General features: G+C 41.8%; 2 protein-coding genes across 2 annotated transcripts; one reads left to right on the top strand and one right to left on the bottom strand.

Annotated features, from left to right (window-relative positions):
• Window positions 1-758: 758 nt before the first annotated feature.
• Window positions 759-12,898, bottom strand: pdk2a (pyruvate dehydrogenase kinase 2a). The gene is made up of 11 exons (XM_020649835.3): window positions 12,689-12,898; window positions 11,362-11,503; window positions 10,407-10,478; window positions 9,957-10,141; window positions 7,362-7,451; window positions 7,140-7,217; window positions 5,645-5,721; window positions 5,456-5,554; window positions 3,575-3,685; window positions 3,123-3,236; window positions 759-2,952 (listed from the first exon to the last, which is right to left on the bottom strand). The coding sequence occupies exons 1-11, from the start codon at window positions 12,804-12,806 to the stop codon at window positions 2,809-2,811; spliced, it is 1,230 nt and encodes a 409-aa protein (XP_020505491.1). The 5' UTR covers window positions 12,807-12,898; the 3' UTR covers window positions 759-2,808.
• Window positions 12,899-26,171: 13,273 nt separating this feature from the next.
• tbkbp1 (TBK1 binding protein 1) lies at window positions 26,172-100,176 on the top strand. The gene is made up of 10 exons (XM_065949693.1): window positions 26,172-26,564; window positions 62,810-63,070; window positions 67,848-67,973; window positions 70,571-70,675; window positions 73,468-73,615; window positions 75,996-76,198; window positions 78,220-78,281; window positions 89,310-89,425; window positions 92,934-93,721; window positions 95,029-100,176. Exons 2-10 carry the CDS (start codon window positions 62,828-62,830, stop codon window positions 95,155-95,157), a joined length of 1,920 nt encoding a protein of 639 aa, XP_065805765.1. The 5' UTR covers window positions 26,172-26,564; window positions 62,810-62,827; the 3' UTR covers window positions 95,158-100,176.
• The last annotated feature ends 21,720 nt before the right edge of the window (window positions 100,177-121,896 follow it).

Below are 121,896 nucleotides of genomic sequence, written 5' to 3'. Positions count from 1 at the left end.
TGTTTTGGTTTTGTATGTTACTTACATATTTTAATATTACACAGTGTGGTGCTATGGAACATTTCTGATGTTGCATTTAAATTTAATTTAAAATCAACATCCCTTTTATTGGTGAGAAACTTTGAACTGAGTGAGCTGCTTTTGTAAGCTCCTCTTGTGATTGGTGCATAGATTTTATTTTACTGTATCTGCAAAATAAATGGAATAGTGGAGCAGGAACTTTAGATGTCCTGTTGGGCTACTATTCACTGTGATTTGAAACGTGCACATGAATGCTGCTCTCACTGTACATAACGTGCAGATATGCAACAGCCGTCTATTATTAGAGCTCTCGTAGGCTCGTACCGCTCCTACCCGTTTAGAGACTCACATGCCCCCTGATCTCAAATGACCAGAGGATCATGACTTGATCACAAGCCTGTGACTTAAGGGAGACTCCCAGCCCGTTTCCGTGTGATGACCACCGTCTCATTAATCTCTGAGCCAAGAAAGCAACATTTTAAAAGTGTAACACACGTTCACATTTGCTGGATTTAAAGTGTCAGACGAAAACAGCAGCTTTAACAGATATCAATACGTTTTGGGGCGATATAAGCAAGTTTTTTGTGTGTGTGCATCTTGTGCTTGAAGGGCTGCAGGATGGAGTCGCTGAACTTGATCTCATCGGGAGACTTCAAACTGATCCACTGACACTGAAAAACTCTTAATTTCACACTCTGTATGTTCAATAAAAAACAACACAAGAGAAAGAGCCTGTATTTCATTTGTTATTTTCTTTTATTATCTGGGTTGTATTTACAGTATGTACAATCATTTTCAGTCACTACAAAGCTATAAAAAATAACCTTTCACACTCTGCATGATTACGATAAATTTAATACAAAATAAAACTGTGTTTTAACACATATGGACCCAGGGCTTTTTTTTCTTCCTATGGCACAGTGTAATAAAAAAACAAAAAAAAAAAGAAAGAAGCTGAGACTGGCCTTTTGCCTTATTGGATCACAGACTGTTAAGAGAACTTGAACGTAACATGCACTGCCTTCTGGGGTTCAATAACACAAGACCCCGTTGAGCTGGGCTAAAAGCATTCAAACTCCAAATAAGCGTGGACAACAGAGAGAACCGTGGTCCGATACTATGTTCTTTTGTTAAGTCTCTACATGACATGAGTAACATTCAGCCTGATCTAGAAATCGGATGCTAAGATAACACTGTATCTTTTAAGTCACTGCCAATACAACGATTTCATCTTCTAATTGCTGAGAAATCAAAACACATGTCCATGCAGAAAGCAGCGAAAAACACTCAACTTAAAGCAGCTGTAAGTTTGTTTTCCCATCTTCATACCTTCATACTGTATCACAGATTACAGTACTTCCATTTCAACAAGGAGCATGAGTATTATTTTTCAAATAGTTCAAGTATTTCAATGAAATGAGCCTTTGGGTGAAGTCGCTACGGTAAGGCTTGGGTGACACTTCCTACAGGAAAAATAAAATCTGGTCCTCTTTATATCATTCAACAACAACAGGCCCCGCCCCCCGCTCCCTCCCCCGCAACACCTGTTTAACTTAAAACCTCCATATGGCACTCCGTACAGCTGCTCTGATTACTTTGAATAACTTCCACAACTTGAATATCCAGACCTTCCTATGTTGTGCTCAGACCGACAAAAGCAAAACAAACTCAAGCTTGTGTTAAACAAACACATTTTTGTGTCCGTCAGTAAACCAAGTCACTCGGACGGGCAACAAAGCTGGACGTATTTCAACGCCTTCCAACAGAGCTGTGTTTGGATTAACGCCACTTCAGCTCTGAGCTACATGAAGCTGACCCGTGCATAGTTTGATGACCTGTTTTTAGCAAGGTCCGAGTTGGCTCAGCATCAGGAATTTTTTTCAATGGACATCAGCTATCGCTTTCAGCTGCAGGGCGCATAATTACGAGTCGCTGGTGAGTGGCAGCTACACTGTAACTAGCATGCCAAACGTTGACTGCGTTCTTGTTTCCTGCAGTGGTTTGAATCCCAAACAAAGCAGATTTTGCTGTGCATGCCGAAATAACTACACCAGGATGCAGACTTGTAATCAATTAAGATGCAAGGTCTGTCTGCAAGAAGTCAAACAAACAACTTTTGTAATGCTTGATTATCAGGGTTGATTTGAGGATGTCTACGGGACAGTACATTTTACTGCACAGGAAGCAAAAAAATCCCATCTGGTGGGGAAAAAGTTAAACTTTCCCAAATTTGCATAGGAGCAAATTAGTGTGATTTATGCCGGCAGCATATTCAAATCTTCATGAGTATTCACAATGACTTTGTACGTTATTACACATCAGAAAGAATTGTCTGTCTCTTGGTCTGAACACACTCTACATCTTTCCACTGTTGATCTGTTGAGCTATTTTCAGCAACAACACCACACCCAAAACAAGCCTGGTGCTGCCTCTCGCTCTCTACCTGCACATCACTCCAGTCTGCATGTCCACACACACACACACACACTCCCTGCTGATGCAACATTCGAGGCGTCTAATGTTTTTTTTGTTTTTTTTTTGCTGAATATCTTCTGTTATGGAAGTTTCCTATTTTCTAATGAGGTACAGGGACTGAGAAAAGCATGCTACTGCTGAAACCGGACTGAAGTAATAAAGGACATACTGTCTTCTGTCTGGAGATGTTCCCTCTAAGCAGAACAAATGTTTGTAGTCCACACCTGCCTCAACTTGATGGAGACGTTGGGAGTTTTGAAGACAGAGATTCCAAAGGCGTTTACATTACAGTACGTAGGCCTGATCTGATTTTCACTTGGACACCTTAAAGTTTCTCAGGTCCAGGGGCTCTTTGCTGGGTATGCACCAGTCGTCAGCCTCTTGGCTCACTTTGTAGTTCTTCAGAGCGGTTTTGTTGTACACCGGCAGCCTCTCGATGGAGTCTGTGGACAGCGCCTGGAGGGACAAGACGACATGATGTAATTTAAAAAAACTCCTGTCATTCCTGCACAGAAGTCTGCAGGGTCAAGTTTGTCTTTAACAAAAGCAGTCTCTCTGTGTAATGTGCTGCAGGCTTGGCGTTTTGTCACAGTTCTTCTAATGCATGACCACCCGGTCTGGCTCACCTTCAAGTAGATGACAGCGTCTGTGCCGTGGCCCTCCATGGAATAGAGCTGCAGGTCTCCCTGGAAGTACTTGGCGTACAGTCGAGAGATGGGCAGCCCGTAGCCGAAGCCAGCCTGCACAGAGACGGAGGAGATCGAGGGTTTAAAAAAAAAAAAAGGCTTTGTTCTCTGTCACACTGCAAGAAGAACTCATCATTGGAACAAATGGATCTTTTGTTAAGTGAAGTTTCTTGCATGTATTTGGGGGGAAATGATGCCAGGATTTCATGCTTTAAATAGAAAAATAGTCTAAATAAAAGCATCAGAATTAGCATTTTGATGAGTGTACAGAAATTAATCAAAAAGGCATATGGTGCAATTAACAGCGCCTTTACAGCTGCTGTGTAGGAGGGAAATCTAGTTAATGAAATCAATCCTGGCACAGCATCCCTTCTCTCTGCTTCTGTACGTACCAGAGGAGGCCGTGAGTATTCTCCTATCTGCGGAGCGGGAGCGGTGGAGAACATGTAGCTGAAAAGGTTCTCAATCCTCCGAAAGGGGACACCGCCTCCCTTGTCGCTCACCTGCAGAGAGCAGCAGAAATGGAGAAAGGCAGAGAGTCAAATGAGGTCATTGAATTTGTGCTGAGCCAGACGAAGGAAGAGCAAATGAAGGCCAGCCCGTTGGGAACACTTAGAACCTTAACTGAACGGTAGAAACTAAAGGGTCTTCTGTGTTTTTACTTCATGAATTGTCATGATAAATGAGTACATGAACCAGGCTGTGTATTGATCAGAGTCTGCTCCAGGTAGATGAGGTTCATTAGGGAAGATATATAATAAGGGAATGTAGTACTGCATTAACAAAAAGGTGCAATAAGAGGTATCAAGATGACTTCACCTATTCTCCCCTTTTTTAACCAGTTTAAATAAGTCTCAGAGCTCCTCAAAACATGTGTGTGAAGTTTCTTGAAGGGCTTGTGTGTCTCTGGCTTTCTCGCTCCATGTCCTATTGTTTACGGTGAGAAGGCAGACTCAGAGGGCAGAACAAACACCTAGCTGTGGGAGTGTCACCCACCTGGGGGAGGGGCTACTGCCCTTTGTGATGTCATGAAGGGAAAATCTTCAAACAGCCTGTTAGAGCACACATTTTCTGAAAAAGCGGAGCAGGCTAAAGACGGAGAGGATGGACTTTTCTCAGGCTTGAGACACATTCAGTGTGTCTAAAATGGTGGAGGGTATTTTGTACAATATGTGACCTTTACATTCTAAATTTCACAGTTTAAGAGACGATTATAGTCTAAGTAACATGCTGTGATATCTATGGGGCATTAAGACCGGGTTCATTAGGGAACAAGTCTGTGTATTTAATCTTATCACAGTTAAGTATCTATTCTACCAGTATGCACTGTACTTAACGGAGGGTGAGATTATTACATAACAGATCTAGAGATTTGGGCAGAAACAATCACAAAGAATTTGGTACTCTTAAGCTTTTCAAAGCCAACACATACCACAGTCTGTGTGCGGTTGATCATTACCTTATGTAACACTAAACTGATCTGAACTTGTGCAAAAACAACAGTGTGAAAGATTAATTCAGCGCAATAACTGTATCATCACAGGCTTCATTTAACCTGTTCAACTGGTTCACAAAGACGTACAAAGACACCCACATGTCCATTCTACAGGCTCTACAGCTCTGAATTAATCTCCCGCTAATAGGAAGAGTGTTAGTGTTACGGGAGACACCGCCTTGAGATATCCCTACAAACAGAGACACACAACAAAGGAATGTAAAGACTTAAAGGTGGAGTCAGTTGCATTGTTCGTCCCACGCTAGCACAAGCTAACTGCCGGTGTTTGGCACCTGCCTGTCCCACAGAAAGCAGGCCAACACTAGGTTCACCCTGGTCTTAGAACAAGCTTAATCCGCCTCACTATGGTAATATTTTCACTTCTTTGCCGCTTCATCCACGACCATCATATTTGCCAGTTTGAATCGTGTCAAATCGCTGAAATGTATCCACTCCTTAACTCTCCTGCACTCTAATTGTCTGGAGGAAACACACCAGCTCCCCGCCCAAAAACGTCCAGAGTTGACCAAAACAAACCAAAATATCAAAACCCAGTCAGAGGACGGGGTCTCTGCAGACACAGTCACCACCACTGAGCCTGTATGGAGGCCCAGAAGTGACAACTGAGCGACCTTACTTTACTTTCTTTAAGTCTATATTTCATTTTTTAGGAAAAAGCTACTGACTCTCTCTTTAAGGAAAACAAAGGAGTCCTTATTTGAAATTTCAGCCGTTATCACAATAACCTCGGGATAAAGAGGCAGGTGTTACCACCCACCTTGATTGACATGTCCTCGCCCCCGAGAGACACCAGGACGTGAACAGGTGGAAGGTTGTTGCTGTCGTCGTGGGTCTCTATCGTTGCTCTCATGGCATTCTGCAAAAGGGAGAACAAAAAACAAATGAAGACTCATGTGGACACGGGGCCTTCCACAGTCTAGAATCAAACCTTCAGGATGCACCGTACCTTGAAGAGCTCAAACAGCATGTGATAAAGGTGAGAGGGGATGTAAACGATGCTTAATGGGAGGCTCTTCTTATCACCTGGAGAGAGAGCGGGTACAGAGAGTGTTAATAAAATCCACCTTCATCTTCATTTAAAATCATAAGACTGTATAACACATGGACATAGACTCAGTGATGTCATCCATTGGCTACTGAGGACACATTATGAAGCTGAACAATGGAGGGCGCCATATTGGAAATGCAGACGCTGGCTGTGTCTCAGAGCCCATTTCCTACTGAAATGTGGTCAACAGTGGATTCCCATTTTACATCACCAGCTGTCTCAAACCCTTAAGTCTTTTATTTTGAAGGCCTAGCAACCTGAACAGCTGCACCGTAACTAGCTGATGGTACAAAACCCTGATAATAACAGGCAAACAATTCATCCACAAATGTAGATTTAGTGAGACGGCAGATGACGGTTCTCAAGAGCCATGAGTGAGCTAACAAACTTTAAGAAAACACTGATATTATTTACAAAGCTATGCATATCGTGATTCTGGATTAGACGTCTGACTCTTTTCTTCTTTTGACCCCCGTCTTAGACTGTACAATTTTGATTTCAGGGTTTCCAAAAATAAATGGCGTGCACTGAATCTCTTAAATGTTGGCCCACAAAGGATTCACCGGAAGGATCCTTTGATCACCGGGGAAACAAGGACACATTTATTTACTGGCTGCATTTGAAGGAGCCCCTTGAAGTGGAAAAGCCTTTGTCGCGCCGTTGGGACGTAACCAGCCTGCAAATGTGCACTCCAAAGGATGCATCACTTAGCCTTTTACCTAGCTTTTGATCGCTCTAGATACGATCAAAGAGGTTGACCTTAAACCTCCTGGCAAACAGCTTCAGCCACACCCCTAATTATGCAAAGATATGCATATTCTTAGCCTTAATATAATCAAAATGAATTGACATCAACGTGTTTTTTTTGTACCAGAATGTGAAAATGTGCATTTTATTATGGGGCCTAATGGAGATTCATTTGCTTTTGCAGCCAGCCTCAAGTGGACACTCGAGGAACTGCAGTTTTTGCTTCTCCACACTGGCTTCAGTTTTCAACTCGAGAGGCTGCTGCTCGTTAAAAACTCATCATCCTCATCGTCTGTGTGCACGCTGCCCATCATGAGCTGATATTCTGCTCTGCTCGGGTTCTACTGTTTGGAGAGTTTGGAGAGGAAGGTGTCAACGTGTCAATATTGTCCGATGCAGCCAGGCGAGCTGTTTGAGGCACCTCTCGTGCTTCAGAGCTATAAATAGAGACCTCTCAGATCCACCTGGCTGAACACTCACTTACAGTACATACACTCAACTGTACACACTGCGTCCTCTGCTCTGTTTGTTCAGTCATTATTTGTTCTTTATCTTGAGTAAAATCTCTTGACTTTTAACCTTTGGGATGTCTGAGTTAAGACTGGACATATATGTGACCTGAAAGATAAAAACGCTGTATGCTTACTGCTCATCTCCTTTAGTACGAGGTCAGGGGAGCGGAGGTAGTACTGGTCACACAGCATCTTTGCACTGTGGAAGGCATCTGAACAAAGAGACAATCACACAAGTTATGATTACTTACATGATTATAGCAGGAGTAGACACACATAATACACAAATGACCCCGATATAAAAAGCATTAAACGTCACAGCAGGAGTCTGAAATAGAAGACAAAGATATATTTACCTTGGACTACATCCCCGACGTGACAGTGAGGGTCAATGCTTCCAATGGTGTTTGGGTGAACAGGGTTTGTAGTGCCGTCAAAAATGAGAGCTGCAGAGAACAAAAAGATGCAAAGTGAAGAAGAGCACAAAGCTGAAAGTATCAACCTGACAAACACGAGGGCTGGGCATCGTGAGAAAGTTTGTGGGAATGTGATGTCATTTTTTGTTTTGAAGTTGATGAAAACTGTGTCTGCAATTTTGTCCGTACATTGCAGTCTTTGTGAAAAACGTAAATCTGTATTCAGCACGTTTAAAAGAGCGGATATCTTGAATGAGTAAACAAGTTGAGACAGTAGAGATTCAGGTAATAGTCAAGATTCTTATCTTCTGAGATTTTAAATTGATTCATAACGTCCAAAAATCTAAGTTTTTTGGCTAATCAGTCACTCCCTGCTAAGTGCTAATGCTAGCTCTTTAACTCAGTAGATTGCCAAATAGAGCAGCAAGAAATTCAGCCAGTCCATCAGGTGACTGGAGTAGATCCTGAAGTATGCACTAATTTAAAAAAAAATAGACTTTGAATCCAGAATCGTTTTGAATCGAAAATAGATTCTCAATCGAATCATGACCCCAAGAATCAAAATCTAATCGTGAGACACCCAAAGATTCCCAACCCTAGAGATAACACACAGGCCAAGAAACACTCAAATAATTCAATGTGTCTTTTTACAAAAAGAAAAACACTGATATGCTGATCGGACCATTTGCCCCATGATTGTTGAATTAAATGAGAAAATTCTAAATTGTGGAGAATTCTCAATTTAAGGGCCGGCTAGCGGTTAGGCTGCGCCACATGTATGGAGGCAGTAGTCCCCAAAGCGGACGGCCTGGGTGCAGGTCCGACCTTATGTCTCATTTCCTGCATGTCACCCTCCACTCTGTGTCCCAACTACCTCGTCCAGTATCCTGTCCACATAAAGGCAAACGCCCAAATGTAAATCCTAAAACAAACAAAAAGTTCCACAAGCTGACGTCATAAATTTGCTTTATTTGTCCAACAAACTATTTAAATCTGGAAAACTTTATTTACCTCATAAAACGACAACAAAGCAGTAAAACGGATCCTTAACAGAGCAGGTAAAGCAAAGAGTAGATATCTTTGTTTGGAAAATGAATGAAATCATTGATTCAAATTCATTCTCTTTGATTTAAGTTAAATTAACACTTCTTTGAAACTCCAGTGACAACCACAGATTAGCATGTAAATTCAGTTATTTGTATCCTGTTTGCTTTTGTCTGCATCTGTTTTTTTACCTCTGTAACAAACGCTGCATAATGAAGCAGAAATGTTGCGATGTGAAGCTCGTCTTGACTCACTCCGGCTCCCCGGGCTGACAATAACATCCCACAGAAAAATAATCTGTCACTGATGTGACAGTGAAGACGGTGAGGGGACGTGTTTTGACTTATTGTTCCCTCCGGGTGTCAAACAAGTGACAAGTTAGCAGAGTGAGCGACACTGAACAGAAACACAGCCGGGTGTTCTCACCAGACAACAACACAGGAAGAACAGAAACTTAAAGGGATAGGTCGGTATGTTTGAAGCGGGGTCGTATGAGGTACTTGTCAATCACAAGTATGTTACCCATAGGAGAAGTCAGTTGGCCCCGCCCCTTTATTGAGAAACCAGTCAGTGTGTCAAAACCTACAATTCATTTAGCAGACGCTTTTATCCAAAACGACGTACATCTCTGCAGATGAGGTTCATAATTAATCCAATTTTAAGAAAAAATAATAAAAACTAGAAATCAATGATTATGTCTGTATTTAGAGAAAGGAAAGTTTAGGCTGCCTTGTCTGCACGTAGACTAAACCACTGACATGTTTTTATTTATAAGGGTATTCTCGGTCTGCTTCCATCCTACCTACAGAGCTACATACTTCAAAAAAGTAATGGAAGTTAGCATCTTCGCTTGCAGGATTTACACCTAACCATCCCTAAAGCCCGTACTGAATTAGGAAAAAGGGCGTTCAAGGATGCTGCTCCCTCTTCTTGGAATCGGTTTCAAGATACTTTAAATCTTGGGGAGCTGGTTTCCTTGAATGTTTTTAAAGGTCGTCTTAATGATCTGGAGGCAGAAGTATCTGACTGTAGATGTTTTAACTCCTATTGCCCCTTTTTGATCGCTTTGTTGCTGATGACTTCTGACAGATTCTGATGAATGGTTCCTTTTTGTGATTCCTGTATTTATGTGTTTTATGTCTGAAACCCTGTAATTGTGCTGCTGCCTGTCTTGGCCAGGACGCTCTTGTAAAAGAGATTTTTAATCTCAATGAGTCTTTTTCCTGGTTAAATAAAAATTAAAAAAATAGGAAAGTTAATAGAATCAGAAACAGGGGCGAGAGAGAGATTAGGGAATGACATGCAGGTCGGATTTGAACCCGTGCTGCCTGCTTGGAGGACTACAGTCTCTGTACATGGGGCGCATGCTCTAACCACTAGGCTACCAGCACCCCTGCTCCATAAAACAGGGGCGCTCAGTACGACAGGGAACTGTAGATGGTGAAAAACGCTGAACTATCCCTTTTGAACTGGATGCTGAATGTTACTCACTGTGCTGGTTGATGAGCATGCGGATAGAGATCCGGCTCATGTAGAAGCGGTCCAGAAAGTACTGGATGTTCTGGTTGGTGACCGGGTCCTGTTGGAAGGCCTCTTTGTATTCAATGATACCCTGGGCCATGGTGGGTACGACGTCGTTGTGCCTATTTCTGATCGTAACCAGGGTGTCAACAAACCTGCAGAGGACGGTGAAGAAGAAATCCAGCTGTCATTAACTCTGCTCATATTACAAGAAAATGGAAGAAAGTGAAGAAAGATGCTTGTCTGAGATGTTCTGAATAGGGGTGTGATGAAAAACTTAAGTCGTGATCTGGTGCGGAGGTTATTGCAATACATTTTTTGTCTCATCAATTTGAATTGTCCATTATGATTGCATAGCAAGGGATCGTTAAATCTTTACTTCTGGAAGAGGTTGTCGAGAGAAAAAAAAAGGGAACTTACTCTCCCAGGACTTTGTGGTCATCTGGATTCCTGTCGAGGAATTCAAGGATCTCCATTAAACTCTGGATGTACCTGGAAAAAAACAAAACATAAACAAACAAGTTCAAACATCTTGAAAACACACAAGAGCAGCGGTTAAGTTCATATTCAGGTGAGAGTTCATGGTTAAAAAAAAAGCTGCATCCTCATCCGGTGCAGTCTAGTCCTGTGAAGGCTGTTTCGTCATGAGCCGGGGATCCAGCTGAAGATTTCTGACTTTTAATAAGGCTGTTTTTTCTTAACACTGTAACACTGCTTTGCTAAAGTGCTCATGATGGATAGGCCGGGTCTTTGTATTATAACAATAAGTAAGATCTTTTACCTGCTTTTTGTAACATAACAATGAGTAAGGTCTTTTTACCTGCTTTTTGTAATGTTAAAAAACAATGAGTAAGGTCTTTTACCTGCTTTTTGCAAAGTGTCTCGAGATAACACTTGTTATGAGTTGCCTCTATACAAATAAAATGTATTGATTGGTCGATTGATCCTTAGGAGGCCAGTTGAGGTCATTCCTCAACAAAACAACGAGAAGCAGACTCTCCAACAAACAGGGTCATGTGACTGTGTGACGAGAAACTGGGGTAAAGTTCAGCGCTGAGAGCCTCTGCCAGCTCAGAGCCAGCTGGAAGGAGTACAACTTGGTCAAAGGGTGCTTATGCAGTTTAGAGCGTGACACCACCGCAGAGGGAAACTAAAGACTGTCCTACTAATTGGAAGTAAACAAGCCGGCAGCTGTGATTGTTAACGTCTAAGAACTCAGGGGAAGAAATCTGGCTTCAGAATGTAGCTTGATGGATGAACACAGAGCGAACAGAAAGAGGGAGTTTTTCTGTTTGTTTTTTTTCGCCACAATCCAGAGGTTATGTAACTCAGATCATAACAATAGTTTATGTCCTGGTTTTTTCTGTTTACTCACCAGCTCTGCACCATTTGCACGGACGACGTTGTGAGAAGTCGGTTAGGCAGCAGGTTTATTTCCTTCATGATGTTTGAAAGTCTGACAGGCAGCTCCTGTCTCAAAAACACAAAGGAGGTCTTCTCACAGGCGTTTATGGAGCCTAAAGCAGCAAAGGAAAAAAAGACATCAGAACAGGAGCGTACTACCCCACAAAGCTTTTAGTAATTTAAAATGTTTTTAAGCAGCAGTGCCCAAAATAATCTCTATTTTTCTCTATTAAAAATGTGATTATTTTCAGCTTTTTTCACTTTGATGTACTTAAATGTCAGTATCAATGTTTTGGTCTTGTTGATTAGAAAGTCTGATCGGTGTTTCCACAACTTTATGACAAAGTCAAAAACTTAATTTTTCCATCAAATTTAGAAAATTGAGCTTTGAAAAAAATGCTATTTTTCAGCTTTTCGACCAAACTAATACATACATAAAAGAAAAAAATAATCATTGGACTGAGACACAAATTAAATAATAACCAAAAAATCTACAAATTATGTAATTTATCATTATAACTTGTGTGTTTGCAAAACGATTTCTTTCTTTTTTAGGCACACATTTTAAGATTAAAAATGTTATTATTTTCAGCTTTTTTCACTTTGATATACTAATTTGTTGGTTTCCATGTTTTGGTCTTGTTGTTCAGAAAGTCTAATCGGTGTTTCCACAACTTTGTGACACTTTTAGATGTGCCAAAAACTTTATTCTTCCATCAAATCTAGAAAATTGAGCTGGAGCTCACTTCAGGTTTTTGGGGAAAAAAATCTATTTTTTTAACTTTTCCACCAAACTAATACATGCATAAAAGAAAAAAAACAATCATTGGACTGAGACACTATTTAAATAATAACCAAAAATCCTACAAATTATGTAACTTATTATCATAACTTGTGTGTTTGCAAAACGATTTCTTTCTTTTATGCACACATCTTAAGATTAAAAATGTAAATTTATCTGCACTACTTGCATGATAAGACATTATAGATCTGCTACAGGACTTACAAGATGAATTATAAGTACATTTCTGTAAAGATATGAGCAGCAATGTGTCTCCAGAGGCCCCACAAAGTGCAGCCTGAGCTCTCTGCTACAGACATGATGCAATCCTCTGCATTATGAGCACTATGCTCCTGCAGGCAAAGAGCAGCTGGAACATCATGCATGTGTCTATTTTAGCACTTAATTACGCTTCATATGTGTTTAAATTGAGATAGCATTATCAACTCTTTACCACAAGACTTTAGATCCCTCAGAAATGACATATCTGTGATCTGCTCGGGTGGTCAATACTCACCGAAATCCAGGAATTGCTTCATGGAGAGCGGCGAAGGAGAAAATTTAGAGAAGTGTTCGATATGTTTGGGCACACTGGCCAAAGCGGCGTTTTTCATAATGAACCTAACGAACTTCATCGTAGCTGTTGTGGCTCCTGTCCTGTCTACGACCACTACCTCCCGAAGCTAGCTTATTATTCCTCTCCAACTGACGGAGCGGCGTGTTGTCATGAACGCAGGGGAGGCGACCCCGGACAAGTAGAACGCTTCAGCCAATAGGAGAGCGAGATTCTTATATTTACGTTCCAGACAGACCAATAGGATTCTCCGGGGGGGGGGAGGGACTAATACTCCCGGTCTGGAATCAACACTCTTCGATGACGTAAGGAGGTGAAGGCTGATCAGTCGTGTAACAAATGAACTAAAAACAGTTAATTAGAAGTTACTGACCTTAACCTGTTATCGATAAGGACATTATAAGGCACTGTACTAAAGCTAGAGTAAGTTATTTTAGTTTTAGTCTTATATTAAACTTTTATATTAGCTGCTTCCCCTTAAACTTATGAGGAAAATATTGAGCTTTGTAACTTATTACATTTATTAGGCCATATTAGAGCTTTAGTTACAGGTTAATATTCAGCAATTGTTTAGTAAATATGACTCACTTTCATCACATCACTGCTTTATATAAAACTATTAAATGTATATTATATATATATATTAATTATATTAAACAGAATATATGTGAGATTAAAATTATGCAGCCCAAAATCAAGAGTTGAAATTACAAAATAAAACTGAATCTGGTCGGCTGTATCGGCTCCAGCTTGACAAGTTGTTACAGTTTTAAGTAATATTAAATAAATAATGATCTGGTAGTATCACCTCATGAATGAAATAGTAGGATTAAAACACAGGGAACAATTTCTGTCTAATAAATACTTAAATGAAGATTTGTGTTTGTGTAGTTTTTTTGTACTTTCTGCAACAGGGAAAGTGAAGATTTAAGTGAAAGACATTTTTTTTTCTTCTTCGATTTGAACATGTTTTTGTTAGGATTAAGTTTTATTACATTTACATATTATTTATATCCTCCTCAAGAGAAGATGTTAGTGTTAAAAAAAAGTAGGAAGTTTCAGTGTAACAGAAAAGAGAATGTATACCCTAAACTTTATGTCTGGATTTGTAGATGTGTGTTGTATGAGTCAGCGCAGGATCATTATATAAATGTGTTTATGTGTTTCTGCACTTATTTTATTATGGATTTTTTTTGTTTTTTATTCAGATAGTATTGTTCAAAAATGATCACCTGAAGAAGACCTGTGGTTGAAATTTGATAAATTTAAACTTTTTGTAGCATTTAAGCGGACGTATCTTCTTCCTCAGTCTGCTGATTTTGCCCGGCCCTGCACCTACGTGATGTCCTTATAACTACCTCCTTCTTCTTTTATTCCTATAAGTTTACAAAGTGCTTTGACAGACGAAGCAAAGGCAGGAACTCTGGAAGGTAGCAGAATAAAAATTCAGGCCAAACACAGAGTGGTCCAAAAAAAGGCAAGAACAAGATTTAAATGCAACAGGTTGAACGTCCTGCACATGCTAATTAAAATGATAATGATCTCATTGGGTAGTTAAAGCAATCAAGTAATAAAAAGAGAGTGAGAATAAAACCAATAAAGATGATAAGAAGACAATAAGAAGACGATAAGAAGACGATAAGAAGTCGACATCACATCAGAGAACATAAAAAGATCTGGAACAATAAGATTATAAAAAGATGAATAAATACATAGATACAATAAAGTAATAACATCGATATAGAACAATAAGATTATGACAATAGAGGACTTCAGTACAGATTAAGAAAAGCAGAAATAATTCATGTTTTCTGTCATTTTATTTTCGATAGAGAACATTGAATGTACCCTCCATTTGTCTCCCGTGTTATTCTCTTGATCCAACTTTGTGACCTTCATCCTCAACATTCATTTTCATTTCATTCTTGCTGTATGTGTCAGTATGCTGACCGACCAGATAAGACACTCTAACTGTCTGCTGTGTTTCTTAAGTCTTGTTTGAGATATTATTTACTTTTCAAAGAATAAAACCACAGCACAAACTCGGACATTCAGAGGGGTCGACAATTAGCACTAATCCGCTTCTATATATAACATCCTCCGCTCTCCTTGTTTTAGTCTTCAGTCAGATTTTTTGGAACCGTGCTGCTGCAAGGACTTGCTCCAATTTAAACATGAGAGCATTAGCTTAGCATCCAGCAAATGAGGTTAATGAGTGAGGTCTGGATTCAGGTTTATTCAGAAGGTGTTTAATGGGGCTGAGGTCAGGACGGCGTGCAGACCAGTCGAGTTCTTCCACCCCGAAATGTTGAGAAGTCATTTTGTAGAAATAGAAGACAACATTAGAGTACTTACACATGCATGCATCAGTAAGTGAGAGTTTATAGTTTGATCATAAATGAACATGGAAACAACATATTGACTATCAGCGGAAAATCGGTGTCTTGCTCTACCAGACCAGTTTCAAGACTTGGTCAGCACTGAGCCCGACCCAAGTCCCTACCGGCTGAGCTACTGCCGCCCTCTGCACAATATTATATAAAGTATGATGGCTGATTATACATAAAAATACTCAAACGATCATGTTGAAAAGTTTTCTTTCAACTGATTCAGAATCATGCTGCAGAATTAAGACAAGCTTTAACTGGGGTTAAGAGGTTTTGTCCAAACTATCAAAACAGGCCAGAAAAAAGTGTGTCACCCAGATGTCCACATAGTGAACATTAACTCCATGTTGCTTTAGTTTTGAAATGACATAACATATGTACACAGACTGCTATCAGTCAAGCAAACAGCTGCTGCTTATCAAAGGGAAAAAAAGCTATTTAAAAGACCTTCTGCAGACTGAGCTGGGGTTAATGTGTATCCAATTAAGAGGTGATGGCTTATTAGGAGTCATTAAAGGTAACAAGTAGGTTTTTAAGGAGGTGATGCCGTCTGCTTCTAGTTTACCCCCCGGACAGAAGTTCACCCTCTGTGAATGAATCTCTGGCCGCTCGCCACCACTGCTTCTGAATAGAAATGCCTTTGTCAGGGAACACAGCGTCCTACTCAAATCTCCCGTTACATAAGCGGCGGATGGGTCAGACAGTTTGGGGTTGGCCTTACAAAAGCCTGCATGCCTGCCCATCAAAACAAAGTTAACATGCTCGTATATGGAGGCAATAAAAACCTGCAAACATCATAACAGAATGGTGACACAAATCTTGAACCACAATATATCAAAGCTCACTTCAGCTGTGCCAGCGCTCAGCAGATAATGTGCTGATCCCCGCAAGACAATATGAAAACAAGTCTTAGTCATATTGCTTTCTTAAAATGTCACTGTTTGGGTTTTCTAGTCGCAGTATCAGCTACAGCTAAGCTCTAAAAGGATTCAATCTTCTTCCACTGCAAACTACTTCTGAGCATGACACGACTGTGATAACAACTAAATATCAGCGTCCATTAAATCCAAAGTAGGTGTTTTAGTGCAACACGTTGCCAAGTCACAGCTAAATATGTAAATATTTGAGGACGATGTGTCCTTTGAAAGAGAGTACATGACGTCTACAGGAGCTTCAGCTGGAAAAGGAGAAGACCTAAGCCCCGTTTGAACGGCATGAACCTTCCCCTAGAACGTTTTGTTCCTAGAAGTCGGGACATTTTGAGGACCTGTGTGCATTCGACCGCACGAACCAAAGACTATATTTAGTTCCGGGGTTATTGATCTAAACTTAAAAAAAGACCGTGCCCATGGGGGAGTACTTTCAAAAGGTCTAGGGTCCTTGGATTGCCTGGGCCTACAGCGCTGAACCTCTCTGATTGGTTAGGCACTCACAGTGTTTAAGGTCACCTGCCATGTTTAAGAAGTCGAGTATTTCGGGCGTTTTTAAATCAGCACTCGTCTCCTTTCCAGGGTTGAATGAATCCATTTGCAATGCCATACAGCACAATCAAACACAGGACAAGCTGAACCTCCACCATGCTAACAGGCTAACTATACGGTCGCACAAATGATGATGCTGGCCTGACCATCGCCTTGACCATCTTTGTAGCATTGCCTTTGTCTTCTTCTTACAGCCGCCTACTGGACTGGTGGTGTAGTGCAGTAACTTTTATTGCTTCTCGATATGTCATTGGTCTAATTTGCATAATTATCCCAGGTGGAAATGCTGACGACAATAGCCACAGGAACCATTTAGTTCCTCATTGAGTATTTTTTTTTCTGTAGACCTTTGGTTGAAAAAAGAAGCTTGACTGAGGTTTTCCCAAAGGACTAGGAACTTCTGGATGTAATCAAAAGCTCCTCCGAAAAATCTCTTGAAATTTCCGGATTAAGCTGCATGTGTGAATGTGAACAAGTTTTAAACCCTGTATTAACCTGGACTTTTTCCCGCCACCTCATGAGGTCTGGACGAGCCAATGTGTGAACACAGCAGAAACTCAGGAACTGTATTTCAACGCCAAAAAGATAAAGAGCAGTGCAAACAAAAGTACAGGGACCTTGAGGTATTTAAAAAAATGGCATGGATGTAACAGCTAAAAAGGAATCTAATTTGCCTAATCCACAAGGGTCTATAGACCGCCGGGGAATGGTGGAGTAATGGGCTGAAGCTCCTGGAAGTGAAAGTGACTGTTACTGTTGATGGACACAGAACACAAGAAAAACATGTATCAACTGTTGAAACTTGTATTTGGCTACTGGAAAAAGAGAAATATATAGGCCAGGTTATTTCATATTAGCTTGGAGCACTTTAGCTACCCAAATTCCTTACTATTAATGTAATTAACAATATGGATTTTAAAACAGTGGTGTGTTAAAACATCATAAAAAAAACTTAATGTGGGCTGCAGGTTCTCCTTAGTGCCTTAGAACACCTGAGGGGGGTTTCATTTTTGGCTTGTTTCGCCTGAGGCTCCATTTGAATTTCATTTGAAAGGACATTTCTGAATTTTAAAGCAGGTACCTGGGAGATGTCTCAGTCATGCTGGCTCTGGGATTTTGCATTTTCTGCATTGCTCAGAGGTTTAATGGTTATGAACCAGTTGGGTCAAAGTGTAAACTCTCTAATGTTGACGTTTAAGTTTGAGTTTTCCCCTTCTGATTTTTAAACTTCCTCCAAGGAGGTTTTGTTGACAGCTGTATCTTTGTCTTCTGGTGAGCACGATTGCATAATAAAGATTCTCCTGATTTCGTGACTTGCATGAGGGTGAAGCGGTGTCAGGGAAGAATCAGTTTAATTTTAGAGCAGATCCGGATCAGAGCAAAGAACAAAGCCTTGAGAGAGGTCCGTGCTCTCCGGGTGACCTGCTAGTTATTCCAGGTTAATCTGCTTTTCTTTGTTTAGTCAGTCAACCTAAAGACAATGACTAATGACATGCTGAAATAAAGTACATTTTTAGATTCTAGAGGTCCTTTTTTAAGCTGCTAGATTCTTCTCACACGATACTTTAACCCTTCAAAGTTTGAAGAGATCCTTTGCAGACACAGAACATAATGCACTTAATCAAAATATCAAATACTAAGAAGTTTCTCTAAATTCTTCCTTAGTGTAACTACTCATTAGTTCTACCTGAAATAAAATACAACATTAGAGTACTTACACATCGAGCAGCAGTAACTACCATAGGATGTGTGTGAAAACAGATACTGACCTTATTAGACAGAAGTTTTCACAGCAGGGAGCGACAAGACCATCAACAAATAGAATGATCTCATCGGCATAATGACTAAAATCAGTTTCACTTGAAATCTGTATTGAGACCACTTTTTGAAGGTTTCGGTCTTGTTTCGGTCTTGTCTCGGTCTCAGACTGGATGGACTTTGGATTTTAAATCAAGACTGGTCAAGACCACCACTCATAGGCTATTTTTCCCGTCATCACTGTGATTAGAAGGAAAACAACAAATAACTTCAATTCATTTGTAATTTGATTTTTTTATCCCCCGGTTATGGCCCTAATATCCGGATGTTACAGTCTAAATAGGTGACAAGCCGCCTGCACGCAATTGACACATTTACATCCTGAGCAACAATTAGCCCTTTGGTTGCTCTTTTGCACTTGAATTGCACATTGCACACCTCCACTTTGCACTTTAAAAACTTGGCAGGAATTCCCATCTTGACTTCTTTTATTGCAATATATTATTTGGTTTTATAGTTTGTTGTGTTGTCGTTTTCGTTTATGTTTTACAGTGATGTTGTCCTGATTCTGAATCCCTAGATGCAGTTTTGAAACACAGGGGACATGGGGAAATTTCAAATTGTGAGGGAAATCTTCAGGGCCTAACTTTCACTTGAGTTTTATTGCGTAATAGTTTGCATCTGCATGCTTTTGTTGTTGAAAACTGACCATGTAGACCCATCTAGTGATGAGTGCTTCACTGGTTTGTTAGCAACCCCCAGTACTTTTCCGCTCTTACATCAGCCTACATTCCTGACGGTTGTGAGCTCCTATTCCCCCACTGTCAACAAACAGCCTGGCGTATCAAGCAGAAATGTTAGCGCATTCTGTCAGAACCATGTTGGGAGTGAGAAACTGGACAACAACAAGTCCAGTGGAAAATTCCTCTCTCTCTCTCTGCAGGCAGATGGCGAGCTGTTGATGGCCCATTACGCAGAAGAGGGGTCATTTCAGAGAGAGAAACTGCTTTTAAACACCTCACAGGGCGCCACCTCGGCATTACACATCATCCCCCTGCTGATTAAAAGTTCAAATCAAATCCAATGAACACCGACCTCCACACTCTCCTGTTCTCAACCTGTGTTGGAAAGACAAGAACATTTTATTATTAATCAGGCCGATTGCGTTTTAACAATTTGCCTGCACGCTGTAATCATTGCATTATTCACAGTGTTTAGTCTCTATTCATGAAATTACTGATAATGGCAGTGCTACAAGATGCAGATAAGGGAAAGAGAAGATCCGCTAATCAAGCATGAACTGAGCTTTTTTTTATAGTTATTATAATCAGTTTGAATGTCTCATAGAGAATCATGAAAGAAGTACAAAAAAAGTAGCAGAGGAGTGCATGAAATGAACCGAGTTTCTAAGGTTTTGTTGCCTATAATTTAAGTTCAAAAAGTGTTTTATGCAGATTTGCTCTCAATATTTTCACTGCAAAGCCGCCTGAATAAACGACAGATTATTCTGAGCCTTATAGGAGATTCTGTAGGCCACATTCTGTAAGATTTAAGGTCATCTTTCTGAAGGTCTCAAACTAGTCTGAAATGCTTGAACACAGAAAAATTACAACTCACACTCTTAACTTCTGTTTGTTGACAGATCACTAACATTTTTGTTGCTGCACAGAAAACATCTGTTGAGCAGCAGGAAACACTGTCTGGTTCCTGTGCTGAGCCCGAGCTGTTCAAACCTGCGTTATGTCGCCCCCTGCTGTCCCTTCAACAAAGCAAAGAGTTCTTGTGTTTCCTATCAAGACCTCCTGAAGGTACACTTGATTTCATTGATGCTCATCATCCAGTTAAAAAAGATAAACAGCATGTGTCCTTTGAGAAAGTCGACCTATAACTTGTTAATGGCAAATCATGTAAAACACAATCAGGTAAATAAATGATCAATTACAAGACAAGAGCAATGAGGTGCAAGGGGGAGAGAGAGAGAGAAAGAGAGAGGGAGAGGGAGAGAGAGGGCGAGGGAGAGAGAGAAGGAGAGGGAGGGAGGGAGAGAGAGAGGGAGAGAGAGAGAGAGAAAGAGAGGGGGAGAGAGCAATGATCCAGGTGCTCCAGATCTAGAAGGATATGATTACAACTCCATGGTTCCCTTTTAAGAAAGGATATGCACATGAGCGCGCACACATACACAAACACACACTCTCTCTCTATGCAGGGGCCGTCACATTAGTGAATCATAATATCTGTCAAAACACAACCTGTAGTCCTGAAAATAACATTTCTCTATATATATCTTTCTGCAGGTAAAATGAGTGACAGATCAGGAATGTATCATGAAAATAAAAGTCGTGTTAAAAGCTGCCGAGGTAAACAGGTCACATTTTTCTTTTTCATCTGAGTAAGGTCTAATCTCATTGCTTTCATTTTTTCCTTTACTGATGGGTTGATTCTTTGATGAATTTTCGTTTCCAGCCAACATAAATCACTGCCTATAAGCTCAAGGGCAGGCTGTTTCTTTTTCCTCCTGCCCACAGCGTGCTGGATGCACTTCAGTCCTCCGCGAGAGGCATTGAAAATATGAATGAATCAGTAAATTCCCCACATTATAAATGGCTGTTCAAACATACACAGAGGACGTTATATAAGAAACACCCACTGCCATGTTCTTTATTGGATGAGGTGTGCACACAGAGTGGCTGAGGGCCGTGGCTGCGCGCTCCTCTGAGCCTGAAGGAACATTATGTCCCTGCCCTGCGTTCAACATGGAAGATTTATTTCATTTTTATTCATTTAAATAAAGTTTTTGTCTGGATTTTTTTGTTCTTTGGCTCACCTTACCTGCACGGTGTAAGAGTTCATAGAAGAAATTGAAACACTAATAAATAATTTCTTAGATGAAGGAAAGTTCTTCAGACGTGAGCGCACAAGGTCTGATGTTCTGCCAGGAAGTATTTTATATAAAAGTCTGGATTTGTGAGTTTAGCCCAATAGCACACAGTATCTTTTTTTTTAAATTATTAGCAGCGCTGACAATCATTACAGTAAATCTTAAAGAATATTTTTAACCTTTAAGTCGTGCAGGTGTAACAGCATGAGGTAGCCACACATATAAAGAAGAGTTTCAACATTTACTATGGATTGATAGAGTTAGAGGTTAGACGTTTTAAAGTAACCTAGAAGACCTTTCCAAATTAACATAAGATTAAAAAATATGCAAAGGGTTGTGATGCAGGGCCGTGTCCAGAAGGGTGGCATGGGCCCCCTTTGAAATCTGATCGGCCACCCCAAAATCCAAAACAATGACTGGCTATTTGCCTAGTCAGACATACACATCCTGCTGCGTTCTCACATCAGCTAACTCGGACTTGCTGCGGAAACTATACTAGGGGTTCTGGCAGGAGAAACTCCGGGTGAAGTCCCAGCAAAAAACTTGGCTTTTTGCGTTCACACATGTAGCTCCTCTAGGAAATATATCAGGAGTTTTCTGGAAGTGTGAAAGCCCTACTATTGTGAATATTTTCCATAGAGAATGTGCACTAAGCACTTCCTGCAGAGTGCTTTTAATCACTTCTTCTCACAGACTCAGAGTTCAGACATCACTTTTTTTTTTATCACGCTCGTTGCTGATCGTCTTGTTTTGCATTTGTAGGTCATAGAGAAGCTTCAGTAAATTCAGTTTCATAGCCAGCTGCATGTACACGCCTCACAGGCGCTTAAAGAAAAATGCTGGAGTCAAAAAAAAAGAGGATGGTGTTAAGCTTTAGTTTAGTCAGTCTAAGAGCAGGTTATACATCAGCATCCAGAATGTTCTATTCTTTAGATTCATTAATACTAAATGTGTTTTTTTTTACACCACCCTGAAAAAGTGCTCAAAGTGTAAGGAAGAGATTTTCTCCCTGTGACTGAAGAGATCTGCCTGCGTTAAAACGATAATATATAACTACTTAAAATCTATTTCTATGTTAAAAAAAAAATATTATAAGCAATATTAAATAAAATGGTATTAAAATATGGCACACCTTCTTATTCTAGCCTCATGATTTATGTAATCCTAACCAAACTCTGTGCATGTTTCTCTCCCTGGGAACACGATGTGGTGAGGGAACATGAATTATTATAAATTCATGCTCAGCCTCGTGCATGAAAAAGCATGAATGTCTCATTCTAAGGTAAGTGTGCAGTTAAAGAGACAGAGCCAAAGATCTGATCTAGGACTGCAGTGCACATGTAGTCGGTTAAATCACACTTTTCTTTATCCAGTCATCGTGCATACAGACCACTGGTTTTTTTAACATATATTTGGGTAACCTGAGTGTCTACACACCCACAACATGTGAAATAAACCCACCCAGTCCTTTGTTTGTGGTCTGCATAAGTCTTGCAACACAGAGAAAAATGCTCCGAGAAATTTGCTCTCCTTGTGATGTCACAGTGGGATTCTGGTAAAAAACAAAATCCCCTCCCCTCCCCTGATATCTCCACCCATGGATTCCACCCCCAGCCTAGAACAAAACTTTTGAGCAGGTCGGCCATTTTTATGGAGTGAGGTCTACGGGGAAAACTTAGGGGGGGGGGGGTCATTGCATTTAAAGAGACACACACACCAAAACGGAGCGTTCTGAGAGAGCTGGTTTATACAGGGTCACAAACCTCCTCTGGTGCTTGATTCATGTTATATTTTGAGCAAAGCAGCACAGATGTTTCAATTAGACCACAGGGGACTGTTTGAAAAGATGGAGAAGGGGGGGTAATATGTCCTCTTTAAGTTTTCCATGCTAAAAACTAACAAACTTGCAGTGTCTTTGTCTGACTTTCATCCATGCGTCATGCGTCCAGCATTCATTCACAGCCTTGTTAATACACGCTCACCTAGCTGTACACATCTTACACTGAGAAAAATAAACAGTATACACAATAATATACATGAAATAGCCTCAAAGTGGTGTAAAATGAAAGTTTACTTGCAACACAGTGGAGGAAAAATGATCACATGATTGATCAAATAATAGTTTTAGTGATAAGCTGGATGTGTTTTGGATGTCTGGGGTCCCTGGAGTCAATGTTTTTTTTTGCTGTGTATGTCTTGAAATCAGATGTTTATCTGGACATGTCGGGTTAATGTGGCTTGTGATAAGTGTAATGAGGTATTTGTCTACTAAATTAGACAAATACATGTGCTAAGATTTAGTTTCTGCAGTGTGTTCAATCTTCCACGTTCCTGAGGCGGATAAATCCAAGTTCCTCATCATTCATTATAATTATTGTACCCTCTCTTTAAAGAGTTTCCCTCCTCTCTTCATGCATGCAGTCTGCAGTCTGCAGTCTGGTCTGTTGTCGGGATATTCTCCCCCTTGTCCTGCTTCTATTACACATCCGGCTGCAGGAGTCTGACCCCTGATAATTGTGTCAACCAATCCTCGGATGACGCAGCTATCTTTGGGCTTAAGAGCACCAGAATAGCACCCAGTCAGTTTAAAAAGGGAGAGCTGTGAAACTGTGTGATAAGAACCGTCTCCCTCTGCATGTGGAAAAAAAAAAAAGGCAGAGGAGACGGTTTTTTGATCCCCGAGCGGTAACAGCCTGTGGTTATCCATCACGGATCCATCACTCACACATCGGCTCCTGACAGCACAGGAACCTGGAGAATCCTACAGAGAGATTTCAGAGTCTGATTTCAGGAACAACTCTGCATATAGGCAGGGTTTATGGAGTGCTGAAAAGTATGAAAGGATTTATCCATCAACTGGATGAACGTACATACCTTTAATTTATGCAGACAGATGAACCATTATGGACCTCGCATATACTTCTGTAATTTATGCAGATTTAAGCGTCACTGCAGGCTCATACAGTATGGGTTATGAAATAATCTCCAGCGCTAAAAACACACCAAACAGAACAAACAAGGGGAACATATGGTGCGTTCAATTTACCTACTCAGAGCTGGGAATGACGCCACATCCAAGTTGACCGCGTTCCAGATGCAAGCTGGACATGCAACATGGACGCCTCCAGTAGTACCTTTGTTTTGTGAGCTAATACTTAATACCTCCCCAGAGAGAACTTGCAGAATACTATCGGTGTGATTGATTTACAAAAAGACGACTAAGCTGCTAATAAACACAACAGTGACAGCTTAAAGGTCACTGTTGATGCACGTAGCAACCATGGTGGATTCCTGATATCTAGCACTTAAACACTGCAAACTGCAAATGTGTATTTGTCTTTTTTCTACTAAAAAATATCTCATCATGGAGCGCTGATGGCCAAGTGGTTAGGTCGCCCCCGATGTATGGATACTAAAGTCCTCAAAGCTGGTGGCCCGGGTTCAACTATGACCTTTTTTTTTTTTACTTTTTAAGATTTATTTTGGGGTATTTTGTGCCTTTATTTGAGCGATAGGACAGTGGATAGAGTCGGAAATCAGTGAGACAGAGAGTGGGGAATGACATGCGGAAAAGGAGCCACAGGTCGGATTTGAACTGAGCCACCAGTGCCCCTCAACTATGACCTTTGACCTCTCTCTTGCATGTCATTCCCAATCTCTCTCCTGATTTGCTACTATATCCACTGTCCTATCAAATAAAGGCAAAATAGCCAAAAAATACATATCTCATTACACTCAATATGAGCCACATTCACCTGATTTGTCCAGATAAACATCTTATTTCCTTGTTAATTGTTTAGCACTAACACACCAAGTCAAATTCCAAGCAAAAAATAAGTCCTGAATTGCTTGAAATGCTTTGAAATGCTCAATTTTTAATAGTGAGAAACAGGAAATGACCCTGTATTAGACATCCCTGGTATCCATTTTGTTGTATTGGTTTTGATATTTTTTTAGCTTTTTGTTAAAATCGTATCAAAGCTTAGAAATCTGTGATTGTGGCGACCTATTGGGTGCATTTACTCGAGGGATGACTTTGAATCAGTTCCACATTTTTTGTACTTTTTAGTCAATAAGACCCAAACACATGAAAAACAAAAAAATAGGTCCCAGGTTTCAAAATACAAGAAGCAACCGGAAGTACAAATTATCAGATAGTTAGGGAAGAATATGGAGGAATTCTTTAGTTGAGGCGTTTTAGTCTTAGCATAAAACCAAACATAGTAAAACAAGAAAGACGTCCAGTGAAAGTGAAATTAATAACAGGGCTGGACGAATTAAAAGTCTCATCGGACATCCAGGTTTTTTCTTTTTGGATCTATTTTTACAAAATAAAAAGATTTAGCTCTAGATTTAGACACAGCTCCCAACGCAGCTAGCAACATGTACTTGTTTAGTTTCTTAAACAGAAATGAGAAATAAATCTTCCTTCTATAATAATAACCCCTTTGATACCAAAGAAAAAAAAAGTGTGTCCATGGCCCAAATTGGGGTCAAGCCCCTTATTAGATCCAGAGCATTTAAATTTAGAGCCTTTAAAATAGTGTCTTCAGTCCCTCACACTTTATGCTGTAGCTGCGTAGAGACACTTCTCTCCACAGTCTGTAAAACAGAAGGTGTGAAGAGTCCTCATGTATGGAGGAGAATGAATTGGTGGAGCCATGTGGCTTTTAAATGTAAGCTGTTAGATTGTTTGCATTTAGTTGATGCTATAAATACACTTTTTATTTTTTTTTAAAGGTTTGTGTTTTTATTCCTCCTGTTTTAAAGCTCTGCAAACACCCGTGGAAAAATTGTAGGTTATTTGAGGTAGCCTAGAACAAAAAAAAATCTAAAATGAGAATATTAGGTAATTTTTTTTTTTTTCTGCAGGTTGCTCAGAGACTCGTTGGCTCCAACATGCAGGGTGACTCAAGCAGCAGACTGAGATGTTCTCGTTAAAAGAAGAGACTGACGTTCCTATTCCCGCGACATCATCATCATCATCATCATCATCATCATCCCACACGAGTGTTGCTCCACGGTGTGCGATGTGATGCTCAGTCCTGCACAGTGTACGGCAGCTACAGGAGGCGTGCGTATCGCTGCCACAGGAGCGCAGGAGGAGCACAGGAGGAGCACAGGAGGAGGACTGGAGGAGCACAGGAGCCCAGGAGGAGCGCAGGAACACAGGAGGAGGACAGTAGGAGGACTGGAGCAGACGCTGTAGTAGCCTTTTTACTGGACACTTGACACACCGTGAAAGAGGACGCCTTTTTGGAGGTGCTCTGCCCCCCCCCCCCGCCTCCCACTATCTCGAACCATGGCATCAACGCGTGAGTTCTCCTCCTTATACAATCAATGTCTTTCATGTGACGGATGCAATGTGAGCACCAGACACGGAGCAAAAAACTGCTTGTCTAAACAATCGTACAAGCCACGTTTCTAGCCATCGCACCATCCGAGATCTGCTGCCTCGTTTTATTATGAACAATCAAACAAATCAAAAATCCTCATCAGCTGTGTTTGTTTATCTGTACGTGCAGTTTATTTGCAGTGTGTCCACATCCCCTTAAAGGAGCAGCAGCAGCAGCAGCACCATCAGCACACACACACACACACACACACACACACACACACACACACACACACACACACACACACACACACACACACACACACACACACACACACGCACACACACGCACACACACACGCACACACACACAGTCAGAGATTGTCCTGGCCGCGGGCAACCTTCAACTTCAGCTCCGTGCTGATGGGAGGGCGGTCAGCACAAGTAGCCCACATCTGTCCGGTCCTTTTTATCTGGCCTGCTTTTGTCGTTTCGTGTTAGTGTCCAAGTGAGTTACGAGGCAGATAAAAACAGTCTGTTTGAAATCCACAGCTAGACTCAGAGTATTAAACCCCTCTATATATGAGCTGAATACTAAAAACCAAAATAGTATGCCTGATAATAAGATAAATATACAAATGCACTTCCCAGGAAAACGAAACCTTGGACTATAGAATCCAATCAGAATATTCAGGAATTTTGGTATTTCCTGTTTTTTTGCAAAACAGAAAAGCTCAGCTTATTTGGATGTTAATGTTTTGACTCGGTATGTTTACGTGCATGTCTAAGTTGAGCAATGGTTACAGTTGGATCAGGCCATTTAATTGGACTACTATATGTCTCAGTATCAAAGCATCAGGGGAGAATCAACTTGAGAATCGAGATTTGGACTTCAAGATGGAAGTATGTCCGACTCCGCTCCAGTAGGTGGCGATATTCCCCATATCAGCTTTTAGGTCTTCTTCATATATGACATATAACGTCACCTACCAAACAATCGCATCGTTATGTGTTTTCCTCCCATCCAGGCATTTACAGCATCAGGATGTAGGAATTTGGTTTGGTGTGCTTTTGGCGCCCACCGAAGGTTTCTGAGTGTAACTGCAGTATCGTAAACACAATGGCTGTGATGGCTCCCCATTTGTTGACAAGCAGCGGCCCAGTGTTTCCTCCCCCATTACGCCCCCGTGACATTCATAATGCAGGGAGGCGTCACAGGGATTTAAATATTGCGCCTACAACGTCTGAATATGGCTCGTGTCTCCTCATCTGTCCAATGATGTGTGAATCTCGATCTATCTATTCGCCACGTTGGTATGTTTGTCTTGCTTTCTTCTGTTCGACTTCTGGGTTAAAGCCAAGGAACTGTGAAGCATCCAGATAACTCTTAGGTCGATTCACTCATCGACCCTTAACCACATTCTTTAGGTGTTTTAGTTTGGTTTTGTGGAAAGACTTTTCACTGAGAGTAACATGTTTTCATGCATTTTGAAAAGTACATCTTTGGTCAGACTAACGCAGTAAATCGACTTTTTTTCTTTTACATAATATAAGCTTACTGACTGCTTATGTTGAAAACGTCAAACTCCTATAAATATCTCATCATAGCCTACAGGCATGCAGCTGAACTTTGAGTATCACTTAGAAGATGCAGGAATACCAAAAAGAGCACGAGCCTGTTTGTGTGTTCATGTAGTAGCCTCGGTCTACAAACCCCTTTGCACAAGGTATTAAAAGAATTGACCTCCGTTTAAACAGGACTACCAGAGTGGGAAGTTGAAATATGGCACAGCATTGTTTTGAGCTAAATGTTAGTGATAGCATGCTAACATGCTAATTTATGAATGCTAACGCTCTGATATTTAGCAGTTTTATGTTTTTTATGCTTCCTATCTTTTATTTAATCTTGTATGCATGATTACATTTGCACAAAGTACTGCTGAGGATAAAAATTCCCCCTGATAAATTATTGATATAAATTCAAATTGTTTTTTTTTGCAGCAGTCTGTAATCATGTTTATGTCGGGCCTAATGGAGATTGGCTCCCTTTGTTAGCCAGCCTCTTGTGGTCACTTGAGGAATTGCAGTGTGTGCACCTCTGTGTTGGCTCAAATATTTACAGCCCTAAAGATTGCAGCTTTGACAGATTACCTAATCACATTATCGACCCTTACATTTTTCTGTTGCAGGTCATTTTTATTCACACACTCAGACATGTCTGATAATCAGCTCCATGCTACAAGCTGCCAGTCACTTGTCAGAGTCTCTGCGGTAGCGCCATAAGAGCGGTTGAAAGGTCACATTAGGCTCCTTTATTTTTGATTTCCCGTTCAGCTGTGGAGTCTGCTGTCTGATGAAACTTCACTTGATTACCAGCACTTCATTTGAAGTACCCAGCCCACCCTTCCTGTTAGATCCCTGGGGGGGTCCAGTACAAGGGAGCTAATTTAAGAAAATGAATCATGGCTTAAAACCTACCTGCTAATCACCAATCACACAGACACCGTGCAGCTGTGCGGCCCCTCATGGGTCTGGGCTTGTTTTGCTGTATTTTTGCCCTCATTAATCATGTTTTTTTACCCCCCTCCACACACATTTTGAAATGGTTTACAGCGAGCTCCTGCATGCTTGAAGCTGTTGTATAATGTACTTTGTTGTACTGATGAGTGCTGTTCCTGCTGTTATTGCGAAACCCGATGCGCTGTGAAGTGAGGTTTGAGTATGTCAGTGATAACATTACGAGGGGGAAACAGCCGAGGACATGGTCTCAGTCCAATAAATGTTACTTTCTATCAGTTCTTGTTTGTTTGTTTAGTTTAGTTTACTTGCAGCTAGAACCTTAACATAAGAATGTCTCACAGTGTTAACAGATTGGGTTCATTAACATCGACCCACCGTTTAAATTTTCTTTCATTGGTTGAGTTCGGAGCTGCATTGTGCGGGCTGACCTTGAGGATGGTTGTTCAGGAGTGCAGGATGTCTGAGGAGGCTGCGTTTTTTTGTGCATGTGTGTATTTGGTAGTGGTAGTGGTGTTGGGGTGACTGTGGTGTAAAGGGGGTTTACTGACGCAATCAGCCTGAGAACCCTAGATTGAACTGTTGAATGATTTCACCTGCAGAATCAAATAGGGAGTACAGCCAAGACAGCTTCTGTTAGCATGTCTTTGTGAACGTTCTGGATGATGCTGATTCTGAAAGGTCTCATTACATACACGATAAAATAAATCTGAACATTATTCAAAGGGAGTCTAATTGCTCCCACACTCGAAGTAACAATGCAGAAGGTCTCCATCAAATATGTCTGATATATTTTTAGCAATAAGCAGCATGTACTGTTATTACAAAGTCTAAAACAGCAACAGATTATCAAGTGTATTTCAGCTTTTCTGCAGCACATTTTGAATCCTGCAGATCTCTGAAGTCCTGCAGCAAGTTGCACATTCAATTCTGACAAGTTTATGAATAAGTGTCAGTTTTTCAGTCCATCATTAGCAGCATTCGTCTCCCAAACAGGCATCCTGTGTAAATGTGTCTCTGAGTCATGACTGTCTACAATGAGTGAGAAGTTCGAGTCTCGCCGTCTGTGTTGTTGTCTGAGCTGTGTTTACATGGACGGGATGGCCGGCTCCTCCCCTTGGGTATAAAAGCTGTTTAAGTCATACTCACTGATTATTTGGATGTCACAATTGTTTTTAGATCACAGTTATTCTGTGTTAATTTATGCTCAATGTGAAGCTATGAGCTAACTAAAGAGCGCTAATAGGTGTGTCGCTGGAGGAGAGCGGAGGCTTCAGAATAGCGGAGGTGTGGCCAAACAGCAGTTTGTTTTGGTTTCATGCTGGTGCTCAAGGGCGACATCTACTGGATCAAAAAGTTGCACAGTCTTCCTTTAATTGTTATTAAGCTATATTTCACTAACATCTATTATTTTATTTTTTCTTCTAAAAAAAAAACACAAACATATTCCAGTATCAAAAAGTATTAGAGAAATATTTCTCTGTTTCCTGTTCTAATGCATTTTGTCTATGTACATGGTGTCCTATTGGCAACCCAGGTTGAATTCTGCATGTTTGGTTTTGTTGTTTTCGTCACATTTCTAGTTTACTGATATTAGAGGTTGACTGGTGGGCCGCCGTGAATGAGGAGGGGACCGTATGTGGCCCCCGGGCCGCCACTTGCCCACCCCTGATCTAGGTGGTGAAAACAAAAAGAATGACCACATTGAAAAAAAATCTAAACACACTGTTACTCAGAGTCAAAAAGCAGAGAATTTTAAAACATCAATGACTTTTCTAAATGTCTTTTTGTGTTAGACACAGTGGGCTCTTCTTTAGTTCATGCATTTTCTACAAGTCAAGCTTAGACACAAATCTCCTTCTAAAAAGACGACTCAACATGACAAGCGAAACAAAGAAGGGTGTTTCGACTGAATGTTTCAAACAGATGATTCCTCAGGTCTCTGAAGACATGATGATGGGACACAAAGTGAACGTCTCGACATCACCAAAATCCCCCAAAAAACATTTGACAAAGCTTTACAGGAACTCATTCTTCTTCTCTGTACATTTTTATGTGTAATTTAATGTGACCTCTTTGTTTTGGACATTTTACAACAGATTTGGTATTTTTTTGTTCTGAGGAGAGTCAAGCAAAACCAGATAAAAGATGTTTAAATTCCCTTTATGTTGTTTCCTTCCCTCAACCCGGCTGTCAGCTCTGACAGTAACTCCGAATAGAGCTGTCAGCTTGTTGAGAGCAACACTTTGCAACATCACTGAATGGAGCACAATGTGTTCTCCAACAATCATCTTCAGTGGCTTTTTAAAGGCAGTTCTGAGACGATAATGCTCGGAAATATTTAAAAGCTGTTTAAAGAAAGTCTCTTTTTGGAGGCAGATGGAAAGGACTCTGCCTTAAACAAAATATGCATGCATGTACCCATCCACTCGTTAGCTGTGCCCATTATGCATATAGGATTACAGGGGCCAGGACAGACTGTCAGTCAATCACAGGGCTAATGCAAAGTGACCATTCATACACCTACAAGCTATTTAGAGTCCCTTATTAAACTAACCTGCATGAGTTTGGACTGTGGGAGGAAACCCGAGTACCCAGAACATACAAAAACATATAAAACATAGAAGATTTTCACTGCAACCCAATGCCTGAATTTGAAGGTTTGAAGATGTTTTATTGTGGAAAAAAAAAAGTCAGAAAGGTAATTATGATATGCGTTTGAAGCCTGTGAAAACCTTTATCTCTTCTGCTCTATAAGTGAAGAACTGCTTTTGATCAGGGTCGTTTTTTTCAAAAGCAGGAATGGATGTTATGAATATTTGGTCATTAATGTCTCTTAACATCTGAGAGTTACTCTACCCTGCTGCATCAGAGGCAAACAGTGAGGACATTTTTGTCCACTTCAACTCAACCTATCTAGCTTTGTTTTCAGGACGAGGTATTTCTCTTTGTTTTGTATTCCATTGCAGATGGTGACCACCAAAAAAATAGGCAGGATTCTATGCTGATTGTCCGCATTTTGAAAGGACCACACCATGGACAGGATGCAGTATTACACCTTTTGAATGATTGAAACTGAAGATAATGATGCCTGAACTTTGAGAGGTCAAACACCTTGTCGTCAGCATAGGAAACCAGTGTAGCAACCAAACCTCCTTGGGAACCCAACCAATATGACGGAAGACCAAAAGAAACACAGCAATGAAAATAGGGTTGATGGATGGTTGCCGAATGCAAGAGCAAAAAAGGAGGAGCGGGTTGGGTTTAGCTTTATGGGAAAGCCTGAGGTTGCATCTCTGAGGTGGTAACAAATACAAATTTACATTGTTTAAAGTTCCATAGTTTGGAATAGGCAACTATTTGACATTATCCTCTTTGCTTGTAAGGTGACTACTGATTAAGATTGGTGGAGTGATATTCATTATGAGAGTGAAGTGATGCATCACAGTTGTTGGTGTCCAGCTGTACTATGGTCGTGGTGGACATTGAAGGTGTACCAGAAGCCCTCGCAGGTTTGTTGTGGTGTTTCAGGAAACACCACAACAAACCAGAACTACACTATTAACCAACAGTACACAAATAACGGCTAACAGTAGCACCAATTCATGGGCTGCCATGGTTTCAAATCTGGGTACAGTGCATAAAAAAATGAAGTTGCTAACTTAGCTTGGCTTTTAAAATGTTGGGTTTGTGCAGGATATCACATGCATGTTACAGTAGTGACGATTCTAACTGTCCAATCGGTGGTCTGCAAGGTTTTAAATTCATATTTTAACATCAGATTTGAACAATTGGATTTGGCTTAGCTTGTACCAAAAAAAAGTAAGAGGTACCAACCAGGTTCTGTTTTCATTTATTTACCGGAGGAGAATGAAAAGGGAAGCGGAGCTGTGTAATGCAAACAAAGCAAATCACTACTCTCCGCTGTTTGCAGAGAGACAGTTTTAGTATGATTTAATAAACTCAGATGAATCAGAAAGAAATTCCTATTAAACTTAAACGACCACATAAAACGTATTTAAACAGGGATTACTTCAGAGCCACGGGGCTTGGCAGCGAGATCATAAAAAATAGTGTTTATGATCCAACCTTCCACCTCAAGTGCAACTGTTGTCATTTTAACTCTGCTGTCCTCTCTGTGATTCCTCAGTTCCTTGTTCCAGCTTTTTATAGAAGCGATGTGATGTTAAAACTGAAGGGACTGTTTGATTGCTGCACTATGCAATCATACGTGTTGCTTTAGGGAATGCACTAGAGTCTGGTCGTTTAGATGTCCCCAACCTTGGTTCTAAATGAAATATCTAAACACCCGGTGGACATATTGGAATGAAATTTGGGACAGACATTTAATATCCCCAGACACTGACACGATCTCAATTTTGTGACTCATTCACTTTTTGTTATAGAACTACTGTAAGGTTAACAATGAGGTGATTTTTAAAGGAAGAATGTGGAACTTTTTGATCCAGTAGATGTCACCCTTGAGCACCAACATTAAGGACCAACTGGAAGGAGTTATCAAGTAGGACGCACCATAATTAAGCACCATTAAGAGCAAGCAGCGGGCAAACATGCCCTTTGCCCAAGCTGCTATTGGCTGTGGTCTGCATTGTTGTGTTAGCATGCTAATGTTAGCGCTCTTTAGTTAGCTCGTAGCTTCATATTGCACATAAACTGACACAGAGTGAGCGTGATCTAAAGACACTTACATGACATCCAAATAATCAGTGAGTATGTTCTTCTTCTTTTCTCTAGTCCTTGACTAAAACAGCTTTTATACACAAGGCCTTCCCGTCCATGTAAACACGGCTCTGACAACAACACAGCCAACGGGACTCGAGCTTCTCCCTCGTTGTAGACAGTCATGACTCAAAAGAGACATTTACACAGGATAAACTTGATTTCTTCTGTATTTATGTGTACAATGTTGCACACTCTTCCTTTAATAAAATATCTCAATAACTGTTGAATATATTGGGTTTACACATTTATGCTTTTCTCAGGATTAATTGACCATTGACTCTGGCATTCACCTAACTAATAATCTGGCACCACCATCAGGTCAACCATTAAATTGGCCCAATCTTTTGTTTTATAAGCATAAATATGCACATTAAATAGCATTTTCATTAACATAAAGTTAACAATGTGATTTGTGCAAATGTGCAACTGTAAAAGAAAGAAAAAGATTGTTCACATGCTAGAAATTATACCTGCTACTTGTTAGCATGTTAGCATCGCAATTAAAACATTGCTAGCATGCTAATTCTTGCATTAATCCAACAGAATTTCTTGTGTAGTTGCAGACACATTATTTTCATATATAAACTGCCTCATAGTAAGTGTTAGCAGTCTGTACCTTCACCCTGTGTTTGAGCAGCCTTTGGTTGCACATAATAAGTTTGTAATGACTTTTAAACATTGTGATCATATTTTTCCAGTTTTTATAAGTTTGTCCCCACTTCGGAAACTAGATTGTAGCATCACAGCCCAGGTAACACAATTATAAGAGTAGGTTTTAGAGTAAATATTGCAGTCTTATGTTGCATTAATAACCTGCTCTGTTACACCCACATCTTGATGATTCTGTAGTTTCCACCGAGCACCTGAGAGCCCGGCACAGACACGAGAATATGAGGTCATTTATCTCGTTCTGCAGTTTCATCACTGGTGTGCAGCATACATTATAACTAACACCCACTCTTACACACACACACACACACACACACACACACACACACACACAGGAAGGGACCTGCCTGGAAACAGTGCTGACATAATTCAAACGGAGCTAATTTATGCAAAACCTCTTCCATTTCCCTCCAATGTCTTTGCCACTTTTCAAACTCATTTCCAATGTTTCCTGCCGCTCGCTCTGCTCCCCTCCATGAAGGTACACACTCGCGCTGTGATTACGCCTCACACGCATCAATATGTAGGTTTATGTAAGCTACTTACAGGCTGAAGGACTAAATGAAGGGCCATGCTGGCTGATGGAATATTCATAGACTGCTATAAGGGGTCACGAGAGGTAATGGATGGCGGGGACAGAGAGAACAGCGAGGGTCTCTTACAATGCGTAGGCTCTGTTTTAACATAATATAGAAGAAGAAGTAGATATCAGCATTGTCTGCCTCTGCCCATCTCACAGACACTTACTTAATGGTGACCAGTGTTGGGACTAACGCTGCTACTGTTTGCCGTATCTAGGAACAAATTATTGACTTTCCTTATTTGAATAATGCTGTTACATTACTTAACATTAAAAAGCACCTGATACTTTATGTGAAACAGCCAACAACAGGTTGGCAAGGTGACGCTAACGTTAGCACAGCAGCGTCCTTGGAGAAAGAACGCTGCAAGTTGTAAACAAACGCAGACAAGGGGATCATTCAGCGGTCAGCTTTCTGTCTCTGAAATACCGACTTTATGTTCCCTGCTCGAGGTAAACAACAAGAATAACGCGGTGAGTTGGAGTTTATCTGCAGGAGGGAAAACTTCTCTGACAAGAACGAAGCACCGAGCTAAACAACAACAACGCGCTTCTACTAAGCCAGCTGTCGGAGAGCCCCGTGCTGCAGACATTAGAGACCCAGGTGGAGCTCAGGTTAGCTCTGCAGGCCGAGGAGGAGACACTCCATACAAACAGCCGGCTTGATTTGAAACACACGCCTGTGTAAGCCTGACTTAAGACTGATAAGATGGGTATGTTGATGGCGACGAGCTTCATATCAGCTGTTGAGCCTGTTGCCCTTCAGAGATCTAATTGGTAAAATACCTACACCTTGTCACAGCACCGTTCTGATTCAAGAGTCAAGATTTTTATTTGTCACATGATCATACAGATGTGCAGTGAAATGTAAAGACTGTTCCGCAAGGCCATGCAACACACTTAACTGCCTTAGTAACTCAGTTATTTTTTGAACGTAGTAACTTGTTAAAGGTCCCATATTCTTCTTCTGGTTTTATCAGCTCTTTAGTGTGTTTTCCAAGTGTCCTGTGCATGTTTAGGCACATCTATGTGCAAAAATTCAAAGTCCGCAGAAACGCGGCTTCTCCTACGTCCTCCTGTTAGCTGTAGCATTAGCCGCATGTATCGCTCGGTTCTAGCCCCCCTCGATAAAAAATTGTCAGTGCGGCGTCATTGTCAGTGTGAGATCACTGATCTAAGCCCATTGGCTCCTTGTGGCAAGCCCAGCAGCTCATGTTGAAATTTCCGAGAAGTGTGCTGAGCAACTGACCAATAACGACAATCAGAGCAGACTTGGCCCACATGGGGTCTAACAGTGTGGGCTCAACAGAGTGTAGCTGACGGACTCAGCGTAGAGGGAGCAAGGAGGAGCAGTACATGAAAACAGACACTTTTTTTTTGTGATCGTACAAAAGTAGGAACATAGATTAAATATACGAACCCCAAAAAGAGCAGAATATGGGCTCTTTAACGAGTTACTAATTTTCAGGGCCGTGCCCAACACTGCAGGTGACACAGGAAGGAAGGGGCGGGGGGAAGTGTGGAGGCAGGAGGGGAGGTGAGAGCTGAGGGATGTAGGAGGTGTGTTTGTTTTGGTCGAAAATCTGAAAATCTTACAGTCTTTAAGGTCTGCACGTTACGCTGATTGTTACAGGATCCAAATTGAGCTATTTTCCCCACAGCTTTGCGACAGTTATGACGGTTTATTTAAGAGACTAATGCGACTCTTACCTTTTAATATCTTAAAAGCATTTTGAACTCTTAAATCAAGAGTCGGTGCTTAAGGGGGAGGAATAGCATCACAGAAGCAGCAGAGGTAAAAAAAACACTTTACCGAGGTGTCAACAAAGAGTCGTGTTCTAAAAAAGCATCGTCGAGGGGGTGGGGGGGGGGGGTATTCTCAGCGTGTGAGCGGATATTTTTAGGATCACCGGGGGGAGTAAAGGCAGTCCGGTAACGAGTGACAAGCAAGTGGGTAACCTGGTTTTCCAGAGACACAAAAAGAATCGTCAGAATCCCCGGAGAGCATGAAGACTCCAGGCCCCGAAACACACTCTCTTCCTCGTTTTTTTGTTCACCCACACGAGGTCCTTTTTTAGTGTCTGATTCTTCTCTTTTTACTACAAGTCTTTAGAGCTCGTCTTGTCACACACACACACACACACACACACACAGTCCTAGTGTTCATACTACTCCACATTTTGCCTCAGCACATTGCCTTGAGTGGGCAGAGCGAGTGAGTGGTCACATTACACTGCAGTTACATCACATTCCTCTGCGTCTCCTTCGCAACCAGGTGTCCTCTAACAACCAAAACGACATAACTACAACGCCTTCATGTCCCTCTGCAGTTGTCACACGATGTTCAAGGTTTCCAATACAAACCAAACATCCATTTCCTGTCATCTCAATCCCTGCTGCAGTGATTTTAAAAAGCCTCGGTGGGCCTGTGGGGTTGCAGTCGAACGCCGAGAGCAGCCGGGACGGGGCAGTGGGAGGTGTGAGTGTGTTGTTTCTGTAGAGTTTTTTTTTTTTTTTGGAAAGAGGTGAGGCTTTCTTCCCTGAAAGAATATGGCAAAGTGACTCATCTGAGGAGAGGCTTCAAAAAGCAGTGGGCAGTTTGTGGCTTCTTCTTCTTCTTCTTGATGCAGGAGAAGAGAGAACGAGAGGATCAGTGGTCGCTGCTTTTTAGCCCACAGATGCACAACTGTTACGTAAAAAACAAAATACAATAAAAACAGAAAAAAAAATATGTTAGCGAGAGAGGGATGACAAAGAGGAGCTCCTCAGCAGTGCCCTCGGAGTGAATGAAGAGGCAGTGTTACTCCGTGTAAATCCACAGGAGAGAGATTTATGACATTTTAACCCAACCGAAGGATTACACAAAAGCGTCTTTAAGGTGTTTTACTCAGAGTAACACGATCACTTGGATCCAGTGTTTCCACAGCACACAGGTCATTCAGTTGAGACGAGAAACAGCGAGGTCGTGTTGGTAGTGCTGCTGCTAAAAAGCTGCCGACAGTCTGTGGAGTTAAACTCTGGTCTGTGTCCTCGTTCAGGTCAGAAATGGGGGCCCAGAGAGTCTGAAAAGTTCCGACTTCAATCAGAGGATGAGCTGAACTTTAACAAACATTGACACAACTGTTAGCCATTTCTACATTTTTACTGCAAGAGTTAGAAATGGCTGGAAAGTGTACAGGCAACCAAGTCTTCAAAACGACATGAAGGAAAATCCCCTGCACTTTATCTTAACTTACTGTATCTACATGCAGCATTACCGTCTTCCTTGTAATAGCCAACAAAGCACAAACAAATCGTATCAAGTTTTTACATAGGGCCATTAGATTTGAAAATTAGATTTAAAAGGATACAATCAAGAAAATTTCAGGTATTTTACAACTGTCGAGGAATGAAACACAAGCTTTTAGACGATCTGTGTTGCTTGATATCTAAGCTCATATATTTAGAGGTACATTTAATCATGACCATATTCATGTGATCAAACAGCCCAAAACTGGGTCCTGATTTTACCGTTTTCTATTAAAGATAGTGGTTCTCAATGGGTGGGTCAGAATCAAAAAGTGAGTCGCAGAGTCATTTTCAGCGGGTCGTGAATTTTTGCATGGAAAAAGAAAATTGCCAAAAGGTCTATGAAGTTTCTTAGTCCTGTCACATGTTTGGTACCATCTGAGATCCAAACTACAATCACAACTACAAAAATACAAAGAAATTCTAAATGGTTTTGTTGTCATTATTACACATTTAAAAAATAAAAACGGTAGTATACTGTGAAGTAAAATCAAACTTGTGGAGTGCTGGTTTGATTGGAAAGACTTTAAGAAATATGAGGAAACAAGTGAGCAGTGGAGGTGGGTTTGTACTTCACACCAGATTTAACGTTACTGGGCCGAGAGCTCCTTTACCGTACTGGTGGCCAGCCGGATAAAATAAAGAACTTCACAGCGGCACAGAAAGTGCACGTTTTCACCTTCTTACTCTCTAGGAGATTCCCCGAAACAGACTAGGACTTCTGATACTGTACCTGCAATGCTGATTGGACGTACACATAAGACTTTCCTTTTTAAATTTTTTTTTTTTTTTAATCTGATTATTTCACACCCCCAGATCTCAGAAGTTCTGACTTTAAACGCTGTTATAAAATGTTATTGCCTTCAGAAATTACACACACACACACACACAAAAAGAAGATACCTTTAATCTTTAGTTCCACCAGAAATGCTGAAATCATGTAAACTGGAGCTACAGGCTTCCCACTGGATGGCATCCACATCAAAGAGTCGACACAAAAATAGAGGGAAAGGAAGTGTGTGTGTGTATGTGTGTGTCTGTGTGTGTGTGTTTGTGCTCCCTCCTCCTGGATTTTCAACCTTGTTATCTCCTGAAGGGAAAGAAGGAGGATCTCTCAGGAGCGGTGTTTCCTGATATTTTGAGACTTTGATTTGGCACCAAAAATGTCCCCCAGGTGTAATCGGACGCTCTGACATTAACCTGATTTGTGAAATGTGTCTCACTCTGGATGGACTTGACCTCTGTTCTTGGGGGGGGGGGGGAACACCTCCCGCTGTTTGCTTTGTTTAGCAGTGGATTAAATATGAAAAGAGACTGACACTCTGCGCTCTGGAGCCAAACACTTTCATCAAACATACTTCAAAAGGAGCCTCTCATGTCTGGTTTTCATGCCCGCTGAATCTGAGAACACATCGCGGTTAATTGGATTTGGGTTCTTGCTGTACTGGAAATAATCAACACCGAGTCATCAGAGGTGACCGGTTTGCATGTTTAAGAAACTTATGATCCCTGCATTCTTTTAAATGGCCTGTAGGGGGAGACTCCAATGGTTGCAAAATAAAAAGTATATCATAATGAACTTAATTTGTTCATTTGGAAAATGTTTTTAAAGTGCTATTGCCAGTTCCAAGTCTCCAAAGCTCTTGCCCAATTTTGGCTCCAAAACAACCCAAAACAAAACAAGATGACGTCTGCCAAAATGCCAAACAGAGGCTTCAAATCATCCAAGGATAACCAAGCCAATTCATACTCTGCATCAGATAAGTTTAAAGAAACTTAAGAGACAATAATTCTTTGTTATTTACAAAAGACCCAAAATGAAAGAGTTACATTCTGTCTTTTAAAAGAAAAACATAAACTAAAAAGGAAGTCATGAATATTATCTTCACATCGCTCAGAACTAAAGGAGTCTGCTATCGTCTGGAAATATTTGCCAACAAGCAAAACTGGCTTCAAATTGACTCGGAGGATACAAAGAGTAATTTCATCACAGAGATAATCTTTGTGTTTGCAGCAGGACCGGGCATGCTGAATGGATTTCCAATAAAATATGTGGCTGAGAAACGGCTCGCATCAGAAACAAAGACGAGAAGACGCCAGAGTAACGCTCAGAGGAAGAGCTGTCTGTGTGCTGCATCTTCTTACTTTGCAGATGAGAGGAGAGCAGAGGTTGTCTTGGTTAAAGAGCCAGCTGTTCTGTATTTACATCTTCACAGAGTTTGGTCCTTTGTGGCGGCCTCGCTGAGGACTTGCTTGTTAAAAAAAGACAGCGAGAAAAACTGCTTGTTAGCTTGTTTTTGCAGGTCAGGAGGACATACACATCTTGTTCATATTTTACTGCAGAAACATTTAAAGGTATATTTTCAGAAAGCTAGACCTCTTTGTCTGTTTTAGATCGATCACAAGTTAGATTGAGTTTCAACATGGCGACTGTAGGCTTCATAATTCCTCTTTAGAGACTTCGTCCATGTTTTATACAGTCTATGGCCGATGTATATGTCGATGCAATTTTCAAATTATTTGCAAAATCGTGGCGCAGATGCAGCAGCTTGCGGCTCTCCCTTTTGGTGCTTTTTAAATTTTGTTGTACACAACAAAGGCCTCAAGACATTCAATAGTTTGTTTTGACTTAATGTTGTGAAAATAAAAAGAGAATAAACTCATCACAATTGTGTCTTTGTGTCAAAGACTGATAGTGAAAAGAAATCCTCTGCCCAGCCGCATTATAAGCCTGAAAATGAAAGCCGAGCTGACGGGCAGCTGAAAGCGCTGCAGGTTTGTTCAGACGTGTGTGAGGGGAATTTTAGACAAGACATGAAAAAAGCCAAAGGAAAGACGTGAGTGGGTGCTAATAGAGGTGAATTTGCCAGAGGCAGCGCAAACTGAGGTGAAGCTGCATCCAAAAATGTCCACTTTTCCTCCCAGCTGTATTTATCTGCTTTTTAAAAAGCGCACAGCGACGAGAGGGAAAATAGAAAGACTGGAAGACGAAAAACAAAACAGAACTGGAGCCGCAGGTGAAGTCTGAGATTAGTCGGAGGCTGAGCACCTTCTCGAGGTTGCACAGATTAAAACGATTGAGGAAAATCTTTAATGAGCTTTGTGATGTCATGAAGGGAAAATCTCCAAACGGCCTGTTTGAGCACACATTTTCTGAAAAGTGGAGCAGGCAGAAGACGGAGAGGATGGACTTTTCTCATCACTGGGGGGTTTGTAGACAGACTAGAGACACATATTAGTGTTAGAAAAACATGGTGAAGTGCATTTTGCATAATATGTGACCTTTAAGAGAAACAGGATTTCAGAGGAGGGAGGCGAGGGAGGAGGTGGACATGCAGAAAAGGGACAAAGGTCAGAATCAAACTATTGAACTAACTTGGAGCCAGCCTCAAGTGGACACTCGACAAACTGAAGGATTTTACATTTCAGCATTGGCTTCATTTTATAACACCGGAGGTTACTGCTTTACATCAACCTGCCTATTTTGTGGCTTTTAACAAAAAAAACAACCATGAATTTGAGAGAAAATATTGATTTTAAAAATGGTCCCAAAATGTTGAGTTTTTTGGAAACATATGTTGAATGTTTGTCCAGGTCAAGACTGGCCCAACGTCAGAAAAACATCCTTGTGATAATCATAAAAAAGAGATTAAGTAAGGTGTGAAAATGCTCCGCTGCTCCACAGCACATTAATAGTATTTTCTGCCTCTTTAAAACAGTGTCATTGAGTTTACTCCGGGTCTAAACATGTGCTCGAGTACATCGTGTTTCCTGCAGGAAAGCCGTGGTGGGGTTGTAATTGTGTGGGCTGCTGTCCGTGGTGCTGAAAGCCAATAACTGGTTGAACTGTTCACAAAGGGACGGAGGCAATGAGGTCACAGATCAATTGGACGATATCGATAAATCAGGAGCGCCGTGTTCTCCCCTTCTAGTTTCCCCTCATGCTGAGACAACACTTCTTATGTAACACATTTTAAAAAAAACTATGAATTCCTTCCAGATTTCACATCCCTGCCTTGTTCTTTTTTTACGATCGCAGATGAAACGACCACACAGCGCTTTGTCATCCTGCATGACAAAAGAAAACAAACCCCAGAGCTCACATGTTAAAAAAGCTGCTCTCATAACATCTCCGTCTTTTGTTGTGCGGTTGATGTTACATCCAAAAGACCCGCCCTCTGCATCTTTTGTTTTCCCTGCAGAGGATGAAAGACAGAGAGGTGTTACATGTGTGCAGAGGTTAGAAGGAGCGGTGTCTTCAGATTACGATGAGCCTGCACGCTCCCCTGTGCAGGTCTGTGTGTGTGTGTGATGTGTGCACAGACACGTGAAGTGGAACATATGGGTTCAATGCCCTGACAGGTCTGCTGTTGTTGCATGTGTCTGTGTGTAATAATCAGTGGTTAAAAAAACACAGCTTTTCTACCTCTTTATCTGCAAGTCTGCGTCCATGCATCCCTCCTTTATCGCTCCTGTTTGTTGGCCTGTCAGCTGTGTTTTTCATCCACTGTAGTGGATTCTTAAACCCCGCCCCTAGGTTGCTTGGTAACAATAAAAATAATCTTTTCCTTCTTTTGTCATTCCTTTGTTTCTCTCTCCTTTCCCCTCACTCTCCGAGCTGCTGATTTTCCTTTTTTTTTTAAAGCAGCAGAGTGTGTGTGTGTGGGGACTGCTGCTGCATGCAAACCGCCTTCATTAGCCGCTGTGTGTATGCATGTGTGTGTGTGAATGTGTGTATGCATGTGTGTGTGTGTAAGTGAGAGAGACAGGCCCCTTTTAAGATTCTAAACTGCTTCATTCATCTGGGTTAGATCCATGCAGGGGGTGGGATTGACACGTGCCGACCAGCCTGCAGGACGGCCAAAGCATCGTTAAGATTTCAGCGTGTAGTGGTCTGTGTGGTGGGTTCAGGTGCCCAGTAAAACTCAGCATCTTTGCTTAGTATGTTCCCAGTTTTGCAAAAGCCTCACCAATGTGAATGTTCTGAGCCTGACTTCGATTCCAATTTCTACAATTCTACAATTCACTTAGCAGACGCTTTTCTCCAAAGCGACGTACCTCAGAGAGTAAGAACAACACAAGCAAGGATCTAGAAAAAAGGGAACAATGTGAGTAAGAGCAAACGATCAGCTTTGAGTCTGATTGGACACACAGGTGCTGACAGGAAGTGACCAGAGGCAAAGCACAACATTGAGCATTGCCACCTGCCCCCCCATTGGGGGGTTGCAAGATGTTTTTTCCCCAAAAAATCTCTTTATTGGTTTACACAGAGGATAAGAACATAGAGATGAGATCGTACTGTGGTCATCTTTTGTAAAACCCCATTCCTGCCTTCTCCAATACATCCTAATAAACCCCGCCCCCACCCATCCCAGTTAACCCCATAAAGTCAGGAATCCTATTCCCACTCTGAAGGTGGTGTGTTGTAAGATGTTTACACAAGTTTCATGTCGTGTGTTTTGTAAGCTGCTACTGGAGGCTTTGAATTTCCCTGGGGATCAAATAAATCTTTCTTTTGATTACATTTTTAAAGAGTTTTTTAGGGGGGCTTTTTCTGCTTTTATTGCAGTGAGAGGACAGTTGATAGAGTCAGAAATAGGGGAGCGAGAGAGAGAGCGAGTGGGAAAGAAGCCACAGGTCGGACTCAAACCTGGGCCGCCTGCCTGGAGGACCATAGCCATGTAACGCCCCATAACCTTTTTGTTGATTTTATTTCTCACACTCTAAAAAATAACTCATTCTACAGTTGGAAGTACTTTTTTTAGAACAGTTATTTCTCCATCTTTTTAAAAAAAAAATAAATGATTTGAGCTGCTGCTCATCAGGAATGCAGAATAAAGAGCTGACTGCACAAACTGATCTGATTCAGGCACACTGACCCAAAACTGTCAAAGTCTGTCGACATCAGATTGTCTTTGAACATGCTACAGTTCATTTTTTACTTTTACCATCGAGTGTTGATTTTCCTGAAATCCAGATTTGTTGTTGTTGTTGTTTATCTACTACCTACCTTTCTCTGGTCCAAACGAATCCAGACCACTCAGGACCAGAATCTAAACTTAGGAGGACAGGAGAAGCTACGTTCTAATGCTATAGTAAGCTCATTTTGTGATTTAATTCAGTAGATTTCTTACATGTTGTTCTCTTAAAGGCTTTATATGTGATTTTTTGATCCAGCAGATGTCGCCCTTGAGCACCAGCATTAAACCAAAACAACTCACGCTGCATTGTTGTGTTAGCATGCTAATGCTAGCAATCTTTATTATGCTCGTATCGTCACACTGCATGTAAATTTACCTGAAATGAGCGTGATCTAGAAACACAGTTAAGCAGTGAGTACAGTATGTTATTCTTCTTTTCTCTAGTCCCTCAATTAAACAACTTTTATACACGAGGGGAGGAGTCAGCCGGCCGTCCTGGCGATGTAAACAAAGTGAAGATAGGACTCTGAAAACTCTGAAAACATCACAGACAGTGGGACTCGGGTGTTACACCCATTGTAGACAGTCATGACTCACAGAGTTATTTTCAGAGGATATACTTGATTTCTATTATATTTAAGTGTGAAACATCACATATGAAGACTTTAAGGAGAAAAGAGAAACGTCTGAACTCTTAAAATGAATGAATCCTTCTGTGAGAGGTCTACAGATCTGTCAGATTCTCCCCTGGACCACATTTATGTTTACTTCAGTTTTTCCATGAAACCACTGCTCCCTGTTTCTCTGCAGACTTCCATGGAGTAGCTGGAGTACATTTCCTCTGCCCCTTACTCCCTCCCCACCCCCTCCCCTCACAACTGCCTTTTGATTGCTGAGACACACACACATGTACACGCACACTCTCCCTTTCATTTCAAACCGTCTCTGTGAGAAGATGAGCATCACAGAGCAGCAGCAGAGGGAGGAGGGGTTGTGTAATGTGTGTGTGTGTGTGTGTGTGTGTGTGTGTGTGTGTGTGTGTGTCCTTTGCCAAGGACGGTGACTTTCATTAGAGTAATGTACTAACACCTTGACAAGGAGGCACACATGCACAGGGAGGAGGTACATCCAACGAGTGTTTAGACGACATCACACTCATGCATGCATCATGGGCAGCACACACGCTCAGCTCCCACAATGCACTGCTCATGTTTATCATATATTCCTTTAGATCCAAACCAAGCTTTCTTCTCCCCTCACACGTCTTGTGTCTCTGGACTCATCGAACACGCAGCAGCAGCAGGATGAAACATTCATTAATCAGCAGCTGCAGATTGTTCCATATATGCACCTTAATATATATGTTTATTTTTAATAAGCAGATTCTCACAGATCATTATTAGTTGCAATAACAGAGGCCAGGTTGAGAATTAATCCTCATTTTTTGCTCCTAATCTGGGTTATTGTTATCGGAAAAGAGGGTTTTAAGTACAGGATAAAGTAGGAACCCTGACATGAAGGAGGATTCAGGACCTGGAACCTACAAAAAAGTAGTCCCATTGATTCTACTGTCTGAACTCTCCTCCTCCTTTTAAAAAATAAAATTCCGTCCATATGCTAAATTCTCAAAAATGCGCTGTCATGAGCATGCCAAGTCAAAAACGATGCTGTCCTTGCCATGAAAACATTTTCTCGCCATTCCTCTTCCACTTAGTGTTTACTCCTCTGTCTTAAAGCGTCTCTTGTGTTTGTGCACCGCTGCTCTCCATCAGACTATAACTTCATTCAGCAACAGTCTGCCGCGCGGTAATAGCAGACTGTAGAATTCAATAACTGACCAATCAGAGCAGAGTAATCATCGCAGTCCTGTCGTACTTTGTTATATAATTTAAACATGGAAAAAAAAAAGAAGTATAATGATAGTCCCCAGCTCTCTTTGCATGAGCCTTGTCTGCATGAAAGCATGTCAGGCTTTGCGTTTCACGATGAATGTGTGTGTGGGCTCGGCTTTTATGTATTCTTGTATTTCGTGCGTTTTCTGTGTAAATAGTGATTTCAACTTGATGGCATGTAATTGGCTTTAAATTTGGCTGAAATTGAAATCTAAAAATACAAAAACACAATCTATGCGTTTGCTTATGTAACAGCTGTGTTTTTATATAATACACACAGAATCTCTTCTTTCATGCATCTTTAGCACGCCGTGTTTCCCTTTAAATTCTTTTTTTTTTAAATGTAGTGTACGTGACCATCAGTGTCTCTTTTGGTCCGTGCACGACGGCAGAACAGACACGTTGGAAGAGGATGTGATGTTCTGTGAAACACACGAGCTTTTCGATGCTCGGGGAGCAAGACGAGAGCGAGAGCCGGGGAAACGATTCAGGGCCAGTGAGGCTGGAAGGATTCGAGCTGCTGCAGCTGTCAAGGTCTCTGGCTGACATTAATGTATGAATTTACCTCGCACAGAAAGCTCACAGAGGTGTGTGTGTGTCTGCCTGTGTGTGTGTGTGTGTGTCTCCCTGTGTGTGTGTAAGTGTCCATGTGATGAGATGTGACTTGTAATGCCTCCACGTCAAGGCTGTGAAGTCAAAGCAGTCTTCCTCACCACCTGAGCCTCCCTCACACAAAACAAAACAAAAGAATGCATCACAAAACGAAACCACAAAATCAGACCCACACTGAGCTGTGCGTAATCCTTACAAACCCCTCATAAATAAACCATTAGACACATCACACAGACGCTTGGACCCTGGCTTTGCACTTTACAGTGAAGCCCATCGCACAGAAGGAGAGATGAGACGTCAGAATAATTCAGCTCTGAATTAATGCTGCGGTATTTTCAAGATCAATGTGGCGGCCATGTGGAAAGTTAAAGATATGGAAAAAGCAAGTTAAAGCTTAACAAGGTTACATTGTTGAACTCTTTGTGGGGTTGGACTTCTTCTATAACTTAAAAGTTGGGCAATAATTAGTCGTAGAAACCAGATAAAAGCAAAACACGATCTTTAGAGAAAACTTTAAAAATAAAAATGTGACTGTCAAGCTGTAAAAACAGATGTTTACTTCAATCAATAGATTCAATAGTTTTGTAGTATAGATGTCTTTGTTGTGGATTGACCATTGGCTAACATTGGCTAACATTGGCTAACACTGGCTAACATTGGCTAACGTTGGCTAACATTGGTTAAAGTTAGCTAACGTACCAAAATAGACGAGTGTCTGTCAGACGAGTGTTGCAGTGGCCAAACATGGACAAAGCACAGAAAAGGAAGTCTTGCCTGGAAGTCTTTTATTGCTAAGTGTAGACATAGGAAGCCATAAAAAAGTTGACCGTTGCTCCCAGAGGCGTCATCGTTGTGAGATAAAAGCTGACGAGCTCCCAGATTGCCTGAATACAAACGTAGAAGGAGACTACATAGAACGGACAACTAAGGCAGCAGTAAAGCGTGTAGTGCATGTGTGAAAGGTGACACAGCGATTTGGGATTCAGTGACATGTGACCGACTGGAGTTGGTGATCTTTAAAATTAGCTGGTGACCCATCCTACCTCTGAGCGACATCCCCCGAGCCCCGAGCAGCTACTCCTCCCTCGATCCTGCTCGAATACTAAATGTTCTCCGAGAGAAAGCCTCACACTCGTTTTTTTCTTAATGTGATGTGCAACAGCTGAGTCCAAATAATGGGCTTTGTTTCACTGGGAAACACACTAATGCTTATGAGTCATCCAACACTTTCAGCCTGTTAGTGTGTGTGTGTGTGTGTGTGTGTCTGTGTGTGTGTCTGTGTGATGCGTTCATGACTGCGTGCGGCCGTGGTTAATTAGAGAGGCTAACGGAGAAGCTAAATGGAGGGTGGCCGATAATTCCAAACGATGGATATTAAAAAAAAAAAAAAAAAAAGGAGTGAGTCTTATCTTCGCCTTCCCTCTCCGTTTTTCGCTTCCGGGGGGCTGCAGCCTAAATCGACTTTGACTCACATTTCAGAGCGCTGTGGATCCAAAGTATCGGATTGGCCGTAGTAATAATGAGGAGATTAATGCCTTGACTGGGGGAAAGTTCTCATTCACAGTCAAGATTTGAGAGGTTTTTTTTTCCCTCCGCTTAGGGGTTGCTGTGATGAACTTTGCCGCTGAATACTAAGATGGATGATTGTCAGGGTTCTGGGGTAGGAGGAGGTGGAGGAAGGGGGTGGTGGTACGGGGTGGGGTGGGGGGGGGGAATTGATGGTTTGCTACAGCTGTGAGAGATGAGGGGAGTTATGGAGGAAGAGAGAAAAAGACAGATGGAGCAGACAGAAAATGGCGATCGGAGAGAGAAAAAAAAAAATAAAGCAACACAGCTCATTGTCTCCATCCTGAACCTGCTATCAATCTTCCCAATGGCATCTGCCTTACTCACACACACACACACACACACACACACACACACACACACACACACACACACTCTGCCTTGCCTTCCTACGCGGCTGATTCCCTGAGTGATGAATCATGGCACAGCACAGTATTTGTTAGAGGTGGTGTTTTTCTGCTGAACTGACAGGCTGTATAAGTGCTTTGTTTTCTACTTGTGTGCACATACAGATCCGTGCATTTGAACGAGTGTGTGTGTGTGTGTGTGTGTGTGTTTATGTTTTAAGAGTACACAGTGTCTTCCAAGTCACTGAATGTATAAAAATCGTTTCTCAATCAAACACCACTCAGAGTAATTTAAAGTCATGAGATTTCACTTGTTTTCTTTTCATTCATTTTGCCCACGGCTCCATTTCAAAGCCTCTACCACTATACGACATTAAAAAAAAAAAACATCATCTGTGTGGTGAAAGGAAAGAAAGTGGGCACTTGAACTGGATTTTTTTTAAACGGTGCCAGTTAAAACCAGCAGTTGTCGAGTCGTGCCAATGCAACATTCAAAGGCGTGAGTCATGTGCAAGAGTGATTCATTTTCAGGCTACAGAAATATAGTTAGCTAACCGTTAAGGACAGCGAGATCATTTCTCTCCTTTTCTGGGATTTTTTTTGAGAATCTCAGCAGAAGGAAGAAAGACGAAGACCTGTTTTATTTTTCTTAAAAGACGCAGTATGCAATGTTTTCACCGCCGGGCGGTGGTCGAGGGACGACATTGTGATGGTTGAGGTGTTGGCGTCGGGCGGTGGTCGAGGGACGACATTGTGATGGTTGAGGTGTTGGCGTCGAGCGGTAGACGAGGGGCGACATTGTGATGGTTGAGGTGTTGGCGTCGAGCGGTAGACGAGGGGCGACATTGTGATGGTTGAGGTGTTGGCGTCCAGCGGTAGACGAGGGGCGACATTGTGATGGTTGAGGTGTTGGCGTCCAGCGGTAGACGAGGGGCGACATTGTGATGGTTGAGGTGTTGGCATCGGGCGTCCGGCGGTGGTTGAGGGACGACACAGTGTGATGGTTGAGGTGTTGGCGTCGGGCGGTGGTTGGGACGACACAGTGTGATGGTTGAGGTGTTGGCATCGGGCGTCTGGCGGTGGTTGAGGGACGACACAGTGTGATGGTTGAGGTGTTGGCGTCGGGCGTGGTTGGGACGACACAGTGTGATGGTTGAGGTGTTGGCGTGTGGGGCGGTGGTTGGGACGACACAGTGTGATGGTTGAGGTGGTAGTCGAGGGGCGACAGTGTGATGGTTGAGGTGTTGGCGTCGGGCGTCCGGCGGTGGTCGAGGGACGATAGTGTGATGGTTGAGGTGTTGGCGTCCGGCGGTGGTTGAGGGACGACACAGTGTGATGGTTGAGGTGTTGGCGTCCGGCGGTGGTTGAGGGACGACACAGTGTGATGGTTGAGGTGTTGGCGTCCGGCGGTGGTTGAGGGACGACACAGTGTGATGGTTGAGGTGTTGGCGTCCGGCGGTGGTCGAGGGACGATAGTGTGATGGTTGAGGTGTTGGCGTCCGGCGGTGGTTGAGGGACGACACAGTGTGATGGTTGAGGTGTTGGCGTCCGGCGGTGGTTGAGGGACGACACAGTGTGATGGTTGAGGCGTTGGCGTCCGGCGGTGGTTGAGGGACGACACAGTGTGATGGTTGAGGCGTTGGCGTCCGGCGGTGGTTGAGGGACGACACAGTGTGATGGTTGAGGCGTCGGCGTCCGGCGGTGGTCGAGGGATGACACAGTGTGATGGTTGAGGTGTTGGCGTCGGTGTCCGGCGGTGGTCGAGGGACGACACAGTGTGATGGTTGAGGTGTTGGCGTACGCCGGTGGTTGGGACGACACAGTGTGATGGTAGTGGCGTCGGGGACGTCGTCGGGTGGTAGTAGTGCCAGATCACCTCGCTGAAGGTTGGGGGATCTCCATCTTGAATTTTGATAGCTCGTTAAGATGAAGTCTTTTGAGTTTTTTGAGTTAAAGTAACATTTTTATTCGATATCATCTCAGAATAAAATCACCTTTCATCCTTTTATAAGCTTTTCTTTCCTGTGACTCTTGAATCAGGATCCAACACTCGCTGCATCTTGTCCTCTGACACCCCTTCTGCTACTTCCAGTCAGTCGAAACAAACGCTGTTTTCACCGTTTGACCCCGGGTCTGACAGCTATCAGAGGTGTTTACCCACAACGCCAACCCGAGCAGACTCGACTGTCCATCATCACCTTCAGATGGGCGGTCGACCTGCTTTTTCTGCTTGTTTAAAAGAACCTGACGTCTCTTGTCTCACAATGATTCAGTCAGTATAGATGAAGGCCTGACCTATCAACAATAAACAGCAGCTCTGCTCTTAAATATTTGATTAAGCAACTTTAATTTGAAGGCTGTTTCCAACACTTCCATCAGTGTTTTTAATGTATACAGTAAAGACTCTAGTATGAAAATAGATCCTGTATGTTTGTTGTCCAGCTGCTGTTTGGCTTCTATTTTTACATCCAATACTCCCTCCCACACCATCTCATATATATTGTATATGAGCTGCGCGCACCCTTATGAATACATGTTGATATGAGGTTTGTAATATATCTGTGTGTGTATAGATGCATAGATTTATAAGTAAAGGTGAGGAGTTTGGGGATTTGTTGGGTTGCACGGCCGTCCTCTTCTTGTGAATTTAGTATCTCAACATTTGAGGTCCGATTCTTCCTTTCCGACAATCGTAGGATCGATCCCGACTCGAGGGTGCTCGGAACCGATTATCGATTATCTGCCCAGATGGAGTTGGAGTTTTCTTTTTTTTAAAGATTTCTTTTTCTTTTTTTTTGTGCCTTTGATGGAGAGACAGGACAGTGGATAGAGCTGGAAATCAGGGAGAGAGAGAGTATGGGGAATGACATGGGGGAAAGGAGCCACAGGCTGGATTTGAACCTGGGCCACCCACTTGGAGGACCATAGCCGCCATACATGGGGCGTCCTGGAGTTGGAGTTTTCAAATGAAACTTTATAAAAGGTCCCATATTCTTCTTTTCCTGGTTTTATATGCTCTTTAGTGTGTTTTCCAAGTGTCCTGTGCATGTTTAGGCACATCTATGAGCCAAAATTGTCAGATGAAAACTTTGTCAAGCCCCTTGAGGGCGAGATCACATACAGTAAAATCATATTTATTGTCTCCCCAGTGAAATACTCTGGTAACGCCCCGGTTTCCAAGGGAACATGAGGCTTTAAAAAGTTATCACTGCTTAACTATAACTGCTGCATGTTTTTATTGTATGTGTCCTTGTGGTTTAAAGTTTTATGACTGTGAGCTCTAGAGAGACTCTGGCTTAGACATGTCTGTCTGATAACCGGTCCATTTAATAAGGTCAGAGCACAGAGTCGATACAGTTTCAGTACATTGGATTAGTGCATCAATACCTACCTGTCTGTCTTTGGCAAACATACACACACACACACACACACACACACACACAGCACAGTCACTGCCTGCACTGCTACCGCCTTTGTCCTTGTGCTGACACAAAACACACACTGTCATTGCCAGACGTCTGCAGACAGCCGCATTGATGTGCACTCATTCACACACACAGACAGACTCACAATCAAAGCCCACCTGCCGGCATGTTAATTGGTTCTCAGTGTGCGTCTTCAGCCTCCAGTTCTGGCCTTGTTCGATGTAAAAGAAGACAGCCGCAGAGTGAAACATGGTGGAGCAGAGTGAAGCTGAGTGCGGACCCTCCATTTACAGACACACTGTCGGGAGTCAGAGGTGCCAAACGTCCAGCCTGTGGGGGTCGCGGGGAAGGCAATGAGAAGAGCTGGACTGTGTAACACAGAGAGAAAGAGAAGAGGAGGGAAGAAATAAAGAGAGTAGGAGAAGTCAGAGGAAGGATGAAGTCACACTTTCTCACTCCAAAAAGCAGCGAAGTCTGCAGCTCAACGCTTCAAATATGACGATCTAGGTAACACTGTTGCGTCAGTTTTGTGCAGGGGTGCAACTTCTGATGTTGAAATAACAAGCAAATGCAGAAGTACAACAACCTGCAGTTCCTTGAGTGTCCACTTGAGGCTGGCTCCAAAAAAGCTTTTTTGCCAGGAGGCTAAAATCTAAATGCCGGCCTCAACTCCACCTCTTTGCCAGTTGAGTGATTGAACGTAGCTCCTGAAGACAGACAAAAAGATGCTAAAGTTATTTATCCAGATGTATACACTATAGACACCAGATTCTCAACATTCATTTTAAAGTGTTTTTCAGTTCATGCTGGGTACTTTCCAGCTCAGAGGATGAGCTCTATGCTTTGATTTTAGAATAAGTTAACACCTTATGTTTGATTAGTATGAAGCTTTGAAGCCCGGGGAGCACATTATCGTTTCCTCATATTGTACTGTGCATGCTAAATGTGTTGTTATCAGGGTTAGTAGTGTAACCAGCGTAGTGGTTAATGCCTGCATCACATGTACAGAGTCTGTAGCTCTCCAAGCGGGCGGTTAGGGGTTGGAATCCGACCTGTGGCTCCTTTCCTGCATGCCATTCCCCCCTCTCTCTATCTCTGATTTCTGACTCTATCCACTGTCCTATATCCGCATGAAGGCATAAAAAGAAGCCCAAAATAAACTTTAAAAAAAAGTGTTATCATATTTAATTTTGTGTTTTGGAAAGTTAAAGACGTAGACAAAGTTTAATCGAAGAATGCTATTTCTTTAAAGACTTTATATGCAACTTTTTGATCCAGCAGATGTCGCCCTTGAGCACCAGCATGAAACCAAAACAACTCGCGCTGCATTGTTGTGTTAGCATGCTAATGCTAGCGATCTTTATGATGCTGGTATCTTCACACTGCATGTAAATTTACCTGAAATGAGCGTGATCTAGAAACACAGTTAAGCAGTGAGTACAGTATGTTATTCTTCTTTTCTCTAGTCCCTCAATTAAACAACTTTTATACACGAGGGGAGGAGTCAGCCGGCCGTCCCGGCGATGTAAACAAAGTGAAGATAGGACTCTGAAAACTCTGAAAACATCACAGACAGTGGGACTCGGGTGTTACACCCATTGTAGACAGTCATGACTCAGAGTTATTTTCAGAGGATATACTTGATTTCTACACACTGATACACTAAAAATCACATAGAAAGACTTTAAGTGGATATTTTTTCAAGAAAATCAATATAGCACCAACATTGAGACATATAAAGCCATGATTAACCATTAGAATACTGAAAACAGAAAATAAATAAATACAGCTGACGTCATGTTTCTGGTATTCACCCACAGTTCTGCTTTATTTCAATGTTTTATAATGGCTTTATTTAAAAGGCAGAATCATTATGGATGGAGCTAAAATGCTCATTCGGTTTTCATTAATGGTGTATGAGCGGGGAAACGTGGTACGGTGCTGGAAAATAATCATATGAAGGGAGACGAGTTTCTCCTTTATCTCCCTGGCTGCATCAATGATGGTTTTTTTTTAAGGACGTGTTTTGCACTTGAATGGTTATCTCTCCGTGGCATAATTTATACGGCTGACTATCCTCATTAATGTCATCAGTTATACGGCTAAATGTATTATACAAGATGACAATGCCCGAGTTTGGTTAAAAGAGACGAAGATTATTCATCAGTTCATGCTGCTCCGTGAGGACGCTGTGCTAACTGCTAATGTCCACACGCTATCATGCACGCTACGTTTCTGTGTGGTGTGTTGACTACTTTGTTTTTTCATTGTCTCAAGTTTTAACTGCTGCAGGAGGACTTCAACTAAAAAACTAAAATATCTGATAACACATTGAAAGGTAGAATTTAAGGTCTCATGTTGTAAATGTTTCTCCTCCTTGTATGTCAAACTTTTTTCTCCTCTGCTGATTGGCTCCCCACGTCTACAAAACCTTGTTAGCTTGTTGTGTTTATGTCTGGCCGGCAGTCCGCTAGTGTCTGCGCACCGCATGAAACGACTCGTGTGTGTGTGTGTGTGTGAGTCTGAGATCGACACAAACTCGATTACACTTGTGAGGACCGACTCGTCACCGGTCAGGACCGAGCAGGCTGAAAAACCTGCAGATTCCGCTCACCGGTGCAGGCTATTTAAGATCGGGCTGAAAACGTCTCACTCGTTTATATCCATCCTCGGCGTCGCACCATAATCAGAGATATTGAACTGAACTATGTTGGTTGTTTGTTGGGTAATGAACCTACACCCTTTGTTTGAAAACTGTACTTTCTCATGTTTTTGTCAGGTCTTAAAAGCCGGGTCGTGACAAGACTGAGACATTTATTTGGCACTATTTTGACTTTTAGTAACTTTAATTTGTTGTTGTTGTATCTTATGAGAAGCCGCTTAAGTTGCCCTCTTAATTTAAAGCCTCTGTAAGAACCTTTTTTGCCTGTCGTTGACATGACCAGTAGTTTTTTTGTTTTAATGATAAATCTCAGCCAAACAGTCACAGGTGTCTCTCACTGAGAATCTACGCTGCATGGGGAAATGTAAAGGAGATGCACTTTATCGTCTGCTCCGACACAGACCAGACCATGAAGAAATAATCCCTCCTCTTGCTCACTGTACTTTTGCTTTTGTAGGTCATAAAGATGTATCAGTATTAATCTCAGTCTGTCTTCATATCCAGGAGCTTTAACTTCCTGTTTCTGTCGCCATGACTTAAAGCGTGTTAGCATTCAATTTAGCCGTGAAAAGAAGGAAAATGTCATCGAGTCGCGCCTTGTTGGATTGTTGTTGTCAGGGCGCTTGTTAAAACCTGAGATCTACATCCATAAATGCCACCTTTTGTACGTAATGAACACAAAATCCTCTGAGAGTCACCTGCTCAGTTCACGGCTCGACACTTTCCAGGTCAGATGATGACGGCAGCAGTGATTGGCCTTTTTTTTCCCTGCTGTATATACGGTGACAAAAAGGGAGGGGGGGGGGCCTTCTAATCCCAGGAGAGAAATTAAGGAAAGGAAGAGGAGAGAGAGGAAGTCTCAGTGGAACAACGTATGCCATGTGGGTTATGTATGACTTCTTGTTGTAATGGCTCTAATGAAGCAGGGGAGCTGGTTTCGTTGCGGTGCAGCGTTAGACCTGAGAGCCGCTGCAAATGAGCCCCGAGATCCAGGAGATAGAGAGGATGGCGTGTGATTGGGAGGAGGAAGGAGGGAGGGGGGGGAGAGAGAGAGGAAGGGGGAGTGTTGAGGGATATTTTGGGTCGAGGAGCAGAGAGCAGGAGAGAGGGAGAAGCTCAGTCCGAGCTGTGTGAGTGTGTGTGTGATAAATGCCTCATTTCTCTGCTGCTAAATGAGAGAGAGAGAGAGAGAGAGAGAGAGAGGACAAAATGGATGTTCCCTGTGTCACTGTCCTTTTTTTCCCAGCCAGTCTGAGGCTAGATTTGGCCACTGTATTGACTTAAATGGAGAATGTGTGAGCAGTGAGAAAGCAGAGATGAGGATATATTCTCCTAAATGTGGTTTGTATCTCAGCCCAGGTATTAACAGGTACTTCTCTGATTCACTTTGAATCATAATTATCCACTTGGACATCTTATCAGATTTCCACTCTTTGCATAATTATATCCTCTGGCCGGGTCGTAGGCGGACGGATTATCAGGAGGCCAGAGGATTTTTATGGTAATGTGGTCACTCGGTACGAGGTGAAGCTGAGGCAGTTTGAATTAAAACAAGAAGAAACATAACAAGACTAACCTGCACTGGCTTGTTTGAAAACCTCCTAAGAGTTTTACCAGGACTACATTACTACCTGGTCAGTCGGAACAATTACAACATGTCTAAAAAGTTGATTTATTGTGTTAGTCAAAGATGAATTGAAGGCTTGAAGTCGGACTAACACACCCAATAAAACGCAGTTGGGGGGTGGATTTACTCTTTCTCTTGTATCGGCTACATCATGCCCCCAAACAGGCCGAGGCGTTCTGCATTTGAAGTCAAACAGCATTACATTTCATTTCATTTTTTGTATTTGTTCAGCACATGTCAAAACACACAACGTTCACAGAAAACGATTCCATTTTCTCAAAATCCAAATCAATGTTTGGAAAGGAACATGCACAAAAGAAAGATGGGAAGAAAATAAGACGAAGGTGTCAACATGCCGATTGCAGTGGCTTTTTTTTTTTCTCACACAATAGTTGCACTCATTGAAATCACAAGTGTCCATCCTAATAAAAAACTCTGTCTGAAATGATAATTTTAGCAGCTGTTTGTTGGTGACCTTTATTTTTTTTTTTCGTTTTGAGCCCAAATGTGAGAACAGAGCAGTGCTCAGCTGTGCAGATGAAGCCTTTTGGTATTTCAAACCCACCTGAGAGTCTTGAACATCGTCCAAAAATCTGCAGACATAAAAGAGAAAACTGGCTGTTTATCAGTACTTTACAAAATGACTCATGAAAGTTATAAACGTGGGAAAAAAAAACATTGTCATGCTAAAAGCTGAGTTTTGGGTCCACTGTTTTGGTGGTGGAACCAGCTGTGAACACACCTGAAACATTTAGTCTGCGTGCTGATGGGAACAAACAGTTGCTGAAAGTTGTCAAACTTTGTGTCTGATAAATATTTTTTTTTATACTTGCAGTTTTCTTTCAATTATACCAAAAGTTTTTCTAATTTTAGCTCTGTTTTGGTCCCCTCCAACTTTCAAGAAAATGGATATCAGCTGCTTATTTTGTCAATCTGTCACTCGGATCTGTTTGGGAAGTGTGACATCATTTTATCACCATCCTTTATCTATACTGTTTTTTTCTTGTTTGGGGGTTGTGCGGGGCTGAAGCTGATCCCAGCCGTCATTGGGCGAGAGGCGGGGTTACCGTATAGTGTTAACACATATGGCCAATTCAGAGTCACAAATTAACCTGAAGGGAACCCAAGCATACACGGGGAGAACATGCAGACACAGAAAGGCCTTGAAGGAACCTTCTCAGTGCAAGGCAACAGCACTAACAACTGCTCCACTGTGCAGCCTATCAGGAAGTGAGGTTTGATAAAAGTTGAGTTTGCAGGCCAGAAAAACCTCAACAATAAATTCAAAAAATAAATGAATAAAAGACTCCACATAGTTCGATGATTAAGGTCTTCATTAAAGAGCGTTCCTTTGTACAACAGGGAATTATTAGATACATTTTGAACACATTAGTTTAGCTTCAATCTCAGGGAAGCACCGCCTTCGAGTTTAAAACTAGTGTTGAGTCTTTGCACAAGATGCTTTGAACCGTGGCGTGCCTTGTCACAACATTTTAGCGATGATGCTAATTTCTCTCATAACTGAATAAAGTTGCTTGTTGTCAGAAAAGCATAAAATTCAACCTGCAGGGCTTTTATGGGCCATTTTGTGAGCAGCATAAAAGAGCTGCAAAAGCAACATTGTCATATCACCACACTCTAAGATGATACAGCAAAGTAGTTAGCGACCAGAAGCTAATTTACATGTCAAGCAGCCACAGAGCTACTCTTCATTAGCATCCAATTTGAGTGGTTTTGTGTTCTATAAATCTGATTCACCTCCTTTTAGCTCTGTTCAAAGGTGGACACTATAACTCCTGAGGGGAATGTTTGACTCGTTTGTTGCTAAATGCTACGATGTGTTAACTAGGTAGCTGCTAGCTGGTAGCTGTTCAGTGTTTGCCAGGAAGAGTACAATGAGTTTGTAACACTTTCTGCAGAAAACAGCAGCCTGCTGAGGCTGACAACAGGTTGCTAAGGAGGCTAAGAGTGAACATAAACGGTAAAATGGTGGAAATGTTGCAAAAATAAAACCCAAAGATGCTAAACTCACTGCAAAGTCTGTTCAGTTAAAGGCTTTATATGCAATTTTTTTGATCCAGCAGATGTCGCCCTTGAGCACCAGCATGAAACCAAAACAACTCGCGGTGCATTGTTGTGTTAGCATGCTAATGCTAGCGATCTTTATTATGCTGGTATCTTCACACTGCATGTAAATTTACCTGAAATGAGCGTGATCTAGAAACACAGTTAAGCAGTGAGTACAGTATGTTATTCTTCTTTTCTCTAGTCCCTCAATTAAACAACTTTTATACACGAGGGGAGGAGTCAGCCGGCCATCCGGGCGATGTAAACAAACTGAAGATAGGACTCTGAAAACTCTGAAAACATCACAGACAGTGGGACTCGGGTGTTACACCCATTGTAGACAGTCATGACTCACAGAGTTATTTTCAGAGGAGATACTTAATTTCTATTATATTTAAGTGTAAAAAATCACATAGAAAGACTTTAAAGGCTAAGTTCCAACTAGCAAACCCTTTCATTTTCTCACATTTCTTTTAAAAACTTAATTACACTTGGTTATGTGAGAACCCCCCCGGTGCTGTCATTGTTCTAATGAGAACAGTCTCTTTATTATTTTTTAATTCTTCGATCTCTTGTCAGAAGCTGTTTTTTTTTAACATGATGAACACAGTGTTAAATCTCTGTAGCTTATATTTAACACAGAGTGACTACAGAACTGATATTGGAGAGACAGAGGGAGTTTTGCCTGGGAAAACTGCACCGTCCTCGACAGCAGGATGTCAGCTCTGCACACATCACAGGACGTTAATATCTTCCCAGAGCAAACACAAATCTTCTGGCGGCTGGCAGGTGACTGGCACGGTCCGTCTGTGCGTGTGTTGATCAAAGAGACAATTTTTGTCCACACGTGCATTTTCTCTCTCTCTCCGTGCGACTGTTCCTCTGTGTATTTTATTTTGGCAGCATGTGGCCCGATAGTGTTTGTGTGCATGTGGGAGTGCTTTTGGATCATTCTTTTTAGACCAGCAAGGAAAAGAGCGGTAGATTGGCTGAGGCTTTATCCCCCTCTCTCTTAAAAACACAAGGCAAGCGTGGAGGAAGGGAGCCGATGAAAATAGCTCAGTAGGCAATCGCTGACTCACAAGGCAACGCTAGGAGTCAGAAAGGCATCCATTCCTGCACACATCAAATCAAACTCGCTGTTGTGTAACTCCCTCAGCGCCCGTAAATCAAGCCTTTTCTCAGCGTTCCCGGCTTCGTCTAGTATGACTTTTGTGCACATGTCCCCTTCCCTGGCTGCATAAAAAAAGAGGGGCGGTGACATCACAGGTGCCATTTATCATGCTTTGACAGCGCTGCCTGGAGGCTTTTCAGGCCAGGGGAAGGCAGTCTTAAAAGCCGGCTGGATGTGAAGCTAGCGGGGCCAGCTAACCACCCGGCTCATTCATCATGTCACTCAAAGAGCGCGGGGATGTCAGAGCTCATGGTTCTTTTAAATACTGTGAAAGGGAATGAGGGGCAGGAAGCAGACTCGCATGTAAATGAGAGTCTTATTATGATGTTAGCTACCGTACATGCAGTGGTTACTCATGCACCTGTAGGGCAAGACTAAACAAAGATGATGTGGAGTTGAAAGCAATGAATTTAGCAAAGGCTAAAAAAACATCAGCAAGAAGAAAAGCACATTTTACATTCACTCAACTATCTTGGTAAGAATGATGTTATTTTTGAGTATTCTGTTTTTGTTTTTGCACATGAAAACATCACATCCTGAAGCTCCTGATTTTCACTTACCAAGGTTACTTCAGGTGTAATCCATTGGCTGTATAAAGAGAGGTGGGGGGGCATGTCTTTATCGACTCCTGTTGGACAAAAAAGAAGCCAAGATATCCCCCCTGATGGGCGCTGACATCTTGCACGTCATTTAGAGCCAGGTCATGCACATAAGGGCGCTAACTTGTGGAGCTGCAGAATTTGCATCTCGCTCCTTCCACTGACCAAAACACACATTTAACTGACCAACAAAGATCCATCAGGTTGGTGCAGTCCACAGCAGAACAGGTTGCCTGTGTAGGGTCTCCAGATTATAGTAAATCTTAAGCTTGATCCAAAAGGTTGAGGATCTTGAAGATGTTTCACCTTCCCTCCAAAAAGGCTTCTTCATTTCTGATAAGCTCCGCTTTTCAAGGAGAGGTGAAACATCTTCAAGATCTTCAACCAAGTCCTGCTTTTGGATCAAGCTTCCAACACAGCAGAACAGACTCTTGTGTCACTTTGAAGTAGACACTCAAACATTGGACTGAAAAAACCTCTTAAACTGGCTGCACACTATACCAAACCAGACGTAAGTTTCTTTTTTTTCCCCGCTCACATGCAACAGGAAGAAATACCAACCCACACAGATTGAAGTGCAGAATAGATTTGCCCCCTATAAAAAGCACAAAGAAACTCTGAAGCATCTGAGCCCCCGAGAGACACTAAATCTGAGAATACACTGAAAGCTAAGTGCTCTACATAACAACAACAACAACAAAAAAAACCTGTGACAGAAGAAGGCTTGGTTTTTAAAATATTTTTTGGTACAGCCGTGCTAGACTGCATGTGCTCCCAGGGTCCTCAACTCAATATCCTTATAACACGGCACCTTTAGGAGAACTTTACAAGGTTTTATTAAGTCCCCATTTTTCCCCTAGTAGAGTTTTTTTTTCACTGAATCGTATGTTGAGCTTATCACCAACTGTGGCTCAGTTGTTAGAGTCGGTCGTCTCTCAACCAGAAGGACGAGGGTTTGATCCCCTGTCCTTGGGCAAGACCCCCAAGTTGCTCCTGCTACTTTGTCGGTGGTGTGCGAATGTGTATGAATGGTATTAGTTACTTCTGATGGAGCAGCCTCTACCATCAGGGTGTGAATGTGTAGGTGTGACCTGCAGAGTAAAATAAGTCAGAAGACTAGAAGGTGCAAAACCTGCAGCTTCAGATTTCCTTGTACTTCCTTATATGGACATTTACATGTTTATGTCTGAACTAGCTGAAACAATCTTTACCATAGAAAATGAATTTGAAAAGTCTATCTCCTTTGGTAGTCTGCAGTTTTTACAGCAAATAATACCTCCACTAATGTCATACATTTTAGTGAAGAAAGGCAAAATGCATTAATTTACAGCTGTAATATTTGCTCCAACTGTGTGTTATTGTGTCACCTCGGTCTATTTTCTGATATTAAAACTTTATCAAGGACTCCAGTTATCATTCCCCCCCTCTCTGCTTTTCCTTGGGTATTCTTTTTTTTCTGTACATTCATGAAAAGGAAGCATAATGCCTCGGGTTAATGGTGAACTCGAGTCATTGAAACTTTTTTCGCAGCTATTGGCGTCAACAACATCGAATCTCTGCAGTGACTGGATGTGCTTACACTTCTTCACTCTGACAAATACTGATTGTAGACAGACTAGGGACACTTACTCGAGTTAGAACAAAACGTGGTAAAAGTGTATTTTGCATATGTGACCTTTAAAGGCTTTATATGTGATTTTTTACACTTAAATGTAGAAATCAAGTATCTCCTCTGAAAATAACTCTGTGAGTCATGACTGTCTACAATGGGTGTAACACCCGAGTCCCACTGTCTGTGATGCTTTCAGAGTCCTATCTTCAGTTTGTTTACATCGCCAGGACGGCCGGCTGACTCCTCCCCTCGTGTATAAAAGTTGTTTAATTGAGGGACTAGAGAAAAGAAGAATAACATACTGTACTCACTGCTTAACTGTGTTTCTAGATCACGCTCATTTCAGGTAAATTTACATGCAGTGTGAAGATACGAGCATCATAAAGATCGCTAGCATTAGCATGCGAGTTGTTTTGGTTTCATGCTGATGCTCAAGGGCGACATCTGCTGGATCAAAAAATCACATATAAAGCCTTTAAGATCTTGAAACAACAGACACAGCATGACAACTTGGTTAAACTAGCGAGAACAAAAACATACCTCTAAGGATTGTAACAACATGAAAAGTGATGAGAAAGAAAAAAAGCAGAAAATCACTGAGTCATCTCTAAATTTCACATGGAATACTTCTGTCCCTCAGTCTCCTCCTGGTCCCACTTTGCTTTTGAATATTTTACATGGTGTGTGCCAGCAATCCGACTGCTCTCAGCTGAATCCTGCTTTGTTCTTCTTGTGTTTTTGTTGCCAGTCGCTGCTCGCTCGATGTTTTTAGCTCTGCTGCAGAAAACACTGACAGTCGACCTCTGCTCGAGTTATGAAACGCTGTTATTTTATTTTGGATGGTACACTTAATTGAATGGAAGCTATTTGGGGGATTTAATAATTAATGAGCAAATCTCTGTCTGTCTCTGTGTCTGCTTTCAGGTTGATGCTCTCTGAGTGATGCAGTCTCTGTTCGGCGGAGGGGAGCTGGGGCTGCTGGGAGGGGGCGGCGACGCGGGCGGCCTGAAGGAGGATGGCTGCGGCAGCGTGGCGTGGCACTCCTCCACGCTGCCCGCCGACGACGTCTACTCGGCCTCGCACTTTGCCCTCATCACGGCCTATCAGGACATCAAGACGCGGCTGGCCTGCCTGGAGCGGGAGAACACCAGCATCAAGAGGAAGCTCAAGATCTATGAGATCAAGGTGAAACCGTCTCGCACTTCAGAGTCTGAAGAGTCAAACATTCAGATTTCTTTGTTTTTGTCCTCGTTGGTGTTCCAGACAAAAGTTCTCCAACACCGAGGCTAGTTTGTTTTTTTGATTTATTGCACGTCTTTTAGAAAAGGAGCAATCCACTCACCCTTATAGCGTTTTCCATTTTTATCGAGGCTGTGCGGTTGTACACAGAGAGATAAAAGGAAAGAAAAGCGGTGGAGGGCTTTGATCCTGGACCAGCCGGGGGAATACACTCCAGAAGTGGGAAATCTCTCTTGCTATAGTTTAAACTCATGTTTAAGTTTCAGACCAGGCAGCACCTCAGCTAACCCCTCACTGAAACTTAAATTCAACACGCACACACATCTGACTCAACCTTTAAAGTAACCATGGATCCCAATCTGTGGTAACGGGATAATGAGGCGAGGTCACAGACATTTCCTGTTTTCAAAAAGACGTGTCCTCGGTCTTGGTTTTTTCCTGCATTGCAGTTGCATCCTGGTATGATAATTATGAGCTTGTAGATTTGTCAACAAACACAGGGTGTCCCAGGTGATGAGGAGCCATACTTGCAAAATAAGAGTCTGCAAGAAATGAAAACAGTACCGACTTTGTATGAAAATCATTGATGTCAAATAGCTGCTCAGAGTTTATACGGTCGCATTAGCAGGTCATGATAGTTTAGATATTTAGTCAACATGTTAAGAATTATTTAAACTCCCTCATTGATCCAAAATAAAACCTTGTTCAGTGTTCAGAATATCCCTCAGGATCGATTATAAATAACAGATTATCAGCTGCTTGGCTTGAAGTCATCGATATCGTAAACATCTCCGCACTGCCAGGCCGCTCTTGGTTGGATAAGAAAACAGGTGAAGCAGAAATCCACCCTCCTAGCAGTAGCATGGGCCAACAGGCAGATATACTGGGGGATTGAGCGTAAAGGAATAGCGTGGGAGGACAGAAAACGAGCAAAAAACTAAGTGGAAAGAGGGAGTTAAATGGGCGGAAGGACTCTGAGAAAAGCTCCGAGCAGGGAGGAGAAATGAGCCAGTAAAAGGAGATAATGATGTAAAGAGCCGCAGAGAGATAAATTGCAGAAATTAAGAACAAAAGAAGGATTAAAGAAACTTTTTTTTTTTTTTTTTACTATCATTAGTTTTTGGGTGTTCTAGTTATTCTAAGAATTAGACGGTGAGGAAGCAGAAATGTCCACACTTTCCTCTCATTGTTTAGATGTCTGGTTTGATGTCGGGTACACGAGGACGCTTTGTTTGGGTCGGAGAGATGAGAGACGTCAAAAGTTATCAAAGAGGTGGCTGCACTGGAAACTCTGAGGAAGACAAATCCAGAAAGATGCAAGCTGATGCTTCATTCTGGTCTAGATGGGAAACTGCTGACGCTTTGAATCTTCTGCTGTGTTTGCGTCTGGATTAAAGCTTCACAAAATGTTGACTCTGGCATCTCAATCATATAATTAGGTGGGATGTTTAAAGTAGCGGTAGAGCTCCAACAGTATTTCAAGATTTTTAGTAAAAATGGGACAAATTAAATATGCCAAATGTTAAAAAAGCCACTCTAGCTAAGGTTACACAAGCTTAACATTTTGTGAGTCCAATCTCATCATGCACCAAGTCTGACAACAACATATTAAAGCATTTTCCAGCTTCACCTTCTTGGTGTTTCCAAGTCAAATCACCGTCCTTTCACTGCATTGTTTGACAGGATTTGCATTTTCACTCAGCTAGTGAGCTTCAGTCAGAGACGTGTCAAGCTAAGTCATCCAAAGAGTGTTGTAGAGGCACCACAGATTGTATCAAACATGGACGTTGTCTCACTGACATCATCCATTGGTTTCTGATGAGGCATTTTGAAGCCAAACAATTGCATTTGCCATGTTGGAAATGTCTCCAACCATCTTTCCATCGACCTAAACGCAGGCAAAGAGGTGGAGCTAAGGTGGGTCTTAAAGGCTTTATATGTGATGTTTTGATTCATTTCAGCATGAAATGAGCGTGATCTAGAAACACAGTTAAGCAGTGAGTACAGTATGTTATTCTTCTTTTCTCTAGTCCCTCAATTAAACAACTTTTATACACGAGGGGAGGAGTCAGCCGGCCGTCCGGGCGATGTAAACAAAGTGAAGATAGGACTCTGAAAACTCTGAAAACATCACAGACAGTGGGACTCGGGTGTTACACCCATTGTAGACAGTCATGACTCACAGAGTTATTTTCAGAGGAGATACTTGATTTCTATTACAGTTAAGTGTGAAAAATCACATAGAAAGACTTTAAGCTGGCACACATCTACAACGTGTTTACCTGTCAGTCAAATCAACTACGCCTGGGATTGATTAATGAAAAAAGTAAACTTTGAAAAATGCGGCTTCCTCCCACAGTCCAAAGACTCGCTCGTTAGGTTAACTGCTGAGTCTAAATTACCTGTAGGGGTGAGAGTGTTTGGTTGTCTGTCTCTTTATGTCAGCTTGTGATTGACTGCCGATCAATCCAGGGTGTAACCCCGCCTCTCGCCCAATGACAGCCGAAGGGAAAAGCGGTAAAGATAATGGATGGATGGACATGCAGCTCGACCCTGTAAGGGCTGCACAAAGTCACACCGCCAACTCCTGGCATTGAATGCTGACTACAGCCTCTGTGTACAGCCAAAACACCAAAGTGCAGAGAATTGTGCTGCAACTGTGAGGTGCTCTGCAACTGATGTTAACAACTTCACTTTCAGTCTTAAAAAGTCTGCGTCAGTGCAGGAATCCTTCTAGCAGCTGAGCAGCTGTAACTGGAAGCTACAGGCTGCCACATCGCTGTCGACTGTTTGCATGCGGTAGTTTGTTCAGGAGCTAATCCCACAGAGACAGGTGTTGATTTTTCCAGAGAGCAGGTGGGGATGTTGGCTGTTTGGGGTTTGGATTGTCACACCTGTGCGTCTGTAAATAGAGAATGTAAATGAATCAATATTGACTCCTGAAATCCCCACGTGGAGAGACCTTCTGCCAGATTTCTAAAGTCTGGATTATTATTATTTTCTCTGGTTATTAAATCTTTTTGTAGCAGAGTTGTTAGTGTTGCCGCAGGCTTTTCTCTCCAGAAACAAGACGCCCGAGTACAGCTGCTGTAATGATGCAGATGGAAGCGCTGGCTGCTGCTTTTGAACATGAGTTGAAGTGAGGTTGTTCTCCAGTTTAGAGTTCCCGATGCTCTGCGGAGTGAGAATTTCTCATGGGCCCCCCGGAGGGCTCACCCATGTTGAGAACATTTACTGTTAAACTGAGCAGAGAGGGAGGTGTTCTGCTAAATGGAAAAGGGTTGTTTGCTCCTCAAATAGACATTGCATCAGCTGCAATGACTTCAAACAGAAAATGAAAAAAAACCCTCGCCGCTGACGAGAGGCACTCTAAATGTAAATGTGTTCATTTAGGTTAAACCACACGCGCTTATATAACTTGTCTTGGTTGTTTTTCTATCGCAGGATGCTGCTTCCAACCATCACTTTAACACTAGAACGCCACAAATTGTTTACCACAAAACAACCCGTAAAAGCCGCAGAGCTCATAAAGACAAAACATGCAGAATATTTATTAAACAACCGGCATTATCTGCACGATCCTCTCTGCAAATAAAGAAAGTATTTCTGAACGTTTTAAGTGTTTTCACATCGTGCTGTTGCATGGTTCAGCTCTGTTAATGCTTTTTATTTTACACAACTGTGACTGTTTTCTCATGATTGAAGAATAGACGTCGGGCAATTAGATGCAAATCTCTTATTTGTAAGTTTGGCGTCCAGAAATATTTTTTTACACTTGATAATCCGTATATTCTGTTTGTGATACCGTATCAGTCCTCAAAAACAAGGTTCTACAGTTTGAAGTCAAAGTTTTTTGTTCCTTTTTCTTCTCATGAAAACTCATTTTAATATCTTCTCTCAGACTGCCCAACAAGTATTACTACGATTTTAGACGTCACAGGGATTGTCGTAAATAGAAATTTAAATCTTTTGGGGAGTAATTTTTTGTCGTCTTCTTTTTGCACAAAAAATATGTTTTATGCATGCTCCTAATCAGGGGCGTGTCCTTATATAAAATATATAATGTCCTTATGATATTTTTAAAGCTTTTTTCCCAACTGTTTAAAAAAAGAAAAGTAAACCATATTGGCTAGTTCGACAAGGCCTGGGTCGAGTGTTGAAATGTTGCACTCAGTTTGAGAAAACGAGTGTCTCAGATTTCTTATTTAGCTTAAAAAAAAAAAAAAAACACAAAAAAGAACAGCCGAGTATTTGTCATTGGCCGGGGTTTTTGTGAAGCAGTGTGACGGACAGATGGACAAACAAAGTTACAGATTGATGGACAAACAGTCTCATCACATTTCAATGTGGGGGCTGAAATTAGAAAGTACAATCACAGAGACTTGCCAAGCAAACTCACAGATTAGTTTAGGAGAGAAATAAAATCTAGTTCATGAGGGGGGGGGGGGGGAACTTTAGTAAAAAACACACAGAGTGATATCTGGGCCAAACAGAAGCTGAGGTTGATGTGAGATGCATCTTTAATGATCTCAGAGTGAAATCATCAAAAAAAACCTTCACAATACAGCCGCACAAAAATCTGCACGAGCAAACAGACAAACACAATTATAAATAAGAAAAAGTGTTTATTCACTCTTTTTCTTGTTCTCTAAACTTTCTCGACAACTTTTCCTTATTGCCATGTCTAATTTTTTAATGCCGTTTGCTTCTTTTTTGGCTGCAGTTCCCGATGATCAGCGAGTTCGGGGACAACACCAACTCCTACTGCTCCTTTGAGAGCAAAGAGACGGCGCTGCTGCACTCAGAAAATGGCAACCTGCAGCAGAGAGTCAACGTCCTGACCCATGAGGTAAGACGGGACATGAGGAGGAGGAAAGCGGGGGGTGAAGAAGAGACGAGGAAAGACGAGGAGATGAGAGAAAGCATAGGAAAAGATGCAAGAAAAGAGAGAAAACGCTCCATTATAAATTCAGTTTCACTTAAAACACACTCGCCACACAAAAAGTTCTTCAGTGCTTTAATTCCGCAGAAATCCCTCCCTGGATGTGCATTAATTGAATAACTAGTGAATGTAGGCCAACCCTGGTGGACATACACTGAAAGACATCCAGAACTAATTAAGCACTAAAGCTGCTGCCCAGGCAAAATTACAGAGATTGGGTGTTTTTTCGTTTTTTTTTAAGAAACCGTCCAACGAGCAGTGTGACATGGGATTTTCACGCTGCTGTTCTATTTCTGCGAGGCGGCGGTGTAATTGGGACCGAACCTGGCCAAGATTGAGCTGAAAATATGAAGTCGACTTGTCTATTTTTCCCCGACACATCCTACAGTGTATGATGGGATAACACATTTTGTAATTAACTGGTGTGTGTTTTTTTCACACATTATAGGCATGATTCAAAGCTAAAAAACAAGACATGTGCATGCAAATGACAGGCCTAATGACGAAGAAACAGGACTAGGAATTCTTCAAACTTGAGTCCATGAATGCAACTCCTTTGTTTCTCTGATTGTGTGAGCAGAAAGGGTCAGACGTGTGAAAGAGAAACAACTGATGCACGACGGAAAGAGGTAAAACTGTACAAAACAAAAAGGTAAAAAAAAATGTAGAAACAGGAAGGATAGAGTTTCTAGGAGCAGCAGCAAACGTTAAGCTCAGAACACACAAGGTCATACAGCTCTGACACGAGGCGTTCAGACTGATGAAATGTAACACGGCTCACTGAGCATGCTCTGTAGGGACATGACTTCCCCCACCACACACACACTCAAGCACACACACACACACACACACACACACACACACCTTTTCCTCTTCCTTTTTGGTGAAACAGTGACTTCTGCTCATCAGAAGAAGTAAAGGAAGATGACTGATATTAACATCAACAGGTGTTTATCTTTATTCATTAATCACATTTTGAGCCTATTTTTAAGAATTAAAGGAGCAGTATGTAACTCTGACACCTAGTGTTTAAAATGGGTACTGCAGTCCAAATTAAAAACATCATAGAGAGCTGTCTCCCCCCCTCCTCTCTAGAGTGGATGCTCACTCAGGTCACCATGTGGTGGACTCTGAAGCTTCAGTGTTTATCCAGCTCTGCATGGGTCTGTAAACCTTTCTGTGTTCTAACCTCTCTCAATTTTTCAAAAGCATCTCCAATATTGATCCTAGTTTGAGCACGTTTCTGCTCGTGGAGCTTATTAGAAACATGCAGAGGCTTTTTAGGTCGGGTACAATCACTTCTATCTGAACCACTTCTCTTGACCGCTTCCATCACTGCAACACCTGTTGACCTGATAACTGCTCTCATATCTGGCAAACCGAGGGGCGTCCAAAACGGCCGTGTGGGGGGGTCACCTTAAAAGCGCCTACCTTCTCTGGTCCAAACAAATCCAGAGCATTCAGGAGCAGAATCTAAAGTTAGATGGAGGACATACTGGCTGCTGCATTGTTGTCAGAGAAGCCAGCACTTCAACATAGCATGTTTCCTTAATGTCTGATCATATAGTAAGATACCTTTATCATTTCAGTCAGTAGATATCTCACAGATTGGACCTTAAATTACTTCAGGAGATTTTGAAAAACAAGGCTTCACTGGGCTTTTTATTCCTTGCGTTCGTTTTAAAAGACCCTGAAAATGTCCAAGGTGAGAGATGTAAAAAATGACAGCGTGAACATTTTGAGAATTTAGATTTTTTGGGGGAGTTTTCTGCATGCACCTATTTCCAGCAATCACACTCTGGAGAGACAATCTGCTCCCCTCAGTCACGATGCTGTTGACAAGCAGCCCTCACCTTGGTACCAGTTTCCTTCCAGCATATGTTACCATAGTCACACTGAATAGGCCTCAGTGCTCCTGCACACACAGCTCTGATACACTTCTTTGTCCTCGCCGGCTCTCTGTTTATCTCACTCCCTTGCAGCTGCTCCCACTCTCATTTTCAGCCTTATCAGCGGTGGCCGTATTCTCCAAGAAAAAAATTAATTAATGCATCTCTGTGTCCTCGTCTGCTCCTTCAAATCTCTTCATTTCACTCAGTTGTGTGCGCGTCGCCGTTCCCCGGATCTGTCGTATAATCTGTGATCATTGCATCCAGTGACATTCAGCGCCTTCTTACGCCTCACTGTGAGGGGAATAAATGAGAGAGATCAAGAATTCATAGTGTAGAAGATGACTTTTTGAAACATGATTTATCCATTTGACGAAAACGAGGGAGGCTCTGTCATGCTCATGCTGAGGTGTCAGGAATTTGGCGACCTAAATTGTGCTTGGTTATGCAACGCCTCCTTAAGAGATATTTGATGAGTCTCACTCTGAAACTTTCTGGTAGTGTTCCTTTCCCTTCCTCTCTTATTGAGGAAGTTTGAAAACTGACAAAAAAGAATGGGGGAATAAATGTGTCAGACTTTTTTTTTTTTTTTTTAAATGTGTTTTCTCGCTTCAGCTCCAGAAGAGGAAGGAGCGAGAGGAGCAGCTGGAGGATGTGATCCAGGCCTACGAGAAGATTCACATGGAGAAGAGCAACCTCCAGAGGGATCTGGACAAGATGGTCAGAGACGTGATTCACTTCATTGCACCGCACATTTCTGAAAGTAGCTTCACACAAAAAGCCATATGGCCTCATGTATAATGGATTTTTACAGCTTCACTTTCTGCTAACAGAGGCAGAATATCAAATGTAAATCTCCTGAACATCCCATGAGAAAGGGGATGAATCTGATAGAGGATTTCGTTAAAGTCCTCAAAAATATTAAGGTTTTTAGGTTTTGTTCTAATAATGGAAATATCTGCAATTTTTAGTCCATCCATCCATTTTCTTCCACTTATCCGAGGTTGGGTCACAGTGGTAGCAAACTCTCGACATATAATCCCTGCAGCGAGCTCTGGGTCTAACTCCAGAGTCTCCTCCAAGTTGGGTGTGCCCGAAAAACTTCCAATTCCAGGAGGCATCCCAATCAGATGCCCATCTTTATTAATCAGGGAGAACAGTAACAAAGGAGAAAGGATCCAAATGCAGATTGTGACCGCAAAGGAAAAAACAAAAAAAGTCCAAAACTAAACATGTCGAATGACGTAGGCAAGGTGTAAAACCAGAAATGCAGACTAATGGAGCACCCTAATCCAAGGTCCAGGCAGGAAATCAAATGTGTGAAAACAGGCGAGGGCAGGAGAAAAAAAAAAAGCAAAAGGTCTGAAAGGAGTCTGAAATGCTTGGCTAAGGCAAAGAGATGAACTGGCCCAGAAAGAAAGAACAAACAGACTAAGGCTGAATCTCAAATAATCCCACTTGGCACTACCCTTCAGTTGTATGTGCTTCCATTGAGGGTAGTATGTTCTGTCTCTTTTTGGTGAAATGAAGAGAGATGAGTAACAAGACATCAAACGGAAAACAAGAACCGAGCTCCACGTTGCTGAAAAACAAAATCGTATTGCTTTACAATAACACCACTGTACTGTTCTTCTCCATAGTGAGCTTCACAGTTTGTGAGGACAGTTTTGCGGGATGTATCAAACACCCGTTTATAAGGTCACATATTATGTAAAGTATACTTCATCATGTTTTTCTGACACTAACATGTGTCTCTAGTCTGGCTACAAACCCCCCAATTATTAAAAAAAAGTCCATCCTCTCCGTCTTTTCCCTGCTCCACTTTTCAAAAAATGTGTGCTCAAACAGGCTGTTTGGAGATTTTCCCTTCATGACATCACAAAGGGCAATAGCCCCTCTCCCAGGTGGGTGACACTCCCACAGCTAGGTGTTTGTTCTGCCCTCTGAGTCTGCCTTCTCACCGTAAACAATAGGACATGGAGCGAGGAAGCACCGAGTACACCCAAGCCCTTCCAGAGAGGGGGCGTGGTCAGACACAGCTCATTTACATATTTAAAGGTACAGACACAGAAACAGCCTGTTCTGAGCAGGGCTGAAATAGAGGGGTTTATAGGCATGATCAAATACAGGATCAGAGTGGATTTAGAACGTGAAACTTCACACACATGTTTTGAGGAGCTCTGAGACTTATTTAAACTAAAGAAGAGGAGGAGAATATGTGACCTTTAATTTAAGAAGCTGAATGCATCACTGTGTTGAAGAGATGTGATAACACTGTTATCTGTAAGGCAGCTTCATTTCATCTTAACTGGTATTTCTTTACTTTCTAAACCTAATAAAGAGAAATGCAAGTAGCCGCAGATGTATTAAGCTTAGTGAGCGAGGTGACACTTGAGCTTCTCTCATGCAGGCAGGAAGTTTCTTCCTTCTTGCTGCTGGAAAAATAGCATCCCATGAGGCTGCTGACATTGTACCCAATGCAGAAGTAAACACTGAAAAGTATTGGCACATTTTTCAAGAATCTTCAAGTAGTAGAATACTGCTGAATCATTTAGACGTTGCACTGTAGACTTCACTGCTCATCTAATATGTATCCCCTTCTTAGCAAACTTATGTCATTTTTTTACTAAATCAATTTTGAAAATAATTAATTCAGCAACCTCAGCTACTTCCCATCCTTTAACCCCCCCCCCCCCCCAAAGCATTTTGGCTTTGTCCTCTAACTCCCCTAGTTGTCAGTCAACACATTTGTACATTTGTCTGAAACTGAGACACTCTCAATCCTTGAACACTTCTCTGTAACAAATCAAAGTCGATCCAAATCCAGGTAGAGGCTTCCAACTGAACAGATTGTCTGGCTGCTCTTCCACAGATCCCCTCTGTGATAATAAACCGTCTCATATGAGAGTGAAGTCCACTGAGCGGCTCATGCCGAGCAGAATCAGCAGTTTTCTGCAGAGTCGGAGTGATTAAGGGATGAGGTGCCGCCAAAATGCCAGCTGCCAAAGAACTGATACAGAGGCAATGTCACCATGAAGCTGAGGCTGCGATCAGTTACAGGGCTTCATTTTCCTGCTGGGTCTCTTTTTCTTTTAACCTTCCAGCAGAGAAAATAGTTCCTCATAGAAACACAACTGAACACTTACACACATCTGTCCACATTATGACATCAGCAAAGAGATTTATAAACTACACCAAAGGGTGTGTTAAAGGCTTTATATGCGTTTTTTTCATCCAGCAGATGTACGTGAGGGGAGGAGTCAGCCGGCCGTTCGGGTGACGTAAACAAACTGAAGATAGGACTCTGAAAACTCTGAAAGCATCACAGACAGTGGGACTCGGGTGTTACACTCATTGTAGACAGTCATGACTCACAGAGTTATTTTCAGAGGATATATTTGATTTCTATTACATTTAAGTGTGAAAAATCACATAGAAAGCCTTTAAAGGGACAGGGGCGCCAGATAAATATTTATGTCAAATAAATAATTGTGAATTGTGTGTGTTTGCAGACGAGCCTGGTGGAGAAGCACGTGGAGCGGATCCTGGGCCTGGAGTCGGCTCTGAGGCAGAGGGACAGCTCGCTGCAGAAACTCAACATGCAGCTGCACAGCAAAGACGTGCAGTACCTGCAGCTGCACGCGGGACCCGACGCACACAGTGAGTGGACTGATCCTCGCTCAGGAGGTCAAATTCAGAATAGTTTTACTTTATAGCAAGGTGGAACATTCTCATAGTACAGCCAACAGTTTCTATTACCGCCTTTACATTTTCCCCTCCTTCAACTCAGCACTTCGGCCCTAAAGAAAAGCAGCATGTTTTTGACTTTGTGTGCAGAACAGAATTGAATTGAACTATCAGTCATCCTCTCTTAATCATGCATGCATCTATCAGTTTGTTCATCTTTACATCCATCGTCCTACCGTTTATGTATCCATCCATCTTTGTCTGTTCATCTAACTATCATCTATCTGTGCAGCCATGTGTCCCTCCGTCCATCAATCCATGTGCCACCCCTTCTTCCCGGGTGTCCATCCATTTCCCCGTCTGTCTGGCTATATATTTATCAATTCATCAGTCTGTGCGTCCATCAATCCATCCATCCTAATGTCCATTCCCATCATCCTCTTTAAAAGCCTTGTTCCCACTTATCTCTTTACTGTAATCACTGCTCCTCTCCTCCATGTCTCCATCTTTAATCTAATCCAACAACCTTGGTTTTTAATGGAGGTCAGGTTAATCTCCGGCCTGTTGGAGAAAACCAGCTCGGACATTTAGTCCCTAACTCTCCCCTTCAGTCACACGGGAGCAGAGATCTCCAATATGAGTCGATGCTGGCGATTAAGATTGAATCATTCTGGCTCCAAAAACGTTCAGAGTGAAGCTGCTGTTGCTGTAAACTAGAGGATTTCTCTCTCTCTCTGTTTTTCAGCCTGTTGCTTCCATCTGTACTGCTGACTGATCTCTATTACGATTAGTGTGCAATACCAAATGTAAGAAAAGCTGTTATACTCATTACCATGCAAATTAATTCATCATTATCTCAAATGTATTGAACTTTCAAAGATGCTTCAAACAAGGAAGGTTACCCCGCTGATGTGTCTGTGTTTATGAGGAAACAGCCTGAGAATTAAATCTTTGATTTCCACATTTCAGCAGTTTTTTGGGGTCACTTTCTCAAAACATTTCTAAACTCTCAGGACTGAAGAGGTCCAGCAACACCTGTGGCCTTCATCGGGGTCATCAGCTGTTTAACCTCTTAAAGCCTTTACCTCTTCATGCACCTTGGTAGTTGGTGAAGTTGTGCCAGAAAACCCACACCTCCAAATTCTCAGCACTGAAAAGGTATCAGCCCCCTAAAATAAATGGACCTCAACCAAGAGGCAACCTCTGGTTTTGAAAAGTTAAGCCAATGCGGAAGTGCAAAATCCTGGAGTTTGTCGAGTGTCCGCTTGAGGCTGACAGGAAGTCACATACACATGACTGGCAAAAAAGCCGTTTTTACAGCATAAATTAACGTGTTTACAGCCTGGTCAAAAAAAAAATAGGTCTGATTACATATTGTCATCACTGGCACAACATTTTAATTTTTTTTTTAACTGAATAAAATAGAATAGAATTACTTTATTGATCCCAAACTGGGAAATTGTGGCGTTACAGCAGCAGGTTGTCCAAACACACAATATAATATTAAATACAAAGTAAATAATCACTAAAAATATCAAAACTAAGAATGGGAATATATACAACCAGGATTTAACTAAGCATTATAGTCTTAAATAAGAAAACATTAAATACAACATACTTTGCTAGAGAACTGCAAACATTTTGGATTTTAAAGCCAGAGAAAAGTCTCAGCCATCGACCGATCGTGCAGATTCCTTCTTGTTTTAAATAAAGCAGCACAGCATGCTAAACTCCGCTCCCTATAATATCATTGGTTGCTGATGGAAACACGGACACAAGAAATGTGTCACCGCCGCCGCTGCACCAGTTTCCTTCACTGAGCTACACCTTGATGAAGAGGAGGAATAACGTTGCCTCAAACTCACATATTTAACAGAAAACGAGTGTAAAAGTTCTCCTATTTCCTGATTCGTGCATGAGGACTCTGAGTGTGTAAGCGTTGATTAATAAGTGTGTGTGCATATGAATGAGGGTTGATTGTGAGAAAATCTCTTGTAGTGCAGACTGTGTGCACCTGTGACTTCACTTCATGGGTGTACCGAGGAGGAGGAGGAGGCAGGAGGAGCTGAGATAGAAAAGATGCTCCTGCTGCGTTGTTGCACTGTCTTCTGGCTCAAGGACAGTGTGTGTGTGTGTGTGTGTGTGTGTGTGTGTGTGTGTGTGTGTGTGTGTGTGTGTGAGCGGGGCTGAATCACTAACATGCCCACACAGGTACAAAATGAAAGATGCTGGCCTTGGAAGAAGTCAGCTCTTCAGCTCTTTAATAGTCATCTATTGTGCAACAGCCATGGACGAGAAAAACATGGCCGGGGCAATAAGCGGTGAAATGTTGACTCTCTTTTCGCTCTCTCAGTGTTGGATTGTCCGGCCATGACCCTGCAGAGCTCCCGTAGCCTGGACGCTCTCTCTGATCTGAAGCTGCAGCGGCTGGAGGCGGAGCTGGAGGGGGCGCGGCACGAGGCCCAGGGGGCGTGTCGGCGGCAGGAGGAGCTGAAGGGGGAGTGTGAGAGGCTGAAGGAGGAGATGAGGATGCTGCAGAACAACCACAGGGAACGGGTCAGTACATTAAGTACCCTCCAAATCCTCTGAGCCACACTGATGATGAAGACTTCATAAAACAATTAAAACATCTAAAAGTGTACATCATATTAAGGATCCATTTGTAGTCTCCGGCTCATGGAGCCAATCGGATTGAGTTTAAAAATCCCCCAAAATATAAATAGTATCGAGAACAGGGTCAGTGAGTGGCTGACCTCGGCATTTCTTTCCCTCCTGAAGGGATTCTGGTGTGCACACGCTCACAGTGATGGTCATCCTATAAAGCGTGTCAGAGATGATGGACAGTGTAATTCAAACAGCTTTAAAGCACCACAGGGGGGGGGGGGATATTTCTGGCATGGATGCCTTCGGTGGGACACAAATCCCTGACCTTGACAGTTTTAGTCAAAGCTTCAGGCGATGGGCTTTGCAGAGAGTACAGATCCCAACACACGGTCAGGACACGGCGAGCTGCTGCAGTCAGAGCTTCTGACTGATAACGACGGTTCTCTTTGATTAGTGATGCACTCGATCTAACACCTAAAGAAAACACTTTGAGACTTCCTTCAGGGGAAGATTGTTGCAGTGCCTGCTCCAGTTAATGTTTATGACACCTGAAGAAACTAAGAAGCTACAGGTTAGCTTAGCTTAGCTTAGCACAAAGACTTGAATAAGAGGGGCTCACATATCACACACGAGTAGAAGGGTTGGGCGATATAAACCAAAAATCATATCTCAGTATTTCTTAGCTGAATGTTGATACAAGGAATATATTTTGATATTTTTATCTGTAAAGAAATAACAAAAACAAAGTCAGTTCTAACTGCCAGCGCTAACGGTGTCGGAGTTGACGGACAGGGGCCGCCGCCGCCGCCGCCGCACACTACAGCTCCATTCGCTGCCATTTTAGTCAAAGCTCCTGTTTCCACAGTGAGCACCGCCGCAGTCCGTCTCCACAGCGTGCCAGCAGCGCCACTACGCTCTGCTCCGTTTCCAATTTCAATTTTTTTGTCAATTTTCAATGGCGTTACAAGCTGGACAGAATATGACAACCCGGAAGTCAGACAAGGAAACGCACAGAGGGTCTGGACAATTTCAAAATAAAACCAAATATACGGACTCACAATCGTATTTTCAAAACAATCAACATTAAGTGAAAAAAACAAAAAAAAAACACCAAATGAACAACAAAGTAACCTCAGAAAGACAAAGCAACATGTTGTTCGATCGTCTTTTTGTCTATTCCTGCGTCATCCTGTAGCGCTCCTTTAATGTGTGATCATCTGCTCGTGGCTGCGCGCACGCTCAAGGTCCCAGTGGGGCAGGGCGCGCGACGTCCGACAGAGCAAAACCGCGGCGCGCACAGGACTAGGTGGAAATTGGCAGTAAGTCAAATCCACATGGGCCAAAATGCCAAATGTCAAGCAGATGTTTTTATTAACAGCTGGATGTTAAATATAAGCTACCCGTTTGTGAAATTAAAAACATAAACAAGGCTCCTTAAATCAAATGAATAACGTCACTTTCCGTCTTCAGTTTGTGGGTTTGGCTCAGAGAGGGAGAGAGGCGGAGCAGGATGACGAGGGGCCGACAGGGAGAGGAGAAATAGGTGAACTGTATAACCCTATTGTGACAACATAAACTATATTAATGTCTGCTAAAAAAAACCTTGTGTCCTGAAGTTTCTCACAGAGTATCTTCTGCCTTAAAGCCACATCACAGCATCGTTACCCGCTTTAACAAGTTTAAAAAAGCTCAGTTACTCCCTTTGTCAGAGTAATGTTGCTAAAGATTGTTGGACGACTTCAGCTACGCCCACAAAGCTTTTTTTTAAAAAAAGTCCACAAATACACAAGAACACACCAACAGTGTCTGAATAATAACTCTGAATGACCAGGAGTCGTCTCCTCCCCGGCTTCTTTCTTCCTGTCGGTGTTAACTTCAAACATGTTGTCTCGATGGGTTTCTGCTGTCAGATTTTTGTCCAATATCCCACCAGCACCTGCATGCTAATCTAATTTCACGCTCTACTTCTGCAGGAAATGACTTCTCCGTGCAAGCAGTGTGATGTGGAGTGGATAAAGAAGGTGGGAGACGAGCAGTAAGTGACCGCAGCCGATCTCTGGGAGGGAGGGAGGAAGGGAGGAAGGGAGGAAGGGAGGAAGGAAGGAGAGGAGAATCTAAGGGAGTTATATCAGGAAGGAGAAGTGTTGATTTTGGAGTAAAGGAAGAGTGAGAGGATGAGAAAACGAGCGGTAATGTGAACAAACAGCCGCAGCTCATCTGTATCTTCATCCTCCTGCTCTGATGCTCTCAGGCCGACCTCCAGAGGCCTCATTAGAAACAAGGCGAGCGCTACATGGCCGGCTAAGGAGTACTATTCTTTAAGCCGCATTTATACCATATAGGACCGAGGTCGTATATATATATATATATATATATATACAGTTGTAGCCCAGGTCCACTGACGCCCGGTTTAATGCTCAAAACCTGTTTCAGAGAGCTTCTCACTAGCACTCATTGTTGCTAGGTTACGATTGCTAATCTCCAGTTCCCCAGGTAATGACCATTAGGTCCATTTTTAAAAAGCTCTGCGTGCTCAATATTTGTTTTTACATCACCAAGAAAACATGAAAACAACTTCAACCGTCTTGAAATGAGACGTAACATCTGAATAGTACATCTCATTTTAAACGAGTAAATTCTAGGTTGCCCCATTTGCCCCAATGCAGGCCTTTTAATGGTGTTTTTAAATCTTTATAAAAATTAATAATAACACATTTTATAGAGTCACATTAAAGGCTTTATATGCGATTTTTGGATCCAGCAGATGTCGCCCTTGAGCACCAGCATGAAACCAAAACAACTTGCGCTGCTACAGCTAATGCTAGCGATCTTTATTATGCTGGTATCTTCACACTGCATGTAAATTTACCTGAAATGAGCGTGATCTAGAAACACAGTTAAGCAGTGAGTACAGTATGTTATTCTTCTTTTCTCTAGTCCCTCAATTAAACAACTTTTATACACGAGGGGAGGAGTCAGCCGGCCGTCCGGGCGATGTAAACAAACTGAAGATAGGACTCTGAAAACTCTGAAAACATCACAGACAGTGGGACTCGGGTGTTACACTCATTGTAGACAGTCATGACTCACAGAGTTATTTTCAGAGGATATACTTGATTTCTACATTTAAGTGTAAAAAATCACATAGAAAGCCTTTAAAGGGACAGGGGCGCCAGATAGCCTAGCGGTTATGTTGCGCGCCCCCATGTACAAAGGCTACAGTCCTCATCGCTGTGGATTCAAATCTGATCTCGGCCCTTTGCTGCATCTCGTCCCCAACTCTCTCTTCCCAACTTTCCCTGTCTCTCTTCAGCTGTCTTATCCATCATGTAGGACCCTCTAACCAAAGGTAAAAATAAAAAAGGCCCGAATAATAATAATGTTGGTACTCACAACAACATCAGCTAATTAAAGCAGTTTTTTTTTAAAGTGATTTAAATTGTGGCAGGTCGGTTCAATCTCGGATGTGTTCGAGGTCCAGCGGGATCGGGTTCAACGCTTGGTCCTGAGGGATGGTGAGGTAGTTGGTGTCCTGGTTGTGGGAGGGTTTTGAAGGTAAGGAGAGGGACTTGGACCTGGGAGCCAGTGGAGGTTCTAGACTCAAGGACAGGGGTCATGTGAAAAACTACAGTATGATGTCATGATAGTGTGTCCCATTCCTCCTCTTTTCATACGATCTCAGCTCCTTATTGACTCACTCGCTGCAAACCTGACAGCATTAAAGTCTAAGAGGGTTCAGTGTTAGGCTTTATGGTGGAGGTTGAGCCTTTTTTTAAGATGGCAAGAAATGCAGGTTGAAGTTTGTCTTGATGAATCTGAGCAGTAGGGGGCAGTGTAGGCACAGTGTAGGAAGCCTCCTTGGTCATTTCCTCAAGCCTTGTGTGTTTTATTGGACATCTCTTCGCATTCTCTCTCATTTTTTAACAACTAGAACTTCACCAAAAAGATTTAAAAAAAAGATCATCCAGGCTGCCGTGTTTCCCCTCATTCCTTTAGCCGGTGACAGAAACGTTTTTAATTTGTGCACAAAGCAGAACTACAGAAAGCTGCTTCTTTTTCATGTCCTCCTCTGATACCTGAAGCATTGCATGACTGCTTAGAAAGAAGGTAAGACGAAAACCACAGCAAGTTGGGCAGCCGACTCCCACACAGTGAAACCCCAAAAGTGTTTCGATGGGGAGTAAACTGAAAGTAAACAGAGCAGCAAGCGGAACAAGAAGAAGAATAATTAAAAGAAGAGATCTTACTGAGTGTGTGCGGGCTTTAGGTGACGATGCCTGCTGCTTTTTTCCAACCCTCGGTCACCTTTTGGTTTTACTCACCAATATCACCTCACTCCCACTGACAAAAGAGTTGACTCTGTTTCCTGCTGCTTTTTCTTGTAATTGGCTCCTTTAGTGTAAACTGCACAGATTGATAAGGAAGACGTTTTTTTTTTAATTCCTTTTCACTGAATGTGCTGTGTGGAGAATATTTAACATGCCGCCTCAGCACATTATGGTCTTGAGGAGAGAGAGGAGTGTGTGAGGGGAAATCAGTGTTAGCAAAGCTTCTCCAGAGAAATAAAATAGTTGATTGAAAAAGCCTAAAATATATCATACTAATATCTAAAGACAGAGCTGGGAAAACCTCTGTTGGTCATTTAATTTTTCTGCTAATTTTCTTTTCTTGGATGTGAATTTTAAAAATGACTATTGTAATTATAACTTTAATCTTTTGTCAAATTCGGTTTCTGTTCATGTCCAAACCCTGCTCTCATGGTCAGACACTGGATGTATGTCGCTATGTAACAAGGATCGTCAACTGGCGGATCGTCAACCGTGGGCCAAATGCTTCCCATGCGGCCCCCAGAATATAAACCAGTTCAGAAAATGTGAGGAGGAAAACGATGTTGTGATATTTAAGGCATTAAAGCTATAAAAGCAACAACAAAGCAATGACTATGAATATCACTTTGCAAATCTAATAAAATGTTAACATTTTTCAACATATTTTGAAGTCCGGCCCCCACAATGTCTGTCTAGAAAAAAGCTGGCCCTTGTACAAATCTAGTTGATGACCCCTGCTCTATAATGATGTCCTTCCATGACCTTTGCACCCTGATGAAGGCTCTGATGAGATATCTACCACACTAACTTCATCTGTAGCCTTGAATTAATAAAAGGTCTTTTTTAACTTTTCTAACGGATCAAAGTGACTTTAATTTCTTTTTTTTTTTGCCTACATGCGTCACTCTTCAGAGGACTTTTTTCACTCAGGCGATCAACACATCTTCTCACACCTACTGTTTCCTGAGCGGAGGAAAAGGGAAGCTGCTTATTTAAAAGAAGTGGAGTCAGATTATTTTTGAAGTGTTGTATCAGGTTCTTATCAGGAGTTAGTGCTTCCCCTCTTTCTGTCACCATGTCAGACGTTATTTCCCTTTTTCTCTTGACTTCATCATAAACTGAAATTAATTGTTTTCATCACACATTTTATTTAACTGCATTGGTTGGTTCCTCTTTAATCCACTGACCTCTGAGAGTATGCTCTGAAGCAGTGACTTCATGAGTAGGAATACAGGACTGTTGAATGTCGGACGTAGAGCTAGAGTTACCAGAGTTTCAAACTTTGATTTGATTCTGGTAAAAATGTATCGCCCTGTTTCAATACCGAGTCAGCAAAAATCGCTTTTGTTTGACGTTTTCATGACAAGTACTCCAGCACATTGTCAAAACTGCAAAAATATGTTGACACATTTTGAGACAAAAAGGAATTTAGAGCACTCACACTTGTTAAACAAACTGGACTGTGGAGGTTAAACGCGCTCAGATGTGTGAGTGCGCCCTTTAAGGTTTTTCTAAGCTTTGGTACTTTTACTATCGATCATTGTAATAGTGAGGGTTGTATCCTTTTAAAACACTTGGTATTGAAAAGTATTAAAAAACGTTGACAAAATTAGAGTGACAGCAAGGTGAAGAGGTGAAATATTCAGAAATAAATCCCTCACTTTAAGAACTATCTTTAAAGTAGAAAAGCGTCTTACCGATACATATAGAAGCCACAGTGTGTAGATTCTTTTCTGTGTCAGAACTTCAACTAGTTCCTCCAAACAGAGATCGCTCTGAGGAACATTTACTGAAGCACATGAACTCAGTTTTGATAAGTACTTTCATAAGTCCACCATCTGTTGAAATTCCTTTTCCTGACTGAGTTTTTGTCAGATAACACAACAAAAAGAATCCAGATTTCTTTACTAAGAAAGTTTTGTCCCTGGTGGCATTTTGTTGTTTGGGACAAAGTTTTTCTATTTTTGCTATTTGAAAACAAACTAAGTTGTCGCGTGTTGTTCCTGGCTTTTTTTCTGTATATGTAACTGTTTTCTTTTTAAAAATAATATATTTTTCTTTTCTACTCGCTTTTAATTGTGTCCCCGCATTCATGCTGTGAGCTCAACATCACCGTAAATGACGGAAAACCTCCGTGTCTTTCATGTTAAAATAAAGGTTTTGAATGATGAGACGTTATCTAACTAACACTGAAGTCCTGATTGGTTCATTACTCACACCTGGACTCTGGTTTATGCGAGACAGACGTCTGACTGAAGAGCATTATCAGAAAAGTTTAGTTCACGCATAAATCATCCACTTCCTCCACTTGTCTTTTTCTAAAAAGATGAAGGAAACCAAACTTGTAGCTTTGCTGTGGGTTTCACTTTTTCCAGTTTTGAAAAGCCAAACTGTCAGCTCCCCCAGCTTGTGTAAGACTTTCTGCCACCCATCACATATGTCATTCTTACATTTGTACATTGTTGATTGCCTCACTTGTCACTATCGATACGTAAACACGCTGCCCTCGCCGACCACAGGCCACAGCGCTGCAGACGCTGACAGAACAACAACAACGCCCTCACCTCCCAGCTGCAGAGCCACTGACTAATCCTGTTCAGCTTTCAGAAAGTGAGAGCTGTTTCCAATAAATCACGACATGCTGAAGCTTATATGAAGTGGACTTCACAATTCTTTATTTAATCAAAGATAAGTCAACAGTTTAGGCTTTTAAATCCACAGAATGAAGCTTCAGTACATTTTCTTTTTGTTTAGTTTTTGTCATTTAGAGTAACAATATGGGACTTTTCCACCTTAAAAAAGCAGTTTTCAAATCTCGATTTTATAACAAAATTATATTCAACAGGGAGACCCTCCAACGTCCACATCGCGGCTCGATCACCTGTTTACTGCACTATGTAACTTCTCAAGAGAAGTGCGTACGGCTTTAAGGCACGTAGTTCACACAGCAGCCTTCCGGTGTAAAACGAAGCCAGTTAGCCGTCTCTGTCTCTGCACCGTTTGATACGACGGCTGAGGCTAAGACGCTATACCAAGAAAAGAAAAGAGAGAGAGAACGAGGAGGAAGCGGAGTGTACATCCATGCAGATATTCTAAGTCAGGGATGGGCAAGTATCTTAAGATCGGGTATTCTCACTCTGGCTATGAAAGTCGGTTGAAAACAGACTTTTTGTGAGATGTGTGAGTTGGACAAAGTGCAAACTGAGTCCCATTTTCTTTTGCGTTGTACAAAATATGATGGTTTGAAATAGCTCGTCAAAAAACCTGAAATATTGGAGTGAGCAGTTCGATGTGTTTAAGCTTTCTAATTTTGTCTCAAAAGCTTGGAAAAGAAGAGAAAATATTCTGTTTGATGAGCTTGTCTTACTTTTTGTTTTGTGACGATGAATAGACCGACTCTGCAATCTGATCCTGGAACGTTTTTAACTCCTGGTGTCATGTTAGCCCATGCGGGGCGGGGCAAATAAAAGTATGAATGACACAATAATAAAATAAAAAGTTCTCCACCCTCTGCCTGTAAGATGCACGTTGTCTCAGATGGAGAGGAGAAACAGCACTTTGTGTTACTGCTTAAACAGATCGTTCATTAGTTTGCAGCATATATCAGAAATAAAGGTGTTATCCTAACGTGATCATTAAAATGTATTTTTCCTGTCTCAGACTTTCATTGAGAGTCAGACTCGGTCTAGACGACGTAAAGTCTCCCTGTAGAAACACTTTGAGCTGAATGTTTGCTGCTCTGTGTCTTGGTGGTGTGAGAACAGTTTGACACCTCTACGCTCAGCTGAAAGTGCACTGAGTAGTTTTTCTGAAGTATGTACTGCAGAGTGTGAAAAGCCTCCAACACTTAACACACCCCCCAACCCCCCACCCACAACGTTGCCCCCCTTCCAGGAGGCCAGAAAGAAGTTCAGTTGGTTCATTTCTTTTATGAACGTCCGTTTTGCAGTAAACACCACCGCACAGAGACAGGCTTTAAGATCATTCACAACCATGCTGTCCCCCTGAGGCCGCTTCTTTAATGGGACTGCAGGGGTGTGTCCAGACTTTTCTGACTGGGGGGGTGACCCAATAGGGGCAGGGGTGGCATAAAGTTTGCATGCACACCTGATGAAAGAATTAAAATGGATAAAAAGGACTCTAAAAAAAGAAAGACATGTACCAAAAATAATTTTTTTACCAATGTGACTGAAACATAGTTAGTTCATTGCAGGTTCGGCATTATGCAAGAGTTTGAAAGCACATTTTTTATGGACTCATTCCCTTCTGACACCCCTGTCTTGTGAAATGTGCAAAGTACTGATTTTCAATTTAAAGGCTTTATGTGCGATTTTTCACACTTAAATGTAATAGAAATCAAGTTTATCCTCTGAAAATAGGATTTTGGGTGGGGCCAACCAAATTTTTCATGCGGGGGCCCTGGCCCCCGCATGAATTATGATGCATGCCGCAGACAGCCAGTAGGGGGAGCAAGACATGTTTTGGCTTCCCTTTTTTTGGAGCTGTCATGTCGTCCATCTTTTATTCACAGCACAAACAAAGAGCAGCTAGATCTCTCAGGCAGATGCAGTTCTCCTCAGTGATCTGGGGTCAGATATCAGCCCACACTCTCTTTACATTATCTCGATTTCCGCGTCACAAAGCTCTCATCAATGTTGCACCGGCTTCATCACACCCCTCCTACGCACCGCAAGTCTTTACAGTACCTGCACACTGCCTGCTACACACATCAAGCAACCCCCCCCCCCCCAAAAAAAATACATGCAACACGATACTGACAAAGTATTTTTAGGCTCAACACAAACAAGAGAACTGAAGAAAGAGGCAACAGTTGAGTTCACACATCTGCTCTAAGACATAGAGGTGTTACTGTACGACCTGCGGCCTCTGACACAGATTGTCAGAACACAAATCACAAACATGAAAAGTGAGACGGTGAATGTGTGAAAAAGGAAGAGCTGCATGAATCTGGAAGTGTCCCTTAATTCAGTTTAAGCTTAGAGAGAAAGAAGACTCTCACACACTCACACACACAGATGAGAGTAACCGGAGAATAGCGAGGGGACAAAGTGTGAGCTCCGACCACCACGCCAGTAAGTCACCTTATTACTCGTCCTTCTTAATGGTTCTGCAGGGTTTTTTGTTTTTTTTTACAAAAAGCCACACGTAGGAGCGCTTCCATTTTTAGTGAAGATGACCTTAAGTCTGCACCACAAAAGGAGGATGTTGCATTTAAAAAAAAGAAAAGGTGGGGGATGTAAGGGGGGTTTGATACCCCCACTCTCTCTGAGTCAGAAAAAACAAGGTGGGCCCGCTTCAAAAGGCCGAAACAGTGGAAGCTATGAGTAATTCTCAGCTTTTTGGGAAATTCCTATAACTTCCTTTAAATAGTGTCCAAAGCTCTTTGTTACACAATGTTGATAAATCTGTTTTTTTAAAGTGTTTGTAAAAGCGACACATTGTGGACGTTTTTCAGTATGTGTGTGTTTAAAAAGAGTGATGATGTGCAGAGGTGCAGACTAGATTAGATTTAGAGACGTTTAAAAGGAGTGTTCATCTTCATTAGGGAGCAGGCAAACACAGCGGTGAGATGACTCAGTGGAGTTAGTGTGTGAGGCTGCTGCTTAACGTATTTGATATTATTAGTCAGTGTGTTTTATTGCCGTGCTGGGAGGCTGCAGGGTCCGTCTCTTCACTTCTTTTTTTTTTTTTGGTGCTGCATGGCGTTTACAAATTTTACAACAATGCAAACACGATTAAATGAAAATGAGACATTTGGGTTAGCGTGGGTTATACAGAGTGTGTGTGAGGGAAATATTCGATCACAGTGAATGATTTCATCTGATTTCAAACCTTTATTTAATTCAGATTCTTTATTGTCCCACAAAGGGGGGGGGGGGGGGGAATTTGTCCCGCAGCAGGAGACAACAAACACAAGGACAACATCTACAAATCAACGACGTAAAAACACAAAAAAATATAAAACAACACAAAACATGGCGACAAAATCAGTCAAGAGCTCAGACCAAAAATCAGGAATTCCTACCAATTTAGTAAAGTGAAAAGTGGAGGTGTGCACATTGGAGATTGTGGAGTCTGTGGGGGCCCAAGGCAAGAAAATTCACATGGGGCCCCTCCAAACAGCGTTCATCCTCATTATGTTGTAAAAAAAAAATTCAAAAAAATGTTTGCGGAAGTCATGCATTGAAGTGTCTCTCCTCCCTAAAGAGGACTGCACACGCATCATAAAGTCTGACTATTATATGAAATATCCCCTTTCGGGAGGTTTCCTACTGTTATTGCAAATGTTGCACATCAGCAGAAGCGTGTGTGTTGTGAGTCATTATTTTATCTGACGCCATCTCTTTAAGACGGGTCCAGTTCAATCAAGAGGTACGGTTTGGTTGGTGTTGTGTTTTGAGATCAAACAATCTGCAACTCATGCAAAATCTTTTTCATCTGCTGCTTTTCTTATCAGGTGTTTGTATCAATGTTTGTCCTCATGAGGGAAATTTATTCTTTATCTTTAATGAACTATTAAAGGCATGCTACTCTCCTGTAACCTTCTTCAAAAATACAATATTAATTTTCTAGTGCATTTCACACAAAGTTCAGAGCAACATTTTCTAAACATGTTGAAAAAAACAAGCTGTAGAAAGCTAGAAAAAAAGTATTTTAAGAAAAGAGATATAAATGAAGGAAAAGAGGGCGAGATCAAAGGCTGTGCTTAAAAGTTTCAGCCATGTTGTGATTTGATGCTTAACTTAAAGGAGACATATACAAAATCCACCTTTACAGTGTTTCTGAACATATATCTGGGTAACCTGAGTGTCTACTGACCCACAAAATGTGAAATAAACCCATCCAGTCCTTTGTTTGTGGTCTGCATAAGTCTTACAACACAGAGAAAAATGCTCCATTTCAAACTTGCTCTCCTTGTGATGTCACAGTGGGATTCTGGTCAAATAAATCCCCTCCCCTCCCCTGGTATCTCCACCCATAGACTCCACCCCCAGCCTAGAGCAAATTTTTTGTGCAGGCCCTTCATTTTTATTCTCTCTACAGAGGAGTGATGTCTACTGGGAAAACTCAGGGGGGGTCATTGCATTTAAAGAGACACACACACCAAAACGGAGCGTTCTGAGAGAGCTGGTTTATTCAGGGTCACAAACCTCCTCTGCTGCTTGATTCATGTTATATTTTGAGCAAAGCACAGCACAGATGTTTCATTTAGACCACAGGGGACTGTTTGAAAAGGTGGAAGAGGAGGATGATATGTCGTCTTTTAAGTGTGTATGGGTAAGTTGAGAGTCAGTGTGGGAGGGAGGGAGGGAGTGATGGGGGGATGGAGTGGTGCAGAAATTCAGCATATGGAGGAGGAAGGTGGGGTTAGGGCACCAGGGGAGGGGGGCGGAAATGTTTCTGAGCGAGACAAAGATTCTAGTCTAAACATTTCTTGGATACTCTAACATATGTCATTACAAAATGAAGTGGTATAAGAAATAGTGACTGGAAGATTTTTGAGTCACAGTGGCAGGTCGGCAAAAAAGTGAATTTCCAACCGTGGTACAGTAGGTAATAAAAGTGAAATGTTTTAAGACACACTTGGTAAAGAAAGCTGAAAAGATAAGGAGAGAAAAGATTCTTTATGGGGAACTTTGCCCCCGGGCTTTAATGCAAAATAAATATCCAACTTGTGTACATGAAAAAATAAGACAGTACACAGGACAGGTAACAGGAAATACAAATCAAGTAGAGCATGAAATTGCACACAAAAAAAACTGCAAGATCATCAAATCACAAGATCGTTTGCAATAAACCACAAAAGGCTAAAAAGGATTTAAACGTATGATAAAAAGAAACAAGATTAAAATACTGACGCACACAAACACATCAAGTGTACTTAAGTTACTTCCCCGCTCTTAAAGCTGCAAATGTTTAGTTGCTAACTGAACTCGCTCTCCTGCATAAACAAGATGTTACTAAGACTGGCATGATGAACCTCCGATTGTCTTATCAGATTTGATTTGAAGTCTCACCTAGCCTGGTTTATCTCACACCATCTGTTGTGCAGGAATGACTATGTTTCAGATCAGCACTGAGGAGTCTACAAAAAATTGGTTTGGCATTTAAGATAAGCGTTGTTATCAGATCTTTGAGGGTAGTTTGCAGTGACTAACCGTAAAGTGACATGTCTCTATCTGAATACAGAGCTCGGCAGTTATGCAGCCTACACTATATCTGGATGTCTGATGTCCTGTAAAACACCTCTCTTCATCCCACCTAAACTTAAAAGACAGATGGTTTCTCCGATCTTCTTTTAGATGATGATTGCATGACAGTTATCTGTGATGTGGGATTACAGCTGGTTGCCATGGCGACATGACAGTAAAGCATGTAAAGCAGACCTCTCGTGTTTACGCTTCTGGAAATAGAGCTGCTCTGTCAGCGTGGCCCCAGAGAGAGAGAGAGAGAGAGTCATGACACATCCTGTATGAAATGGTGTGATTGATTTCGTGCTCTCCCGTTATGCGCAGTGACATGCATGCATGCAAAAAAAAAAAGGCCTCTCAATTAGCCGTCCTGATCCGCGAGGCAGCAGAGCTCATGTAGTTTCATACATCTTAAAGAAAGCATTTGATTAACGTTCCATTGATCGTCCACTTTCTGATGCTTAGTCCCTCTCACATTGTTCTGTTGTGACGTCATGACATCTTTTGGCTTTCCTCCTGCAGGGTGAACTTGGCTCTGGCCTACACGGAGCTGACAGAGGAGCTGGGACGCCTCCAGGCTCTGAGCTCCAAGCAGACGGAGATCCTGAGGAAGGCCTCACAGGAGCAGGCCAGTCCAGGTTAGCATCTACAGGAACCGTGTTTATAAAAAGAATCATCCCTCAACTCTTATTGTCAAAAGTCCCATCGACGTCACTCTACCGTCACATGCCGACTGTCCAATCAGAACACACAGTCTGAACTAACTGTGGTTTCTTATTTCACATATCAACACAACTTAATGCATGAAATCCTGATTTGTAAAAGGGACCATGTTGCAATTTGATGCATTGTAGCGGAGTTAGCTTGAAGCTAATGTGCATCTGCAGTCCCTTTGCAGCTCAACCTTTGGTTTTTAAAACATTAGTGTTGTAGTGAAGACCGCACTAACCGAGACCGAGACAGACCCGGGAGCAGAGTGCTCAGAGACCGAGACAAGATCGAGACATTTAGGGATGGAGACAGAGTCAAGACCAAGACCATATCTCTGTAAAATCATCATCTTGTGTACAGGGGGCGTGACACTCACTTTGACTGTAACACCGGGAAGGTTGCGGACATAATCAGGAGGATAAAAATCAGACTATGAATGAATTTAAGTTATCTGTTCTTTTAGAAGAGGCTTTTTCCTTCTTATTACAGTAATGACTTGGAAAAATAGCCATCAGTGGTTCCCAAGTTCACCCAGTCTGAGACCAAGACAAGGCCGAGTAAAAATGCTTTAGATTCTGAGACGAGACCTTCAAAAAGTGACCGATTTCGAGTGCTACAACATAAGAAAACATCAGTAAAAATGGCTGCACAAATAACAGAGTAACACTGCAGAGCGCTTCATCACATACACACCGAGAATGTATTATGAAAGTTAAAAGCAGTGATATAAAATCATCAGTGGTTACAGAGATGAGTATCTTCCAGCAGATTTTGTTTTTAAAGCCGAGGATAGATTTGTAGTTCTTAACGTCATCTAGTCGAGAGTTCACTTTGTGACAAAGAATCAAAACACAATATTAAGTCTTACAAAGTAGCTCACAGTTTATACACTCAGAGTGTCTCAGATGTGTTCTTCTGTCCTGTGTTTGATTTAATGTCTCCGCTCAGACCAGCTGGAAGGAGTCTTACCTCTGATCAAATCTAAAATAAGGATATTACAAAATGTTTAATATAGTTTAAATAACGTAAACTTTTTTTATGGCATGAAAAGAAAAGCTTACAATGGTCTTTTTTTTTGGACAAAAGTAAAAGTAAAAAAAAGAGTCAAACGTGTAACACAGCAGAAGCAACACCTTCTCTTCCTGCATGTACACACACACACACACACACACACGCACACACAGCAGATGCCTCACCACGACACCTCCTAGCCTTCACCAACCATAGAGCCTCACATGCACTTCCTTTTCTGAGCTGGAGATGTAACAAACTGAAACACTCGGCTGCACGAATCAATGAACAACTGAGCCTGACGACGCAAACACAGAAAAGCGAAATTTAAAAAAGCCTCTTCCCCCGGGTCGCGTTGTGTCACATTTATCTCTAAATGTGACTTTAACGGCTCCTCTGTGTAATTAGAGTCATGATGGTTTGAAGTGAGTTGATTGCCTCGTGGCTATCTTTAACAACAAAACAAATACTTTCAATGGATTGTTGAAAAGAAAACGGGAGACGGGAATTAATATGCAGTCATAAAAAAGTCTCCCGGGTGTTATTCAGTGAAAATAAGCACAAACTAAATGCTCTTCTTTGACTGTTTTCTTTTAATATAGAGGCTGAAAAAGCACTTCAGAGCACGAACGCCCCCCCTTTTTAACACCTCGACAAAACGGGCCGTGAATGATGTTTCCTCTTTGATATGGAGAGTGGAGCTGAAACGGTGTCTGACTCATCAACATATCTTGTAATTACACAAACAGTACCTAATGTACCCGTGCAGATCTCAGTCTTTAAAAAAAAAAAAAAGAAAACAGAGAGGAACATTCCTTATCTCATCATGCATCTGGAGAGGGATTTGTTTTGGTTAAAAGTACCGCAAAAAAAACCTCTTCTGATGTCAAATACCAAAAAAAAAGAATGTGTCATTTTGTTGAATAATACGACCGACATTTCCTTCTGCGAGGAAATGTCAGCAGCTAGATTGATGTGGCCACTTATTGTTGTCCCTTCCCTTTAAACTATATGAACAGCTGAAAATGAGAATGCCACGACAAGACAGAAGAGCGTAAATCTAGCTGCCTGTTAGCTCTCCAGTTTTCAGGATTGAAGTCATGGCTCTGCAGACAAATCAGGTTGTTTTAATCCAAACTGGTAAATCAACTCTTTCACTGGTTTTGTGTATCAGGCCTGTTGACTGTATATACATATGGACAACGCGTCTTTTCAGGTTTTTCAGAACTGCCTCCATCTCCATTAGGACCGACAGATATGAGATTTTTGGGGCCGATGTCGATATAGATATTAGAGAAAGTAAAAAATCAGATACTGATAAATCAGCCTATATCTCTCTTGGATCTTTCTTCGATCTGTAGAGATAGCTATTGACACATTCATTGCGTTTATCCCATAAATGCAGTTATCAAACACTTGGAAAGATATAAAGAAGACAAGATGGTGACTCAACTGAAAACTAACTGTGCATGTACGTGCGTCACCACTTGGCACTCTGGAGAGCTTGTTTTTTTTAAAAGATTTTTTGGGGGATTTTTGGGCCTTTATTGGAGAGATAGGATAGAGGATAGAGGATAGAGTCGTAAATCCGAGAGAGAGTGGGGAATGAGATGCGGGAAAGAAGCCACAAGTCGGATTTTGAACCTGGGCCGCCCGCCCAGAGGACTACAGCCTCCGTACACGGGTCGTGCACACTAACCACTGTCCCATCTGCTCCAGTGATGATGCTTGTCGTAATCCATTTTGCACAATCTGCTCCTGACAGTCAGAAAGAGAACTGGTAGTGAAATACAATGAAACTGAAATTAAAAGCTATTTGACTGGTCCATAAATCGAGTAATATTGCTGCATATCTTATAAATTAGCCGATACTGATATCCACTTGATATGCTAATATTGGCCGATATTATCATCTGGCCAATTAATCGGTCCGGATCTTATCTGCACATCTTCCAAAAAATAAAAATCAATTTGGATTAATGAAGACAGTTATTGATATGAAATATTAAGTAAATAATGAAAAGAAGGACAAAGAAAGGAAACTCTAAAATACACTTAGTCAGATGGTAATCAGATGTCATAAAAAGGCACCATTCTTCAAAGGACCTCTCTTATTTACTGCTCGGTTCTTCCCGCATTGTCAGTTTAAGAAAAGACTAAAAATCCTGACACTCGTGCTTTGTGGGCTTGGTGAGGTTTTCAATGGAGTAGAAGACCATGTTGTTGACGAACAGATGTGCAAGCTGGAGTGTCTAATTATTTAGAGGTGAACTGTCTAACCTGAAGTGTTTTTAAGTCAGAAAATGAAGGTCTGCATGAACATGCTATGACACTAAAGGGGTTTTAAATGTTTAAAATCGTGCATTGGATTGTTTTTTTCTTATTTTCTGTGAATGAATGTTTTTTTTTTTCCTGTTTCCTCAGTCCAGCGTCACTCTCCCATCCACCACCAGCGTCACTCTCCGGTGTCTCAGCGCCACTCGCCCATCTCACAGCGCCACTCTCCTGTCCCACCCCAACCGCACCACTCCCCGATTCAACCGAGACGCTCCCCGTCGCTGCAGCGCCTCTCCCCGGACATGCACCGCCGCTCCCCCCTGCTGGACGTCAACAACGGGCCGGCCTCGTACTCCTGCCGACCGCCCAGCCAGCACCTGAGGGCCAGCTTCCAAGGCCGCCGCAGTTACTCGGAGGTCGCCGACCCCTCTGCCTACCAGTGCCCGCCCCGCTTCTCTCTGGACCCCGTCTCCACCTTGCCTAAGCCTCGCCCCTACATCGACGGCTACTCAAAACAGCAGACGCAGCACATGGGCTCTCCTCACGGTGGACTGCAGCACAGAGGCTCGCCGTCCTCCCATCAAGGAGGCGGAGGAGGAGACGGGGGCCACGGGGAAAGCTCCATGCGCCACTCCAGGGAAATGCCATTCCCGCTCTCTGAGGTAGCCCACCTGCATTTTGAGCCCCCTCCTCCTTCCACACCGGCCCCCCAGCCCCCACAGTCCTCCGAAGACGAGGAGGAGTGGACCTGCCCACATCCCATCAGCCCACCGCGGACACTGGGCGTGCTGTCTTCTGCGGTGCCCAGTGGTGTCATGAGAGGCCCGGCGTCCTGCTCGGCCTTCCCCATCCCTCAGAGGTCCAACACCCTCAGCTGCCACCCGCAGCCCGGGTACTTGTCAGCGGAGCACGCTCAGTCCTGGCCTTCTATCAATGTGAGTTTAAACAATGTGCTGAACCAAAATGCTTTTCTACTTTTCAAGGGAAGGTTCAGGCTGTTTTTTTTAAGTGGGATTGTGTGAGGAACGTAAGGGATAGGACAACATGGACGCCTGAACCGTCCGACGAGCAGGAGTTGCGAGCAATGCAGGAGTCCTCTTTCCCCCAGATTTATCTATGAAGTCTCATTTTGACATTTTGTTGTTACACATTAATCCCCCTGTTGTGTTTGGGTCACAATCATTATTTTAACAAGAACTAGAAGAACACATGACGTTAACACATAGGACCCTCAGATAGAGATATGTTATCAAGATAAGTTCCAGTTGAAACAATTGGGTGTATTTACTTAATTTAACCCTATAGAGCGCTACAGGAATGAGTCCTAAAACCCAGAAGTAAGTTAGCATTTGAGCGCCATGGGGTCTAACATCTAAAAGTCAACGGGGATTTTGTCTCCTGAAGGTTTAATCTTTAGGTTAAGGTGAATATTATGTCAGTAAACTATTTATTAAACTACGTGGATTAGTTTATCGGAGATCGTCTGAAGCGTAACGCTAGTGACGTCACAATCATCCCACCGTGGTGTAGTTAGCTTGTAGCGTAACGTTAGCTTTTTACTTCTGTCGGCCACATTAACGCTTCAAACATCATAAAGGTGGCGTTCATCTGTGAAGATTATCCTGCTGAACAAAACGCCTACGCTTCAGAAACGTGTGTTAGCCACAGAGATTATTTTCTGCAATGATCCAATGCACAAATCCCAGAGGAGAATTCTCGTTAGGCCCCAATGGAGATGCTACTTCCGGGTTGGCCTACAAAATCACGTCATTGTCATTCCTGTTCTCTATAAGGAATTATATTTAATTTTTATGAAGTTGCTTTGTCACCTACGCTTTAACTCAAATGTTGAAAAAAAGCCTTAGTTCTTATTTCTTAATCAAAAAATGCAAAAAGAACTGCTTAACCATTCTTCTAATTAGTTATTTTTATCTCCGTGATTTTACTTATTTTACACAATGAATCAGTACATGGATGAGTGTTTCCACTTGGATTTACTACCCGTCTGTCTTTTGTACTGTAAAATAAAAAAACCTTGTTGTGTAAGTCTGAAGAGCTCACTCACAAAGTAGTGGTGTAATTCTGTTTCCTCCCACTGGATGACTAATACAATCCAGAGAGGTGAGTAAGTTTAGTACCACGTGTGATTGATACTGAAGTCTAACTATACATCCACCTGTGTGTGTGTGTGTGTGTGTGTGTGTGTGTGTGTGTGTGTGTGTGTGTGTGTTTCCCTCTGCAGCTCTGGATGGAGACCGAGGAGAGCGACATGCGGAGCTGCCCCCTCTGCCAGCTGATATTCCCCGTCGGTTACCCTGATGACGCACTCATCAAGCACATTGACTCCCACCTGGAGAACAGCAAGATCTGATCGCCATGGCAACCAGCCCGCACACATCTGCGCTCTCCTCTTATAGATTATGTAAGAGACATGGGTAGAGCCGGACCGATGGAAGAGAAGTCACAACCAAGAGAATCACGGTGGCGATGATCCATTTGAGGAGGGCATGTCTGTAGGGATGCAAAATGTGCGCAGTTATTTTTTGGGCAGCTCTAAAACACGATCGTCTTTTGTGAGGATGGGTCCTTTATTGAAAGCTTTGCCTGTATAATGACCGGCTCTGGTTGCTGCTGTTTTGTTACGAGTCTTGTTGTGTGGTTTCAGGCAGTTTCAGGTGTTGTGTTGTTTTCCGCTTCACAGTGTAAGTTTGTACACTTTGATTTAGCAAAGTAAGCCAAAGACGAGGAGCGAGAGGCAAGCGGGACGGTTCAGGGGCTCTGCATGTCAAAGAGTTATTTTCAGTGTTACGGTTAATGATCAGGGACAACTGAGGCGTGTTTCTTTCCCCCACACTGCTTTAAACACTGTACACCTGCTTGGACAATTTTTTTATTTTCACAAATTACAAGATTTTGAAGAAGGATTCTTATCGTCATCTGGTGGAAGGTGGCTTCTTAAAATAAACGGATGGATTTACATTTTGTTAAACATTTTGATACTGAAGTTTTAGAAGATTGACATTAGCCCTTTTCACGCACGCACTCCTGGAAATTTCGGGAAATTGCCGGAACGGTCTGCCCCTGAAATCTTCCAGAGTTGCTCTTTCACAGCGGGACATTTTCCCTGTCAGACCCGAACGAGGGGAGGGGGTTTCAGGAGGCAGGACATGAGGATGACAAGGAAATGGCAACATAGTCCAAAGCTAACAAAAGCTGTCCAAGACTGTCCAAGCTACTGTGAATGCACAGGATACCCACAAGACTGGAAAGGAACATACTGTTGACCAGAAAAGAGTATGAAGCAGTTTCCTTACATGCACGAGGATTGCACTGGATGCATCAACCCCGACAGCTAGAGAGCGGCCGGGGTTGATCTGACAGCAAGTGAGAAAGTCCAGATGAGATCAGGGTGAAAATGTTTGCCGGATGCGTTCAAGCTCACCCCAAAAGTTGGAGGAGTTTCGTGCAGGTGTGAAAGGGGCTAGCCTGGCTGACGTCTTATTGATCAGGGTGTGATGCTAATTCACTTTCACTTCTTTGAAACAAGAAAGCATGTTTTCATGGTAGTTGAGAAAGAATAAAACGTTCCAGTTTCACATCTTATCATCTTTACACAAACCGACCGACAAGCTGGGGAACATGAATGTGAAAGTATGTGTGGAGGAGCCTGACGGCAGTTTTACACCGGACTGAATCATGATGATGCCCTGCAGGGCGGGGCACTGATGTTGATACATCTTCTTACAAGTGGAGAAAACTTTTTTTTTGCTCAGAATATACCTTTTGCTTGCAGCCTGTTAAAAAAAAAATCTAAGTATCTTAGCACTTTATGTTAGCATAGCCTATAAAATGTATCCGTTTTCAGTCCCCATATATATTTTCCTTGATTATTTACTATTTATATTGTCAATCTGTAAGGCAAAAAAATATGGAGATATATTTTTGCAAATGTAAACACTCAACATGTCTCATGTTGGTTTTTCTCCTGTGTGCTTGTACACTGATGTATATAAAGGAGTTATGGAGATATAAATCCCATCACATGGGATTGTTTTCTGTACAAAGACTTTAGTTTCTCTCCTGGGATTCCACTCGGTCTTCCTAAAGATCTGACTTTTCAAACAGTTTGATGTCACGACTGCCCAGACCACCCAACAAAAAACAGCAACATAAGGATACACACAACCGGCCGCAGGAGATGAAGATTTCTGGACTGCTCTGAGGAGGAAGCTGCAGGCTTTAAGTGTATTTCTAAATTGGAGATCTGACACCAGGAACATAATCTCCAGTCAGCAAAGTTATCTCTGCAGGGTTTCAGCAAAGACAATTCTGCTCTTTTGATACATGGGTTCAGTTTTTCTCAAAGTCTTATCTCCAGATCTGCTTGTGAAACTTTCTTTTGAAAGAAAAAACACAAAAACAAAGTTACACTGATGTCAGCTCACTTAGGGTTTCAGTTACATGTGCAGTTTCTAATGTCGGGGACGTCCACACACCCATGCATTTACACCGGTTTGAAGTTACTGAGGAAATGAAACGAGGTAGATGAGAGCACACAGCGCGATGATTGCTACTGCAGGATGATGTAGGATATGATGCAAGGTATGCATCACCTAACTTCTACCCACCTGAAGCACTCTTGATCAAAACTCTGAGTCCAAACACTCTGCAGAGGCTTTGCTCTGGGGATACAAGTTTCCTTTGATAGGTCAAAACAAAGTGAGTTTTTCAGGGCGTCAAGACGGTATATTATGAAGGGATAACTCTGGTTTATTACTATTTGGACATTATTTTAGTGGATATGGAGACTGTGCGCGAAACATCACTCAAATTGATGCAGAACTGCTGCTGCTAGCATGCTAACGGCTAACCTAGTTAACCAGGCACTCCGAGCAGTTCTCTATTTTCTTCAATATTAATATAATGCTGCTAAAGTTTTTTTTATTAACTTCTTTTCATCATTCAAGAAAAATGTTTTAGAACATGAAAAGCATGGGCATTGTCACATCTAATTGAAGTGCAACTGATGCCATGTAGCCTTTAACCTGTAGGACCTGTAGCCATGGCTAATTTGCAGTCCTTGTACCTGGTTAGGATTTGAGGAAATAACACACATAATACAACAACACTGTAAAATAGACATTAACACTGATTGTTGTGTTAGCATGCTAATGTTAGCACACTTTGGGTAGCGCATAGCTTCATGTTGCACATAAATCGACACAGAATGACCACGATCTAAAGACACTATGTGACATCCAAATAATCAGTGAGTATGTTCTTCTTCTCTAGTCCTTGACTAAAACAGCTTTTTACTCAAGGCCGTCCCGTCCATGTAAACACGGCCCGACAACAGTACAGCCAGCGGAACTCGAGCTTCTCACTCATTGTAGACATTTATACAGCATATATTTTATTTCTGTTGTATTTATTTGTAAAATGTTGCACGTTCTTTTAAAAACCAGGCACAAAGATGAAGAAAGTGTAGAAATCACAAGGCGTGGGTTGTGATTTGTTTTTGCATCGTTGACTGATTTAAAGAAAGGCGGATTATTTAACGAAGAGCTCTGCCTGATTCTGTGGCTGATATCTGAAAACAGTCCCTAACACATAATAGAGTCGAGGGGGGAAACCCCTGACTGCTACTCAGAAATTCACAAGAAAACAGGAGAAGTTCAAAGTAAGTTAAACAGTGATATTTTGTTGAATTTCTTGTGGCTTGTTTATACTTTACCATGATCATATGACCGTCTGTTTATCGCACTTACAGACTTTTTTTTTGTCTCAGTTTAACCACACTCAGAGAATTCAGCAATTACCTTGGTGATTTTAAATGTTATTTAACCACTAAACTAAATAAACTGGAGTTATCCTTAAAGCTACTTCCTGGTGGATAATAAAGCCGTACACAAAGATACTTGACCATTAAATGAAAGAGGGCTTAATGACTCCCAATTATTCTACACTCTATGTATGTTCCTATATGACTCTATGTAAAAAAAATATATATATCAAAAAGTGTGTACAGACAGGTATTTTGCAAGTATGTCAAACTAATGCAACATGTACTCTATTATCCAGCAACTTCAAATTGGAGTGTCTGTATATCAGTATATATAATCCTCGCCACCACAAACACCCTAAATATGAAATATATGCCAGATATATACAAATGTTACCCAACACAGTTCCTCTTTTACTCATCATATAGTGGTTCGTCCTCTAGTCGACTTATATTCAACTACAGGACCGCCTTCAGAGAAGATGAGATTAAACTATTGTTTCCCGCAATACAACCACCAGAACACTAAAGAGGAATGGAAAATGAATGCCTGTGAATTATTATTAAGCGATATAAAGTCTCTGATTATGATATTTTCTGATCCGATGTTTAATGCAGTAAAGAAAGAACGTTATTAAATATGTGCAAAGTAGACGACTACGCCGATGATGTTGTAGTGTTACATTGAAACTAAAAATCTAAAATTGAAGATTTTGAGTTAACTTGATCTTTAACATTTCAAATCTGACAGCAGTTAAGTACTTTTTTGTTAAGAAAAGGAAACCAACAAGTGCATTGTTTGAAGATTGGTACCTTTTTTTTTTTTTTAACCCCTTCATCATCTTTTTCTCACAGCCAAAGGCAACAGAATATTTCCTGTTTTGTCAGAAAACAGAGGATATAGTTTGTGGTTTTTCATGAGCCTGTCTTGGAGAGGGAAGATGCTGTGCTGTGGTAAAAGTTGCCGGGATGTTGTTAACAACCACAAACTGTTGTCTATGAGCTGCGACAACGAGTGAACACTCCTGGTATGAGTTCGTGTGATGTGTGCATATTTATGCTGCAACACATCCGTGCAGAAGCTGTGCTGAGGTCCGTTGTGTAATGGTTAGAAAAGCTACACCAGGTTTTTAAATTATTCTTTGCTTTTTGTGTACATGAGGCTGTAAAAATCAAACAAAAAAATCAGAAATTATCTCATCTGTGTTTCCTTTTTTGGGTGTCATTACAGCAGGCTTACTCTGTTTTTTCGGGCCACAAAGTGAGCAAATCCAATCCAGTTAGAGATTATTTTATCATAAAATTATACTCAGTTACTCAGGAGACAATGACCTGGCCGTTTCATTTTTCTGTTACTTGTAACGCTCCACTTTCCTACAACTCATTTTAGTCAGGTTGATCTCCTGTGTACCATGAAGCGCACACCGAGACCTCAGCACTAATTAGCTCTCCACAACACTAATGAGAGGTAATGGTCTAATTGTACTTGGTGGTACAACTCTGCTGGTATTAATTACAAGTGCAACCAACAGAGGAATATAAAGAGTCACCTTTTCTTTCTCTCTGTCTGTAAATATTCCTATAAATAAACTGGAACTTGCACTGAAAGGACGTATGGACTGGTTTCTTCACCCATAATAATTGATGATGTCACCTCACATCTTTCTTTACTCCGGAGGTTTTGACACATTAGGCTTCAGGAGAAACACAATTTGTGTGAAAAGAAGGGGAACTTATGTTGAGATATTCCAGCTAAGTAGCTTCACAGTGTTTAGTAAGTGTCTTTCCCAATAACCCTAAATACAAAAAAATACTTGAGTTACATTCCTTAAAATGCATGAGAGAGCATACATCATACTTAGTCAATGTTTTTGTGTCTTTTTTTAACCTTTATTAAAACAGGTAATTGACCCATTGAGGTCACAATCTCTTTCACAGGGATGACCTGGCCAATAGGGCAGAATCATGATAAACATTACATGATTAAGAAACAGTTTTCAAACATGTTTAGAGCAAAAAGAAATTAAAATGTGCAGCTAAAGTGCATGAGTCGTGATCACAGATTACAATTTAGAAACACAGACAATGGTCTCGCGTTTTCTTTTGTCATTTAAGATCCAGCAAAAGTGAAATGAGATCTGCCAGTTTGGAGTCGTTTTGGGAAGAAAGTTCCCTGCAGAGGGAACAGACAGTTTAAAAACATCACATGAGCTCAAAGCAGAGTGGCTTCTGGTTCTTTGGAGGTTTGAACATAATAAAGAGGGAACCAAACCAAGAAGACTATTATAAACAAGACTCAGCCAGTGTATATACCTGCACACCTCCAAGGATGGCACATCAGATTAATTGTACAGATCACAGTGATGAGTAAGGCGTCTACAACAAGTCACAAAATCTCAAGACACAGTGATGCACGGTGTCCAATGATTGTGCACATTTTAAACTCTTGTTAGCTTTTTATGAAGAACTCCCAACATCTCAGACTGAACCATGAGGTGTTTATTTATTACCTGACTTATCAATGTAATGTAAATATTATATATTTAAAAAAGTAATCATACTGAAGTCCTCATATTCTCACAATAAACTCCCCTTTTATTAATTTTTCTAAACCTTTTGAATAACCTGTAGCAAAATTAAAGCTTGACATCTTTCCATAAAGGTCGGTTTGAGATAGGAAATGTGATCTAATGTTATCAGCAAACATCGTTTTGACACTTTCCGCTGAATAGATGATATTTCTGCAGAACTGTTGAGCAGCGGAGACGTGCAAAGAAAAAATGATGTTCGACAAGATCATCCAAAACACACAATGCTCTGTACACTTAGTGACACACAGCAGCTTTTGGTGTGTGCACCTGTGTGTCTACATGTGTGTGTGTGTGTGTGCTGTTGTAGCTGCAGAGTCTGGCAAGGCTATAATAATGTTGTTAGTTTCAGTCAGGCCTGATCATGACATCAGTCATCGTTACCACCCTGGTGTTGGTATGAAATGCAGCAAATGTCTTGTCAGTGTTCACCTCAGCAGAGAAGACCGACTGGCAGAGAGCACAGCAGCCCTCACATATACTTTTATATTTATTGAATCAATTAAATATTTGTATTTCAGTTTGTATTTCAAATTTTAAGCAAAGTGCACGGGCTCAGGTTTGTAGCTACCTTTCTTTAAAACAATCTAAACCTGTTCGATTTGATATCATACAACACAGAAAAAAAAGTTGCCTGGGTGGGAAAGTGAGTTTTTTCTGTGTTAGATAACGGTGATACTTTGTACAGACATGCTTCTGCTGCAACTTTAAAACACCTTGACGCAGTTTTCCCACTCTGAAGGTAGATTCATCAGGTGATGCTTACAGAGCCCATCATTGCATGCTGTATAGAAAAGTTGGATGGTCCTCTCTCTCTGTGAGACGAGACTTGCACGTCGGAAGCTACCGCCTCACATTTCCTCCATGTTAGTCGATCTACTTTTGGCTTCTTTGCACCATCCACCTGTTCTTCACTACAAAGCACTTTAAAGGCCCAGTATGTATAACTTTCACCATCTCGATACAATAACTAAAGATCACGTTGAGGCTGTTGGGGAATCATAGGAGTCCTCTCTGCTATTCTAATATTTTTATCTGCTCGACGTCATTGAACATGAGGGCCATGCTCTCACTGATTTTCGAGTTTGAATAAAAGACATAATAATAATCAAATGTTCGGAGCATTCAATGATAGAAACCCGAATTCAAGATTTTTTTTCAAAGTTCATCATCATACTGCTAAATATAAATCTGCAGAATGACCTCACAGATCACTGCAGTAATGAACGATATTATTCCATGGACTGATTCCCCGTTTTTATGAATCAGCTGCTTCATTTAAAACATGCTTCATGATGAATAAATGTGTGTAACCTTAAACTTGATGGTTTTGACCAATAAAACCTCCTTGGTTACTTTATTTAAATGTGTTTAGAAAGAGGAAATTCACACAATGTTCCATTTTTTTTTTGACTTTATGACAAAATTTAACCAGCTTGTAAAAAATAAATAACAAATATTCAATGTTAGAAATCAGCTTTTCATTAGGAGCCCTTTTTGTCCTTTTTAATCTGCACACAAAATAAAACATTCTTGCAGAGCTGCTCGAGCGATCCACCGGAAGTCATAAAATTAGAGCACATTTCAACATGTTCAAATCACCAGGCTTTGGTGCCCTTTAAGGAGCGGACGTAGAAACACACACACACACACACACACACACACACACACACACACACACACACACACACAAGAAAGAAAAAAAAATCCCCTGACCCGTGTTGTTTTGTTTACCTCACATCACGGCCTTCCTGCTTCAGCCTTCATATCAGGCTTGTTTCCTCCATGTTTAGCTTTGTGCCGCTAACCTCAATACGCAGCCTACCTCAGGAAAAAGAGAAATGCACCCTCCCATCCGGGGCCACAAAACCACAGACCCCATAGACTAACAAGAGAAGCTCCACACAGTGCAACCTGCAGCAAGAACTAACAGAGAAAAACCACACAAGTCGAGTCAATAAGTCACCAAAAACAGCGCTTCTTCTGCTCGCTGATCAAAAACAACAACTCCTCTGTGAAGACTACACCGACACATCCCTTCAACACACACACACTTACACACAGTTCTTAGAAAAATCACAAGGGTTTTTTGTTTCTGTACTTCCAGTAATCCTCCAAGCATGACCTCTTGACTGCTGCTTGTGTCTTAAAACCAGAATTTTAAACTTAAATGTGATCCTAGTAACAATAAAATTATACCGATACCTGTCTCAACACCATGACGACAAAAATAGAAGTCCTAGGCCGCCCAATATTTGGTAATTTTTTGTTGTCATTTACCAAAATTTGCAGGCAAACCTCTGCAGACGCTCGATTGCACAAAAGCATTTCCAACATTTCTTATGTTAACGTATTAGTGCAGCTTAGACCGAGTTCTCTGCTGCAGCTTTTGGTTGAAAATATGACTCTGTGTTGTTGTTTTCTAACGCTTTGGTTCTTTTTGATTCTATTGCACATTTTAACGTCAGAGATTTTGTCATTTTCAAACATGAGGTATCAAAAGTGTCAAAGTATTCAACATTTTGACTACCAAGCCCGGTGTATAGGTACCAGATCTGCTCGGGATCCTGCATCTGTTACACTATATGATTGACTGTACGTTTGTGTGATGATGATAGAGCACATCGTAATTGGCTGTTTGTTGTAGAGTTTACAGATGTAGTTTGTAGACGGAGACGGAGAATATGGATGAACAATGAAAAAGTAGTCGATTGTTTCCTCCCACATTATTAAACAGAATCATCATGACAGAGTGTAACGTACTGAATGACAGCACAGTGTGACACCTCGTTGTAGAAAAAGCTTTATCAGCTAGGTGTTTCAACTGACTGTGATTATGTTTTATTGTCCACATCTGTTGTATTTGAATCACATCCAATCCAAGAATGGCATCCACTTAAACTCACCTGCGCGCTGTCATTGGCTGGGGAAAACAAACCCACTCAGAAACGTCCCGAGTCAACTAAAACAAACCAAACACCAAAATCCAGGCAGAGGACAGGGTCTCTGCAGACGACATCACCACAGAGGCCCAGAAGTGATGATTAAGCGACGTTACTTTTGTCTATATTTCATTTTTTGGGAAAAAGGTTCTGATTATCTTTAACAAAAAAGATCTCCCGCTCACTCATTTATTCATAAAGATCCAATTTCAACACAATCACCTCATCAGTCCATTAAAGATGGCAGAGTACTAAAGCTCGTCTAGGGGCGCAGATGGCCTAGCGGTTAGGTTGTGCCCCATGTACAGAGGCCATGGTCCTCCAAGCTGGCGGCCCGGATTCAAGTCCAACCTGTGGCTCCTTTCCCACATGTCATTCACTCTTTCTCTCTCTCTGTTTTTCTACTGTATCCACTGCCCCATCAAATAAAGTAAAAATTATTGTATATATATATATATATATATATATATATATACTGTATATGAAAATTAAAAAAGGAAGCACAATCAATATTGAAGATAGCTAATTGAACTGCAGAGAAACTTTCTTTTTCAAATGAAATGTTGAGAAATCTTGACGTATTTTTCTGATTTAAGAGCTCAAGTGAACGGCTGTGTTCATTAAGTGGGAAACAGTGTTTAGTTACTTATATGATGTGTTGAATATAAAATCAACAAAAACAATCTTCTATCCCCTCATTTAGATTCCAAAGAGGAAGTTTTTCAGCAGCCCACTAGATGGCCACATGAACCACACAAACCACAGAGCTGCATGTGATCAGCACACAGCACTCTCTGGAGAAGTCACATTCACAAGCTGCAGTTTGTGTCGAGACAAGTCGAGAAACAAACTCTTTGATTGCATCACAGGTGTTCACAGAAAGACGCTCGGCTCATTACAGCTTCATACCTGAATTCATCTGTTTCCTAATTTTATGTTATTAGACATTTAAGTTGTGATTTACATCCTTTTAAAACATCATTCCCTACGTTCTCCCTACATTTAATGAAAACAGTTAACCATTGGATTAAGCTGAATGTGTTTTGGATGTCTGGGGGAGTTTTGTTAAGTGGGGTGATGAACCAAAAAAGGCTGGAAACCACTGGTGTAACCATCTTTCAATGTGGATTTACATTTTTAGTCAATTCTACAATTCACTTAACAGACTCCTTTATCCAAAGCGACGTACATCAAAGAGTAAGTACAACACAAGCAAGGATCTAGAAAAAAGGGAACAATGTGAGTAAGAGCAAACGATCAGCTTTGAGTCTGATTGGACACACAGGTGCTGACAGGAAGTGACCAGAGGCAAAGCACAACATTGAGGGCAGTTCTTGAGAGCTCTCATCAGTATAGAAACCATCTTATAAGTCGTCATTATCAAACAAAAACCATCGTCATTACCATCATCATCATCAATAATATGGAGACCATCATCATTAAGTTAGTAGGTATTCATGAAAGAGCTGGGTCTTTAGCTTTTTCTTAAAGGTGCAGAGGGACTCTGCAGATCAAATGGAGTTTGGAAGTTCATTCCACCACCGGGGGGCGACAGAGGAGAAGAGTCTAGTTAGAGACTCAAAGTTAGTTTTTTTGGTTTTTACTCTGACTCTCTCTTTGAAGATCAAATTACACGTTTTCTGAATTCACCAAATCGTTACCCTCACAGCATAATTGCCTAAGTATTTTGGTCAAATTGTGATATCTACCTAACTCTACTCTCCTAACACTGCTGATTCACTGGTATTATTGGCCTCAGCCTATAAGAATGCTTGTTATTCAAAAATCACTATCTGCCTAAGTCATCTCTTTGACTTTGGCATTTTTGACGCTACATACAAAGATGGCGGCCCCATGAAAACAGGGCTCTGCTGACCACAAGTGAAGCATTAGCTCTTCTCTTTGATTCATCTGGTAAGCTAGCTCATATTTCTTCAATTTTCTATACAGTAAATGTACGTTCAGTCGATCATAGGAATTATGACCTGCAGAGGTGTGGACTCGAATCACATGACTCTGAATGTGTTTTTTCTTCTTGTCTGAAAACATATGACAAAATATGACATAGGCAATAATTATGGTACAAAATGAGGAAGGTTTTCTTTTTTTTCTTTGATTATGAAAACACTCCTGGGAATAACGGCCATACTTTCTTTATTGTGATGCAGTAAGATGAAGCTCAAGCTATCCAACAGCGGCCTTCAGATTAATTGGTGTCGGCTCAGAAGTGAAAAAAATGCTTTCTGGATTGTGTTTGAATCATGCAGCAAACACAGGTGTTTTATAAAACATGAAGAACTGCAGATAGAAACTGAGTTATAGTGAATATTTTCATCTCATCATGCAGGGCGAGTTTGTTCCTGTAGGAAGCACTTTAGGCGCCATGTTTTTAAGAATGGGGCTGTATGAAGTGAGTCAGGATGGATGCTGATCTTTACATATAAAATCAAAAACAACAAAGTCAGAATTCCCAGATTTATCCGCCTCAGGGCTCTCAACGTGTCACCTGCATGTGCACAAAGATTCTCACTTAAAGATCAAGCACTACGAGGAAAGTATTGATCGTCGCCTGACATTTTCCCTCCAGTGACTGTGATGTATTTGAAGTGATACAGCTGATCACCTCCCGCTGCTCTGCTGTCCCACATGCCTCACTCACATCGTGTTCATTATGTCGGCTGGCACGGCGCCCACAGTGGGTTTGGAGATCGAACCCTTGGTGCTGCTGCTGAGAGCAAACACGCAAACCAAATTTTGTATACAAGGATCACACAGAACCAATCCCAATATACACACTCATGCATACGTTAAATCTTCACACGCGGAGGCCACAGTCGGTGACGGCGTCAAGCGTGAACTGCATTTGAACCGCTGACCTCTGTAACTCACCCATATTGATGGCAGGCAGCACACTCGCTCACAGCACAGCGCTTCAGCAGGGGTAGCATGGCCCCGGGGACTGTAGGCGCCAATGGAGGGGATGGAGGGGAGGGAGGAAGGGAGGGGGGGGGGCGTCGAGGTGGACCAACGAGGGAAAAACATCGCCCCTCAAGTTTATATGTCAAGGTGTAAAGGTGGAATTACAAAAAGACGATGAAAGAGATGTTAACTTAAAGTTTGGTAAGTGCAGAAGGAAGGCTTGAATAATGCAAAAGATGTAAAAAAGCGTTTTGTATAGTCATAATTATGAGATAGAAAGTCAAAATTATGAGATAAAAAATCTAAATTATGAGATCACAAAGTCATAATGAGATAAAAAGTCAAAATTATGAGATAATAAATCATAATGAGATAATAAATCAAAATTATGAGATAATAAATCAAAATTATGAGATAACGAAGTCAAAATTATGAGATAAAAAAAAGAAATCAAAATTATGAGATAGCAGTCATAATTATGAGATAAAAATCGAAATTATGAGATCACAAAGTCATAAACATGAGATAAAAAGTGGAAAATATTTTATGGCAAAAAAAAATCTCAACAAAGCCAAGTTTTCATTTATATTTTTTAAACTGGCGGAAATGGGCTTCCATAGTTTTGAGCTTCAATGTTTGAATTCTTATCTGATGAGAAGATTCGAGTCACAAGCAGGTGATGCACCTATAATCAAAAGAAGACGTAGAATTAAGCCCAAAATATGTGAACATAAGAACATTGTATTTTAACGCAAAACCATCTGCCGCAAAAAAACAGCCTCCACTCCTTTTGTTTCCTGCTCTCCAACCAAGTGTTAAATCGGGATTTGCTTCCATTAGACTAAAAGTCCAGATCCATCGCTTATGTTCCTCCCCCCATTGGTTTCTGAAGAGGTGTTATGAAGCCCTGCAACGGTGGCCACCATAATGGAAATGCAGACTCTACCAAGCTTTCAGTGAAACAGGCAAAGAGGTGGAGCAGAGGAGGGTCTTAAGTCTAAAGTGGTTAAACCACTACAATGACCTACCTTGTCAGTCAAATCAGCCACGCCCCTAATCATGCAAAGCTCTTAGCTTTAGTATTATTAAAACAGATTAGTTGTAAACTTCTACCTGGAGGGTTGGGGCCCTACAAAGATCTGAACGAGGGGGGGAAGCAACAAAAAATTGTAAAGATTTCTCCTACACACGTTTGGCCATATAGTGTCGTCTAAAAAAAAGCCCTGACATTGAGAAAACATAATTTGTTTATGTGTGTTTGCATGTTAAATGTATCGAGTCGAGCCATTCTGTTCAGCATGAGTTGACTTGCGCACCCTCTCGACTGTAAGATGCCTTAATTTTTTCATGTAACCTCTCCAGGACCACAGATCGGTCTTCTCGGGGGTCACATGGAGGTGAGCCATCGTTTACATGAATCTTTCATTGGACTTTCATGTATAATTGTGTAATTTTTGCATTAGTATAAAGCCCAGCACTTGCTTTGGAATCCTGCATGAAAAATTTAGCCTCGCACAGCGTCTCATTATAGCACAAACATTCATATTATCATGTTCCTATCCATAACACATTCTGCATTATGGATGTTAGAAGGTAACAGTCAGTGTTCGGATGGAGTTATTCGAGGAGGTGGCGGCTCTTTACTGTCAGCACTGCCTTCCACTTTAATATTTGATCCAGAAGAAGGCAGCCATTGACATATCATGAGGGTCTTCAGCAGGGTATCTACCTATGAAATGTCTTTCTGCTGGCTGACACAGTAACACTGAGTTCATCTTTGTCCCACTGACATGGAAGAAGTGACCTTTTCATAGGCTGGCTGGGTTCATTTCCTATCTGCTGATATCCCTCTGGGAAAAAAAGAATGTTAACCTAGCCTCAAAAAAATTATTGTGAAGGTCGAATACAAGTCTGAGGTACCAAAATAATATTCAGGCATCGATACAAGATCACCGCTGTGCATGTATGTCAAAGTTGAAGGCTGGTAAAGGGCTGGATTGTAACAACGACGTTTCTTAAAACCACTTCAAGTTGTTAAAGCTGAAGCTGAAAAAGAGTTGATGTGGGAGAAACAGGAAATGGAAACAGCTTGAACATTGGCTGATGCTGGGAATTCACCCGAATCCAGAAGGTCTTGTTGCCTCGCACCTCGAAGCAGTTTGCCAATCACAATTAAGCAACAGATGGATAACAGTAACAACAGGAAAGGAAGAGTACCAAGTGGTTGAACAAATAGTGAATTTGAGAACAAATAGTTCACACAATCAGTTTTCAGAATCCCAAAAAGCAAAGTATTGGCAGCCAATATTTGCTGAAATGAAAGAATATTCAAACCCGCCCAATATAAACACATTTTTGAGGACCTCTCTCCATTTTCTCCCGAGATTGGTAGAATGGTCGAGGCAACTTGTATTATTTCCAGTCTTTACTTCCTCTACTCCCTTTATTGTCTGATTCCACCATGAATTAATGGATGCTTTAAACACATCTGACGTTCTACACTTTGTAAAAGGTTGCACCAAACATGTCCCTTTTTGCAAAGTCTAAAAGTTAGCTTTACCAACCAGGCAGAAACAAGGCTTCTGTCATATTGAAAAAGGAAAAGACCTTCAATATTTTTCTTTAACCACAAAGATGAAGACGAAGAAACACAGTTGATTTTCATTTTATGCTGGAACATGAAGATTTCATTCACTTGGATCTGAGAGCCCGAGTCAAATCAGGCCATAAAGCTATAAGAAAGAGTAAAATAACACAAAAAGACAACCCTAAATGTTAGACCAAATAGACATGATTGAGCCTTGAACTAACACAGTAAGAGGCCCGTTCCATTCTCCATGTGCCAAGCTCCAAATAAAAATAAATCCAAATAAGTATTGATCCACCGTCACTGGCAGACATGTTGTGTTTTGACTGATTTATATGACCGTGCTTTGGGCTCCTTTTCCATGCGGTTCTGCCACTATTGGTTATAATTGAACTAGTAAACTAGACTGAGATCACTCATTCAGCCATTCAAACAAACCCAATACAAAGAGATCCAAGTAATCTTTGAGCCAAACAATCGGAGGCAGGTGTTTGAGAACCTGCCAAATCAACCATATGGCCCCCGAGGTGGAAGTAACAAAGCGAGTGCACCGACGCTCTCGTTTCCTCGGCACACAGAAACATTCAGCTCAGCGGACTCGCATCCAAGCTGTGGGTTCTGCTAACAGATGTGACAAAGGTGTTGCCGCCCCCGGGCAGCCCACTTGACCTCGGCTGCTTTGGGGTGAGAACGAGAGATGTCTTCTTGGGAAAGTGTTGATCCCGTTTCAACACTTGTAGCTTTATTGTCAGTTACAATATGGAGGTGAGCATCGCTGTGCTGGAGAGTGAGGACGAACCGGTCTCAACTCTGTGACAAGACGGAGATGGAGATACGTCCGTCTGAGAACACATCAGCTCGTTGATTGGTGGGCATATTGCTCGACTCGGGGGTTTCATCATTAGCCTGCGCTGCATGGCTAACGGGCGCTGTGGTCCCTTTTTTTTTCCCCCTTACAGGCGGCAGTATCACAGCTCTGATCTGTCACCCTTCGCTTGCCTTAATGTGTGAAAGCAAGACGTGTTGCGCCTATTAGCACTTCTTGGCAAGGCTGGCATGCTGATCCCTCGTCCTCGGGGAGCCTGGCAATATGGTGCCGCATGGTGACCGCCCGCCAGCCCCGGCTCCCTCTGTCACAACACATCACACATCCCCGACAACCACCGCCACCGCCTCCTCCGCCAACCACACCTTCATCACCGAGAGCCGGGTGAATGACAGGAGCGCCAAACAGCCGGAGCCAGAGGTCCTCTGGGTGGAGTAAACACAAAAACTTTTAATGGACAGGAGAAGGGGAACTCAAGTGGACCGTTTTTTTTTTTTAAATAAAGATTGTAGCAGTCATGGTGGATGCGTCGACTAAGGGTGAGATCACACATACGAGATACGTTTCTATGGATATGTTCATCAACACCTCCAGAGCGTTCGGGTGTCTGAAGTCAGAATATTATAACTGGTTTGGAAATCCAAATGTTAAGCACTTTGTATGAAACCCAACAAAGAAGTTTCTTTTTTTCCCATTTACATTTTGGGGGCAATCTTGTGTAAGCCAACTACAAACAAGGTCAAAGGTCAAAGGATGCACGATGACTATGACTTGAATATTAGGGAAATTGATTAAGACTGATTTAGATCAGACATAAGCCGGTTTCCCAATCCTGAAAATTTCTAGAAAGTTTCAGGACAGCCTGTCCCTGAAATCTTCCAGAGCTGCTCATTCACACATATTCAGAATGTCAAAGAAAGAAAAGAAAAGTAAAGTAAAGAGCATACTAGGGAGTAGAAAAGAGCATGAAACAGCTTCACTACGATCTCACCACTTGCAGGATATAAACGTCGATCACCACGCCCACCTGCTTACTGTAAATTTACTCTCAACGTTTCCTGCTGTGTTCACACATCAGCTGTATGTGCGAACACACCCCAGTTAAGGACTGGGAGTGGAGTTAAGAAAAAATACTTTTTTACTTCTGGAAGATCTCAGTGCATGCAGGCAGAAGGCATCACTTCTAGCTCCCTTGTAGTATCCAAAGGCGCACCCCAGGGATCAGTCCTGGGACCACTACTCTTCATTTTATATATCAATAGTCTTGATCAAAATGTTATTAATGCCAGATTCTGATGAATGGTTCTTTTTGTGATTCCTGTATTTATGTTCATTGTTGTTAAGTGTTTTATGTCTGAAACTCTGTAATTTTGCTGCTGTCTGTCTTGGCCAGGATGCTCTTGTAAAAGAGATTTTTAATCTCAATGAGACTTTTTCCTGGTTAAATAAAGGTTAAATAAAATAAATAAAAAATTAACTGGGGTGGTTCACCTGGGGCAATGACTTATGCAGGGGTGGCATGATGTTTGTGGGCACATTCATGCAAAATAATTCTATATTTTTTTACCATTTCAATCCCCACTTACCGGTATGATATTTAAGTTATACAATTTGGCAAACATCTTTAGAGACTCAAAATGAAGATGAATTAGCAAAGTCAAAGTACTTAAGAACATTGCATGTAAACTCTTGTACGCTGTCTTACTTACAAAAATGAATTTATTGGCAATTAAGTCCAATGCAAATTACACAGAGTAAGGGTAGTAAGGGTAAAAGTATTTATTTTTGACCATTAGCCTGTTGAAAACAGACAGAATATTTAATCTGTTCTACTCTGACACACCTCTTGAGGTCTAACCCATTCATAACCAGAACAGAGAGGTGGGCACCTTCTGTGGTAGAGGTTTGTTAGTGGGACGATGGAAACAGACTGGAAGAGGAAGAAGAGGAGGACGCTGCAACTGCAAGCAAATACAAAAATAAGACATTGCATTCATGATGCTAACATTTAATAGTTTCCAATATGAATCACTGATCACCACCACATAACTCAGACTACTAACCTGATGACTGTGATCAGATGATGAGGGGCCTGTCAGTAGATATCGTGACTCATGAGGTTTCCACTTACTCAATTTAACACCAAAGAAGACCACCAGAGCAAACATACCATACATGCGTAGGGGGGGGATCCACCTCCAGTGTCTGCGTTTTTGTGGTGACAAATACTTAACGGTAAGAGGAAATAAGTCTGTCTTTATTCAAGAGCTCATGCAGGTGGATATGTTTCATTCTGCATGTTTTAATTGGACAACCCCCACTTCAACATAATGATAACTTTAACTTTACATGCTTTATTATATACAGTATGTGCAGTGGTATACACAAGAATAAAGCATAAAACACAAAAGAACCTAAACAACAGCAACAAACCCCAACCAGCAGTTAAAGGAAGAATGTGCAACATGTTACACATAAAAACAGCAGAAATCCAGTCTATCCTGTAAAAGTCTCTCTGAGTTATGACTGTCTACAATGAGTGAGAAGCTCGAGTCCCGCTGGCTGTGTTTACATGAACAGGACGGCCTTGTGTTTAAAGCTGTTTCAGTCAAGGACTAGAGAAAAGAAGAATAACATACTAACTGATTATTTGGATGTCACTTAAGTGTTTTAGATCACGCTCATTCTATGTCAGTTTACATGCAATGTGAAGCTACAAGCTAACTAAACCGTGCTAACAATGGCATGCTAACACAACAATGCAGGACACAGGTGATTGCACCTCAAGTAGAGGACATTTCTGTCCGCTGCTTGTGCTTAATGGAGGTTAATTATGGTGTGTTCAAACTGATAACTCCTTTATGTGAAAGGAGTGGAGAGAGGGGGGTTGTAGGTGTGTCTCTGTAGGAGAGCGGAGGCTTCAGAATAGCGGAGGTTCGGCCAAACAGCAGTTTGTTTTGGTTTCATGCTGGTGCTCAAGGGCGACGTGTACTGGATCAAAAAGTTGCACGTTCTTCCCTTTTAATATAAAAAGCAGAAAAAGGAAGTCTTCATATGTAGTTATTTTATTGTTGAAGCTATATGGCCGCCAAAATCCACTTTTGGATGTAATTTAAGGTCTTCTGTTGATATTTTCCAACAAGCTATTATATGATTAGAAAATAGATTGATTCCAAATGTCTTGTAGTTTCTGTGAACTTTCCAGATATTGGGTTCAAATATGTGTTATAGATACCTGGATTGTAAATATTAACGGATGGAGCCTGAGTGAGGTCACTCATCTGTTCCTGCAGGGTGCAGGGAGTCCCATTGATGGCGGTCTCCATGCTTGAAATGCTGTCTCAACCTAACTTTCAGTCAACTAGATAGTTTCTCGCCTTGACCTGCAAAGGTTCAGATATTATGCTGAGAAACTCAAGCACCCCGTGCCTCGTAGCTCCGACATTAATATCGCAGCCAGAAAAACAAAGCCGATTATTTTCTCATGTGAAAGCATCACACCCCACAGTCAATGTTAACCATGAAGGAAGGATGAGGGGGTTTTTGACTAGACACACATACAGTCATTTACTCAGATTTCCATCACTGTTAAGCTCTCAATATGTGCTATCAGCGTCATTTACAGTCTCAAAAAGTTAAATATAAAATAATTGATCTGACCGATCTGAGGCCCAAACATGCAGCGAGGAACTATTCTTCACCCCTACACACTGTGAGGGTTTGTCACACTCAGGGTGGTATATTTAGATCACTACAAACACTTGGCTTAATACAATCTGTTATCAAGAAAGAAATCTGAGGTCTGCATCTGCTTCAGCTTTCAAACACAGCTCAGCAGTACTACTCAGTCTCAACCGCAAAGCCACAATGTTAACTGTGTACGTGGAGCTGTGCACACAGCTGTGCAATTAAAAGGTCAACTTATAGCAAAGATATGTCGCTCCTCCACCTTAAAGACAGTCGTTTCAAAGGATAATTTAATGCCACATAAACTTTAAACAGGGTGAATGGCGTCTCTCTCAAGTGCTCACTGCTGCTTCCCCATGTGCATGAATAAAATACTCTATTTATTTTATCTTTGATCATGCACAGAAATATGCCAATATTATGATTCATTGCCTGTTATCAGTGACCAAATCATATCCCCTGATGATACATTTTTTAAAACATCCGTTTCATTTATTTAAGTGTGGGGGCGCAGATGGCCTAGAGGTTTAGGTCGTGCCCCATGTACGGAGGCTATAGTCCTCTGAGCGGGCCGTCCGGGTTCAAGTCAGACCTGTGGCTCCTTTCCCACATGTCATTCCACACTCCCTATATCCCTGATTTCTTACTCTATCCATTGTCCAATCAGATGAAAGGCAAAAGCCCAAAAGTAAACCTTTGAAAAAAAAAAGCGTTGTCATTTCTTAAATCCTTTTTTGTCAGTCCGGTTTTTCATTGCAGCAAAATTGCAACCGTCACAAAAACCTGCTCTGAAAACCTCCCGTTATACAACAATCTATGCAGTCCACCATCACTTGATGCAAACCGCTGTTCTTTAAAAAGGTGTTCTGAACAATGCAACTTGTGCAAATGTTCAGAAATACAGCCATTTCTGCAGCTGGTGGATTTGAAAGTGATTGCATTTAAATTTTAAAAAAAGTCTCATCTTTGTTTTGAACCAAATTCAAACCAATTTCTTTGACATCTCCAAACCTCACAAAAAAAAAAAAAGATCACAATCTTATGGACTGAAAAAGCATTTGTACAGTATTTAGAATTCTGGCTCTAAAAAGTGTTATTTGTTAATGCCTTATGACTGTCAGAGTTTCATGTTTTTCGTCTTCACAAGGACGGCTTGTCAAATAATTAATTTGTGCTTAACCAAAGTCACCTAGCACAACCTCTGCATACCTAGAGGTGTAAGTTTGCACAAAGAGAATTTTATTTTCATGCTTTAATGAAGGCCACTAGACTGAAATGTTGGCATGTTTGTCTGACACAGCCGAGATAAATTGTTGAAACTGAGACAAGTCAACTCTGTCCTGAAGATGTGTGCGTGCGTCCTTTTACCTTTGGGCATTTCATGTTTGCATTATTCTGTACTGACCCCTCCCCTCCCCAACATCTCTGTATATATGTGCTGTTCTAAGACTTAATGCCACAGGTTAAAGCTGCAGAGAGCTGCTGTGACATTATGGCTTTCAGCGATGAGTGTGACGCCTGTGAGGTGGCCGCTGTAAGCAGCGATCACCGCTGATCCTCTCTGCCACCCGCTGGGCGTCCCCCGGCGCCGTGATGCATCGGAGCCCTAGCACCAGTGACGGACAGGTTCTGACCTGAAATTAAATCAAAAATCCATATGCCAGAGGTGACGCCCGGACCGTAAAGGATATTTAATCCTCGTGCTGATAGAAAAAGGAGGGCGAGCAGGGGGGAGGAAATGAGGGTGAGAGAAGGTGGAAGTGGGTGGGGTAAAGCAGGGGGTTCATCATCTGCTGATCTGTCGCAGCTCCACGCCTGGCTGACCATGCTCACATTAACACTGACAAGACAAAGAGGTGACACATCCCGGCCTGCAGGGGCACGGGCTACACGGACACATTCATGCACATGCACATGCAGGCATTTACTCACATTCACACAGTGCACACAATGTATTAACAGTATGTGTCAGTGTGCAGAGGCAGGAGCAGAAAAACTCTGCACACTTTCAACATTAGAAAGTGCAAAATAAAAATTTAGGTTTTTTTTTTATGCACAAGTCCTGAGCCTCCATCTTTATCCAACCAGTCTTCATTTCCTCCTCATATCAACATTGTAATTTTTCCTCGATGTTCTCCTTTTAAAAATGTTGAGTTTAGACACAAACAGGAAGCGAACGCATTCTTCTTAACAAGCATTAAAAAATCTTTAAAAACATCTACTCATGTGCACCTTACCAGCAGGGATCACAGAGGAGCACATTACGGCTCACAAACGGTTTTGGCTGACGGATGAGGGCTGGCAGAAAGCGATGCCAAAGCAGATTGAACTTTGCGACATCTTCGGTTTGGACAGCTTCAACAAGCAGAGGGCACGCGGCGGCCACCGGGGGCAACGCTGCGGTCAATAGGGGCTGGCACAACATCCTGAAGGAGGGTGTGGAGCGGGGAGGGGAGGGGAGGGGAGGGGAGGTGAGGATGGCGAGGGGGGTTGGGGCGCACGAGGCGTTGTGGTGTCACCGTAATGTCAGCCGGTGTCAAGTGCAATCATCGTTAGCTGTAATTTTCTGAGCAATTAGAGAGCTTATATTGAGAACGCTCGCCAGCTGACAAACACAGAGACTCGCTGAAGGAGTTCCTCAGAGCTACACTGGACACACACAAACACACCCTTCTACAGCACACACACACACACACACACACACACACACACACACACAGGACTGTCTCAGAGGCCGACACACACACACACACACACACACACACAAACACAGACTATTGTTGACCAACAGCCAGCAATCAACACTTCCCTGAATCCCCTTTTTTCACAGTCTACTTGACTCTTGTTTATTTTTTCCAGCCGTCATGAGTTTGACGTCACTTTCTTTTTCAAGCCTCTTTTTCTGAATTTTGGCTTCTTGATTATCTTTTTTTATAGAGCTGGAAGAGACCATTTTATTTGGCTCGGCGGGTGGAAACCCCAGAGGTCAAGTTCAAAGACACAAATTAGCCGAGGTTAAGCCAAGCAGACGGCAAGAGGAACCTCTCTGCCTCTCACCCTAAACGATGCATACATTTAAACCCTGATTTAATTTAAAGATACATAAATAACTGGGGGAGAAGTTAAAGACACCAAAGACATATTTTGTACCAGATTTTAAACATTTTGATTTCTGCAGTAAAGTCAGATTTTTGTGTTGTTTTTTTTTGTGTTGGGTTTTACGGGGATTGACTCACTTTTGGAGCCATGCCTCGTGTGGCCATTGGAGGAACTGCATGTTTTTTTGCACATTCACTAAGCTTCATATTACAGCTCTCAATGTTGCCACTTTGTTTACATAAGTTAAAATGAATTAGAATAGAATAGAATTACTTTATTGATCCCAAACTGGGAAATTGTGGAACTATATTATATATGAGGAAATTATGTTTTGTGTCAAATTTGTCAACACCCTGTGGATAAAGCGGTACCTCTTATCTCTTTGCAGATTTCGCCTGAACATGTGTAAATAGCGCTGTTGTTGTTGTTGTTGTTGTTGTTTTAACAAAAAAATCCCATCCTGCTTGTTTTTGTCGCATACATCACTCATCGAGGATCTTTTCCACAGGAAATGTCAAAGAGGCTTTTCCTTTTTTTTTTAAATCATTTTGTCTCAAATCTTCCACCCTGCAGTTTGTAGAACTAATTCATCTTGACATTGAAGGCCTCGTTTGCTTTTGTAATTCTTAAGAGTAATGAGTATTAATTAAAGTGTGTTTCACTAATTGGAATATTTTCCCTCGTTATGTCCCCGTCTTTATTGTTGTTAAGTTTAATCTGTACCTTCTTTACACTCGTGATAAATCTCACAAATTCAGGAAATGCAAGGAAAGAAAAATCTATTCCCGAAAACATATGGTAGAATTTCTTAAATTTCAATGTCCTCTTAAAAAAAAAATAATGTTGGGGATGTAGGGGGGATGTGTGGGGTGTGTGGGGGGTAACGTCGTGTGACAGGGACATGATGATTTGGAGAGGCCGCCTCGATCTGACACAGTTAAAAGAGGGCATGTGGTCCCAGTCCTCTCACTCATAAACTGGGTGATGACTGACTGACCCCCACCTCCCCCCACTCTCCCTGTGCCCCCCTTTATCACGTCACACAAACCAACACATACAGACCGACACTTCCACCTACAGCCCAGATGAAAGCAAAGACAAAAGCATGTGAAGAATTTACTGAAACACAAACACACCACAGCTTAAATGGAAGAATTCATGATTTAACTTTTCATATTTATTTCTTGAGAGCTTCAGCTGGAAATTGATAATAAAAACCCACTAGAAATAAAGGCACACACAACTTGCAATTTCAAATGAATATAGCATTTGTTAGCCTAGCATGGCTCCTGAAGAGGATTTGGACTCTTTACAGGTTAAACGTTTGTTTGTTTTGTGAACTTTTGGGTGTAAATAAAACTCCTCATGCTCTTATAAAAAGTGAGCCATGTTCTAAGAGTGAAGTCTGTAAAGTACAAATATGTGTGTGCACATCAACCAAGACTTAAAAGACGTATTAAAGCAGAAATATTTCAGTCCTGCTCTCACGTCTCCCTCTAAGACTTTCAGGAAGCTTTAACGTCTCCCTCCGCATGAGCGTCCTCTCACGTCACCCGTCCCACTCTTTTACTGACACACTGTCTATCCGGGACGGGTAACCTGCCCACATCCTGTCCGCTCTCGTTGGCCGATCTCTCGTCACCTGCAGACGCCCAAACGCCAGCATCTGTCTCCACGGGACCCCGGGGGACAGCGAGGGGATCGGGATATGACACCACAGGCAGAGCAGGCAGAGCCACCAGGAAGAAGAAGTACTTCAGACAGCAAACACTGATACAGGTCGGGTTGATAAAGGAACGCTGACCACAAGACTGCATTTGTTTTAAGTCTGACTCGTAACTAGACAAGCAGGAGTGGAGTTTGTGTTGAGGAACGACATCCACAAAGCGAATTGTGAGCTACACTCATGGTTTACAGACTGCTGTTTCAAGGTGCGATATTTACGCCCCAGTGACGTTTCACCTTTAATCTGAATGTTGCAGGAGCGTAATGAGGGGACGAAATGATCCCCTCTGTGTTAAGTCTTTGGGGAGCGCGGTGCTGTGTGTGTGTGTGTGCATGTCCAACTGTGTGTGTATGTGGAGCTTCCACTGTGCCATGCTCTCATGCAGCAGCACTATGAAAACGGCTTTAATTAAAAGTAATTGTAACTAAATCTGAGTCATACGAGCTCTGATGTCTTCTGGGATTGCATTACTGCCTATGCATGGACTTTTTTTCCAGCATATCATCAAACACCACTGTTACAATATCAGTCGTGCTACAAAAAGAAATCAGAACAATTCTGATATCCAGAATGCTTCACTGTGCCTTTAAGCAAAAATGGAAAATAGAGACGATTGGTTACCTGACCAAAGGATGCTGCAGTGGGGGAAAAAAAACACTGCTGAAGGTGCTGCTTGTGATATACCTACATGTTTTATATTTGTAAGAATAAGACTGATGTTTACTCTGGAGGAGTTCCACCACCCTGAGCTTGTTCTTTCTTACCCCCTCCTCATCAGTGACCCTACAACAGTTTTCTCCTGAGGATTTGTATCAAAATGTCCTCATATGATGGAGAATTTATTCCTTATTGAGGTTGAATGAAGGCAGTGAGAGACACTCTGGACAAAGACAAACAGAGAGAGAGGATGTGCTACAGACAGACAGAGAGGGCTGCAGCCCCACCCCCCCCCTTCATCATCATGTTTAGGTGTATAAATACCCCACTTCCCCCTGGGGCAAACTCAGCCCAGCAGGACCCTCACTGCCCCCCCCTGCTCAGACCACCCCCTTCTCCCCTCTCCTCCTTGTCCAGCTCCCCTCTTACACCCCCCCCCCGTTCACATCCCTCTTACATCGTCTAATTAGGATCTTGGGCCTCGTTAGGGCCGCAGCCCCGGGGGCCCGCTGATACCAAAGCTGATTCTATCTGACGTAACAAGTCAATGCCAAGGGGACGGATGCTAATTTTAATTAATTAAATGGAAGGGTCAGCTCGTGACAAACAAGGGCCAGAGGGGGGGTCGCTCGCCGGTGTGCTGGCTGGACCAGCATATCCCTGCGCCTCTGGAAGGGGGGGTGGTGTAGGGGGCGATCAGGCTGATTGTTGTTATTGCTGCTGTTGTTCATCTCACCATGCAGACCCCTAAACTCCCAGATGAGAACTTTACAGGCAAGTCATGGCTGGTAGGCACGAGGTGATGCGAGGGGGAGGAAAGGAGCTGGCAGTCCCCCTCGTTAGCACAGATTAGAACATGAAAGACCCTAATGTGGGGAGGGGGGATTTTTTAAAAACAATGCGTTACCTCACTACAACCTCCCCCTGATGATTTACATTATAACAACAATGGGCAATTATATGTTACCTTCTTTAATGTCAGTAAACTGAGGAGTAAATAGATGGATGGAGAAATCTAGCTTCCTCTAGAAAAAAAAAGAAAATATTTTAAATATAAATATAAGTTGCAGCAGGTTTCAGGTCTTCTTTTTTTAATCTGCCAAATGTATTTCTAATTGAGCACTAAGATGATGTATTCAATGTGCCAGAAGTCAGAAACTCAGAGACTGAGCAGAGAAAAAGCAGCTGAAGGTTTATCAGTAAATGATAAATGATCTTTTTTACAGGAGAAGCAAAAGGTCAAAGGTTAAGGAGCATATTGGGTGAAAGCGACTGCACAGAAACTGTGGCATCTGAGGCAGCTAAATGTCTGCAAAACTGGGGACCAAGACAAATGCCTATTAAGGCAGTGATTCTCAAAGTGGGGTCCCAGGACCCACAGGGGTCCGCAAACCATAGCTTGGGGGTCCGCGGAATAATTTACAAAAAATTGCAAAAGTGTGCTATATCACGGAAAAAAGCATATCTACAAACTGGGACGTCTTGCACCAATAAAATCAGCTATTTTGTCCAATACTCCCGGCCACTTTAGTTTTGTGCCATTAGATGAATTCTGACATGATCGTCTGTCACCTCATAGTGCGCAACAATAAATAAAAAAAAAAGTAAAAAACACCTTCTCAACATTTTCTCAGAGTTTATAAAATGAATTACTTGAAAAATATAAATTTAGTCTAATTATATCGTTGCAAAGTACTACATAGTACGTTATTACATACATAGCTTATCAACGATACGATAATGAGGGGGGCCTTGGAAGAATTTCTCACCTGAAAGGGGTTCATGGTCTAAAAAAGTTTGTCTCCTGTATTAGGGGACAGTTCAGTGAATCGTATTTCATTGTTAGGGCCCGACCGATATGAGATTTTTGGGGCCGATAACGATAGCGACATTGGGGAGGAAAAAAGTCCAATACCGATATAATGGCTGATATCTTTCTGTGATCTTTCAAATCTGTAGAGATCGTTTTACAAATGTATCGGTTGATTGCTCAAATGCAGTTATCAAATACTTGTGGAAAAGATTTATAATGAAGACGAGATGGTCGCTCAACTGGAGAGTAACCGCGCATGTACGTGCGTCACCTCTTGACACTCAGTGATGATGCTCGTTGTAATCCATACAGCGCCCTCTGCTGGTGAAAGAGAACTGCTAGTTTAATACAATGAAACTCAAATGAAAACCTATTTGACTGGTGAATAAATCTAGAAATATCGGCGCAAATCTGCAATAAAATAGCCGATACCGATAGTCTCTGGATAAGCTAAAATCGGCTGATATTATCGGCTGGCTGATTT

Source organism: Labrus bergylta, chromosome 21 (genome assembly GCF_963930695.1).
Source record: "Labrus bergylta chromosome 21, fLabBer1.1, whole genome shotgun sequence".
Lineage (NCBI taxonomy): Eukaryota > Metazoa > Chordata > Actinopteri > Labriformes > Labridae > Labrus > Labrus bergylta.
Note: the sequence above shows the minus strand (reverse complement) of the source record. Positions and strands in the feature narration are given on the sequence as shown.

What these genes read in the sequence shown, in the direction of transcription:
- tbkbp1 (XM_065949693.1), top strand. Translation starts at nt 62,828, where the DNA reads ATGCAGTCTCTGTTCGGCGGAGGGGAGCTGGGGCTGCTGGGAGGGGGC. An exon ending in TCAAGATCTATGAGATCAAG is followed by an intron (nt 63,071 to 67,847) that starts GTGAAACCGTCT and finishes TTTTGGCTGCAG; the next exon opens with TTCCCGATGATCAGCGAGTT. An exon ending in AGAGGGATCTGGACAAGATG is followed by an intron (nt 70,676 to 73,467) that starts GTCAGAGACGTG and finishes GTGTGTTTGCAG; the next exon opens with ACGAGCCTGGTGGAGAAGCA.
- pdk2a (XM_020649835.3), bottom strand. Translation starts at nt 12,806, where the DNA reads ATGAAGTTCGTTAGGTTCATTATGAAAAACGCCGCTTTGGCCAGTGTG. An exon ending in CATGCTCATCAACCAGCACA is followed by an intron (nt 7,452 to 9,956) that starts GTGAGTAACATT and finishes TGTTCTCTGCAG; the next exon opens with CTCTCATTTTTGACGGCACT. An exon ending in AATACTCACGGCCTCCTCTG is followed by an intron (nt 3,237 to 3,574) that starts GTACGTACAGAA and finishes GTCTCTGTGCAG; the next exon opens with GCTGGCTTCGGCTACGGGCT.